Here is a 124,222-nt window from a genome sequence, read left to right as displayed (position 1 = left end):
CTTCATGACTGCGCGGTCCCTCATCCTGCAAGTACTTACAGTGTGGACCAGGCTGCCTTCTGCATCAGGCCACCAGGGGCTGCTGTATCACTGCAGATCCTGACACACTTTCCCTCTCTCATGCGCATGTGCAGAGAGGGGCAGTGCATGCACAGTGCAGGTGTAGGGCAGCGTGGTTTTCTGTTTGTCACCCTTTCCCGCCATACAGCATGACCAGTTCAGACTTACCACTAAGTCATGGTTTACTGTGACAGGTGTTCCCCCACCTTTCCTAAGGTTACTTTAAAAGTGGAAGCTTCAAGCATGTCCTTTCCCATCTAAACATGGTGGACTCTGATGAGTGACCAAGCCAGGAGAAAATGGCTTGACCCTGGCTTAAACAAACCATGATTTAAACTCAAGTTTAGATGTAATGGAGAACTCTGGTTCATTTAAGAGCGGGAGAACATACTTTGGAACTTCTTGTGCCACAGGAGGAAGTGGGGGGGATAACAGTCTTGTCAAGCCATGGGTTAGTCTTAGGTCTAAAAAGGCCCAATAAGGAGAGAACCATATTCTCATTTTCATCACTGCAGATGGAGAGGCTCCAACGTTCCAGAGGTGTCTGAGGGTGGCTGCACTCTTCATGTATGCTAGTGGTACACAGCACAAAGTGTGAATGACACAATATTTTATTTTATTTATTTATTTATTTATTTATGAAAACATTTTTATGCCGCCCCATTCGCCGAAGCCTCGGGGCGGCTTACAATAAATTAAAATAACATTTTAAAATATATACATTAAAATAACATACAAATATACGATATAAAACATACAATATAAAACAAGCCGCCCTGGCCAGATATATATCTGCACGTACCCTTACAGAAATGTATGTAAAGATACAGGCATGTTATCTACATTCTGTGTTGTTTGTGTCCCCAGTATAACACAGTGTGTTTGCTGCATATAGCATAAACCAACATGGGAGCTATATTATGGATTTTTTAAAGGGTGTGTTTCACATGTTGCATTTTTGTGTGCATGTTCAAAGGTTAGGAGTGAGCAGACTTGACTGCAACACCCTGGTGTGGGTACTCAGATTTAAGGGAGGTTTGGCTGCTATGTGAAGTGGTCTTTCTTTGTGTCTGCTGGATTTCACCTTCCTCGAAGATCTTGGACGTTCTTAGAAACTTGCGCTAACCAACTGTTGCTTGCCTGCAGCCTGGCTGCTGCCTACTAGTTGTGCGATGAAAGGGGTCGAGACCCCAAGAGCCGTGGAAGGCATGTTTACATCATGTCCTGCTGCATATCTGCCTTGGACCTCCCCCAGACCAATCTGCTCTGCGTGGAGCTTTTAGTTTTGATCCCTGCTTGGGAATTATCATCTGCAATTAATATCCATTTGGATAATTGCTGTGCAGCAGCTGCCATGTGGGTGGGCGGTGGATTGTAGGTTGATGAATTATGGCTGATGTCCGCTTGAAACTCTCTAGTGCCTGGATGGATTTCAGCCTGATCATGGGGAGGGGGCTGAACAAGCCAATAAATGGCTTCTTGCTTGGAGCTTGTTCGAAACCAGGCTTCCTCAGCCTGGTGCCCGCCAAATGGCTTGGACTGCAGCTTGGACTGCCTGACATGTCTAAGATGCACTCTAGTGCAGCAACAGATCCCCAGAGCAGACACTAAGCAAGCACCATTCAGCCCTCCCCACCTTGAATACGTATGTACACCGTGTGTGCCGGAGGCTAGTTAGAGGAATGTGACAGGGCAAGTTGAACAACGGAAAAACTTGCCTAAGACTGCTCATGGAGGCTTGATAAGGTTCCTTCTGTTAAGGATGGCAAAGAGTCTCCCAGGGCCTGTGCAGAGTTATCCACCCGCCCTGCACAGCAATCTCCTTAGGCAAAGGGATGGTCTGCATGAGCCACAAGTTGCACAGGGATCTTTCTGGAGAAGGGCTGCTCCAGGGAAGCACAGCAGCAAAGCCATCCTGAGCCCGGAAGGGAATAAATAACAAGCCTGCCTAATTCTCCTGGGCATTGCATTGAGATAATTCTTCCCTGTTTCATTTCGTGATTCTTCCCTGCAGGTAGGGATGAAAAGTAGCTTTTGCTGCTTTAAAGTTATGCAACGGGCCCCTCACTGCTCCCGGCTCTGCTGTGTAGAGCACACAGAAGAGTCAGACCCTTGGTCCATCTAGCCCAACACGGTCAGTGCTGATCAGTAGCAATGCCAGGAACTGAACTCCCGTGCACAAGATGTGAGAGCTGTGGCCCCTCAAGTAGTGGGGGGTGCTGTGTATCGGGGTGCTGATCACAACTTCAGCTGAACATACGGAAGTCAAGATTCCATGCATTCTCTGAAAATGTAAAGCAGAGTGTCTCCTCGCAAGGTGTGAATTTTTTATCTGGTCAAATGCTTAAAAGTATATAGGAGCCTTGCTGGAGCAAGCCAAATGTCTGTCCAGCCCCGTGTCCTTTTCTCACAGGTTGGCCAGATGCCAATGGAAGGTCCCAAGCAGGGCATGTGTGCGAGAGCATGTTCGATGCGTGCTCCTGAGCTTCTCATCTGACAGTGGCAAACGGAGCCCTGCTTTGTCCTGTCTTTCACAGGGCTCTGTTGCCTGGGCCTCCAGGAGGCTGTGCTCCATATGGAGAGGTCATTTGCAGATAGTTTCTAAGTGAGCAAGACTCAAGCAATGGCGTGGAGCCTCTCACCATGCAGTTCAACATTGTGCTGGTGAAAAGCAAAGCCAGGGACATTTGCCATAGGCTCACTGCCTGCCGTGGGCCCTCACCAGCAGTCAATCTTCTTTGAAAAGAAAGACACAGCCCAATTCTGCAGTAACAACTATTGGCTTGCTAATTCCTGTTCTATCCCTCCCATGCCACATCCATTCTCCCGGAACTGACAGAGGTTCATCTCCCCCGAAGGCTACTATCATCCTGAAGAGGGACCTCCACTGCCATTCCAAAACAGGCTTCCCCAACCTGGGGCCCTCCAGATGTGTGGAACTGCAGTTCCTATCATCCTCAGGCAGCACAGTCATGCATGAGCACATGCATTGTACCTGCATGCCGCCTCCTGGCCAGCACTGCCCCCTTTCCGTGCACAGCAAGCCTTTTTTCTTTTTTTGTTGGTCTCTCTTTTAAATGCCATGAAAGAAAAACGAAAACGACTGAGCACTCATCCTTACGACCAGCTTTGCTTTCCATCCCTTTCTTACCAGCCCGCCCCAGGGAAGCTAGTGCCATAGCAACTGGCTTTGGATAGATGGCAAGATGCAACTATTGCATCTGCTAACAAGGCTCCGGGGGCCCCAAAACTCCACTGGCCCTGGGTTCTAAGCAGGAAGGGACTGGAAATCAGACAATGTAGCAGAGAGAGGGACAGGCAGACTGAGAAGGAAGAAGGGTCTTTCATAGGCAGTGGTTGCGAGCAGCATTTCAGAAAAGAGGATTGAGCAGGTGCACTGGAGATACTGGTAAGGCTTTCTGTGCCTTTAGTGTGGGAAGCATGCTCACTCTGGGGTGCCCTTTCTGTTCATAAAGCGTGTTGTACATTGCAAAGCTAAAGTTTCCTTTCCTATCTGTGGCAAAATGACCCCCCCCCCACACACACACACACCTTTTTGCAAGGTGGTGGTGATCATAACTCAGTGGTAGATTTCACTCTTTGTATGAAAATGGTCCCAGAGCCCCGGCATCTGCTGTTATAAGGAGCAGGGCGCAAGAGAAAATTTTTCTCTGCCTGAGACCAGTGCCAAACAAAGTTGACATTACACGGTCGGACAGGTGAACAGACTGAACCGGATCAAGGTATTCCTAATGGAGAGATGGGACATTGGTGGAAATGCAATGTCACACTCACAAATTTGCTTGTACAGCACAAGAACTGAATGCAATCTCTCCTGGTCTTCCCCTGCCCCAATGTTTTGTATGGCAGCCAGCATGGGCAACAGTCAGGAATGCTGGGTGCTGCCATCCAAAACATCTGCAGGGCACCTGGCTGAGGGAGGGTGACTGATAGCACGACCCAGTGTGGTTGCCTGTAGTCTCTGAACTTGGAGGATTATGGGCATGCAAGGGAAGGCAGAAGGCAAGGGCCACCACCCTATTCCTCCCGTCTTCAGAAGACTCACACAGCCAAGACTCAGATGAAGAGCAGAGACTGCACCTCCACACGTGCCAGAGCGACAGACTTGGCCGTTTGCCCTGCTGTGGAAGGAGGGGCTCAGGTGCCACCAGGATCCATAGTGCAGCAACCACACCTTTCAAGAATTTCCCACAGTTTCAAAAATATAGAATAAGTATCAGGAAAGCGGTGGGGGGTTATAGCTGGAAGACCACGAAGTTTGAACCCCTGTAAAATGTTGTAAGTGAGAGAGGAAGAAGGGGCAATAAAACTGAACTAGAAGCACCCTAAAATTGTACTTGGGAAGAGACCTTGCTTGATGTGATATGCTTTAATTAAGGGGTTCTGTTCAGAAAGATTGTCGCAAAGAAAACAGGTGTAACCCCTTTCTGAGAAAAAGGCATTTAAACTAGGGGTTGGCAATTTCAAGGAGCACAGGAGCCACGTCCCACCCACTGGACCCCCCAGTCCTGCTGCTGCCGCTTACATAGAGGAATATCCGTGGAATTTCCCAAGTTAACTTTTTTTGCCCAGGTTAAACGTGCCTTTGTTAAGCCTTCATTGCAATTTGCTGCCAAGATGCAGTGGCGAACCATCAGGTTTTTCTGGCATTTTATCATTACAAAAGGTATGTTCCACTAAAACATGTTCTTCTGTCCCAACTTACAAGTGCACACTCTCAATTTAAGTGAATTAAAAATAAAAGAAAGGCCCCCATGACTGCTGATGGAAGGCCAAACAAGCTGCTGTATAAGGGTTCCCATATTTCACTGTAGAACACAGTGGCATCCAACTAAATAGTCACACTGTCTCTACCAGCAGTCTGATACATGCCATGATCAGGTGTGGGATCCTACAGGAAAGATCCTAAGGGGAAAATGAGCAACTGATGGTTAGCGCCTTCTGGACCAGCAGACAAACTCCTGCCTGGTCTTGCAGTCATCACCTCAGTCACCCAAAAGCCACTAATAGCCCTACAAGAATCAGCAATCTGCCGTTGATCTCCACATGCAAGCCACTGACTAGCATCAGCGAGATGACCAGCATCTGCACTGTCCAATTGGAAGCCAGGCTGACTGCAGGCCAGGAAAGCAGGGCTGTGGCCAAGGAGAGGCCCAGCCAGGCACTCTGAGGGGCCCACAGCTCAGCAGGGGCCCACCTGGAGCTGCCCCACCTGCTTGCCTGCCTGCCTCCCACTCTGGTCCAGACAATGGGGGTGGTGGCAGCCACGGTCTCCTCACTCACTGCATCTCTGCCCACCAAGCTAGTGGCAGCAATGATGAGAAGGGGAAAGAGGCTCAAGTGCAGTGAGAACAGAACCAAAAGAGGAAAGGGGCTCATAGAGGGTACCAGGCCCAAAGACCTCCCCCCCAAAACCTGCAGGCAACACTAATTGTTGCTCAGATATATTATTAGCAAAGTAGGAGAGAGCTGCCTAAAGCTGGTTTAGTATATATTTGAATGTTCAGCTGGAAGTGCATATGCTAATAATTATTTCTGTTCTCTGTCAGTCATTCTCTTTATTAATTATTATTCAAGTTGTTTGTTTGCTTTTGCTTGCTTATCTTGTTACTGATAATGCACTGGGTTTGCACTGTCCTTTCAAACAATTATCAGTTCATAGATTGGTCTATGTTTATTGCTCAGGATAAAGCTGTTCGGGTTATATTACATTTCTTTATTAGCTCAACATCTGTCACTAGGGTTTTGAGAGTATCACAGAGGTCTTTTTACCTTGTTCCATCCCATCTTCTGTTGCTGTCTGTCTGTCTCTCTTCCTCTTGTGTGCCATGTGCCTGTGTGCACAGACATTAATGCACCAGCATCATCAATACGGAAGGGGGATGGCTAGAGCACAGGTGGAGGAAGTCTCATGACGAGTCTGATCAAACACATTTACCAGCTCACTATCGAGCCTATTCTGTGGCAATAAAATGGGCAAAGCATGACTTCTTTGCCTCCTCTATTGCTTCCTCACAGTGCCATCCAGCTGAGTTATTTCGGTTGGTCTGGGGCCTCCTATAAGCTGGTTCACCAGATGAGACCCTGGAGCCCTCAACAGTGCACTGTGACAAATTTGCTCTGCACTTTGAGAGAAAAATCACTAAGATCCGTCAGGGGTTTGACTCTACTGTTTGTATACATCAGTCTTTGGAAGTGTCCAGTGCGCTATCTTGTGTTTCATCATTGGATGAGTTTCAGTTGTTGCGACCCGAGGATGTGGAGAAGGTGCTTGGCTCTGTCCGATTAACCACATGGCCACTTGACCCATGTCTGACTTGGTTGTTGGCAGGTCTGTGGATATGGTTCAGTCCAGGGTTAGGGTTAGGCTCTATGCGGGGCTACCCTTGAAGATGGTCTGGCAATTGCAACTGGTGAAGAATCGGGCTGCTCGGTTGGTAACTGGTACTGCCAGAGTGGCCCATATAACACCAGTTCTGAAAGAACTTCACTGGCTACCAGTTGTGGCCCGGGCCCAATTCAAGGTACTTGTATTGACATAAAGCCCTAAACAGCTTGGGGCCTGGCTATCTAAAGGACCATCTGCACCCATATATACCTACCTGCACCCTTAGATCAGCTCAGGAAGCCCGCCTACAAGAGCCACCTCTCAGGGAGTTGAGAAGGGTGCCAACTAGGCAAAGGACTTTTCTGCTGCTGCTCCCCATCTCTGGAACTCCCTCTCTAGGGAGATTCGCCTGGTGCCATCTCTATTGTCTTTTCGGCACCAGGTGAAAACATATCTTTTTAGGAAATTTTTTAACACTTAGCCAGTATGCTGTGGCCCTTTTTAATTGTTTTATAGATGTTTAATTCATTATGTTTTAATTGGTTTTTAATGTGTTTTTACTCTGTTAGTGTGTTTTATGCATTGTAAGCCACCTAGGAAGGCCTCAGCAATTATAGATGGCCCATAAATATGTGTAAATAAATAAATAAATAAATAAAATACTGAAGAATTTGACCCTGGGACATCTCCATTCAAACTCTGATGGATTGAAGGCTCTGTTTCTAATTTTTTTGCCATAAGAAAAAGTGTGTGTGAGACATATACCGTATTTTTCGCTCTATAAGACGCACTTTTTTCCCCCTCAAAAGTAAGGGAAAATGTCTATGCGTCTTATAGAGCGAATGTGTGTGTGCCCAACGCCCGGGATGCTGCCGGCCACCTGCACCACGTGGCACCACCTGGCCGGCACAGGTGCGCCCTGCTCCGCCCGCCCCCCGGTGCAGGTGAGAGCTGTGCCACTCAGAGGGAGGCGTGCGGAGGAGGAGGAGCCGCAGGCTTTAACCCGCCGGCCGCACGGAGAGATGGAATGCTCACCCCCCCCACCAGGGAAGACCTGCCGCTGCCGCCGCGCCACCCGGAAGACCATCGCCAGCATGCTGCCGGCCGCCTGCACCACGTGGCACCACCTGGCTGGCATGCACTTGGCGCTCCCTCCTCCGCACCCACCTCTGGTGCAGGTGAGAGCTGTGCCACTCAGAGGGAGGTGTGCAGAGGAGGAGGAGCCGCGGGATTTAACCCGCCGGCCACACGGAGAGACGGACTGCTCATCCCCACCGCCTGGGAAGACCTGCCGCCGCTGCCGGCACGCTGCCGGCCCCACGTGGCACCACCTGGCTGGCACACGCTCGGCGCACCCTGCTCCGCCCCCCTCCTTCAGCGCAGGTGAGAGCAGTTAATCACAGGTCGGTGTGTGTTTTCAAATGGCAACCCGTCTTTTAATGAAGCCCATGGGGAAGTGATGGGGAATGTGCCTGTGATTATCAGGAAGCTTTCCATGGATCAGTTATCTGTTAGTTGATCAGACACATTTTTTTTAGGATCAGTGGATATTTGAACAGCATTACCTTCGTGTATGAAGTTTATTCTTCAAAGGCTACTTAGTCCGCTGTGTGTTTGATTTACCGTACAATATCTCATTTTTTGCCAGAAGTTTTTTTCTATTATTTACTAGTAGGGCACCGTGGACATTACTGGCTTTTTTAGATTTGTTATTGAATTATCTGCAGCAGCTCTTGTTTAACTGGTGTAGATTGTGGATTCCTTCAGTAATTCAACTTCTGACTAAAAAAGTGATGTCTGATAGTGAGCAAGAGAGCTTCATAAATTCTGACTCTAGTGATGATGAGTTCTATGGGTTCAACGAAAACAAGAAGAGTACTCGAACTTTAAAGTCTCTCTTTTGTTAATGACAGTGATGAAGGTTCTTAATGCCACTGTTGACTGCTGTTCACTTTACAAGGTTGAAATATGGTATTACTATATTCTGTTATAGTTTATTAAATAGTTTAGTATTTGATTCAGAATTTTTTTTTTCTTGTTCTCCTCCTCTAAAAACTAGGTGCGTCTTATGGTCAGGTGCATCTTATACAGCGAAAAATACGGTAGCTTTAAAACAAAAAACAAACATCAACTGCTTTAAAACAAACAAACAAACAAACAAACAAGTTTTAAAAAAAACATTGATGAGATATTACCCTTCAGCAATACCACATCTGTTGCAAGGGAGCTGAGGGCAGTAGAGATAGAAGGCTAGAAGCAGCCACTAGCTGCTCTTGTCAGGAGACTCTATGGTATTTCCTTACCAACAATAGTCAAATAGTGATCCCAGGTCTGGATAGCTAAAGAACCTGCAGTGAGGTATGGAAACCTTAGAACAGACTGTTGGTTATCAGAAAACAATGGTTACAGAGAAATAATCCTACCACAGAGCAATTTGGGATTAGATTCAGATTACACAACGTACTCACAACATGACTTCAAATGTTGTGTAAACCCACCCAATGATGGGTAATGATGAATCATAAAATCATAGAATAGTGGAGTTGGAAGGGGACAGAAGGGTTGGTCCAACCCCCTGCTCAGTGCTGGACTCCCAAGATAAATCTTCCCTCTCAGATGGCTGTCCAGTTGCATCTTGAATGCCTCTAGTGTGGGAGAACTCACCACTTCCCCAGGTAATTGGTTCCATTCCTATAATGCTCTTAACAGTCAGGAAATTTTTTCCAGTACCTAGCTGGAATCTGGCTTCCTGTAACTTGAGCCCTGCATGCTGGGATGATTGAGAAGAGAACCTGTCCTTCCTCTCATGACAGCCTTTCAAGCATGTGTAGAGTGCAGTTATATCTTCTCTCAGCCTTCTCAAGGCTAAACATGCCCCATTCTTTCAGTATTTCCTCATAGGATATTTGCTCCCAGTCCCCAGATCTTCCTTGTTGCCCTCCTCTGCACCCTTTCCAGCTGTCTGCATCTTTCCTAAATGTGGTGCCCAGAACTGGACACGGTACTCCTGGTGAGGCCTAACCAGTGCTGAGAAAAGGGGGACTAGTGCTTCACGTGCTTTGGAAGCGATACTTCTCTTCATGCAGCCTAAAATAGCATTTGCCCTCTGGTGGCCACATCACATTGTGAGAGAACGCTTTGGAGCTCTAACCCTAGCAGGCCACTCACTAACAACACTCCTGGGGGTAACTGTTTACATTGCAAGAAATGAGTCAGAAATACATCTGACAGCTTCCGGGGAGCACAACACAGGCTCTTCTGGTCCTCTTCCTGAGACGCAATCTGGCAATGGGTGGATGGCACTAGAAAAGGAGGGGACATCAATCAATCTGAGAGCAACAGCTCATGTGGGGGCCCTCCTCTACTCACACCTTCCAATGATGTTTGCCTCTCAGAACGCCTGATCCTAGGCAATCCCTGCAAGACCAGATCATCCCCGGCAAAGTGGAACCATGTCTGCACAGGTAGGCTGCTTTCCATAGACTGGCCTTGCAGCTGGTCTCAGCTTTTGTTGGGGAGAAAAAAGCTGGAGCTTTGAGAGGCCCACTCTGGGCCTTCTGACAATTAGACTGGGAGAAGTGGGGTGGCTGAGCTGGAGAAGTAAACTAGTGTGGGGCAGAATAAGCAGCACAGCGTGTGGGGGGGTGAGGATGGTAGCAGTTCTCCCCCAGATTCAGTCCTCTGTTGATCCACTGGCTCTTGACACTCTCTTAGGTGATGAAGAAGAGGAGTCTGGGAAGTGCTAAGCGCCCACGGAAATGGTTCCTGTGCTCACTCAGAGCCCTGTCCATGCCTGGCCACCAGTACCAGGCCCTGCCTAGTGTCTTTCTTGGCGACTGTGACACCAGCACCCGCTACTCCAGCTGCAGAACCACCAAGATGCCTCTTTCAGTGAGTGAGTTCAGGACACCCCAGCGCCCTCCTGTGCCCCTCCACTGGGTTGACCAACGCTGATTGTACTCTTACCCTGCTCTCCTCCCACTTGGGTTTGCCATTTGTGATTTGTCGCTCTCTTTTGCTCCTCTGCCACTTTCTGCTGCAGAGATTTTCTTGGCATATTGCAATAGGGGCTCCGCCTTAATCTAGGACTGGGGTAGGTGCCATAATTGAGCAGGCAAAGCTGCACTAATCCACTGGCATCCCCGGGCCTCCCAAAAGACCCACTTGCTTGCCACCTGTTAGTCTCAACAGGCAGCCAACTGCACCAGCTGGGCCAGGCCACCCTTCCTCATGCTAGGGGCCAAAACTGTGACTGCGCAGTCGTTTGGCTCTGCTTCCCCTCCCCTCCCCTCCCTCCATCCCCCAGCTGGGAAAAGCTCCCCACTAGTCACTTCTCTTGCTTCTCACCATAGAGTGTGCCTAACTGGTAAATCCCATCTTTTCCCACAAGCACTGTAGAAGCTACTGCAGTTTGGTTTTGTCCCTTTCCCTAGTCCCTGTCCAGCCTCAGCCTTCCAACTTTAACTGAAACAATTCCACAGAATTTAGTAATAATCAAACAGCAACCCCTAAAGCACACATGGCTGACATGTGCAGTCCAACACATGCAATCCTTGACCTCCTACCCCCCCACCCCCCGCCGACACCTTGCAGATTTTATCCCTTATGCCTAAAACCTAGTGACCGAGGTATGCGGCTGTGCCCATAAACCTCCCATGCCTGATTCACTTACCTCCAGATCCCAGCATGTGAAACAGAAGACTAGATGAAGGGCAGGATCAAAAGACTCTGCTGCTCAAGAGAACATTGCTTGCATTTTCCATCATGGACCTTTTGCTGCTATACAGATCCTGGCAGGGAAAATTCTGTTATTCCCTCATTTCTGGTGTGAGACTAAGTATATGAGAGAGAAGAGGACTCCAGGAGGGAGGAAGTGACCAGCTCAAGTTCAGAATATTCATAAATTAGACCAGTCCATTGATCACCACCTATGCAGTCCAGGCCAATGACTTCTTTCCAGTTAAGATTTTACCAAGCATTGCTTGGCATGGAAATTAGCAATGGTGTTTCACACCCCTAGGGAAGGCAGTAGTGTTAGGTTTGCACACCTTAAGGCAGCATGCGTCTCCCAACAGCTAGAACAGCCCAAAGGGACGCGAGTCAGCTTGAAAGACAAGATTTATAGCTGATGGCCAAACACTCATGTCCAGAAGTGACTCAGCAACCAGGCCCAGGACTGAAAGGTGCAGCACAACACCAGAACTGTAACAATATGAGAGTCAAAGTGGATCTGCCCATGTTTTGGACTAGTTAGAAGTCGCTGTATTTGAAAAAGAGAAGCAGTCCTGGTAGATCCTGTTACAGCTCTGAATGAGACCAGCTCAAACAAGCCACTCAAAGGAAGATGGGTGCTTTCTTCCATTGTCCTACCACGCACACCTGCACACACATGTGTGCACATGCACAAATGCACAAACACCCACACACAAACACACATTCACCCCCCCCCCACGCACACACGCACACACACACTAATGAAGTGTGTGTTGGCTCTTTTGATACAATTATCCGGGATAATCTTTATGCAGATTACGGGGATCCGATGGACAGAGCAGATTGGGCGCCTGTGTTTATTAAAATATGGATTTTGATCCCTGTGCGGAGCGAGGCTGTGTGGGGGAGGGGTGGCATGGAGCTGGGGAGGGGGTGCTTCAGTGCAGCGGTTCTGTATAAATCGCTCCGAGCAGCACCAGGCATCAGGGCTGTCATAGTGACCGGAGGGTGGGCAAAGTGCAGAGTGCGGAGCGGTCCTACACAGCCAACTAACTCCGGAAGAGAAACGCCTCCGTCGCTGCGGGTAGGAGGAACCCTGTTCAGAGCAGTGTGTGCAGAAGGGGTGTCTCACAATGACAACAGTAGAAGCTAAGGCAGAAGAGGAGGAGAAAAAGGAGCCAGATTCAGACCAAGCCTCTGCTCCAGAGACAGAGACAGAGACGGCACCGGCACCAGCACCGACACCGGCACCAGTGCCAGCATCCAACCCATCAAGTGGGGTAAGACTGGCCCAGGTCTTGGCCTGATAGACTGCTGATCAAAGTTCCCCATCAGAGGATCCAGTTTTCCCACTACTGTGGGGTTTGGGCTGCTCTGTGGCAACCATGGAGGAGTAAAAGTGACTTTTATCCCGTGATACTGTGGGTTGGTGAGTGGGTTGGCTGAATTCAGTATGGGGGTAGGTGGGATTCAGAATCGTTAGAATCCCATTGAAAAGTAAACACATCACTCTCCATGCTGGCAACAGTCTGGCATATCCAATTTTGCTGGCTGTCTTTCATCCCTTTCATTGTGTGGTCAGCTGCCATTTTGCTCTCCTTGCTTAGTTTTCTCTGTCTCTTCCACCCTTCTTCCCCCTGTCCGATTGTCAGTCTTGGTTGGATCCAGCATCCCTACCTTGCCCCATGGGGAAGTTCTTTCTGGCAATCCTTTTTGGCATCCCATGTATGTGCGTATTACTAGGGTCTATCAGTCCACAATACTGGTGTCCGTGTTATCTAATGTGCGCATGATTTGCACATGAATATAAGTCCTGTTTTCCACTGAACCCTTTTGATGGATTGATTTCAACCACATAACAATGAACATGAGAACTAATGATAAAGTGGGCATAACTGAAAAAGATCAGAATATGACGTCGGCAGGGATTCGTTCTCTCTCCATCCCCCACCCCCGGTGTTCCTTCCTTGCCTCATCAAGCTCTATTTAAACCTTAAAGAAAAATAGTAGCAGAGTGACATTGCTGTGGAAGTGGGTCTGTGCACAGAGCGTCCAGGGACGGAGGCAGAAACGGCGCAGGCTCGGCCCTTTGGAGCCTTCCCAGTGACCTGGGCGTTCACGCAACAAAGGATGAAGCAGCCCAGGGAAGCCCCAGCTGAGCAGGGACACAAGGACTGTACACAACATGCAAGGCTCTCCCATTGCATGCCTGACTTTCCGGGGCAACAAGATACGAGTAGCAACACTGTGCAAATACGGTCTCTGGGCTGGATTCCAGTGAAGTGATCTGCGCTTTATTCCCACTGAAATCAACAAGACTTGTCATGACCAGCTTTTCAGGATGATTTCAGTGGCACCTAAGTGTGACTCATTTCATCTGGATCAAACCCTCTTGATCAGACCTCCCCAACTTCATGCCCTCCAGATAGGTTGGACTGCAGCTCCTCGTATGCTCCAGCCAATAGCTGGCCCGGGCACGCTGGGAGCTGCAATCCAACACACCCACAGAGCACCAGGCTGGGGAAGGCGGCTCTGGATGACTTAATCAGGAAAACAGAGAGGATTAGCAACTGGAAAAAAGGGGGAAAGGTGCAGGTACCTTAAATCTTGTAAACAGCATAGCAAGGCCACAGAGATTGATACTGTGACTGGCCTTGGACCCTTCCTTTTAAAGGGCACTGAAAACTTGATAGGTTAAAAAAAAGCTTGTCTTCCTGTTAGAAAATAAACAGGCAGGGCAAGAATTGAGTCAAGATTCTTCCCTAAAAGCAGTTAGAAAACAGGGCCAGCTATTTAGAGAGGAGATGCCAAAGTACTGGAGTGGCCACTTCCAGCAATGCAGGGGGAGCAATAATTGCCCAGAGACTGATGGGTGATCTGGACAGTGGAAAAAAACACTGTTTTGCTTCTGTAATACAATCTTGCTAGGATTTAAGTGAATTTAAAATGCAGAACTGCACGTGCGCAGAATACTTTTTAAAAAACCAGAGTTGGCAAGCTGATGCCATTCTAATGTATCCGGAATGTGGAAGGATGTATACTTTGGGCACATTGTGAGAAAGGAAGACTCACTGGAGAAGATGATGCTGGGAAAAGTGGAAGGCAGAAAAGGAAGACCAACAGTGAGATGAGCTGAGTCCATAAAGGAAGCCTCAGCCTCGAATTTAGAACAGCAGAGCAGGGCTGTCAAGGGCAGGATGTTTGGAGGGCATCCATTCCTACAGCCATCACAAGTCTGAGATGACTTGATGGCATGCAACCACCACAGGTCACTCCAAGCCTTCAAATCTGCAATAGGAAAAGCCACACAGCAGCAGGGCCTTGTTTAGTCATCTGCACCCGTCTTTCAGAGGCAACCCTCATACCAATAAGCTTCAGTCTTCGCAGCCAAAGGCTTCCATCCAGCAGCCCCTCGGTCGATGCATTTCCTTTAAAACAGCAGAGTGACCAGGCCACACTGCCGGTTAAGACGGCCCTGCGGGGAGATTAATGCCTTAATTCCTAACACTTGCTGGCTCTCCTCCAGTGCTGGCGGACATTCCCCACCCCCACACATCCTATCCCTTCCTCTGCCATTTAGCCTCAATCCTCTCTGCAGAAGCTTAACTCCACTGCTCTTGGTCACTGCTGCATTCAGACCCAGTGCTTTGCCCTCTCTGGCTTCTGAGGTTCTGCATCTTTTCAAGCACAGGCGTCTCCTTTCAAGGGCAAATGGCCAGTCCGGTCAGATCCCCAGGGCATCAGTCACTTTACCTGCCAGGGTTGAAATGCGGCATTCCCTTTGTTGTTGTGCAGTTGCAGTGGCTACAGGATGGACAGGATGAGCATGTGTAACTTTACCACTGGACCAATGGAGAGGCTACAGGCTTGGTGAGCGAGGCCACCAGGCCTTTGCCTGCAGGGGGTCCCAGGTCCCAACCTGCCCAGATTGGTCTGGGAAAGGCTCCGGCCCCAAATTCTGGAGAGCTGCTGCCAGTCAGAGGAGGCAAGACTGGCCCGCATGGACCAATGTTCTGGCTCAGTTTAGGGCAGTTTCCTATGATTTGCCATCATCACTTTGAACCCCACACCTTTCATTGCTTCCCCTTCCTTGCCTCCACCTGTTCCTAGATGCCATCTCTGAGCTTTGCTAGGATGTTGTAATATACTACCCAAGGCCCTCTTTCTCCAGGCAGGGCCCCTGCTGTGCCTAAGCCCCATCTCAGCAGGAGTTGTCCTGTCCTCGCTTTGCACCCTGCTCCCCACCCTGCCCCTCACATCCACTTCCTCAGTCAGTGCTAGAATCTCTCTGAGGACACGGAGAACAGAGACACAAAAGATCTTGGGATACCTGGGCTTCATATTAAGCCTATTTCTTAATCCCTCACATTCATTCATTCATTCATTCATTCAAAACATTTTTATCCTGCTCGGCTGCTGAAAATTCTTCCAGAGTAGCTTACATATAATAAATGAGACAGTCTTGGTCCACAGGGTTACAATCTAAAAGACACAGCACAAAAGGAAAATGGGATGGGGAAGGAAAAGGGAAAAAGCAAACACAGGCAGCAATTCTTATGAAATAGAAAAGTCATCTACATAATGACCAGCCTCTTCTATACTCCGTATGCTTCTGCCTGTGGTGGCAGCTTTTTCTGAAGTTAAGGCAAGAAGGGTGGAAAATCACATTGCTTGATCAGTGTGAAGCAGGGCAAAGAGTTACTAATAAGCAAGCAGATAATTAATGATGAGGATCATCTGTATATATTCTGATGGCCTAAAGTAGCTGAATATATATGCAAGTCACTTCCCCCCATTCTGATTGGTCACCAAAATAAATACCCTTTCCTGATGTGGACAAGTTGCCCATACCTCTTGGAGCACAGCCTGCACACGTAGGTGTGAACTGGTACATGCTTTAGTACTTTTGCAACCTACAAAGCAGAGGCAGCTTCAGTGATTTAGGAGAAGCAGAGAAGAACATACTGATCTCATTTGTTGTTTCTCAAGAGCAGGAAAAGTCAAGTTGGATTTACCCATGTGGAGATAAGGACAACTTGCAGTGCTTTCTTGAGTCCAGCACCTTCTCTAGACCAGCTTTTCATAGAATCATAGAATATTAGAGTTGGAAAGGGCCAAGGAGGCCATCAGATCCAACCCCCTGCTGGTGCAGGACACCAAGTCACACCATCCCACTGAAGTGGCTGTCCAGTCACTCCTTGGATGCCTCTAGTGTGGGAGAGCCCACAAGCTCCCTGGGTAATTGGTTCCATTGTTGTACTGCTCTGACAGTGAGGAATTTTTTCCATGTATCTAGCCACAATTTGGTTTCCTGTAACTTAAAACAGATAATCTGCATCCTTTACCCTGGGATGGTCAAGAACTTGTCCTTCCTCTTTGTGACAGCCATTCAGTTACTTGTAGAGTGCTATCATATCTCCCCTCAGTCTTCTCTTCTTGAGACTGAACATGCCCACTTCACTCAATCGCTCCTCACAGGGCTTTGCTTCCAGTCCCTGGATTATCCTTGCTGCCCTCTTCTAAATGTGCCTTTTTTAAACTTTGGAAGAGCAGGTGCGGAGGGGATCACTTTAGAGTTGTAAATGCTACAGAGTCACCCAAAGGGCTCTCATGGAAGGCAATGGAAATTAATTTCGACAAACTTGGATGGAAGCGGTCAGTTCCCATCTACCTGCCTCTCAATAGGACTGTACAGTGCAGTGGAAAAATACAATTTGCTACAATAAGGAGACATAGAAATATAAATAGGACACCATGGGAAAAATCAGGTGGCAATGAATGTCAAATCAGTGCAATTAAAAGAGAGTCCTCTGTAATTCCATGCAGATACTATAACAGAGACACAAGTGTGATGCTGCCAGCAACCCTAGCAATAAAGATAGAATATTGTGGTGGGAGGGTATACCAGCAACCAACATTATTTTGTCTACATTTATTCCACGTGCTTGAATCTAGTGTCAGACTCTAAGAAATCTGGGTGCCAGAACAATCTAGATTTATTGTCGCTGTGGTGATAAAGCTTCTGACCACCAATTGTCCAAGCTGATGTGACAACGCAGAATATTCATGAACATGCCAACAAAACTGTCAGGATAGTGACAGTCCAGGTTTTCTAGGAGAAGCTGCCTCATGTACACACACAAAAGCACCAGGGACAGGAGTAGCTATGTGGCCCAACTGTGGGTCTGGAAAATCAGGAGAATGATGGTGCAGGGGGATCAGAGTCCAGGTAGTTGAAACGGGGGAACAAAGTAGGCGATGCTTTGCAAACAGGACCTTGACGGCAGGGAGTGGGGTGGGGGGAGCTAACAAGAAAGAGGCCTTAGGAAAAGGGAAGAGAATAAAGAGATCTGAGCTGGTTTCACATTTTTACTTGAACTAGTGCAACAAATACTTTTGCTATAGGGTTTGAATATTTTTGCAGTACTTTGTAGTCAGTGCAACATATGCAGGCATAAACACCCATTGTATGGCAGGAGTAATCATGGGACATTTGTGGATGGCCACTATTGACAGCAGGTCATGCTCGATTGTGCCTGTATAAGAACCGAGTCCTTTCCAAAATGGCTCCTGAAAAGCCCCTTCTGGGGCAGGAGCAGAAGGATACTTCCAGGCATGACAGCCTATACCTGACCCAGGTGCCCTGGCTTTGTGTCTGTCTATATTATGCTCTATTTGCTTGTCAGCCATGATTTAAGCTCACAGTACACACTCACAGAGTAGTCAAAGTATAGGTCCCAGACTAGAGAGCGTTGGGGACTGGGCAGTACAGAAATGCTGTACATTAATTAATAAATATCAGCCAATCCCCACTGTGACCTTGTGGCTGCAGCTGCCTGTTCACTTAACTGCACGCAGCTGCTTGATCACAGTCAGGTACGTGCTTCTCACAAGATAAGAGGTCGATTGCGTGGAGTTCTCTCCCTACTCCCTTACAGATTTGGCAGTGAACTGTGATAGGTTACCACAAAACAGTTCCAAAATAAAACTAAGCAGAGGTTATCAACTTCAGTAGGGCAACCTTCTGCTTCTTAACTTGAATTGGGAAAGGAACAAAAACATCTCCTCCATCTTGGTTTCAAGTGCCATGTCCAGCAGCAGGCTTGAACAAAAGAAACAGACAAACTAACAAAAAAAAAAAAAAACCCTTCCCAAGCACAACTTTGCAGGCATTTAATGAGGTGGAGGTGAACCATAGTCCACATGGAAGAGGCAATGTGGTGTAGTGGTTAGAATGATGGACTAAGATTCAGGAGATCTGCAATCCAACCCCTTTTTGGCTTCGAAGCTTCTCAGGTAACTTTGTGCTGGTCTCTGACTCTAACGTATCTCACAAAATTGTGGTGAGGATAAAATGGCAAGGAGGAAAACCATGTTAGCCATGGGCTCCTTACAAGAAAGAGAAAGTGGGACATGAATGTAATAATAAATACAGTAAATATAACAAATAGCAAATATATGCATTTTAAATAATCATTTTGGCTTAGCTACAATTGCTTCTTCTGCAATCCAGTTCAGAAAGCAGCTCCAGCCACCTCAAACTGTTCCAAGTCTCCAGCCCTTCATACCTTACCTCATTTTTTCCTCAACATTAAAGGAATTAAAAAATAAAACCAGCCCATATCTGAGAGAAGTAGCTATTTCTTATCCCAAACGTGCCTTTCCTGAGGTAATGCAGACATGACTCCAATCATAGTCAAATAGATATTAATTTTCTCAGAAGCAAAAACTTAATATGTAAATCTACAAAAGATTTAAACTCTACCAGGAAGTCTTAGTTAACAGCAGGGTGTGTGTGTGTGCAAGGACATATGAATAGACCATTAAAATCAGTGGGATATTATGGCCCACCATAAGAAGTTCATTTACATTGTACATCACAGTCCTCAAACAAATTATATCCCTGACAAAAGCATTAAGCTGGAAATTAATTCCGATTCACGTTCCCCAGCATCTGTCACTGAACAGTGCAACATTTCAAATAAATATCTATAAGGCAATTTGAATCAAAGCCAGCAGGACAACCCTTATACAAGTCACTATTATAGTTAGACTGTGTTGTATCCGGAAAGATCAGCTCCCTTAACATTACTGCAACATGGCACGGACTTTCCACTAACTACCACCATCACTCCCTTTCCCACCCAATAGTTCAAGTATTATACAAAATGGACCTTGAGTAGCTAATAGGCAGAGTGATGGGAAGACCCAGATTCACACTTTGGATCAGCCACAAGCATACTAGGTGGACAGTCTTCAAGGCAAAGAGAAGGTTCCCTATGTCTGATGTGTTGTCCTTCTTGTTTTTACTGCTCCAAACCTGAACACACAAAGTCATCATTTCTGGAGTCTAAAATCTACAGAACTATGAGAACAATTTAAAGAAGGGTGGGGAAACAAAGCCTTTTGATGAAAGAGTTCTGCTCTGTGTGTCTCCATTTGATTATATTCTAATCAGGAGAAGAGTTGAAAATGAGCAAGAACAGAGGGATTTCAAATCCGATGCAAGGAAGCAAATGATAATCAGGGATTGGGAGTGATTGGAAATGTTTGTGTCCCCAGTTTTTAGCAGAATTAGGAATTAACTAATGTGGGAGGAGGCAGCTGACTTCTCCATCATTCAGCCTTTCCAAATCAAGGTTTGTCTCTTCAACCAGGCACAGCTTCCTCAGTATGGGAAGAACAGGAGTGAAGGGAGTCACAGGTCTCCTAGACACAACTGCAGGTCAGGGCTTTCTGTCCCTTTTGGCTTGCTCACCTTTCTGACTGAAGAAAGCTTCTGCATGATACATTTCCAATACAAATACTGTGCCTGTGTGCCGAAAATTAGACAATTTGTGGCCCCATGGACACACCACAAAAGGTAGATGAATACCTTTCTTTCACATGACAATATACAAGCCATGCTCCTCGGGGAAATTAGACAAAGGCGATCAGAGCCTTTCTGACTCTGAAGTGCGAGGACCCCTCTGCCTAGCAGTGTCCTTTAATGTGTGTTGCAGAGCACTGCTTTTTCCTAAGGAAAGCAAGCAAGCCATGGAGCATCTGCATCACAAAACCACTCTCAGGTGCTGAGTTGGTTGCATCAGCTCTTGCTCTTGCTTTCTGAACTTGCTCTGGTGGGAAGGAGAACTTGGCAGTGCCATTCCTTGCTTTGTCTGTAGAGGAATCTTTACCTAGAAGGGTTATGCCAAATAAATAAATAAATAAATAAATAAAAATTTAAAAACCAGGAAAAGGTATATAACATAGCGATGTGTGATGTCATGCTGCCCTACATATTTCCAAATCATGGAATTTGGAAATACAGCTTCCAAAATGTACTTCGTGATATTGTGCAAAAACTTGTCTGCTTCCAACTAGTGTTTCGATTAAAGGAGAACAACTCTCTGAGCTTGCCTGGGTGGATCCATTACTTTCCAAACACACAGTAAATTCACCTGGGATAAGTTTATCCATCACTACTGTGAACCAGTATTAAACAAAGAACAGCTTTTGTAATTCAGTGACATAAAAAGGGTGGCATTCGCCCAAGGCCGAGTCTTGCATCCACCAGTGCTTTGCTGAGTCCACTGCAGTTAGAGAAGTGCACAGCTTTGTTCCTGATGTCACTGGCACAGGCTCACCAGAAGGGGAGAGTCTCGAGGACACAGGGCAGGTGGGGTCAGTCCCAGCTCACGCACTGTTTTTGCGTTGCAGTCAGGCTCCCCAGAACAAGAAGGATTCTTCAATCTACTGAGCCACGTACAAGGAGGACGCATAGATGAGCAACGCTGCAACATTCAGATTGTGCACAGCAAGAGTGGCTCTGACTCTGAAAAGAGTAAGTGAACTAAAGCTTGGGCGAGAGGGATGAGCAAAGGGGAAGGATCCAGGAGCATCCTGGTGGAGATGTGCAAGGGCTAGCAAAGCTCTTGATCTTCCCCTACTTCTAGACTGCAAGAGAGCCACCTCTCCTTGGAAGTCCACTTCCTCACAGAGCTGTTGATTCCAGTCCCAGGATGTGGGAAGTTCTTTTGGCCTACCATGAAGTCTTCCAAAGGCTTTATAGGAGGAGTGGGCAACTTATGGCCCTCTGGATGTTGTGAACTACAATTCATGACTGGCTGCGCTGTCCAGGGCTGATGGGAGTTGTAGGCCAAAACAACCAGGAGGCCACAAGAGCCTGGCCCTGCTTTATAGTGCCATGTGTGCAAAGTCAGTAGCTTGGGAGATCTGTTTGTATTACAGGTCTGCATTTCCTAATGACAACACTCTAGTCCAGCCTAGCCCATTTTGGGTACTTTTTTGGGTATGAGCAAGATCCCCTAGCTAATGGCTTGTTTGTAAATGGAAATTGTTTTCAACACTGGTCAATCATGAAACGATGCTGACATAGGTAAGTCACAACCAAGAGCCAGATCTACCTACCTCCACCATAACCATCAAGGGCATGGCCATGACGGCACTTTAAGAGGTGGGCTCAACAGACCATCATTCTTTCCAGAGAGCCATGTGTGTCTGCTGCAACAAGAACAGCAGAAGATCTTGTGGCACTTTGAAGACTAACACACTTACTTTGACATTAGATGTTGTGGACTACAGGCCAACAGAAAAGGTCTAGAAGTGAGTCCCAGAGGAGCACAAATGCCCTCCTTTCATACACAGGGGGCGGGGGGGGGGGGAATGTAAAAGCCGGACCATGGGCAAACTGTGGCAGTATCTGCTTGGTGAGGCTAGAACTTGATCTGTTGCGAGTGGGTGCTCCATTTGTGCAAAGATTTGGGAAATGGTCTGAAGCAGGAAGTTACTTCTCCAAAGGTTCCAGAGGGACTGGAGGAGCTCGAAAGACCTGACTAAATCCCCATGCTGCCTAACAAGAAGACAAGGCAACCAACTCAGGAGCCCTCCCGCTGGAAGGATGATAGGGAAAGCACATCAGTTGCTCCACTGAAGGAGATAATTTTGGGCAATGATGTGTTAGGTAGTTTTCATGACTGTCACCAAGATCAAATTAGTAGCCTCCTGTGTCAGTGAAAATACCTCAATGTTTTCAGCTTTAATGCAGAGGTGAATATAGAGATCACAGTGGAAAAGCAGCAATGAGAGAATATAACAACTAGATGTTTTGTCAGGCCCCAATATGGCATGTGAGGCTCCAATGCCAAGGCCAAACTCCAGGTTCCAAACACAAACACCAAAGGTGAGATGCTGCCACCTCAGGAAGTCCATTCCATAGTTCTGTCAAGTTGGGCTTCAACAAATTCTGCTTCCTGTATCAGGAAGGCAGGTTCTGGAAATGGCAGGGTCTTATATGCAAAGCACCAAATACTGACTGCACAGTTTAGAGGGGCCATGGTGCCAGACAGGCTGACAGACGAGGCTGAGCCTGTCAATAGCCTCACCCAATCTGGCACCCTCCAGCTGTGTTAGACCACCATTCCCACAATCCCAGCCAGCCACGTTTTCTGTGGGCGATGGGAGATGTAACCCAGCACTTCTGGAGAGTGCCAGGTTGGTGGGAATTGGCTTATTACATAAGAATTCAGTGATACCAAGGGAAGGGGGGCTTAAGTCTTATTTCTGTGATACTTCTGTGAGCTGTCTCCTAATGGCCACTTCTGCTTCTTGGGCAGAGGACAGCCCCAGCCCACCACCAGAAATGGACAACTTCATGGAAATGCTGGCACACACACAGAGTCGGAGGATGGACGATCAGCGCGTCAGCTTCAACTACCTCCCGGGATTCCAGAACACGGACCGTAATGCCAGCAACAAACCCGCCTCTGGGGCCTCCAAGGTGAGGGCAGCTGGGAATGGATGTGGGCAGAGCGTGACCTTAGAAGGGCCCCTTTAATGCAACCAAAGCAGGGCTAATAATCCACACAACCACAGTCGGTTTCCACACCCTCAAAGACCTCTTATTAAACCGGAAACAGACAATAGGATTGAAGTACATTGTCATGGCCCATTCTGCTTTTTTTTTAATATATGCCTTAGTTTTTCACAATAATGCCCTCAAGGTGGCTTACATAAAACAATTAAAAGCATTAAAATATCAAACCATGATAACGGTGATACACAGATATAAAAATAGCTGAAAAAACTTCATCCCATTGCAGCCAAACTAAACATAAGTTGGCCCCTCCACCTCCTCAGTCATTAAACCTGTTTTCCAAGCATTACGAAATCCCTGCAAAACATGTTTACCAGACACAATGTCAGAATGGACATAAATCCCAAGAGCAACGAGACCTTCAATGCCTAGAGAAAGAGTCTTATCTCCCTCCTAAGAAGCAGCATCAAACAACCTCCAGTTTCGTCCACTAGAGGGCAGTGCCGCTTGCTTCTCTGCGACACCCCCACTTGCAAAAATCCTATTTTTTCCCTGAAATTACTAACTTCGTGACTTACTGAAGCACGGCTACTGCTACTACTGGTCACTACTCTCTGGTGACTTCAGCTGGTTCCGAGATTCACTAGCAACTGCGGAATGTCACTTATTACATGCCTAAAAGATACATGTCGATTCCAGTTATTGCAAAGGTTATGTCCAAAGTGGATTCCATTTTATTGTCGGAGTGGTCGAGCTGGTTGTTGCTGTTCTCCGAAATCGTAGGCAGCTGCTTTCTGAAGACTTTTTGCAAAGCTGCCTGCGGACGACAGCAAATACGGAGCTCTAAAAAGACCTGTGAAAAGGAAAGGGAGTTCAACGCTCCCCTTCCCGGAGCAGCTGGAGAGTCAGGCGAGCGTTGAGAACGTGGGAGTCATGAGTTCGGCGCTTACACGTGAAAGGAACACCTCGCCAAAGGGGAGCGATTTCCGCCTCCCTTTCGCCGCACCTGCTCCCGCAGCTTCCCCGCCCCGTTCGCGCAGATCTTGAAGTGTTGAGCGGGCCCTGCTTGCTCTTACAGGGCTCTCCCCGCGCCCCGTCGCCCCCCACTTTGCACAGATCACGGCACGTGTGCAGCGGCTTCCTGTGGCTTGCCTGGTTCCACCTCCCTGCCCCTTCTGACAGCTGGAGCGGGGGGGGGGGGAATTCGCTGGGTGAGATACCACTTACCACCCCGACGGAAGTACTAACAACAGGACCTCAATGGCACATGTTTGAGGCGCTGACTTAACAAAAGAGAGGCTGCGGAATGAGTGATGGTCTTTCAAAAGTGCAGCTTTGGCACTGATAGAACAGCGGTCCAAAAAGCAAGTCCTCGAGCATTTTTGCTGCTCCTGCAGAACAACCTGAAGCAGATCCTGGTGAGCCATGGCGACGTTGCTCTTCCCAGGTCTGACCAACACAGCAACCTCTTGGCATTCAAATAACCCCAGATCAAGCCATGGCTTGTCAAGGGGACTTGCTTGCAAGCCAAATAAAAACTCTCCTATAGAAAGCAGCACGGGAATGATAATTCAGCCCATGATGGTTTCTCATGCCATGTGAGCCACATATCTGCACTTCTGTTCTGTAAATATTTAAGGGATCTTCTCCGCTATTTCCATGTCAATATTTTCCAGTCCTTCCTGAAAGTCAAATTGCCCAATCTACAACTTTCTTTCAGTGTGGAAGCAGGAACTGAGCTTCCAGGTCACCAACCAGCACCTGCAGTACATGCCTGCCCCAAAAGTCCTCCCACAAATGACAAAACACTCGTCCTGTCACTTGTGGCCCCGTTAACCCCCTGGTGCAAGTGTTAACCCTGTGTGTTGGGTCTCTTTGACAGACTGTCACTAACCTTCCCCTGCTGCAGATGGCTGTTTAATAGTCTCCTCATGCCTTGTCAACAAATTAACTCTTTATTTCTGTTTTTCTTCTGTGTTTCCGGGCTGGATCAAAATGACTCTTTGTCTGTGCTGTGTTGTGTCATGTCCGCAAGAGCTTTCTTCTCTTCTCTTCTCTTCTCCAGGCTGGCGCTTTCTGTGAAGCTTCCAACACGCTGGTGCTAGTGAGGGCCGGCGCACGCCCTTGCTGTGTGCAGCCCCTGCCACTCGGGGGGCAAGAAAAAGGGGACAAAGGGGGGCAGTTTCAGCAGAGAGATGAGCTGCTGAACCGGGGCCAGGGAAACGGGGTGCTTTGTGGCACCTCCACCCTTCCGCTTGCCCTGCTCTCCTGGCAGCCATGAAACAGCAGCACTAGCCCATTTCAACCCAGCCTCTATAAAATCACAAAGCTGTCATTAGCCTAGACTAGGATAAAGAACCACATACGTCCATGGAGGGGTGGGGGCTGAGCATAGGTAGCACCCCACCTTTGCCTATCCCACTGAGCAGTTTACTCCATCTCCTCCACTAAGTTGCACTTACATGTGCCTACCATTGCGGGGCTCCCTCCACCTCCCCCCCGACCCCCGTCATGGAAGGCAGCAGATCCTGTTGGCAGGCATGGGAAGGCACGCAGCCCTGTCGTTAACCTGAGCAGGTTGCAGTGCTCCTCCCCCCTCTCTTCAGCTACACTGCAGAGGATGTGGGTGGTGCAGCTGCCCCCACATGGGGCTGAGCAGACAGAATCTAGTTGCCAGGATCTGGGCTGCTCTGGTGACCAGAACCAGAGCAACCACTAATGCATTCACAGGACCAGTCCCAAGGGCTGCTGGACCACTCATTCTACTGATGAACAGCCGCTGGGAGTCCTGGAGGAGGAGCTATGTAAGAGCAAGCTCTTCCCTCCAGAACTGGCCTCAGCAACACAGGTCCTCCTGTAGATGCAGTGCCTGTCCTTTGCCTGACTGCTCCCACCCCCTAGCCCTGTCTCCAGCCTTGTTGCCTCAGCAACACAGGTTGACCTGTTTGCTGCTGTGCCCGCCTCCTGCCTGACTGTTCCTGGTTCCTGCATCTTCCCTGCCTCCTGCCCTGCTATGCTGCCTCAGCAACACAGGTCCTCCTATTTGCTGTTGTGCCTGCACCTTGCCTGATCCTTCCTGCTCCCTGCCTTTCCGTGTTGCCTTGCTGTTTGCCTGCCTCTCTTGCCTGACCTACCTCTTGTCTTGCCATGAATCCTGCCTCACCATGTTGCCTCCGTAATGCAGGGCTGCCTGCAAGCTGTGGTTCAGCTCCTGCATCTTGCCCGGCCCTTGCTGCATCCGGTTCCTGTTGCCTCACGCGTCTTGCCATGCCATGTCTCCTGCCATGCTGTGCCTCCCACCTGTTATCTTGTCCACGGTACCTGCCCCTCTGCTTGGCCTCCTGCTTCTCAAGCCTTGGCTTGCTCCTGACCGTGCCCTTATTCTTCCCTGAATCATTCTTCCGATTCCTCTCTCAGCCTGTACCACAACCATGAGTTGGACTTGGCATTAAACCCTGCCTTTGGACTCTGTCTTGTCTGAAGTTGGGTTGCCCTGGTCCTGGTCCCCCACACCCTGGCCGCAGACCTCCCTGAAAATCGCCCTCTTGCAAGGGAGGTGGCATGCGGCCGACTCGCACAACCACCTATGGCCCCAGCGTCAGCAGGACATGGGTTCCCACTTGGGCTTACAGGACCTTTGTGCCGGCTCAGTTGGGCTGGTCTGTCCCTGTGCAGACTGCTGCTGCTTCAGCGAATGACCCCTGCCCTTGTGCATCACGCCCTACACCACTTTCTCAACCTGTTGGGTGAGATCCATTTATTATATTTAGGTGCCGCCTGTGCCTTTAAGGCATTCATGACGGCTGACACAATCTGCCACCTCTCCATGTTATCCTCACAACAACTCTGATGTAGGTTAGGCTGATGGTCAGTGGCGGGCCCAACGTTACCTAGCGAGCTTCATGGCTGAGTGGGGACTAGAATTCGGATCTCCCAGAGCTGTGGCACACCAGGCAAGGCTCACAGTCCCCGAGAGGGACAAGAGACTGAACCAAAGGGATCTGTTCTCCAACCAGTCATCACTGAGGGATTAAACGATCCCTAAGAGAAGGTTGCCATGACCTTGTGAGAGAGATTCCTACACCACTTGCTTCACTAGCTTGATTTGGCAGGTGCTGCTGCTTTACTATCATTTCCACTTCGTGGTCTTGAAGAGGGGTCAAAGAGATCCCATAATATTCCTTTCCCAATGCCCTTACTCCCTTGGGCCACCACCCACAAATCCTGGCTCTGGTGTACAGCATTGCATAAGGATCTCTACCTGTGAAAGAGATTACTGGTGCTAAGTGCAGGGGCTCCGAAAGTAAAGGAAGCTGGTGGGGGGGGGGGGCAGTGCTAACTGCGCTTAAAACATTTGAATAACACAGGAAATGGGCATCAGGCACTTTGGCATAGGCAAGTCAAACAGGTGGGAGGCTCGGGGCGTTGTCAGGTATGCCTTGAATAAAACAAAATGATGTGGGTACATTCCTTTGGTAAGATGTTTGGAGCAAAGAGCAAGCAATGGCCAGCATGGGGCTACAACAGAAAAGTCTCTGTTCTTTGCAGCTGGCAGGCAGGCAGGCAGGCAGGCAGTTGCAGCCCGGGTTGGGAAATGCCGATCAGCAAAGGATAGGAGCTCCAGCACACACTGCACCTACGCTCAGCTTCCTGGGATCTTGACCAGATCCTGCTCAATCTGTATGTGTCTGTATTTGTGTCTCTGTCCCTGTCCAGTAAGGCAGCTCCGCCGGAAGGAAGCCGCACTCACTTGTCCTGCGTTACCACCACCGTTGTGTTCTTCTTTGCAGAAATGAGCACTTCCCCAACCCCGGTCAGGGAAAGCAGCAGACAGACAGCGGCCTGATGCCACCAAGCACAGCACTCCACCGCTCACCCAATCGCATCCCCTCTCCGTGGCGCCCGTCCTGCTCGTTCTCTGTACATGCCCAGACACTCCAATAAAGACTCAGACAGTCTCCTCCTCGTCAGTTTCCTTAGCAGATGGCCCTTAGCTCAGCCAGGCCGCGATGGGAGCCAAGCGCTGCTGGTATGAGGGACAAGCGCCGTGCTGGGGGGAAACAGCCCTTTCTTGCTGTGCTCACACACTGGGGAAAGAGGGCAGGAACCCTGCACTGGCTAAGTCACTCCTAGCAGCTTGGGCAGTGGCGAAGAATACAGCCGAAGTCCTTGGAAGCCTTCCTTCCCCCTTGGAGAGACTGAGCAGTGCTCCCGGGCCAGTACGGTGCATTTGTACTGTCCAGAAAAGAAAGTTTCATCTCTGGATAGAATTCCCAGGTGCCCTGCCTGTGACATCCCCTTCGGTACATTGAAAACACACACGCTACATACAGTGCCTCTTTCCTGAGCCCTTGGCTTCCCCTCCCTCTTGAGCTCCAACCTTCACATTAGCTAATTTGTACCCCCACTTCCTCTAAGCCACTCTTCCCCAAGCTGGTGCCCTCCAGATGTTCTGGACTGCATCTCCCAGCATTGGTCCGGTCTGGTTGGGGTTGATGAGAGCTGAAGGCCAAAAGGAAGGGTACTGGGATGGAGAAAGCTGCTCCGTCCGGTAGGGTAGCCTAGAGAGTACTTCAGCCTCAACAATCCCACGGGGTACATTAGGCCAGGGTCTGTGCAGTCACCCAGCCTCACCCACAGAATCCTGAGCGGGCTCCAGACAACATCGCCTTCCACTTGTCCCTCTGCGGTGTTTTCCCACTGCTTGTTCCACCCTTTGTCTGACCAGAACATCCAAGGAAGAAAAGATGGAATATGTGCATGATGCCCTTTGAGTGGTAGCGCTAGGAGGCCTCTATCTGGAAGCAGCCTTCTCACCAAGGAATCAACAAGCTACACAACCAACAGAAAACTAAACTTTCTTCTCTGAAATATTCAGTGCCCACACACGAGCCACAGCTGCTGCTCTGTAATCCCTTTCCTGACCCTCCTAAACGACAGGAACATTTTGTGGCGGGAAAGGGAAAGTTCTCTGGTGCCGGATGGTATGCGGCATCTTCTTTGTGCAGGATGCGGCCCCCACTAGGATCAGGTGCCATTTCAGAGAATCCTCAGGAACACATTCCCAATCCAGTGCAGCTCTCGGGAAATGGAGAAAAGAAATAGCTGCAGAAAATGTTCCATCAGAATGCACACGTGTGTTGCAGGAACAGTTTCTGTGCTGCAATCTATTCTCTTGCTTGTGGATCTGTTCCATAAAATCCATATTTTCAGTAATGATGTTTTTAAAGTATCCCTTTATTATCATTACGAGTACTATTACTACAGATGTGGAATTGACCCACATGCAGATAGGAAAAATTGTAGAGGGAATTTCATTTACATGGAAAATGCAGGAAGTCCAAACAACCAGATTTAAATTAATGCTTACTATATACATTTTGGGGCAGAAATGCAGGGATTAATCTTATGTAGACAAGTGCAAAAGAAGGTAGCTAAAATATCCTTGTCCGGTAATGAAAATATACTCACAAATACCCTACCCTGTATGCAAATCAGACTCTTAAACACCAACATCTTGCCACAGATACCAAATTACATGTGAATCAAATGAAACCTGTAAAGCACAAAGAAATCTGCAGAAAGCAAGAAGCAACTTCTGTTGCAAGACAGCTGGCTATTCAGTAAAGGGCACAGAGAAAAGAGAAAAACAAGCATGACAGAAAGTCAAGATAAACTCTTTGCAGAGGAGATAATAGACCCCGAACATAGCAAAGGACACAGGGGCTCCCACACATGAAGAGAACTCCTCTCTCTGCAGGAGCTCCCTCTTCCATTTTAAGGTGAAGCCCATAACGTGCAAAGGAGACATCCGCACGGTGCTGCCACCCCCACCGAAGAAATGAGGCCAGCTGAATAGGCAAGATCACTTTGTCCCTGTCAGACCATGCGTGGCACTTTGGGTGAGGCAAAATGTAACAAAGTCTGGATCTGAATCCCATAATTCAGACTTGCCCTCGCAACCCAGTGCAACCAGCACCCTCATTTGCTGGGGTTTTGGGCGACAGCAGTGTTTTTAAAATTCATCCCATTCATTTAGGCTCTAAATGATGGGTAATTTAAAATCCGGTTTTCCACCATGGCAGGCATCCGTGTCAAAGGCACATTTCTTGCTTGGCAAATGTCTCTATCATTATCAGCAAATGCCTTAAAGATGACCTCAGGGAAGCTAAATTCTGTGAGCAGCACTTTTTAGTTTAGGATGACTCTTAATAGAAGTGACTAAGATGACTCTTTGTATCCTTTATGGAAGGATAATTTGATGAAAGATATGAGCTAAACATGCTGCTGCGGATGGCTGGAGAAGCCTTAAGATGTGGATCATTTGTGATCAGCCACTCTGCTCTTTTAGTGGGCGTGACTCTTCCCCAAAACCTCTGCAATGATAACAATCAAGCACATTCTTCATATATTATGAATCAAATCTATTTGATCTGTTATCAGTTCCATGGAGCTGAATAATTACTTCCTATTTAATTTAGTTCAGCAGAAAAACTGCTGAAATATCTACCTAATACTTTTTCTTGCTTTGCACCTGAGTTGATTTATGCCTGTCACTGGGTTGGATCCAAGATCTGCCTTTTGCTTGCAGAATCTGTGTACCCCAATCTTCGGTGAGCACCCCTCTTCACATACACAACACTGCTCCCCCCCCCAATTCTGAGGGTCTCATGGCACTTTCTGTAGCCTTTGCACAGAGCAGGAGGAGCAAGGAGATCCATTTCCAGCAGTGCAGCCGTTCACACTTAAATCTGGCCCCAACCCAGCATTAATGAGAAAACCACTCGGTGGCGGCGCCCGTCAGTAACGTGCATGTAATGGCAAAAGCTGACGAGGTGAGTTGCTGGGCGGCTAAGGAGCAGCTCAGTCACCACACCTGGCCTTACCAGGCTGAACAAAGCTTGCTTGCCTGCAGCAGCATGTGCGCACACGGATCACTGCTGACCTCCAACATGCAGCCATGTGCCATGTGGCTAACGGGGCGGGCTGAAAATCCAATAAACAATAAAAGAATATGCACATGCATATACAGGAGGCGTCCTGGTCTGCATTACACACAGATGGGCCAAAAAGAAGGGAAACAACTCCTGGCTACTTCATGTTGCTCCACACGGATCCCGTTCCTCCATATGTTCACAGCAAGTGGCAACGCACCTTGACACTGAATGCATCAACAAATGTGCATGTTGAATGTTCCTATTTGCATCCAGCAACCGCTGCGGCAAACTCACAGCCACACAGCGCAAGTCCTTAGAGTAAAGTGTTGGTAGGGGTAGTTGTAAGATGATTGTGTGCACACACACCTTCTCATGCACGGGTAACCCCACACAAATAAACACAGACACTCCTCCCCAAGCTTGCTAATAGAAGGAACAGTTCTCAGGAATACATGACAAGGAATTATATGCCAAATGTGTGTGGATTACCTACCTACAAACATATATGTATAGTATGTTAAATATACAGTAAGACTATGGACAATTAAGATAATCTAAAACAAGTCACATACAGGAATGATGGGACTGGATACAAAGACAGCTGATCACAGAGTGAATGTGCACATATGTTTCCTGGCACAAATACACATTGATGGCACGGAATTTGATCACAGCCCAACAAAGAGTTTAGTGCCCCTTGAAATTAATTGTCTTCATTGCCTGTAGCTTTGTTGGATTCTGCCCATCAGCAGCGATGCACGTTTTGACTGGTTCTGCCTCGTAGTCTGAAGTAGTCCAGGAAGCCCAGCTGTCAAACCTGGGATGGGCACCCTGATGCCGAATGAAATGCCACCCTGCACCCTGCTCCGATCACGAGGCCAGGATTCTGCTTCTGGACAAAGAGCTGCCAGCCAGTGATCGGATGCCAGGCCCGGTGTGGCTGGGTTCGGAAGGCAGACCAGGCTGGCTTCAGGGAAGGCTCCTGAGCCTGTGCCTCTCCCCTTCCAACCAGGGTAAGAACTTCCTTCTTAACCCCTCCCCGAGCCACACCAGAAGCTCACAAACAGGAGCAAATGAAGCACATGTCAAAACCACTGAATGAAAAAAGCATGCAAAGACAAAACGCCCAGTACGGAATAGGCTGCGAAAAAATTACGCCACACAGAATTTGCAACATTCTTTTTAAAATGTCTACTCCACCTTGTAACTAAGAGTTTTCAAAGAAGTTTACAGCACTTCCACTAGCATGGCCAAGAACATTAAAAGTGCGACACTCTCAGGTTGAACCTGCCTGCATCAAACTAAACAGAGGCATCAGATATAATGATCACTAGTGAAAGAGCCCGGGGTACCTTGGCTGGCAGAGCACCCACTGAGTCTGCTACAGCGAAGCCTTCAAGCGAGCACCACACACCTGAGACGCCTCCTGGCCACCGGTCTGAGCGAAGGTACCGTGGGGGTGACTGGAGGTGGTGTGGACACCAGAGAGGGACCGGCAGGTAGCACTCCGCCACCTGATGCAGGCCGGGCAGGGTTCATTCACGCCATTCCCCCAAGGGTAGCTGCCCCACTGCAGTGCGGTAGGGTCAGCTCTGTCACTCTGCCATGGGACCACTCCCCACTGGTTGAAAACTGCAAGAACGGCAGAGCCGTATGTTGACTAGGGATGGCTGCCACCTAACGAGCCACAGCGGTACTGCAGGCTGTCCACACAGATTAAAATTCATTTCATTTGCGGTAATTAATGCATTTTGATCACAAAATAACCCTGGGGTGAATGCCCCTAGTGTCCCATTTGTTCACATGCAAGTTCCAGGTATGGAGGTTTTCACCATCCCACTGCAGTGGCATGACGGAGAGGCACACATCTGCTTTTCACTCTTTGGAACCAGTTTGGCACCTTAAGCTCGTTAACCGAAGCATTGGAATAGCCGTTTCCCACCCACCATGACTTCATCTCTCATTGTGGGGGCACACAAGAAGCACCTCTGACAGTGGACTTAAGAACTGGACAGGTTCATGTGATACAATTCCAGGCTGTACAGGGCTTTCAGGATTACGAGCAATGCCTCTGAGTCGTGCCTGGAACTGGACCGAAAGGCAGCCGAGTGGCTTTAAAACTGGTGTGACACAGATCCCAGTCAGTACTGTAGCTGCCTTTTCCCCAAACCAACTGTAGTTTCCGTTTAGTCTTCAAAGGCAGTCCAAGTATATTACGCTGCAGTAGAATAATCTTAAGGTTCCTGGAAAATCAGCAACTGTAGCCAAGCTGTCTCATTTGCACTTATTCACCCACACCTGGTCCATTACTGCTCTCAGACAATCATTCATCACATCTGCCATCTCCCCCCCCCCCCCACCACCATTTGATGGAAAAACCCAGCTGGGTGTCATCAGCATCCTTACTCCAAATTCCAGACTTCACTCAGCAGTTTCATTTAGATGCTAACATTACAATCAAAAAGAGTCCTCCGGGATTCTGCAGCATGTGCAGAATCATCATCTTCCAATATCACCTCAAGGAACTGATTCACCTGATATGCAAGGAACCACTGGTGGTGGGGCTTCTCTGCATGAGGCCTCCTGAGTCACCTTACTGAGGCTTCTGCTCCCAGCTTCTTTGTGGGTTTGGAGTGGCTCTCTTCCTCATTTTTTTCCGGAGGGGTTCTCTCCCTGTCTATATGTTCCATTATGCAACCATTAGGTGGCTCTGTGGCAAATTGCAGGAACACCAGAGGGTTTCATATTACCATTTACAGATAATACCAGTCTTTCCTCTGTTTAAAAAAATGCAGAAATGGTTGCAAAGAACTGAAGAGGCCCTGGAGGGGGAAGATGTCCTGCAACGATCCAGTGAACTGCCATGAGGGAGGAATCAGGACTGTCCAATGTAGAAACATTCATGTAGAAACATTCTCTCATTACCCAGTTCCTACCTGGACAGCTGGTTGCAAAGGATTCCATAGCCAATTTTATGAAAGCCAAGGCAAGATCAAGGAGAATTGGCAAGGATGCCTCCCTCTCGTCCTTCTCTCAGCACAGGTCTTTCCGCAACCAAAGCTCTTTCAGTGCCAAACCAAGCTTGGGACCCAGCTTGAAACAGACCTGGATCAGGGGCATGACCCTTGAAATGCTGTGGGGCTGCAACTTCCATCATAGAAACAAAGTGAATCAGAAAAGGTCTCCCGGGCCATCTAGTCTGGCCCCACAGCTCCAGCCAGCTCCACTCTGAATTTCCCAACATGTGGCTGTCCAATCTTTGCTTGTACACCCTCAAAGTGTTCGAGCAAAGGAAGCCCATTCCTTATCGTAGGGATCCTCACCATCAGGAAGTACTTCCTGATATCCAACTTGAAGCCTGCTTCCTTGAGCTTTGCCCTACTGGAACGCATCCTGCCCTCCACTGCAGGGAAGAACAAGTCACAGTCCTCCTCCACATGACATCCCCTCACATTGCTACAAGTTCCCCTGGGAGTCTCCTCTTCTCCAGGCTGAAAAGACACAGTTCCCTCAGTCTTTCCTCATATGTCACCCCTCCCAACCCGGTTGCCATTCTTGTGACTCTGTGCTGAACTTATTCTAACCTAGCTATATGTCTCCTATAATGTAGAGCCCAACACTGGATGCAGTACTCCAGTTGTGGGCACACCAGAGTTGTGTGGAGCGGTAGCAACACTTCCCTAGATCTGGAAGCCACACTTCTGGCTATACCTCCAAGGGTGGTGTTTGCCTTCTTAACCGCCATGTGATACTGCTGGCCCATGTTCAGCCTGTGTCGACAAGTACCCCAAGATCTCTTCTACAAGAGCTACTCTCCAGCCACTTGTCCCCCATCCTGTGCCTGTGACACCTATTCCTTTGTCCCAAGTGCAAGACCTTGCACTTATCCACATTGAATGCCATCCTGTTGTCCCCCGACCCCTTCCTCAGCTTGCCCAGATCTTTCTGGATCTGGATCACCTGATCCTCAGTTGTGGCCACCATTCCCACATTGGTATTGATCATGAATTTAGTCAGCAGACTGGTTATCCCCTCCTCCAGGTCACTGATAAAAAGGTTGAACAGAATCAGTCCCTGAACTGGGTCCTGGGGGACTCCACTCATCCCCGGCTGCCCTTCTGATGATTCCGCACCGATAGACACACTCTGCTTGCATCAACCATGCCGTAGCTTTTCCCTGGCCATTGGCCAGAGCTGATAAAAGCTGGAGTTCAACATCTGGAGGGCTACCTATTTCCCACCCAACCTGTTTGATTAGTCTTACCCAAGAATGCCTCAAGACATACAGCAACTTCACCACCTAACCCCCAAAAGGCATGCTTGTGCCTGGCCAACAAAACAATGTTTGTGATCTGGGGAGATTTCTTGAGGATAGTTCAGTACTATCTTTCCAGGAAGCCAAGAAAGACCACTTGCCTTCCTAACAAGGCATCCCTGGAGCCAGCTGGTCATCTCTCTACAAGGAGACTGCTATTGGCTCAGAAGGGCAGTGGCTCCACGGAAGAGCCCTTGCTTTATGTGCAGGAGAGTCCCAGGCCAACCCTTTTCAGACGGGGCTGGGAAATGGCTCCTGCCTGAAATCCACTGCTAGTGAGAAGAGACAATAGTGCGCTGGGTGGGTCCATGGTCCGACCGGCCTCTGGCCACTTTCCATGTTCCCTGTTACAGTAACAGGGAACATGGAAAGCTCGGTGGCAGAACGCAGCCTCCAGAAGTTCCCATGTTCGATCCCTGGCTTAGGAAGGGGCAGGGGGACATGCCTGCATCAGGGGGTGGGGTGGCTCCCCCTTTGCTGCTGCATCGCCCTGGTAGGTGCTCCGAAGAGCTCTGCTGCCCAACCTCTCCTGCCGTGCATCTGTGGGGGGAAGGCAGTGGGGCTCTCCGGAACGGCCACCGCCCTCCGCTGGCCTCATCACGTGGAGAGCCACGTGGCCAGAGGCAGCAGCTACGGAGGGGCAGGGGCTGCAGGTAAGTTCCTGCAAGAGCTCTCCTCTGACTGCGCAAATCCCCATGCAATGAGGCACAGGGAAGGAAGGGGCAACGGTGAGGCGGTGCCCTTTGTTCCAAGGAGGGGTCACTAAACGGGTAACTGGTCACGTTCCTCAAAGCACTTTGTCCACAGCCCTGGGTTGCCGTAACAGAAATGATTCTGACCAATGTGGCAGCCCGCAACTAACACAGTAGCCTCCTAGGGCTCTTCTAGATGAGGCTGCCAATCTGTTGGATGCACTTTCTACTTCATTACAGGACTGAGATCCAAGCACTACGCCCGTCCCTTTCCTGCTTTTCTGCTACATAAGGCTGTATAGAATCTAGGACTGAGTCTATGATAACCTCTAGGTGGCACTGTGGGATAGCAGAATAGCACAAATGCACCAGTAGAAAAAGGAGTTTACTTTCCTAAATTTTCCCTGTGCTAAAAATAACTTCAAAAGTGCCCGTTGGACACATAAGCAAAACTGATCTAAACAGCCCATAAATGACTGAGTAAGGAATGACAAGTGTACAATAATTCCTTCTGCAGAAAAGCTCCAAGTCAGTGTAATGCATTTTTTATTGTAAGCAACTCTGAACTTCTGTGAGGAAAAAGCCAAGTACAAATAACCTGCATTAAGTAATTAGAGCAAGCTTCCATTTCAGCAGCCAGCAATGCTTTAACTTATTGTTTACATATATAGCTCCAGGTGGTGCAGTGGGTACAAGATTGGACTGGGCCGTGAAGCTCACTCTCAGCCTAACCTACCTCACAGGGTTGTTGTCAGGAGAAAAATGGAGAGGAGAATTAAGTTTCCTTGGGCTCCCTGAAGGAGGAAGGTGGGATACAATGTAAAAGTAAAAACAGCTCCCCTTCACCCCTGAAACTTTAGTAGGAAGAGGTGCCAAGAGATTTTTTTTAATTAAAAATATCCTACCAAGATATAACTGATGTTGATGTCTTGAACTCAGACCCTGAGCCTAACTTACTTAGGCACAGGTCAAAGAGCCGGTGTAGCTTAACGGTGTGTGTGTGGACTGAGGCTCAGAAGACCTGACTTCTGACCCTCCCTGCCCAGCCCTGGCGCTCCCTGGGGGACCTTGGGCCAGCCACTGCCTTTAAGCCTAACCTCCCTCACAGGGCTGCTGTAAGGATAAGCAGCCTTGGGCGCCCTGCAGGAAAAAGGTGGGATAAAGGTTAAATAAATAAAGCAAGCAAGCAAGCAACAGAGAACAGCCTGCAGGAATGTGAACTCCTCACCCAGAGCATAAGTAACAGAAGAGCAGGAAACCCGACTCGGGAGTCTTCTGGAGCGCTGGTGCTTCCCAATGCAATGCCAGCCCACTGATCAGATGTAACCGCTGCCTCTTCCACTCTTGTTTTATAAAGCCGTTTGCCTCAGAGGAATGAAGCTGAGCATCAGGCCAAAATACCACAGCAATATGCTTATCATTTTTTAAAGAAAACATAAAATAATGGATTGTAGGCTTTTCCTCATAGTTGTTAGCTGTTTGACTTAATGTGATTCTTCTAATCATTAGATGGAGCCTGTTACATTACTGAGTTTCTCAGGTTTTATTCTGATTTTTTATTTTTATTTTTGGGCGAATACAAACTGTTCAACTTAATGGACTCGGTCTTGGCATTCGTCATCAGTGTTAAACCCAAAGCATGCTGCTTGGCCCAGCAGAGGAGCGTTTCAGCACTTGCTGGGAGAGGCAAAGCTGTCCTCTGCATCCCAAGCGCAGAGCATGGAGGCATCCGCTCAGGGTGGACCCCATTCATGTGAAGAGACTGACCGTTCCCCCTGCTGCTCTGCTGTCTTGTGCTCAGCAGCAGCAGCAGAACAGCAGTGAGAAATGCCATCCTAGCCATGTTCAGACAGAAAGGATTCTGCATGGCTGGCTGGGGCATGCTGGTCCTTTTCCTGCCTAAATATGCCCAGGATCGGGTCCTAAGCTGCTTATGCCTGAGGTCACCTTGCAGCGTAACAGCAGCCCTGCAAGTCATCGCAGGCACATTTGGTATCGCTGATCTTCGTACTGGGGGACAAGGTGAAGAAGCCATGATGGAATGAAAAGGGCCAATTCCACCACCAGAGTCAGGCAATTTGAAGGTGGGAAATCGGGATGACCTCTGCTCTCCCCGTGTGGCAGCTTCTCCCACATCTGTCCACTGAAAGAGCTGGCACTGTGGCTTTCCTATGTAACAGCTTCCCCACACCGGTGCTTTCTGGATGTTGTGCACGGCAATGCCCAGCGCTCCTGATAGGAGCTGAGCTCCAGGACATCTAGAGGGCATCAAGCTGGGGAAGGCTGCTGTAAAAGATAAAGTGGCAGGAATCACAGTCCTCTTTTACTACAATGTAATTCACCAAGCTTTCTTGCACTACTGCAAGCATCCATGGCTTAGATCCGATTTCTGCAGGATCAGGCTCAGCATTCACAAATTATGAGTAATTCCTGCTCAAGTCTTTTAAGATAACCTTGCCAAAGAATCCCTCAGAGCATTCCTCACGGAAACCCAGATAGCTTCAGGCCCTGGAACTTGGAAGAAGTACAGATCTGGCCAGAGGCCCACTGAAACTTCATCACTCAAAAGCCATTCTGCCTGTAGTGCAGTGTTCAAAATTCCACAGCTGAATGGCTGAAGTTTATTAAAAAATAATATTAGTTGCTAGACTAGTTCATTAAAATGATAGGTTTAGAAATTTAAAAAGATAACATTAACATTAGAGAAAAAAACATTCAAATTGAAACTCAGGTGAAGTCTGGAGAATCTCACTGGAGGCAGGGTAAGGCAGGCAATTAACATGGGAAAACGACCACCCTGCACACTTGTGGGTCGAGAGACACTACAGACCAGCAGCCGTTTACTTGTTGAAGTTAGAAATAATCTGTGGTCATCTGAAGCCCTCTGGTAGATGCCAGTTTGTTTCCTATGCCAGGTCTGGAGTTCTTTTTACTTGCACAACCAGGCTCGAAAGGCACTATCAAGACTCTCCCATTCCCTTCGATGCCACACGCCAGGCGTGATCACAGGCCAGTGGCTACAAGGGAGCATGGTGCCACCCTGATCAGCAAGAACTGCCATTACAACAACTGAAAGCACATGGAAACTAAATGCTTAACCTTGTACTTTAGAACACTGGTAAAGCTCCTATTTAAAACCATATACCAAGCACTCTTTTGATGTTTTTTGTGTAACAACCACTGTTCTCTTCCAACCCATCCAGTCCTGAACTTCCCAAATATCTGATTAAACGTGTATTTTCAACATGACAGCTGATGCACCTTTTTCAATATCTTGAATGCAATGCAAAATTGATTTGATTGCCTTGCCTTTGTGAGGACAAAGATCTTCACATGTGCAGCCTGAAGGAGTTACAGTGAAGGGCGGATGGTACTGATGGTGAGGTCTGGTGGGCAACTAGAGGTAGTTTGCTGCCTAGAGCTCCACGGATCAACATTCTACCGTGTAAGAAGACACAGCCCATGTTTATACAGACACTATTGAGGAACTGGAATCATGTACAACAGGAGTAGGCAGAAGCTAGGCTTGTGAGAGCTGTTTTGCTGTTCACCAGAATCCCGAGAGCCACCAACCAGAACCCAGTGTAAAATACCTACACCTGGAATTAAAGAATTCTGAGCTGGGTGTTTGGAGTACCGGGGCTGAATGGAGCTCACTGTCCTTCCACACAAAACCCCCTCCTGATTGCTCCAAGCATTCTTCATTTCCATAAGAGGAAGTGATTTTGCTGCTGCTATTCTGAAATAGTTGGCAGTAGAAACTCATTGCCAATATCTTGCAAACAGCCTAGGGATCTACCAGTACATCCAGATCTACCTTCAGCCTACCTATAACATTAGAGGCCAGATGAGAATAGGAAAGAGCAATTTAGATATAACTGACCTTTCTGTTTGCTTCCAACAGGAGAGCAAGGACGTGGCTTTACCGGAAGGAGCTGCTTCAGAAATCCCACTTGCCCCCATCGCACCCACAGATGACTATTTTTCTCTCATCAATCGCATCCACATCAAGCAGCTGGAAGCCACTACAGGCAAAGTTAAAAGTCCAGCCCCCAAGCCTGCCAGTGCCCAAGACCCTAGCAGCTCCTCCTAAAGACCTAGACCTGCAAGACCTGCAAGACCAACCCTACCATTGGTTGCTGTAGCCTCTTGTTTCCTCCACCTAAAGCTAAGGACCCCATCTACAAAACCTTTAATAAGAAAGTTTCCTCTCTTGTTCAGTTTCTTGCAATTCCCTCTCCCTGCTTTCAAGCAGCAAAGCATTTTCTTTGCATGCAGAAGGTCCCCAATTTGATCCCCAACATCTCCAGCTATGGCTAAGACAGACTCCTGCTTGAAACCCTGAAAAGCTGCTGCCAGTCAGTGTCAACAATGCTAGGCTAGATGGACCAGTGGCCTGACTCATGCTGTCATGATGTCCACTCTAAATCCTTCTGCTATTAGACACCTGCACACACCTTCTTTCCCCATTCCCTCAAGTGCATGGGATACATGCAGCTCCATCCCAAAAGACCTTGTGTTCCTAACACCACCACCCCACTAGAGTAGCCCTGCCCTGCCCTGCCCTACTGTCTTCTAGTGTCCTTCCCCAGTCTCAGGAAGCTCTACCAAAGTGTACAATTGCCATAGAAGAACCGTTCTTAGAACTGGATGTCTGAAGTGTGGTTATTTATGGAACAAAAGTATGTTCTGCAAGAAGACACACTCATGAAATTATTTTCCCAGGAATGGATTTTGCCAGAATCATGCTGTTTTCATAAGAAGTCAATTGAGGCAGCAATCCCTTGTCCAAACATAAGTGAGTAGATGTTCCTTTTTGTGGAGTCCTATGCACATTAGACAAGATGTAAAAAAAATAAATGACATCTCAGTAAAAAATCTTCATCCGCAGCACGACTGAAACCACTTTCTTCCTGGCTTCCCAATTTGCTCAATTGACCAATATTTCAGAGAATCATATCCTTGTTCAGCCTCCATTCTCACCTCTTCCTTCCATGCTTCAGGCAAGCTGCCCGACCTTTTAGGAGGGTTTTAAATATACACATAATATATGTGTTTATTTATTCAGCTCCCTCATTTTTCTTTCTTTTTTTTTTAAGCCACACACCCAGAGCTGCAAAAAGGCTCTGGGGATAAGGGGAGCAGGCATTTCATTACAGAATTAAGTGATAAGTGCTTTCCATGGGCAGCACTTCCCTACTCCAACTCAAATCTGAATCCATTTTACCTAAGAGCTGAATTATGCGTGATTACCAAGCCATGAATCTGCTGTCATCACTCTCAAAATGATACATTTCCAGGTGTCCAAGGAAAACGAAGCATCCCTGCCTTTTCCTTCCTATGCCCCACATAAAGCTTCATTATGTAGTATTAATAATATAGTAATTGCTCTCCAGAAATGTAGTTTTGGGCTCCAGAAGTCAATGACAAACCAGCTTAGTAGAACTCACAGACATACTTTTTTACAACCTTGATGCTCCGTTTCAAGCCAAGGACCAAGTGAAGCACAAAGACACCAGGATACCTTTACTGGAAGATATGCCGAAGGTCACCCTTCTTACAGATACAGTGCTTTTATTCTAAGTGGCTCACAATACAATGGCAGGGGTCAACAGGGACAGAATAATGTGACAGAAATAGGCAACGTCCACTTCACTTTCCCCTCAGTCTTACATGAAGAACTTCTATTCGGGAATGAGAGGTGGAACTCTTCTCCTTGCAATTCCCCTCATTTCATCATCCACAGAGTCCTGGAGGAGTACAATCCAGTTAAAGAAGGACACCAGTGACAGCAATTTGGTTGAGAGTGCCTCAGACTGTGGCGAGAGGGAGAATGCCACACCCTTACTCTTTCACCATCTGCAGCTCCTGCTCCTCCTGCCTCTTCCTAATTCGCTCTTTGAAGGCTTCCAACTCCTTTCTCTGGAGAAGACAGAAGTGCCTGTTTCACCATCCGTTTCTCTTAGACACACAATCACAAAATTCATAGCTGAGGTATATTTACCTGGTAGTCATTTTCTGGTGGAAAGATTTCTTTCTGCAGGAAAGAGTTCAGAAAAAGAATCATGCAACTGCAGGCATGGAATGACTTGGAAGTCACACTGAATACCCCAGAATACCAAATCAATACTTCTTAAATTTTACTGAGATGCACAATCAGAGTGCAGATGAACTGCATCAAAGACTCAGAGAAAGCCAGTTATATGAAGGAGCTATGCCATGCAATAAGCAAACACATGCATACTTTAACAGAAAGTAGGGCAGGGGGAAGTCCTAGCACACTAGACATTCTTGCTTTACTTCCCCTCCACCTCACACCCCCCCCCCCCGCAATTTATATCCTGCCTTTTTCTACAAAGGGCTCAAGGCAGCTTACATCATTCTCCTCCTCCATCTGATCCCCACAACAGCCCTGTGAGGTAGGTTGGGCTGAGAGTCTGTGACTGGCCCAAAGTCACCCAGTTGGCTCCATGGCTGAGTGGGGACTAGAACCCAGATCGCCTGATTCCCAGTCCCATGCCCTTAACCACTACGCCACACTGGCTCTCTTAGTCCTAAATGCTTAAGATTGTAGCATACCATATACCCTAACAAATATGAAGCATTTTCTTAGGGACTAGCAAACTCTGCCCCACCACACATCCCATTTTCAGTTATGATGCTTCAAGGAAGAAAACCAGCATTCCAGTGAGGCTGGAGGGGCTTCATATATACTACATTGTCACCAGACAGGACTGGCTAGAAACATTTGGAAAGAGCATCTTCTAGTAAGATGAACTTGCCCCAGAATAAAACAAAGAATGGAACTATCTTCTTATTGTTTTAAGCTATTCCTGTGCATAGCAAACTCAAGATTGCTATAAGAATGTTAGCTAAAAAAGAGCCATTGTGAAACAGGTGGAACAAAGATAACTTTTGCAAACAAACACTCCAGTCTCAAAACTTAGTAGGGGAAATAAACCCTCTCACAAAACCCAAAACAGCATAATGAGAACTGAACATGCTAGGCAGCCACAGAATATAGAGTGGTTATTAAAATATGATAATTGAAGGTTGAGTGGAATGTCATCCTTGGAGGAAACAGGCTAGCTGGGAAACTGAAAAGGAGGAAGAGTAACTACATTTTGTTGCAGGTTCCACTTGTTACTATACTTGTTTGACTTTGCTCATGTGATCGTAAGAGACGAATGGCTCTTGCCAAATGGTGGACCTGCACCAATTAAGTTAAAAATGTCTTGGTGCACAACGCCAGATTTTGGAATAACCAGCTGTAGGAGCCAGGATGCTACCATGGGAACTGAGCATTCAGTAACAATATTGTCACAGTGTTTCTATTCCAATTCTATTTCTATTCCAATTCCAGAGCTGAAATTAACTGCAGAATGGAAAAACAGGAAGGACAGGAAAAAAAAACATAGAAAGTTTTGACATCACTGCAATATTTCCCCCTTCTAATCATAGAAGACCAACCTTCCGTTTGATTACATATTCTTCAAAATATTCTGACTGGTTAGAAATCCAGAACATACCGACTGGGAATGTCAAATACACTAACATCTGTAGGACGAAAAGAAAGGGAAATGCGATATTCCTGCATCCAACATGATACCTTGCAGAATTGTACCAGATTCCATCTGACTCAATGTATATATGGAAAATACAGATATTTGATGCTGCATTTATTTCACGGCAAACCAAATCATTGTTTGTAAGAGCCCGCTCAAGCAAGGGGACCCCCCCCCCCCCGCAGCAGAATATCCCATTAGCTGAAATTGAGAATGTAGGTGCTGTTCCACGACAACTCCCATCATTGACTGGGCTGCCTGGGGCTGATGGGAATATCTGTCCAGCATCATCGGGACAGGGGCTCTCCCTTGCTCCCATCAACGGAAACACCCACGGGTGCGGGGGGGGGGGGTGGCCGTGCCCTGTCGCAGGTGCTCAAGCCCTTGCACTTTATCCCATATCTTGGGTAAGCAGCCCGCCAAGATAGAGCAGGGGGACTCCAGCCATGGGGTTCAGCGCGCAAGGGGGGAGGGGGCACGCGCCCTTGCAGAGCCCCCCTCGGTCGCCCACGCAGGAATCTGCCCATCCCGCGGCCCAGCGCCCAGCGCACAAACCCGGAACACTTCCAGCTTCACCCCCATCGCGCCGCTGCGTCGATCCAGGAGAGCGCCCCGCCCACCACAAACCCCACCCTCTAAGGCGGAGCCCGGTCGCGGAGGGAGAAGGACAAGGAGCATCACATCCCTCCCTCCTGGGCGACCAATGGGAAGGCCGCTGATGAAAGGTGCCTGGATGACGTCAGCGGAGGAGGAGGGGGATCGAGAGAGCGACGGCGATAGCGCCGTGGTGCGTCATTTTGGCGCGCCCTGCTTGGCTTCGGAAGGCGGAGGCCGCGATGCCGGAGCTGGAGACGGTGTTGGGGAAGCGGGAGCTCTTCTTCGTGAGTGGGACCGCGGGTGGGTGGGTAGGGGAGTGGTGCTCCGGGAAACGTGTTCTGGTGGATACTTCACCTTCGTTGCCTCGCAGAGCATATTTTGGGACAGCGCAGCCCCTTTGCAAGCCGGGACCCCCTGAAGTCAGTGCCTCGAGCGTCTGTGGGGCGCTTCCCCCCCCCCCCCCCCGCTGAATAAGCAGGCCATGCGAAGGAGACACCGCGGAGTTCCCATGTGCGAGCTTCTCCCTTTGCGAATACCTTTCAAGAAGATCTCCCTCGTTGTGAAGCGTGAGGGGTCCTAGGTCAACGGCGTAGGAGGGAAGGGAGCATGGTCTGTGAGGGACTCATAGTGGTCATAAGCAACTATCTTTATGGTATTCCTTAGGGAAGTCTTATGTTTTTTATCGCACAGGAGGAAGAAGACCTGCAGTATGAGGAAGAGATCTTGCGCAATCCCTTCTCTGTCAAATGCTGGATCCGTTACATTGAGTTCAAGCAGAATGCTCCCAAACATATCCTGAACCTGATCTATGAGAGAGCTCTTAAGGAATTGCCAGGCAGGTATGCAATTGTGCCTCTTTCTTAGGTGGAGAGTGCTATGGCAAACTGACTGAGTTCACATGACATGGCAGCCCTTAATGGGTTACTAGCCATGATGAATTGTCATGTTATGCGCATTCAGGCTGCTTTCTGCAGGGTAGCTTGTGGACAGCAAGTCATCCTGTCAACCCATGGTTTCTTGTAGGGATTGTTGAACCTATAATGAGTTGTCCTGTCATCACCAATTGACCTGTCCATTGTGGGTCCAGGTAAATACTGAGTGAACTGTTAAACAAAGGTGGCAAATACTGCTTGTCAATGCTAGTGACAGCTGTTCCACCAGGTACCCAAGTAGCTCTTTAGAATGAGAGTCGGTGGCTTAATGTCTGCTATGATTGTGAACCCTTTGAGCACCCTGTAGTTCCCCACCCCTTTTTTCTTCTTTTGGATACTGCTTTTCTTTTTAAAACTCTCTTGTTTTTGGACAGGGAGATATGCAAGGATGAATCAACGTATAGTTTCCAGTCAAAAGAAGTCAATGTAAATATTTGGCAGAGAAATGCTTATGAAAAGCACATGGAGCACCCCATGAATTTACTTCCCTGAGTCACAGGAGACTCAGCAGAGAGTGAAAAGTGGGAATACTGGGGACTATGGGGTAGAACACTGAGCCCTTATGTCCAATAAGATGAGATAAAAGATCAATCGATCAATAGAGTCCTGAGGATCTGAGTGCAGAGGAGGAAAAAGTTGCCACCCTAGTTTGCAGGCAAAGATCCCTCACAACTTTGCTGTCTCGTGATCTCTCTTTGTCTAACAACTGTCAACAGAAAACAAAATAACAAAATAACCTTTTTACAGGCTCTCCTGATCATTGTCAGTGCTTAGTGTCCCAAGATGTCAGTGATGGGACAGTATATAAAAGTGATAGATAGATAGATAGATAGATAGATAGATAGATAGATAGATAGAGCCTACAACATTTTAACAGCAAACATTTTCTAGGACGCTATTCAGGCAAGCCTGTCCATTTTGGCTCTTTGGAGTTGCGTACTTGTGCAACATCAGAAAACTTGCAAATAAGAAAAACCCACCCCAAATTGTGCACATTCAGTTGTGCAAAATAAAGAAAAAATAATAAGTTGCAAATCACTTTCAAGCTCGCCAGCATGCTGGGTGGGAACTTTGGAAGGGCTGTTAGGAGTTGTCCTTTTGAAGATTGCTAATAGTGATCTCCAGGATAAAAGTTATGGAGAGTGAAAAGGGGTTTCTGATCTCAGCAAGGAGAAAAGGCAGTTTCAGCTGGGATACTTCCAAGAAGACAGAGCAGAAAGGAGGGAACCAAACAACCCATGGTGTGCCCTGTTGTCTGTTGAGCACTTCATAGGTTGTTCCATGAATAATCCTTATTCTCAGGGTGGGTTGCTGTGTGAACTTACTCTGTGTATGTGTATACAGACAAGAAGTAGGATATATTTTCCATTGCCACATTATTGTAAAAATGATAGTAAAAATTTTAAAGTTGCATATGTAGGGATAACTCAGGCTCTGTTAGAACCCTTTGGAGGTTTTACCCATAGCCTAATTTCTGATCTTTTTGGAAATAGTCCTGTAAGATTCCCCCATCCTCCACATCCCATTATGTTTTGCAGCTACAAGCTGTGGTATAATTATCTGAAGCAGCGGCGGAAACAGGTGAAAAGCAAATGTGTGACAGATCCAAGCTATGAAGAGGTGAACAACTGCCACGAGCGTGCCCTTGTCTTCATGCATAAGGTACAGTTGTAAGCGGCATGCTTAGAGGGGCTGGTGAAGCCAGGGAGGAGTGGAGAAGTTATGATGGCTGGCATCCCGGTTTGGTTGTGATGACATCTGTGGGAAGGCCTCGTGCTCTAGAGTTTCTCCTTAACTGTTTCATTGATGTAGTTTAAACTGGCAGCCTCTACTCCGTAAACAGAGATTGTAAGCTTATTAAAAAGCTCTTTGGAAATGTTAGGTCAATGTGGTGCTGCAGCAAAAAAGACAAAATCAGTGTCGGTCGTGAGTGTAAAAAAAGCTGAAAACAATACAGGTATCATACTGCTGTTGAAGAAAAGGAATTTCTCTCTGTATTTATGTTAAGTAAATAGGTTTAGTACACATGCACACCAGCAATTGCAGGAGAGAGACGTGAAGCTAACAGAGTGTCCCCTGGAAGCAATAAGTGTGTCTGCCCGCAAAGAAATGCTCCTTGCATGTATAGCATTACTTGATTAAAGAGAGGGAAATAGAAACCTGTTCAATTATTATGTTTGTAAATTGCAGTGATCACAAATAAGAGAAGGGTTTGTTAGTTGATTTCTCTGCTGGCTTTGATGTTGATTTACAACATGTGCCTTTCATCTTGTGTCAAATTAAAAAATGAGATATACAGAGACAGATTACATCCCAGGTTATCACAGAGAGCCATGATTAATTATGTCCTGACTTTGTCAAGAATGTGTACTAATTGTCTTCTCAATACATATGTATGGTTTACTTATCAGGTCTAGTTGAAAATATTCAAGGCTTGTGCATCTCCTACTTCTGCATTGCCATTATTTAAGACTGGAAGCAACCATTGTTTTTCTCTGTGTTGAAAGTTCTGTGTAACGCAGGGCTGGCCAGACCTAGCCTAACGAACTCATGTGGCTCTCTGAGTTTATTTTGGTGGTTTGCTAACCCCGGGCACTCACTTGCAGCTCTCAGACATCTGACATTTGCCATACGTGGCTCTTCTCTTGAGCAAGTCTGGCCACTCTGGTATATTGTCTCTAGGAAACAGACTATGTAGTTCTGGAAAGGCATGCAAACCCTCTTTGACTAATGAAAAAAGTGGGATTAAAAAATTTGTAGATACTTTGAGAACAGTAATGATTCCAAGTTACTTTCAGCTCTCTTAAAAGCAATGATCCATTTTCAGCCTCTACCTGTGGTTTTCCCACTTTTAGAATTTTGCATGTTTTTCCCCAAAAGAACATGGGAAAATATTTCAACAGCGGCGTGGCATCTTCTTTATGAAAAAGGGCTTATGAAGTTGGGGATTTTTAGTTTAGAGACAATGACTGAGAAGTTTATAAAATCAAGACTTGTTTGGTGAGATCAAATAGCAAGAAAATAAACCCCAAAGTCTGGGTTATCAACTAATTGTTTGACAAATTGCTTTAGGGCAAGCAAAGGGAAATATTTCATACAACACATCATGACTTAGTGTGTATCTCACAACTCACATGTGAGCCACTTCTGTTTATTGTAAGCTACCTCCAATTGGCATAATTGGAGATTGTCAGATTACTGTGCAAGCCTGGACTGCTGGGTTATTCAGGGGCTAAGCAACCCTGTGGTTAACCCATGCTTTTCTGTTTAGTTAACTGCTGAGTCCTTAAACTCAGTGGTCTGGGTTCACACTTCATGCAGCCAGCTTTCAGTCGCCTAACTTGGAGGTTGTTTGCAAACATCACATGCAAATTATATCTCCCGGCAAATACTGGGTTTGTTGCTGCTTCATGCAAAATGCCCAATCAGGTATAGAATCTCTGTAGCAGAACGGTCGTGCTTAAATACATTAATTGACTTGAAAAGATCTCTCAATGCTACTAGGCAGAATAGCTGAGATTGGACCCTGTATATCCAGAGCCAGTGTCCTGCCTGACTGCTGCATGCTGGGACAAGCAGGTATTGTCATTCTAGCTTGCTTGTGAACATCCCAACAGTATCTGATTGCTGGGCTGGGCTGTTGGAGCAGACTGTTAATCTGATCCAACAAGTTACATTTGTTGCATTTGAATTGTTTTTTGTGCCTGTAGATGCCTCGGATATGGCTCGATTACTGCCAGTTTCTCATGGACCAGTGTCGGATCACCCGTACACGCAGGACATTTGACCGGGCACTTCGGGCCCTGCCGATCACACAGCACCATCGTATATGGCCACTGTACCTCAGGTTTGTGCGCTTGTATCCCTTACCTGAGACAGCTGTACGGGTCTACCGTAGATACCTAAAGGTAAGAGAACCAGCCTGTCCCCAGTTAACTTTCCCTGTTTAAGAATGTATTTATTAATTTATTTTATTTGGGCGACTTCTATGCTGCCCCATTCGCCGAAGCCTCGGGGCGACTCACAAACTATAAATAAATAAAATTCAATAAAACAATATAAATTAACAATATAAATTAAGTCGCCCTGGCCAAAGAATGAAATGAATAAATAATATTAACAATTAACATTTGAATAAAAAGGTCTTCGCCTGGCGCCGAAAAACAAATAACAACGGCGCCAGGCGGACCTCTCTGGGGAGTGCATTCCATAGATTGGGTGCCACCGCAGAGAAAGCCCTCCTCCAAGTACTTACCCTCCTAATTTCCTTCAGGGAGGGCTCCCGGAGAAGGGCCTCTCTCGCTGATCTCAAGGGGTGGGCGGGCATACATGGACGTAAGCGCTCCTTCTGGTAACCAGGACCCAAGCCATTAAGGGCTTTATAAGTCATCACCAACACCTTGAATTGGGCCCGGACTTCAGTGGGAAGCCAGTGAAGCTGACGGAGGATTGGAGTCATGTGAACATAATGCCCAGTCCCCGTCAGCAGCCTGGAAGCTCTATTTTGAACTAACTGAAGTATCCGGACCGTCTTCAGGGGCAGCCCCACGTAGAGCACGTTACAGAAGTCAAGTCGGGAAGTCACCAACGCATGTGTCACTTTCGCCAGGCAGTCATTCTCCAGGTAGGGGCGCAGCTGATGGATCAGCCGAAGCTGAAAGAAAGCGCTCCTCGCCACCGCTGTCCAGTGAAAGCTCTGGGTCGAGGAGCACTCCCAAGCTGCGGACCTTGTCCCTAAGAGGGAGTGCAACCCCATTCAGGACTAGGTTCAGTTCACCCTCCCCGAAGCCCGATTCGCCAACCAACAGGACCTCCGTCTTGTCTGGATTGAGCTTCAGTTTATTGGCCCTCATCCAGCCCATTACCTCGGCCAGGCACCAGTTCAGCACAGCCACTGCCTCACCTGGATTGGTGGAGAATGAGAGGTAGAGCTGGGTATCATCAGCGTACTGATGATTCCACAGCCCACACCTCCTGATGACCTCTCCCAGCGGTTTCATGTAGATGTTAAACAGCAAAGGGGACAAAATGGACCCCTGCGGAACTCCATGGCATAGCTGCCATGGTGCAGAGCCATAGTCTCCCAGCACCACCTTCTGGAACCGGCCATCGAGATAGGAGCGGAACCACTGCAAAGCAGTGCCTCCGACCCCCCAATCCCGCTAGCCGATCCAGAAGGATACCAAGGTCGATGGTATCGAAAGCTGCTGAGAGGTCCAGAAGAACCAACAGGGGCACACTCCCCTGTCCTTCTCCCTGCACAGGTCATCGTACAGGGCGACCAAGGCAGATTCAGTACCGTACCTGGGTCTGAAGCTGGACTGAAATGGGTCCAGATAATCAGTTTCATACAAGAGTGTATGGAGTTGTCCCACCACCACCCGCTCCAACACCTTGCCCAGAAACGGGATGTTGGCCACTGGTCTATAATTAGTGGCCAGTATTATTCTCCTTTAACAAGGTCTTTTGTGTGTTAGCTAAACAAACAATCTCAGGATTCTGTTCTTCTAGACAGGAGGCTGAGCTACTTTTTATTTTGCTGGAACCCAACAATTTTCAACTGAACCTCTCCACAAAATAAATTCTTAAAATTAGAGAATTCTGAAGCCAAGAATGTGTTTTGAGTAGCAGAACTGAGCAGAGCTTACTGTCTTACTCCACAAACATTTACTGTTGGTTACCCCATGCTTTTTTCTTTTCAACATTATAATTTTAGGGCAAGAAAAGAGTTTGTTGCTGCTATTGCTAAAACAATCCAGAGTCAGAAATTGTAAACGACTCTGTAAATCATCAAGAGATCCGTTGGCATTGACTAGAAGCAAGGAATTTATTCTGAGCTTCTTACTGAAATACCGTATGTAGCTTGTGTACACAGGATTTTTGAAAAACATTTGAAGGCTAAAGAGGGTATAGAGTTCAGAAAAGTGTGAAATAAAATTTTAAAGGGCACATAAAACACTGATTTATGTAGCCTTTCTCAAAAGAATAAAATTGCTTTTTCTGCAAATAGAAATTTGTTCTCAAGGGATAAACATCAGACAAAATGTCAGTCTGTTTAATTTTGCACCTCTCTGGTTCAGGCTAAGATGTTTCTTTCACATAAAATGGCCATCTACCTTGCATTTATTTTTAATGGATGTATGTTTTACCCTTTCTGTGTGAGCAGCCTTGAGTGAGTTTTGTCCTTAAAGGGAGACTCTTCACAATAAATAAATAATAGTTGTTCCTGTGTACACAAGCATTGGTCTTCAGGTTGAGGATTGGAATTTGCAGGCGACTGTCATACCAGTTGTAATTGGGTCACACCAGTGGGATCTTGGGATTTTCTTTGCCTTTTATGTGCATGTGTATTTAAGCTAAAGAAACTGAAGCCTGGTACAAAGATCATTAGTTCGCAATAGATTAGCATATGGGAGAATTTCAACATGGGTGCGGGGTTTTACAGCCCTATATGAGAAGCTGCATTTTCTGTAATTCCAACTTAGATATAACTATTAAAGATGGAATATCCTTGTCCTCCTTTGCATCTGATGCTTCTAAAGAGAAGAGAGGTGACAGTATTTTACCATAAAGATGAGTCTTTTTTTGCTGATTTGGATTAAAGATAGGTTCTTGCACTGAAGCTTGGTTGAAGACTGGTTGGGCTAATTTTCATGACATGGCTGGCTCATCATGGGTTATTTAACCTGCAATGAACTGGAGTATGTACAGCCACCATTTTGATTGCACAAACCCCATTTGGATCAATGGGGGCTTGTGACACCTTGTCCAAATCTGGCCATCATGGGTTATTCAAGCCTTTAAAAACTCACCCCTTCTACAAGGAGTGACTTAAACCAAGAATAGGGTTTGTATGAAATGGTGCAATGCCCCATAGGCCTGATTGGGGTGTGTGAAGTCGAAACAGCTGTGGCACACTCTCAGCACATACTGCAGCTCATCATGGGGAAAGTAACCCACAAGGAGCCAGCCGTGTTGTGCAAAGAGTCTTGGTCGAAGGCACCGTTTTTGTGGGAGAGTGGCTAATCGAAATCTCTATCCTGTAGTTCTACTGCCTCTTTTATTTTGCAGTATTTGGATTAGCACAAGTCTAATTATATTAGATGAAAGAAATGATAACTTGTATTTCCTAACACACTTTTATTCACTTTATGTAAGTGATCGTGGGGGCACTTGATAAAAACAACACTGAAAACCAGAACAATACAGGACTTTTATTTAGTAGCAGCATGATCAACAGCCAGGAGTGCTGAAAGTGGTGATCTAAAATATCTGGAGGATGCAATGTTGGGGAAGCCTTGCTTATTGCATGCTATTGGCAAAGTACCACTCCATCCCCTCAGTTTCCCTTTGAGAGAACAGCTTGAGTCAGTTGAGCAGCTTTCCATAAGGAAAGTGAGTGTATCAGTTCTTATGTCCCTAGCTAGCCCAAGCTGGCATTTCCAGCAATGTTGTATTTAATCTTCTGCCCTCCATTGCTCTGTTCAAAGTTCTAGTGGATTCTGAGCATAGCTGATTCTAACATTTCAGCTGAGCCCAGAGAATGCAGAGGAATACATTGAGTACCTGCGCTCCATTGACCGCCTGGATGAGGCTGCTGTCCGGCTTGCCGCTGTAGTGAATGATGAACGTTTCGTCTCCAAAGAAGGCAAATCCAACTATCAGGTAAAGTAGTTGGTGGTCAGTTCTGCCCACCAGTATCATGCGAAGGGTGCCTCTTTTCTTCCTCTGAAGAGGCCTCCCGCACATCCTTTGCTCTTTGCTTGTCTTGCTTCTCAGTGGCCTGGGGAACTCTCTGACATTTTATGTTCTCCCCTGCAGCTGTGGCATGAGCTTTGTGACCTCATCTCGCAGAATCCAGATAAAGTGAAGTCTCTTGACGTGGGTGCCATCATCCGGGGTGGCCTGACCCGCTTCACTGACCAGCTGGGCAAGCTGTGGTGTTCCTTGGCAGATTACTACATCCGCAGTGGTCATTTTGAGAAGGTAGGCACCACAGCACAAAAACTTGCCCTAGGACCCAGGGACGTGGCTGAAACCAGAACCCAGTTTGAAGTGTACAAGGACACAGAATGTAACATCCAAGCCTTTGGACAGTGGTTGATCGGATCCGACCAGGGCCTTTGTGTGGAAAATGTTGGCTTGGGACAGACAGCAGAATTTAGGGAAGGCAGAACACTATTGTAACAAGGGTTTCCTGTTCATGGTATATGCATATAGCTTACTGTCCCCCTATTAATCCAAGTTCTTGCATTGATTCCAAACCTTTTTGCCATAGGATTGCTGTCAGAGAGAAGAAATTTATGTGCAATGCAAGTTGTGAAGTCTTTTCCAGAATACTTCCGTTTCACTTATATTAAGAGTTTCTAGAAAGGTAGCTGAGTTAGTCTGTTAGAATAAAAACAATTGAGTCTTGTAGCACCTTAACGGCTAACAAATATATTTTGGCATACACTTGCATGGACTCCACCTACCTTCATCAGATACACTGCATGTGATCCTATGTGGGTGGTTCTGTATGCGCACACATTCATACATATGCAGGGAGAGAAGCAAAATAGCAATCTGATTGCACCTCTACTATGACATAAACGTTGCAATTCTTATCACTTGTGGATTGAGAAGGGTCAGCTCTTTTGAATCAGGTTGTGTATGTTAGTCAAAAAATCAGTTTAAAGATGTTTGAGTCATCATGCAGCTTCTCTTTGAATAGTCACTACAAATAGATAATTCATCACAGTCTAAGCTGCACTTGAATTCTCTTTGCTGTCACTGTTACAACCCCTGCCGTCCAACCCAGCAGCCTTGTGCGCATATGTATTTAGTTCAGCATACCACTCTGCATCTAACAAAGTGGGCTGTCGTGCAGGAAAGCTTGTGCCTTTAAGGTGCCCCAAGCCTGACTAGCCTTCTTCCTGCTTATCCCTTTAAGTATTGTTTCTGCAGATAACAGTCAACAAACAGTAGGAAAATAATCCACAAGGCTTATGCCAAAACAAGACAAAATGGAAAATCTGGAAGGCTGCCAAAAGAAGTAGCTGATAAAGTGAAAAATCCAGTGAGCCTGGAGAAAGGGCAAGAGCAGAGGAAAGTATACAAGAGAGGGTTGTTAATCTATCACTGATGGAAAGAGGTACAGAAAACCTTGGCTCACAAAAGGAAAATTCTATCATTCCTTTCCATCCATTATAGATTTCCACAGCAACTCATATAATAAAAGCACAAATTAAACCTCTGTGGTGGATCCAGGTTTTATCATGCTTGGATTAGATCTTTTTGAAATCAGTGAGCATTGGGCCAGTCATCACAAAGTTAAGTCTGATTAATTTTCAGTAGTCTATTCTAAGACCTGATTTGCTACATGTAACAGTGGCAAATTATGGGTTAATTAATGCAAGCTTTGCTGACTGCACTCCTCCTCCACTTTGCCTATAAAGCATCTGAGCAGAAGGGGATACATGAGGGTGGAATATAAATGTCAGTGCATGAAGGTGGGACCTACACAAGCCGGAGAGAGTTTGGGGCACGTGGCAAAGCAGGAGGACAGCAGCTGAAGGCTGATCAGGCGTGACTGTCTCAGTTGTTGCTGTTTTGCGGAGGCTGCCCATGCTGAACTCAGCCACAGGCAGCCTTCCTCTCCTTTCCAAGTGCTTGAAGAAATGGGCGAGCTTTGTGCTATTCACAGATTCACACTTCCTGTTAGCAAATGTTGCTTTAAAAAAGCCGATTAGGCCTTCTTGCAGTGTTACCCACGCAAGCCTGCTGAGGCCACTGCTTCTCTCCCCAGAGCAGTACTGCAGGCACAGGGCACGCTGGAAGAGCTGCCTTGGGGAAAATGCAGCATATCAAAGCATTGTGCTGTAGCTGGGATGAGGGGGAGAAATGGCACAAGCAAGACCATTGGAGCGCCATGTGCCGTGCCGGTGAGTGGTGAGCGAGGCATTAGGAATGCTTCATGTGGATTCCTCAAAAGCCTCTGGGGCATTTTAAGTGTCTCATACTAGAGCAGGGAAGCAGGTTCTTTACTGGCTTGAGGAGCACTGAGAAGAACCCCGCCAGCCAACTTGCAATTCATCTGATCAAGTCAGCAGGTTGAACAGAATTCATTCCGTACCCACTGCTAGACATGGGGCATCATCTTTTGGCGATACAGGAGATCAGTTCTTGGGGCTGTGCATGTTCTGAGTTTGTCTTTGCTGGTGTCTTTTTCTCATGCTTTCTGGTGTGCCTTGTATGGGTAGCATCATTTGCATGTCTTTATAGGATGCCAGATTCTAAGAAACCTGCAATACTTTTTCCTGGCTGGTGCTGAGGAAAAGCCTGCTAGGATAGTGGGAGGTGGCTAATAATTACTACTCAGTGTTCCTTGTTTTGGTGCTATCTCAAGCCCCCAACCTTTTTGGATGAAACATCAAGAGATCCTGCAATTTAACTTCCCTACAAATTACAACTGGAGATAGAATCATAGAATAGTAGAGTTGGAAGGGGCCAGAGGGCCATCAGGTCCAACCCCCTCCCCAGTACTGGACTCCCAGTTAAACCATCCCTCTCAGATGGCTGTCCAGTTGCATCTTGAATGCCTCTAGTGTGGGAGAACCCACAGCCTCCCTATTAGTCCAGTTTTCATACTGCTCCAAGACCCAGGAATTTTTTCCTGGAACCTAGCTGGAATCTGGTTTTCTGTAAATAGAGCAACTTGAGCCCATTATTCTGTGTCCTGCACTCTGGGATGATTGAGAAGAGATTCTGGCCTTCTTCTTTGTGACAGCCTTTCAAGTACTTGTAGAGTGCTACCATATCGCCCCTCAGGCTTCTCTTCTTGAGGCTAAACGTGCTCAGTTCTTTTGATCTCTGTTCACAGGGGTTTGTTTCCAGTTCCTGGACCACCCTTGTTGCCCTCCTCTGAACCCTTTCCAGCTTGTCTGCATCTTTCTTATACTGTGGTGCCCAAAACTGGACACAGTACTCCTGGTGAGGCCTAAACAGTGTTGAGTAAAGGGGAACTAGTGCTTCACTTTATTTTGAAGTAATACTTCCCTTAATGCAGTCTAAAACAGCATTTGTCCTTTTTGTAGCCACATCACATTATTGACTCATACACCACTTGTGATTTACGGCAATTCCAAGATCCTTCTCACTAGCAGTATTGTTGAGCCAAGTACTTCCCATCTTGTAACGATGCATTTTGTTCTTTTTCCTAGTTGCAAAACTTGGTGTTTATCCCTACTGCTTTGGCCAACAGATGTTAGGTTTGATGAATGACTTAGTTGGTGGCAAACCTATGGCACATGTGCCGCAGCGGGCACTCAGAGCCCTCTCTGTCGGCACACGAGCCAAGTCACCCCAGCATCACCCCAGCAGCCGAGCATCGGATAATAGCGCAGATAGGGGCCATGCGCATGCTTGGAAAGGAGTAGCGGCACCAGGCATTGACGTCATGGACCGCAACTCATTAGCCGTGACTCGTCCGTGCTTTTACATGGCCGGTCAGTGCACTGCCAAGGAGATATATATATATATTTGCTTGGACTGGCTGTGAGTTGTTTTTTCTAAACGTAAATCTCAGTTTTCAGGTTTTATTTCAGTGTTGGCACTTTGCGATAAATAAGTGGGTTCTGGGTTGCAGTTTGGGCACTGAGTCTCTAAAAGGTTCACCATCACTGGGTTAGGGTTACAAAAACGAGGTGTCCTGACATGATATTGATGGTTGGAATGTGCAGAAATGATGACCTGTGCAGAAAAAGCTACTCAAGACTTTTTCAAAACTGCATTATTTTCAGTGGAACTTTAGCCCTATATTAAGGTTAGGGGAGTGCACCAGGGTAGGGTTAGGGTTACAAAAACAAGGTGTCCTGGTGTGGTTTTGATGGTTGAAATGTGTTCAGAATGGGCAGAAATGATGAACTGTGTAGAAAAGGCTACTCAAGGAAGGCCTTTTCAAAATCACCCTCTTTTCAATGGAACTTTAGCCTTATATTAGGGTTAGGGGAGTTCGCCAGGGTAAGGTTAGGCAGTGGTGATGAACCTATGGCGCGTGTGTCGCAGCCGGTGCGCAGAGCCCTCTGTGTCAGCACACAAGCCAAATCACCCCAGCATCGACCCAACAGCTGAGCATCGGATAACAGTGCAAATAGGGGCCATGCGCATGCTCAGAAAGGAGTAGCAGCACCAGGCGTTGACATCACGGACCACGACTCATTAGCCGTGACTCGTCCGAGCTTTCATATGGCCAGTCAGTGCGCTGCCAAGGATATATATAAATATTTGCTTGGACTGGCTGTGAGTTCTTTTTTCTAAACAAAAACCTCAGTTTTCAGGTTTTATTGCAGTGTTGGCACTTTACAATAAATAAGTGGGTTTTGGTTTGCAGTTTGGGCAGTTGAACTCTAAAAGGTTCACCATCACTGGCCTATACTTTGCTTTTAAATATTATGTTGAGCTCTGAGCTGTTCTAATGCAGTTATCTCTTTAATGGAAATTAATGGACCTTGATTAAACTGCTGCTTTTCTTTTGTATGGGCAGCTTCTGTTGCCTTTTCTGGTTTAGTTGCTTCTCATCTTAGAGGCAGCTGACTTGTGGCCCACCGATTCTTCCCATGAAAAAGGGGGCTTGCCTGGTGTAACCGCTGATGCCTGTTGATGTGAGCTTTTTCAAGACCGGTTTCTCTGAAATCTTTTAAAGAGGCAGCTGCTAGGGAACTGGTGGTGGTGGGAACAGGGAACCCCACTGCCCCTTGTGAATGGATTCCATGCTAGTTATCCCTTTTCCCTCTCTGTCTTAGGCTCGCGATGTGTATGAAGAAGCGATACAAACGGTGATGACCGTGCGGGATTTCACTCAGGTGTTTGACAGCTATGCCCAGTTTGAGGAGAGCATGATTGCTGCAAAGATGGAGACCACCTCTGAGATGGGACGTGAGGAGGACGGTAAGAGAAGTGTAGCTGTTGCAAAGCAGGTGCTGCTTCTACCCTTGAGGAGGAGAACCTGGACTAGTCCAGGATGCATCTTGGGGAGCAGACATCAGAGCTTTCGAGACTCCTGGAGCTGTCTTGATGTCTCCTCAACCTTTTAGATGAAGGTGGGCATTTCTGTCTGTGCTCATATCATTGATCAAGCTTGCATTAAAGGAGAGCTACTCTCTGCCCCCACACCCCGATTGACTGTGGGCACCACCATTCCCCATTTCCTTTCTAGTTGTGTTCATACCCTTTGGAGCTGTGGGTGACTGGAATGCACAGGTAAGAAAGCAGAGGAAAGCTCAGCCACAGACAGCTGCCTTCCTACATGATCTCATTCCTGTTCTGTTTCTCCTGGGGAAAACAGATGACGTGGACCTGGAACTGCGCCTGGCGCGCTTTGAGCAACTGATCACACGCCGGCCCCTGCTTCTCAACAGCGTCCTCCTTCGCCAGAATCCCCACAACGTCCATGAGTGGCATAAGCGGGTGAAGCTGTACGAAGGGAAACCGCGGGAGGTAAGAAAACTTAGTGACGTGAGCAGAGCCAGTGCTGGAAGAAGGAGAGGCACTGAACTCTCAGGCCATCCAAGGCTGCCGCTCCCTTTTAGGTATGGTATTGAGAGAGGAACGGTGAGGTCTGGAGCTGATCCAAATTCTTTCCTGGTTGTTGCCGCTGCCCAGCTGTAGCCAGGCTAGTGGAAATAGTTGATTCCAAACAGAAATGAGCAGTATTGCAGTGGTGAGGGAGCTCTGTCAGCCTGGGGGCCAAATTCAATATCAGAGTCACATTTCAACAGTGCAGGGAACCAAAGGCGAAAGGGGCAGGGCCTGAAATATCAAAAGTGCTAGTGTGTTTTAGCTTATAGCTCTTAATACTGGGAACTAAGCCTCCGGAGTGGTATTTATGCCATTTAGTATGGGTAGAGGGAAGACACAAAAACCAGGAAGCCACCAAACTATTGGCAGTCAGCGGAAAGAAGGTGACAGTGGAGGAAGAGGGAGTGGCCATCTGAGGGGGCAAAGGCGTCTGGGTTTTGTACCCTGGGTCTGAAGTTCCCCACCCTGCTGCAGTGGAGGCGCAAGTGTCAAAGGGGCTAAAAGCTTTTGCCTGCTAGTGGAAACTCAGATGCTGCCTCAACGTGTTTGCTTAGAAGAAAGTTCAGACATGGGTGCCCATGTTGACCCAATAAGCCAACTCTCATTCTTTCTCATCTTTCCCTGTCTACCCTCCAGATCATCAACACATACACGGAAGCAGTGCAGACTGTCGACCCGTTTAAAGCCACCGGAAAGACCCATACGCTGTGGGTTTCTTTTGCCAAGTTCTACGAGGTCAACGGACAGATAGAAGATGTGAGTGATGCACTGGCTGGCAGTAGGGGCTGCGCTAGTAAATTCTGTGCTGCCCTTAGAGAGGGAGTTCCTGCTTCACTGTCCTGGCAGCTGTCTAGTCTGACAACAGAGAGGGTAAAATTCTGGGTTGGAAATCCTTCACAACTACAGAATGAACCTTGTCTCCGCGACCATTATGGAGCTGCAGGGACTCTGGGGACGGCATCAGCCTTGGTGACAGAGCGGTGCCAAGTGCCTCAGGTTAACTACCACACAATAAGTAGCCTAGCCCAAGAGAAGAGGAGCTGAAGCTGTGGGCCTGGCATCCCCTTAACTTTGCCTCCCTGCTTGTCCCAGGCAAGAACCATTTTTGAAAAAGCCACCAAGGTGAACTTCAAACAAGTGGATGAGCTGGCCAGCGTGTGGTGCGAGTATGGCGAGATGGAGTTGCGACATGAGAACTACGACCAAGCACTGCGCATCCTGCGGGTGAGAGGAAGAGGGCAAGAGCGGTTCCTCTGGGCTCTCCAGAATGGGGGAAAGCACCTCCTCCTGCAGGGAAGGGGAAGGATGAGTGGAGCTGGCTCCTGGGCTGAAGCACTGGTTGGAAGGACTCCAGCTGGCACTTTGGCTGGGGACCTGACCCACTGCCTTGGGTGGAGTCTACCCTTCATGACATCATTCCTGTGGGCAGGATATTAGGGCCTATTGCATCGATGCCCTTGGGGTGTTTTTAGTTCCCTGCTGCTGCTCAGAGGGTTACTTTTTGAGTGCAAGAACAAATGGTCTTGTGATCAAAGTGCAAGTTTCCTTGATTCTGTCAACATCTTCCTGAACGGAGTGAGATCTAGTGGTTGGACCACAGGGAGGCACAAGACTGTGCGAACAGAAGGACATTTTTGGCTACAAAAGTGTTTTAGGAAGCCAGAATGCCTATCCTTCTGAAGGATAAACAAGGCTACCTGCTCCCCCTTGTGTTATCTGTGAGAAAGTTTGTGTCGTTTTTTAAAAGAACAGTCCTTCTTCACCATCGTCATGTACTACTGGGATTTCGTGGGACCCGTCACGTTGCTGCCCCGGATTCTGTTTCTTCCATTTTCACTAGTATTTATTGTTTCTTTTCCCTTGCAGAAAGCCACAGCCATCCCAGCTAAGAAGGCCGAGTATTTTGATTCCTCAGAGCCTGTGCAGAACCGTGTATACAAGTCCCTCAAGGTTTGGTCCATGTTGGCTGACCTGGAAGAAAGTCTGGGCACTTTCAGCGTAAGTGGCTTTTCCTGGTTTTCTGTTCTCCCCCTGCCCCGGGGGCCCACTGAGGTTAGAGGAAGTGCTACTTCCAGCATCTTGGTCTGGAGAATGTACAGTGGCCCACCTTTTCCAGACAAGAAAAGTCTTGGCTTTGGGCTTTTGTTCTCCTCCTTATGGTTCTTTTCTGTGGTAAGATTAATCATTATTCAATCAGTTTAATCTCCTTCTGCTCTTAAGTGTCTGGGAACTGAGAAAGTAAGCGCTGGGCAATAAAGGCCTCCTTAGACTAACAGGGGGAGAGAGAATAAGATTTGACATCTGGGAATTAAACTAAAGAAGAAATAAAAATCCTCTCCCAGTTTAGCAAGCAAAAGGATTAACCACTGGGACAAGCAGTCCTGAGAGCAAATGACTTTTTGTTCCTTAAGATCTCCTGAGACAGGAACACAGAAAAGTTTTTGAACTAATATTCCTTCTGCTTGGCCCAAGTCAGAACTTAGATATTCCACAGGCCTCTGTGTTGGCTAGTTACTGCTTGACTTGCAGTTTTTTCTGAGTCATCCCAAAAAAATGTTATCTCTGTTTCCTTGCTGTCTTTCTGGAGTTTGTGCCCTGAGCCTCCCTATTTTAGGACTTTGGCTTTGAAATAATCCAGTGATGAGGTCCTAAGGCCACAACGAGGCTCCTGAAACAAGGCCATCTGCTCCTTCGAGAGTGGCTAAAGGCGGGCAGGACGGCACTGACTCCCTTTTATGCCTAATCCTTGCTGGCCCACTCCTTCAGTCCTCTTTGCTTGCAGACGCTCCTGTAATCCAGCTGGATATGTGGAATTCCCTTGGTTTGCTTATAGCTGCCCAGGAAGCAATTTAGATTAACCGGCGGTGTGTGGCAGCTTGAAAAGGCCTATGATATGGAAGCCAGGGGCTCAAGTGCTTGTGTGGACATTTCTCTGGGGCCCCTCATGACGTGGATGGGTCTCCTTGGACGAGGGGTAGTGCCTGAGGGCCCAGGCCATGCCTGTGGCGCTGGTATCAGTAGCGGTCCAGCCTGGTATTGACGCCTCCTTGTGTTGCCTCCTCTAGTCTACTAAGGCTGTATATGACCGCATTCTGGACCTGCGCATTGCCACCCCTCAGATCATCATTAATTATGGTCTCTTCCTGGAAGAACACAACTACTTCGAGGAGAGCTTCAAGGTAAATTGACCTCATCAGCTTGCTTCTGTTCTCCATAGCAGCTGGTTGCCCGGTTTGGAGACTGCCAGGTTTGAAGGCTTCGGACAGCAGAACAGGAGAGGGAGGGCTTTGGCCCCAGAATAGCTACAGCATGCTGGGATGCCAACAGTGCCGTAGCAAAGGAGAAAGAAGTGGAGCTGCTTCTCTCGAAGCATTTGCAAGTTGGCGAATTCCATCTTACACTCCATGACATGGGCTGAGTAACAAAGAGAACGGTCAAAGCAGGGATGAGTTGATGTTCTGCCTGCAGCTGATTGTGGACTGCCAGACAACGGTGAAGCAGAGATTTATGAGGGGATGAAGGTGTTCTGAATGGGGTCAGGGGCCCATAGTTGGGAGAGTTTCTGCTCTGAATGCAGAAGGTCCCTGCTGTCGGGCAGCAAGGCTGCAAAAAGATCTGTCCTCTCAGGAGGATCTTGCTTTGCTGCCACTTGCCAGAGGAGGCAGTCCTGGGCTGCAGTTGCCTGCCTAAATGCGTCAGCTTTAACCTGGGCTAGCTGAGAATAGGCAGGAGCTTTTGGAGGCCAAGGAAGCTTTAGCCATCATCTTCCCCCTATCCGTTCTCTCTGGCAGGCATATGAGAGGGGGATCTCGCTGTTCAAGTGGCCCAATGTGTATGACATCTGGAATACCTACCTGACCAAATTCATAGATCGTTATGGTGGGAAGAAGTTGGAGCGTGCTCGGGACCTCTTTGAACAGGCTCTGGATGGCTGTCCCCAGAAATATGCCAAGAGTATGTGATCGGCTTTCCTGCAAAGAGGAGACACTAGCCCATCCGTGGGGTTGGCAATATGTGTGGATGGTGGGGGCAAGTGGCTGGCTGGAAAAGCTGGGTCCTGCGTTCCTGGGCAGTGGGGGCTAGAGTACGGGAAAGAGTCGGGCCCCAGGGGCAGGGGGAACAGCATATCCCGTACAGAAGGGTTCGCTCTAGGAGCCAGCCGGAGTAGATCTGCCTTACGAGCCTTGCGAGCAGTCTGATCACGGCTTCTGCAGGACAGGCACTGGATGACACCTCTTCATCTCCTGTCTTAGTGAAAGAGGGTGACCTGGATCAGAATAACTCACTATTGAGAGAAGGCTTGGTTATTCCTTCTGTGGTACAAAGGTTGCTTCCAAGGGGTGTTGCTGTAGACCGGGAAGCATCTTCAGGCTAAAATGTCTGAAGGGCCACTTCTCCAGTATAGTATTTTGTATACTGCCCACAGCTGGAACTCTCTGGGTGGGTGCAACATTAAGTTACCCATCTAGATTCCAACGAGGCTCGATCCTGCTTAGTTTCCAGGATCGGGCTGGATCAGGCACTTCAGGCCATACGGAAGGGAGCTCTACCCAGAGAGCTGTTGATCCAAGGATGGAAGGTGGTCTCCTGACCTTACTGTGCTGCCTCTTCACAGCCATCTATCTGCTGTATGCCAAACTGGAGGAGGAGTATGGGCTGGCCCGCCATGCCATGGCCGTGTATGAGCGAGCCACCCAGGCTGTGCAGCCGTCAGAGCAGTACGACATGTACAACATCTACATCAAGAGAGCAGCTGAAATCTATGGGGTGACCCACACCCGTAGCATCTATGAGAAAGCTATTGAGGTTGGTTTCTTCCCCCTGACTGAGTATGTATGTATGTATTCGTTTCGTATGTATTTCGTGCCCCATAATCCGAAGGTTATGTGCAGGTCAGATTGTCCACCCTGGTTTACAAGGGGTGTAATCTGCTACATAGTGGCTGACTAGGACCCAGTTCCCTTACACTCAGAGATGCAAGGACCAGAGCGGAGTCTGGCTCTCTCGTGCAAGCCAGACTTCTTTCCCATGCTCAGCCTTGGCTGGAAGAGAGCCGAGCTGCTCAGAAATCCTAGCAGATGCTTTGCGTTAGGTATGCCAAGTGCATAATTCTTTATGCAAAGTACACAGAGGCTGCAAGACACATGTGCGGAAGTGGGTCTCCACTAGAACTTGCTTCCTGCCAGGCACCTACATGAATGCTGCAAGGCAGGCACAGAAAAAGAGAAAGCAGACCAGAGTCCTGGGAGCCGAGCTAAGGAACTCTGATGGATTCCCTCTCCCAAACTGGATTCCTCACACATCCCTACGCTCAGTATGGGGCGAATGTCCTTTCCATGACAACCACTCTGTGAAATTTGTTACTCAGCAGTATTTGAAGTGTTGGCGATTATCTTACAAAGCCCTGCAAAACTCGAGAGCTCTCTTCCTCCACTCAGATCTGCCTCAGGTCTTCTGGAGAGGTGAGGCTAGGAGCAGGAACGGAGGGGTCGCCTCCTCAGTTGTAGTTCCATGTCTTGGAATGCTCCCCCCAGAGGCCCCTGCAGTGTCTCTTCTCACTAAATATGGTGTTTATTGTCCCAGGCTTCTTGACATTTAAGTCAGTGAAGTTTTGCTGATCATATCCGCCTTTTGCTTTTGTGCCAACTTTTATTCTTTTGCTTTGATAGACTGTTTTTATTCGTGGGTGATGACTTGCTAGGTGCTCTGGAAGTAGACCTATTTACTGGGAGAGTTAAAAGAAGTATCCCCTTGCAGGTGCTGTCCGATGAACATGCTCGGGAGATGTGCCTGCGCTTTGCTGACATGGAGTGCAAACTGGGTGAAATAGATCGAGCTCGGGCTATCTATTCCTACTGTTCACAGATAAGTGACCCCCGTGTAAGTGACCTGCTTCTCCCACTCAAGAACTAATCCAGATGCCTGCCTGCATCCTCTTATTTCCCAGAGGCAGGAGAAGGACCTCCCATTTTGCTAACTACCCACCCAGTTTGAAGATAGCTTGTTTGAAGCAACAGTATTATATTTTGTCCTGGCAGAGATTCTTGATGTACCTGTCAAGGTGTAGGATAGAAGGGGTGGCTGTTGCTTCCCCAGCAGATAGCATGTCCACTGCTCTTGATTGTCCACTCCAGGGGCAGAAGATGTCACAGTGGCAGATGACCTGTGCACCCTTCTGCACTCAGCCACAGCAGTCTGTGGAACTGTGCAGTCGCCTGCCTGCTCCTGCATCGCCCCTCAAACCCACACCATTTTTCTCCCCAGACTACCGCTAACTTCTGGCAGACATGGAAGGAATTTGAGATCCGGCATGGGAATGAGGACACAATTCGGGAGATGCTGCGCATTAAGCGAAGCGTGCAGGCTACCTACAATACCCAGGTCAATTTCATGGCTTCCCAGATGTTGAAGGTTTACAGTAATGCCACAGGCACAGGTAAGCCTTGCTCCCATGCAGTTGGCCTCTGGCAGAGGGAGGTGTTAGCTACTTAAGCCCAGTCCTAACCCTTTCCTGTATCTGCTGCCCCTGCCCCTCCTTGACTCTGTTTCAGTGTCTGACTTGGCGCCTGGCCAGAGTGGCATGGATGACATGAAGCTGTTAGAGCAGCGGGCAGAGCAGCTGGCGGCTGAAGCAGAGAGAGATCAGCCCAGACCTAAGGAGAAGATCCTGTTTGTCAGGTGAGTCTGCTGTAGGTGAAAGATTTTGCTAGTTTCCTCCCTGTGATTCATGCGGTATCTGGGGTCATACTGCAAAATTTCAGGGCTGGGTAAGAACCACGCTGCTGATCGTAAACTTGACAAAATGCTGGCCACTGTTAGCAGGCCGCAAGGAAATCAGGAATGGGTAGAAGAGGAAGGCATAGAGTTGTAGCCAAATCGTCTGCTCTTTAGTGTACAGAGTTGTAGCCAAATTGTCTGCTCTTTAGTGTACGTATTTCTACGGTTGCTTTATTATTGGGAAGAAAACTTGAGTTTAGACAAATATTTTGACATCCTCTGTGGCAAAATTCTACACATATGTGCATGTACTCAAGCAGGAAAAGTAGTCAAATTAGAGTGAAGAATTAGGGTTTGGCTTAGTAGGTGCAGGATGCAGATAAACCAGAGAGTTTAAAATGCCCAGAAAGCTTCAACTCTGGGGTAATATAGAAATGAAATTAACAATCCTGATGTCCAAAGAAAACTGTAATTGGCCTTTGTGTGATTGCAGAAGAGAAATTCCTACTAAATGCTATGATGAGAGAGTGGGAGGGAAATAGGCAACTTAACGGAGTATAGTTTTTTCTTATCTGAGAGGGTACATGGAAAGTGTAGTGCTATCTAATAGGATTGCAAGTGAAGCATTCACAAATCAGGCAGTGGGGAAGCTGATGTGCTTTGATAGCACAGGAGCCCCGTATTTCTCTTTGCTCCATTTTTTTGGCGCATGTGCCCATTCTGACCACACAGATCACTAAACTCGCACTATTGAACTACCATTTGCAGGGCTCCCAACTGTTTTGGCACTGGAGACAGAGTTGGGAATGTCAGAGACTGCTGTAGGCACCACTACAAAATCGCTTCCATGGAGAATGTGCCTAGTCAAATCGTGTCTGGGCCTGTCTACTCAAGGGGTGGCAATGGGGAGAAAGATTTGCATTCTGGGTTGCCCCCCCCTTTTCCATCCACACAATACCTCTCCTCACTTCCCACTACTCCAAGCCACCAGTTTCCCTTCCTTTCCCTCCTCCTCTCCCCCCACTCTAAGCCTCTAGCCTCACTCTTTTTCTCTTTGGCAAGGAGGAGGAGCAGGTGCCCTAATATGTTTACGTACTGTATTAAGTATTATTTTTGAAGGGGGCAGGAAGTGAAGGGCTTTGCAAGTGCCACATTGGAGATCTCTGATCTATCCCACAGGTGCTCAGAGCTGGCATAATTTTGACTGCTGGTTTTCAGTTACAAGTTGAGATGAATGCCTGTGTGAAACTGAATCGACAGCTTAACCTGGTGATGAGGAGGGCAGTCCCTGCACTGGGAAGCACAAGCACTGGCAGCACAAGTGTTGCCTCGGTGCTGCTGGGTTGGGCCTTACCAGTCTCCCCGTTTATTTCTAGGAGCGATGCTTCCCGCAGCGAGCTGGCTGAACTTTCCAAACAGGCCAACCCTGATGAAATCGACATTGATTTGGATGATGGGGATGAGAGTGAGGACAATGAGCCTGACGGTAAGAGACAGTGGCTGCGTGATTTAATTCCGTTTGTCTCTTGCTCTGTGTCAATTTTCCTTTTCTTTCCCTCCAACAGAGGTACAGCTGGAGCAGAAAATCATCCCTTCTGCTGTGTTTGGGGGCCTTAAGGATGACTGAGTGGTCTTGAGCTGGTGAACTGTTTTCAGCTAGTGGAGGAAAGACCATCCCTGCAGATCCCGGTATAACTGTTTTTTGATCATCCAAGCTGATGTTCATTGTAGCAGCTTGCTGCAGCCTGTCACAAACTCCTATTTATAAAATACATTTTTTTCAGTGACTGCTGTCTTTTATCATCATCATCATCATCATCATCATCATCATCATATATATCTTTTTGGGGAAAGGTGGGAAGGTCCATCAGCAGCTGTCCTTGGCCTGAGTAAGCAGGATTACTTGCTACTGGCAGCTCTTGTGCTTCATAATTAGAACCTTCTGCTCAGAGGATAAATGAAAAAAGGATCCTGTGTGGTAGGGTTGATGGAGGAATTTGAAGCCACAGAGGCTTATGCAGAGTTGGCTTGAAACTCTGCTTCATTCATGTAAGTGAAGTTGATGCAAAACATTCATAGTGAAGGTACTGTCTGATTTCAGAGTGATCATTGGTAGTAACTGCTATGGATTAAGTGCTGTATATTTAAAAACTTGTCTTGGACTGGGGAAAAGACAATATGCATGTATGGGAAGAGTGACGGCCCATGACAGATTTCTCTAAAGCAGCCTTCCCTAACCTGGGGTCTTCCAGATGTGGACACGGATAGCTTTTGTAGATGTCATGGGATAGCATCAAGTTGGAGAAGCCAGCTGTTCACAAGCTGCTTAGCTGCTTACCTTTCGCTCAACACTACTAGACACCTGCAAGCATGAAATTAAAACAGATTGATGCATAAGCACTGCTACCCAAGAGCCATGACTGTCAGTTGAAGGGTGCACATAAGTTGCAGTAGCTTTGTTACTGACACAGGACCTACTGCAAATGCTGATGGGACTGTCATTCATGCCATATGTAACAGGAAGGGGTGCATTTGACCTAAGGGGAAGGAATTCTTTCACATTTTGGCTAGAAAATGATGGAGAGGCACCACACATCCTTCAGCCAAGTGGCTGAACACATGAAGCATCTGTTATTTAAACCAGCATGCCATTGTAAGAGGAAGCAATTGCATAGGGCCAGGGCAATGCAGCTAGCCCTCCTTCCAGTACTTGCAGCTTTATATTAGACAAGGAAGAAACGCAGACACCCCCGAAAAAGGGCTTTCGGAACAGGGAGATAAGCTGCTGCTCATTTACAAGAATTGCATTCAATGTCCGCTATGCATCGTGTCGAAGTACAGCTGTTCCCTGCATATTGGTGGTAAGCTTTCTCTTTAGGGTCCAAGATACAAAAGTTTCACCAAGTAACAATCACCAGAAGAGCTCATTTAAGTTACTTTATTCAGCAGTCAGGGGAAAGCCCCCACCTGCTTTTTACACCAACCCAATCCTGCACTAGACTGTACCCCCCAAATACCTACATGACATTCAGTCAGCAACAAGCAACCACAGGAGACCAGGAATAAAATTGGACAAGACAGACTCGGGATAAGGAATCAAAGCTGAACAGCACGGATATCCCCTCATCCTCCTGTTCTTTGCCTTCCAATTCCCCACAAGGGCAGGAGGCAGACATGGGGAAGAAAACAGATGTTTGGACAGCAAGAGGGTAGCAGCACTGGGCCCAGGCCTCCTCTGGTTCTTAAAAGGGACTAAAAGGAGCAAGCTACATTCACTGCCTATTTGGCCTCGAGACCAAAGCTATTGCTCGCAACTGGTAGGGGATGGGGAAGGAAGAAGAGGACGGAGCCCACTTCTTCCTGGAGTCTGCTTTGAAGGGGCAGTTCAGCTCGGGACACAGAGGCCTGCTCTGTGACAACAGCAACGGCAGGTTTCTCAACATTTAAATGGGAGTGGCCCCCTGAAACTTGTTCCATCTCACCAGAGAAACAGGCTCCTTTCTAGTAACCTGCCATCCCAGAAATGCCTGCTAAAATAGTTATCACATGTAACAGCCCTTTCCCATCCCTACACCCAATAGCCCTTGTGCACAAGGGAGTAGCCCAAAACAAAATAAAATTATCAAGAGGAAAAGACATTCAGTGAAAGACTTTGGAGGGGTCATACATACACACACGCCCAGCTCTGCGCTAGCCTACCCCATGCCAGTCTCGTATACAAATCCACCCCACCCCTCTGTTCCAAATGCAATTTGTTCCTTTTTATATACAAATAATTGAAAAATCATTAAATAGCTCCAATATATATATATGTATGTATAGTATGTATAAATATAAACAGGAACACCCAGGGAATGAGAGAACCCAGCACAGTACTCGAGAGGGCCTGGGCACCACTCCCCAGGCAAGCAGGAGTCAGAAGAAAAAAGAGAGACATTTCATTTCTCTGGCTACGGACTGACATTCAGATGGTGGCTGAAGACAGACACAACATGCAGAGCCCAGACCCCCAAGGCCCCATATGTAGGACAATGTCACTATGGCAACTCTGAGCCTTGAGCTTATCGTGGGATTTGGCAGTTTCCAGCACATCTGTCCTCCCCCCCCCCCCCCCCCATGCCAACAGCAGTCTCATCTTCAGATCAGGCACAAGAACTATGTGCAGGATTTGCAGGTGGCTCTGATCCAGCCAGAGGTAGTGCTGTTCCAGGACCTAACAGCCCTGTCTACTTGAGCCACCCATCTCAGAAGGCCGTCTGTAAGGCCCCACAGATCTAGGCTGGGCTGGCAACCTAACAGCATCTCAAAGTCCTGGCAGAAAGGAGAGAGCAGACACAGTTCTGCCAGTCCCAGCTATTTTGGGGTGCCCGGCTTCTTAGGGGTGCCCGGCTTCTTGGTCTGCCAAAGGTGGCCTTGAATGGTGAAGGCATCCACACTCATGGACATGGTCTTGCTAGGGATCTGAGTGAAGCGCTTGCGGTCAGAGCTGTACTTGTAGATGCCTTCGATCATGGCCAAAGTGATGGTGCGAGGCCCATAGCCAGCTAAACGCGTCAGTTCATCCGTCTCCGCAGACAGCGTGTAGAGTGCCCGGAACTGGCAACTCGAATCACGGAACAGAATGAGGAAGTGATTCGCTTTGCTCTTCTCAATTTCCTTAAAATGGAAGGAGGGAAAATAAGATTATTTAGTTAGGGCCTAGGTAAAACTAAAGTGAAGCAAAGAAATTCCTACAACCTTAGAACTTGCTCAAGAATAACTAGAGATTTCAGTTCTAAGTTCTTGTGAATGGTCACATCATCAAACCAGGTGAGCAAAAACAGCCACTTTGTTTCCCGCTTCCTCACAGGTAGGACATAGAGTGGTTCTGCTTTAGGCAGAGTTCCGCCGCCTCCATACTCAACCAGCACCCTGCTCAAACTCTTCACCAAGAAAGCAGGAGGTGGTGTCCAACCATTTCTGGCATATAGGTTTTTCGCCCCCTAAACAAGCCTATGAGGAATAACTACAAAGGCTTAGACAGTGGGTGAAAATAACCTGAAAGTGCTTCACCCCTTGCCATGCAAGAGACTTTGTGTGGTCTGTATCATCCCTGTGGTGGAGTTTTAAAAAGGAAAATGGAAAATAAGTCCCCATATACACAATGAAATGTCTGATCTGGCAGTACTAATCAAACATCTACAATTCCAGGAATTGCAGCCAACATTTTCTTCTTCTACACTAGGGACAAACTGGACAAACTCAAGGTAAGGTTAAACCACAGAAATTGACCAAAGCAGGAAACATGGCATATGGTGGAAGAAAAAAGTAAGCCACACGGATGTCCCACCTCTAAAGACTTTGTCCTCTGAACCGGCATGTACATTTTCCATTTTTTCTCAGCTCTACACCCCTTTACCTCATTTGACACTACACACTTGAAACATGTCCACCTGCCAGGATTCTTTAAAGAAAGCCATCTACTGAAACCGACCTCCCCTCCCCTCCCCTCCGCTCCCCTGAGCTTACTTCCAAGATGCGGTTCTTCTGGGGCTCATTGACTTTGCCAGCCAGGCAACAGTGAGATAGTGCATTGTGAATAATGTACTTATTGGACTTGGCACTGGGCTCCTTGTACAGCTTGGGTCCTGCAGAGAGAAGGTCTGTTATGTTTCCCCTGCTCCAAAGAAACACAGGCCCAGGAAAGGCATGCAGAGGTGCTCACAAATCCGTGGCATAGGCAGAAGGCGGATGGGGAGGCCCCTTGATGCACTGGGCCCATCTGCAACACCCCAGGGGGGAAGCTGGGGTTTGTGGAAGGACAGAAGGAAGTTTACCAGTGTATTCTGGAATGGAAGCAGGCGAGGAGGCAGTGGAGGCATTCTCCCAATCACGCTCCCGGCTCTGGTTTGGCAGCAACCTGCTGGGGGACATGGGCCCGGAAGGAGAAGCAGCTCTGCAAAAGAAGGAGGTCAAGCTAAGTGCTTTCCCTTGATCCCGGAGAGGTGCAGCCTTGTGTAAGCAAGGCTGACTGCCGGTTGCAGCACCCTGGCCACAGACCCTGCCCCAGTCTGGCCTGCTTGCATTAGGGCGGCAGTACCCGGCGGGCAGGCTGAAGAGAAGCATCGCGCACTCACCGCGAAGATCTCTTGATGGAAAGCGAGTTGCCAGGATCGTTGGCCACCGTCGAAAGTGAGAGAGTGGATTGAGAGTACACCTTGCTGAGCTTGGAGCCTAAAAATAATGGGCATGAAAAGGAGTTGGCAGAGCACCCTTTCACAATCGTCCACAGAGAAGGAATCTGTCATTACAGGCAGGCTGGAATGGAACAGGTGCCAGTTTTGACTGCCCAGTCAACCAGTTCACCTCTGGCTCCCTTTACAAGCCTGGATGTGAGTGTCAAGCCTGCACCTGGCTGACTTCATTGCTCCAGGAATCCAGTCCACTTCCTCAGGTTGTGCAAACACAGGAGAATCTAATCGCTAAATAAGCCGCTGCACGAGGTTCCTCCCAGGCTCCATGTTGATGGAGTCCAAAGTCAGAACAGACAGGCACAAAGTGCCTCACAAATTGGTCATTGTGGCTTAATGAAGAATCCTCCAACTCCTGGGAACCTTGACGTAGAGACCACAGGCCACCCAGACAAGTTCTGCTGCCAATTCTGTGTGGCAAAGGCACGACGACAGAAAGCTGCCTTCAGTGTCATCTCTGCCGTGGTGCGCTTCCAAAAACTGTTCTCTGGCCTGCATTTGGTATGTTTGCATTATGAGCTGTGCTCCACTTGCCCAGTAATCACCACCACCAAGTCCCCAGGGAACAGGAGCAGCCTTCGCTCCGTGAGTGGAGAAAGGGCACTCTAGAGTAATAGTACTAATAGCCAAGGTCATGCCAGGCCACTGACTGTGCAGGCAAATCCAGCAACAGGAATCTCTCTGGATCCATCCATCCATCCATCAATGTGGTGGCGAGGAGCGCCTTCCTTCAGCTTTGGCTGATCCAACAGCTGCTTCACTGGCTCCCACTTGAAGTCCAGGCCCAATTCAAGGTACTGCTACTAATTTAAAAAGCCCTGAACGGTTTGGGACCAGGATACCTGAAGTAACGTCTCCTTCCCTACACACCCTCATGCCCCTTAAGATCAGCGGGAGAGTCCTTGCTCCGGGAACCCTCCCTGAAGGAGGTACAGAGGGTGTCTACCCAGAGGAGGGGCTTCTCTGTGGTGGTGCCCAGACTATGGATTGCGCTCCCCAGAGAGCTCCACCTGGCGCCAACTCTCCATTCTTTCCAGCACCAGGTAAAGACCTTTTTATTTAGCCATCATTTTAATATTTAAAATTAATAACTTTTAATAATAATTAATAATTCTACACAGTCGCATTTTCATTCTCTTCTTTTTCTTTCTTTCCTCCCTTTTCTTTAGTTTTGAACTGTTGTTATTATTGAATGTTTTAATTGTATTTTATATTACTATTTTAACCTTTTGCAAGCCATCCTGAGGCTTGCTGCAAAGGACAGGCTAAAAATGTTATAAATAAATAAATAAACCTCTGAAAGTGGACCATTTCAATGCCCCCCCACCTATCCCTTGCAGATCTCAGGGGTTCCAGTAAGTCTAAAGTCTACCATGACAAAGGTGTGATTGTAATCACCACCATCGCTACTAGATCACGATCCACCTTCCCAGCAGTAAAACCCAAGTCCAGAACAGCTTGAAGACGGTGGGTAGACACAGCCAACCAGTCCTGTGATGGCCATGAAATCCTGAGCTGCACATAACATGGTGATTTTGGCATGGTAATTAAAATCCTCTGGCATGAGTAGCCTCCAAATCACCAGTCAGCTCAGGCAGGGAGCCTTTGAGGCAGCAGGTAAACATACCCCAACAGAATCCCCATCCAGTTTTTTGTATACCCACCATCGAGAACAGATGCTCAAAACGAGCAACTGCTGAAAAAGGCACCCGGGGGAACACCTGTGCAACAGGCCGCGTGACCACACTTTCTGGGCCTGCTCACATCCCACTGACACACCAAGGCGTCCTGCATGCCCTGCCCTCACAGGACACGGCAGCCTCATGCACAAGCCCACCCCTGCCTACAGCACATGCCCAGCTCTCTCCTTCCTTCATGCCTTCCCCGCAGCCAGCTGCAACCCTTACCAAGGAGACCTTTAACAGGGCTGCGCGCAAGGGCAGAATCGTCGCAGAAGACCGTCTTGGGCCTCCCCTTCTTCAGGGCTCGCACCGTGGTGGGCTTCTGGCGCAGCACCTTGTCTAGGTCTTCCATCAACTTGAGCTGCTGCCGCCGCTGGTACTCCTGGCGTGTGAAGTCCCCACGCCTCGGCCCCACTTCATCCTCCTGCCGGGTCCGCTCATCCGTCTGCTGCCTGCGGAAACACAGCCAAAATACCACTGAAGGGGAGCAGCAGCTACACACGCATCTGACCCACCTCACAGTTTGTTGTTCTCAGCAGATGGCGGAAGCTGCTTTCCCAACAAATCCTGAGAAACCTCAGGTGCATTCCAGGGATTCTTCAGTGCAAAAAAACTACAATAGCAGACAAGCTTCCTAGCAAGACCACCACTGCCCCTCCCCCACCATGCAGCACAACAGAGACTGTTGCCTGTGACCTGTTCACACAGGGTGACAAGAGGCCTGGCCCATGTCCTGCATAAACTGAATGTGCCCTAGAATCCACTCCAGGATTTTCTGCCAATCAATGGAGATCTGTCGCGGACCAACAGAAATTCCTGAGCAGATAAATGGACATGAAAAAGGGTTTTCTAAATGTATACACTTTGAGCAAGAGTCAGTTCGGGCAGTCTTTCCCAGCTTGGACTGCAATTTCCGTCATTCCTAGCCACTCTATTCTCTATCCTGCAAGTGGCAGACCCAGCCAGGTAGTATATCCAGGTAGGCAACTGCCTGGACGGGGACACAATATTTTTGCTCTGAATGGCGAAAATGCAAGTTTTAAAGCTTGCAACAACTCAATGATCCAAAGAAAGGACATCAGTATCTTAGCACCAGGGCAGGACTGGTGGCAGCACCACAATGAAGTGGGGCAGTTGCCAAGGGCCTGCTGGAGTTTGAACTGGGCCTTCTTGCCCTGCGTGGCTCATGGGACTGATTTTACCGGGCAGCAGTAGCAGAAAGCAGGTAGGATGCGGCCATCCTGCACTCCCAGTGTCCCTGGAGCAATGCAACGCCAACGCACCACGGCAAAGTCAGAATGGCGGCTGCGTGCAAAGCCCTGCGCAGGTCACGGTGCTGCCCCCCACCACGGTGCCATCAGCAAACCCAGTGAATGGAGGTGGGTGAGCAGATGCCTTTGGCCAAGCTCCTCCCAAGACACAGACACCACCCTCGCCGCAGAGAGTAGCTATCATTTCTTCTGACACCGATCTGAATCTTGACATGCTCGTGGAGTTGAGCTGCACCACAAACGGCAGTGCTGACGTTCGTAAATGCGCAAAAAGAAAACATCTTTAAGGGTTGGGGGATAACCCCGAATGGCTCCACAACAATTAACGGCACAGACTATTGAGTGAGGAAGAACATAAACGGTGCAAATGGAGTGCGAGGTCTGAAAATAAAGAACGGAGGAAACACACAGATGTACGACAAATCTAGAAACAAACATTTCATGGTCTGGATAGGTCAGTTCCTGGTTCACACGGAGAAGCTGTTTGTAAGTGTCCCCAGAGATGGGACAAAGAGCTGCCCACAAGCATCAGTGGAGATGTCAAATAAACGTAACCAGGACTGAACACAAATCCATCAAACATACACACATCCAAAGCACAAAAGGAGGGAGAGAAGCCCCAAGCAGGTCCATGACGACTTAGCGTGCTCCATGGCATGGAATGCTGAGTCGCAGTTGCTGGGCTGGGGCAGGTGGGGAGGGGGGGAGGGAGGGAGGGAGGGAAGGAAGGAAGGAAGCAGCACAAATGAACCCTGAAACAGAAGCAATCCATATTCAAACATTTTGTTGCAGAGCACCCCTCGTAAAGGTCTTTGAACTACCACAAGCTTCTTCTGCACTGATTATCCTTTAGCTGCATAAGTCCTATTCCGCACAGTGCTAGCACATACTTCCCCAAATGTCTGAACTGCAGTGAGAATGGCCAGGCACAACCCCAGCCTCCAGCTTAGCCAGCCAATATACCAGCATGTCAGTATCTGCGACTGATTTGGCCTACTGGAGGGGCTGGATCCAGACATAAGTCGCTGAAAAGGGTCCCCCCACCACTACCACCCTAATTTCTTCTCACAGCAGCCCTCCAGCACCCTGAAAATGGCACAGTGACTCTAGGGAAGGCAAGGGGTGAGCTGTGGGGAGGGGGGAGATCCCCCAAAATTTGACAGAGGGATCTTCCAAGAGCAGAGCCCTCCTCTCAGGCAAGGCAAAGCCTGGATCCAAGAGTCCGGGTTTAGCTTCAAGAAAAAAATCAGACACAATTCTTGGAAAGGGCTTAACAGATTTGCATCAATTAATCTCTTTATCCATTCCCAGGGCCCCAGGCAAGTCAGTGCGGCACACCTTGCAAGAGTCCATGGGGAGGAAGCAGCCCCACACCCAGCTGGGCACCAGCTACCTGATGCCAACATTCACATGCATCCTGCAGCCGAAACCAGACAGGCTGCACGCCCCCCTGCAGACACGTGAAAGGGATCGAACCAGGCTGCGGGGAGAGGCACTGTGGCTCGCCCCCGTCCTGCCTCACCTGCTCTCCTCCTTCCTCTGCTCCTTCTCTGCTTCCTGCCACTGCTTCCTGCGCCGGGCCTCCTCGCTGCGCCGCTGCTGCCTCTCCAGGAGGCTGGCACGCTTCTGCGCCATCTCCTCCTCAGCTTTCTCCTCATCCTATAGAAATACAGGACATCGCAGTACTGATAGAAGGCAAAGGCTGTAAACCCAGTCAAGATTATATGAACTTCTGGAGGGGATATGGAAATAATCAAAGTATATTATATATTATTAATTGTTATAGTATGTGAATGGTGGTAACATTGGTCTCCGGGGTGGTGGGGGCACTTTATCATTTACTTTATTATTGTGTTTTTGTTATATTAGTATTGTTGTGATGTATTGTATTTATGTTTGTCTAAAAAAAATAAAAAGGGGGGAGAAATACAGGACATCAGTATTGGGAGGAGGCTGCAGGCAGGGAGTCCTAACCAATGCAGCGTCTCTCTCCACGTCCACGAGGATGGACAGCCAACCTGGCTGCTCTACTTCCTACCCACCCCAAGGCTGGCTCCAATCCGTCTGGGCGAGCTTACAGAGAACATCCTGACTGCGCGCAGCTTTTTCTACCAGCGTTATAGCCTGCGTGATCCAGGTCGCTACGAGTGTCAAAGAAAATGTGGCTCACAGCATCCATAGTGGGGACCAGGATCCCAGTGGAAGGCAGCAGCCAAAGTCATGGTACTATCAAGCCTTGAAACTGGGTCAGACAGGCAGAAAGCGCAGGAAGCACCACTGCAGATTCCTGCCCCAGGCCGCCCCAGCAGCAACCGGCACGGGCTCGATCCGCACTGCGCCGTCCCTCATCCAGGGCAGAGCTCTGGGAGTTCGCGTGTGAGCACTACACTTGCTCCCCGCAGGGCGTTGCAGGGAGCTGTGTCACCAGCAGAGAGCAGCAGGTGGCACGAGCGAACCAGCCAGTGGCAGTGGCAGGGCAGGGCAGGCCCTGAAATAAGACCTTTCCTTTCCTAACCAAAGGACCTTAAAAAGGAAGTGTAGCTTTAAATGGCATGGCTCCACACATGCCCGACCAACCCATCTGCAAGCTCTGGGCATAGCGATGCCCAGCAAGGGGCCCCCTGGAATCCCAGCTCTGCTGCTGAGCTCGCATGCAGCCGGCTCACATGACCTGCCGCCAGCCAGCAGAGCCCAAACCACAACACCTGTCTGTGCTCCGCTCCACACCCGGTCAGAATTGGCTGGTCCCAGGAGAAAAGTCAAGTCCAGCTTGCTCTTCCACGGCCACCCCCTTCTTCCAGAGCCTCTCCCGGGGCAAGCCCAAGGAATTGGCTGTAAGCCACTGGTAGCCAAAGGGAAAGTTCTCACCTTGAAAAAGAAGCCCAGCCCAGAACGGGGCTCAGAATCCAGCGTCTCCGCAATGGATTCCTCCAGCGAGTCATCCCCGTCTATCTCCTCCTCCTCCTCCCCCTTCAGGCTGGACAGAGGGATTTCTATCAGACTGCTGCGCCGGTCACTGGGAGAGGAAACATCACTGGTGCCGTCACCGGAAACGCGTCCGTTGCCCCCCTGCGGGGGCACCGAGGCCACGGGCCTCAAGTTGCTCTGGGCCTCTGCCTCTGGCACGGGCAGCTCCTCATCCTCGGCAAAATGCAGGGAGGAGCGGGTCTGCACAGTCACCTGGCTGGGGGAGAACTTGCGGAGGTGCGGGAGGGTGTCCACATTGTGGGGAGGCGTCAGGACCCGCGTGAGGGTCGGCAGTTTGAGCTCCACTGGCCGGGCGTGCTTGGGGCTCTTGGGAGGAGCAGGGGCCGGGGACTTCTTGGGAGTTGGCTGTGGAGAGCGAGACTTGCGGGAGGGCGACGGCGAGGGCGAGGGCGAGGAGAGCTCCAGGGATGAGCGGGGGGGAGCCCCCTCGCGGCCGGTCCGTGGGGCTGGGATCACCCAGGCTTGGGCACTGGGCTTCTTCTCCTGCATGAGGCGCTGCTGCTGCTCGCTCAGGCGCTGCATGTCCAGCTGCAGCGAACTCAGGGCCGTGTTCAGCTTGGCCACCGCTCTGTTGTAGTCGCCCAGGTTCTCGTCAAGCCCTCCCGCCTTGGTGATCTCCGGGGAGAAGGTCACCTGCTTGTTGTTCTCCAGGCGGGTGCGAGGGCTGCCACCCTCCTCCTCGGCCTCCAGCTGGGCAAGGCGCTCCTCCAGGGCCAGGCGGCCATCCTCCGTCTGCCCCTGGGCATCGGGCGCCTTCTGCAGCTGCAGGAAGGCGCTCTTGCCCAACCGCTGGCGGTGGCGTGTGAAGATGGCCTCGATGCGCTTCTTCTGGGCCTCGATGGCGCGGCGCTTCTCCTCCAGCCGGGCCCCCAGCTGGCTCATCTCCGAGCTGAGGGCCGGGCTCTGGGCAGGGCTTTCCTCGGGCGGCACAGGCCCCGCCTCGGACCCCTCTGAGCTGATGCCACTGGACTTGCTCTCCACCGCCGCCAGCTTCTTCTTGCGCTCCGCAAAGCTTGTCATGCGCACACCGGAGGCCGAGGACGCCGTGCTGTCGGGCTGCGAGCTCAGCGAGCTCACGCATGAGGTCGAGTCATCTGGGGCCCCCGCAGGCCGCGGGGGCTCCTCCACATCAGAGTCCAGGCTGCCCTCCTGGGCTGGTTCCGCGCCGTTGGGTGGCCCATTGTGGCAGCGGTACACGATGGGCGCAGGGGCCTTCTCCGGCACAGCAGCTTTTGGCGGGTCGGGCGAGTGCAAGTAGAAGCCATCCGGGGCACCCTCGGGAAGCAGCCGCTCACTGCTGTGGATGATCTGCAGGGCCTCCTCAATGGTGGGCAGGTCAGAGTAGCCGTCACTCAGCCCGTTCTCCAGGGCCAGCCCCTCCTGGCTCTTGTGCCCTGCCCCGTGCAGCGACGGCCCCACCGACCCATTGGGGGCCTCAGCCGCCTCACTGGTCCGCGGGCAGGGGGAGCGGGGCAGGGTGGGATACAGGGCAGGTGCCAGGCTGTCCGAACTGACTGAGCGGAGGATGCCTACCGGGTTGCCCATCACAATGTCCACATCGCTGTCCAGGCCAAAGGGGATGCTGAAGGAGACAGCCTGGGACAGCGGGTGGCTGGGAAGGACAGGGAAAGGAGGAGGGGACTGTTAGGAGCTTTGTGCTTCCCTGTCCAAACTACACTGTTTTGTCCTTCCTGGATTCCTGTTTCCAAAAACTGCTGTACTTCTGACAGCTCTCAGAGACAAGTGCTAGCAAAAAGCTGTGTGCGCATTGTTCCACCTTCCTAAGAACCTATAATCTTGCGAATGGATAGAGAAGTTGGGAAAACTGGGACTTGAGGGTGGATGGGAGAAGTCAAAAAGCCTGAAGATCTTACTGCAAAGGGGGAAGGAAGCCTGAGGATCTCACTGCAAGGGAGGGGGAGGCGCCCATCCCCTCTCACAAGCAGCGATCACTTGCAGCTTTGCTTTGACTTGGCCGCTGGCCCTTCGACTGCTGTCATGTCAAAACAGGGCATACCACAATCTCTCCGGGTCAATGTCCAGGGCTGGGTACCTGCTGCACTTTGCCAGCAGGCATCCTCCAGGGCATTGCCCAGATGAGGCTACCCATGTTCAGACTGGATGAACAAGTCTGAGTCTGAGATACACGCACACACACACATGTGCACGTGCACACACCCACACAATTACAAAAAAGGTGCGTGTATTCTCAGGGCACCATAAAATTATTTCAGGAAGTAGCAGCAAACTAGTGGCAGCCATCCAATGTGCTGCTTGGGCACTTCAGAAGGGTTCCGGCTGTGACGCGGGCAAAATTGCCAAGAGGTTCAGACAACATGACAGCCCATCATGGGTAAAACTATCCCTAGAACATCCCAGGGGCTCTCGGGTGGTTTGTTGTGCTGCGGGGAAGCCTCCCTGTGGGAAGCAGTCTGTATTCGGGTGACATGACAAGTTATCAGTGATGGGTCACTGCATGGTGTGAACAAGCTCACTATCTGTAACCTTTACATGGGTTTAAATCCATCCATCCCGCCCACCACTAACATACATAAAATGTGTGCTGGCAAGTACAAATGCAGCATAGGGTTACAGCGTTTGACTCGACAGCTTGCGAAGACCTTCGTGGTCCCCCTCCGCATCTTCCAGGACTACCATCCCCACGCTCCCACGGTACTTCTCACCTGAGCTGCTTCTTGCTCCACGCTTTCCCAAAGCCTTCTACGTGGGACATGGATGTGGAATGATGCAAGGAGCCTGTGGGCACGAAGAGACAGAAGTACAGGAGGAGTAAAACCACGACTGTCTCTTGGCAACGTCACGGCAAGAGTCAAAGCACACACCCACAGGGATGGCTGGCACCAGAGGGGGAAAGCTCCTGCGCACAGGGCTGAGGAAGCTGTGCCTGTCCAGAAGTTTTTAAGGCTCAATTCTCCTCAGCCCAAGCCAGTTTGACCGATGAGGAGAGATAAAGAGCTCTTTTGGACACCAAGCATGCATTTGCAAGAAAAAAACTAAACAAAAACCACACTCTCCCCCAGGAGTATGCAAAGCAATTAGTACAAACACAGATTACTGTTGACATCTCAGATTATGTCCACAACTCTCTTTTGAAGTTATAATTAAAATCTAGTTTCTCAGGATGAAGCATCACTGAAGTCCAGCTTACAATGCAGTCCTATACACGCCTGCCGCATATTGTGCATGGGATTGCAGCAGCCCTGGGTGCTTTACACTATATAAGCAGTTTAATAACATCGGTTCTTAGTCATGAGATTAATCAATGCAAAGCACACCTTTTCAGAACTCTTAAAACTGTGCCTGCCGAGACAGGCTTACTATGGCTGTGTTACCCCTGAAAAACATGCAGAAACTGACCAGGACTACTGAAACTTGCTTTCAAGGCAACAAAAAGGAGCCCCACAGGAGATGTTGATAGATATGATCAAGGCATGCCCGAAGGACCTCTAAGAGGCTTGTGCTCTGCTTAACCATGTAATGCAATTCCTCTTCTTTGCATGGGGGGCAGGGGCAGAAAATGAAACAAACACAGCCAGCAGCATCTCACCTAAGGAACCACAGAGGGGGGACTGCGCCTGCCCTCCAGGTAGCAGTGGGTGGCGAAAGTTGAACACTGGGGAGCTGCTAATAGAACAAAAGAGACAAGCAGAGATTAGATCAAGACAGGGACATAGTTACAAAACCTGTGGCCACATACAGGAAGGCTAATGCAGGAGCTCATTGGTTAGGAGGGTGGCAACCAACGCTTGTACTGGGGCTGGCCCAGACAGGGGTTCAAACCACCTAGCAGCACAAATAGAGGTGACCTGCAAAACATGCCAGGGAAGGCTGCAGCGGCCAAGTGGGCGGGCGTGGAAAGCCAATTCTACCGGGAAAACGCCTAGAGTTTTGGGGGTGGGAGACAGAAATTCAAGAAGGACTTTACACAACACGAGAATTGCTGAGAATTGCTGCATCACACGCACACACATTTAGAGCGCAAAGTGTCAGTCTGCTCATTCATTTGACAAATAAAGCGAACATGTAGTTACAGGCTTGCAGAAACCAGTTCCTTTAATGTGCTGCCTAAAGGCATTCCCATAGCTTGGGAATGGGAGGAGATCAGTGGCCACCTTAAGATCAGAGCCTTTCCCTGTCCCCCAAGGAGGACGACAATTTCTACTGGCCTGGAGCAATTTGAGAACAGCCTCTCTGACCAGGAGAGTGCTCCTCTTTCCCCTACCGATGCAACTCAATCCAGGTAGAGCTGGGGGGGAGGGGGGTCTCCTGATCAACAGCTACAGCTGACCAGCCGAGGGGGCATGCTGCCCCCCAACTAAGATGCTTAGGACTCAATTCTCTCCTTGCAGCAAAGAAAAATCCCACCAGCCTGAAACATAAGGAGGCACTGAGCCACCATAAAATACAAGGCATGTTCCTCCCACCCTGATTGCTGGAATAGCTCCTTCCAGATTGAGTTTCCCTGAGCAGTTGCTTATATGTAAAGAGTCCCTTGGGCAAGCAGAGAGGTAGCAGCCAACAGCAGAGCAATCAGGTGCTATCTAGCTCAGCCTGCTGCACAGCAGGATCACCCTGTCACAAATTGGCACCAATTACCCGTCCATGAAGAAATATTTGCCTGCTTTGAGCCAGGATCCTGGGGCACTGCTGAGCTGGAATGGGCAGCCACCAGCGGCTCAGCTTCAATGCTCCTGAGGCTGCTTGAAGCCGTCCATCAACATCTGTGCGGCTCAACAGTTTGGCAGGTTGCTGCCTTGACACTGCCCCATTCCGGCATTACCCCAAACATGGCAGGCCACATCTCAAAGCCTTGGAGGTGGCTTACCAGGCTGCCAGTGACAGCACATGCCAAAACAGCACAGGTCCAACCCATTTCACTATGTATCTGCAGTGAAGGACAAGATGGCATCTCCCTTCCTTCCATGGACAAAAGCCAGTCAGACTGGCTGTTAGTCTTGCTTCAACACAGACGTCAGGACAGCTTCCTTCAGGATGCCTCAGAATCTGCCACTGGAGGCAGCTGCCTCGCTTTGCCTAAGGATAGGGCCAGTTCTGCCTCAAGGAAAGGCAGCCTCTGATTATGGTCAGGAACCAGAGCTAACACAGACCAACCCAGTGACAGTCCTCTTGGAGGGTCCAGCTGATAAAATGTCAGGGTACCACTGCTCAGAAGAAGAGGACCCGCTGTGAAGCCACCACTGATCCCCCTCACTCTGCAAGCTTTGGCTCCAGAACAGGGCTCTGTGTGGAGTGTGCCCCTAAGAAACCATTCCGCCTCATTTAATCACTTATTTTTCCATGTACACCCAAGCATCGCCTCCAGCACAGACAAGCAAGGGGGAGCACGGTGTGTGCTCAAAGGGGTGACGAAAGCGCCGGAGGCTCACTCACCTGTTGTTGTTCCCACTATTGGGTGTCAAAGCGTCACTCAACCCAGGGGCATCTGAAAGAGAGCAGCCACTTCAGCAAACAAGCAGGGAAGGGAAAGAGCCGAGAACGCGGGTGGGGGATTAAGTCAACAGAAGGTCAGGAGAGAGGGTGGGAATGCCAGCCACGTGTGCCAAGGTGCGTGAGAGAAGCCTGCTCCGACCTCAGCTCACACAGGAGGGCCATTGTTCCAGGACTGGGGCGTGCCAGGTCCCAGCAGCCGCTCCACTTTCTCCGCAGGGCACTGGTTGGGTGGACGGGGCGGCTGGCAGGGAGGGCTGTCAGAAACAAGCCCCAGTGTGGTGTGTGTGTGGTGCCCACGTGCAATACAGAGTGCAGCTCCATAATGCGGTCTGCACCCTCCTTATGGACGAGGTATGTAATGCACCACCTGTTGTATAAAGTGCATGAGGTTGAAAAGAAGAATGCAAAAGGGTCTGCGGCATCAAAATGCAGAACTACCTTGGAAAGGCCAGGCTTTAACAAGCACTTGGAAAAAGCATGAATGATGAACAAGGCAAAGCAGTCAACATGTGCACTTGGGAAAAAGCAGTACGACAAAACCCACAGACACTCTGCAGACGGAAGAGAAGGATGCTGCAAGGTATGTTTGGTGACAATCAGATCATAGCAGGTAAGTTTTGCTCTGTTTGCCTTCTACCTTTCCATTCTATTTAGTTCGTACTGCAAAATGTGGGAGGCATCTGCCCTGCCTCCACCTTTCTTTTAGAAAGGGAGGACTTGCCCAGAAGCCTTTACAAACTGGATTTTATTGGCTTGCACACTTTTGTATAAGTGTGGCATCCTTTCGCCCCTCAAAGCCTTGAAAAACTCTCCATTTTGTTTTAAAAAACAAGCACATAGGCAGCATGGTTTAAAAAGTCAGGAAAACTTGCAACTAATAATAACAACCCCCACTAGCCAAATTTGACTAGGATGAAATGAAAGATTTTTTGCAAAAGTTCCTTTACCTCCCCATCACTTTTGCCTTCTCTTCTCTCCCCCAGGTTTTCTCCCGGTGTGCTAAATGCCTCGAACAAATTCTCATATTGTGAAGCATACAGGATGGAGACTTGCTCCATTGGTAAACCGAGGTCTTGGCATACTCAGTGGTGATCAGGAGAGCACTGTGTATATGGCCCTACTAATAAGGACTATATTAACATGGCCTTTGTTCAACCTTGCGCCATACTATTCAGGTGTTTGCCTCACCTGTAAGCTCTACAATGCAAGAATTGGGGGGGGGGCAGAATAAAGAGTGCAAACTCTACCCCTCCCTTGCCATTCTTGTTCTTTAAAAGTGGAGAGCCTTCATGTCTTTCTAAGATTTTAAAATCCTGATTTTGCATCCTATGCAAATCCCGGGAGAGTCTCCATGGAGAGAGGTGGCTCTCTGTTGCAGCAGGCCGCAGGAGTAAGGCTAGAATGCTCTTCCTTTCATAACACTGACATGTGAGGAGAGCACATGAATAAGGCTGGGAAGAGCAAGCCACCTACAGGAAGCTGAGGATGGATGATTTCACTTGCATCTTGGAGTATCTGCGCTTCAAGCCAATTGCTACCCCCAGAGATTGGGGCAGGGACAACCGTACCTTGAAGTCTGGGCGGCTCCTTCGGGCACACGAAGTCTGGCTTCAGCACCTCAAAGCACAGGAACAACTCGGCCAGGAACACACCGACATTGATCTGGGGAAGCAGAGCCGTCATTAGCAAAGGCCTCTGGGAGGGAACACAGTCTCCTTTCCCCTCAAAGCACTGGGTCCCCAAGGCCTGAAAAGAGCCCAGAAAGGACAGGGGGTCTCTGCTCCAAGTCCCACAGAACCCCGAAATCAGACCTTCAGGGCTGGAGCTGGTGCACAGGAGTGGCACCTCCTACTGCCTCCGTCTCACCCCACCCCCTGCCCCGCCATCCAGCACTGAAGGGCCCCATTGACTCGGCAAGGCCAGCTCCTAATTAGCGACGCCGCAGGCACTGGCCAAGGCTCATTAGGGCCAGGGCAGGCTGAGCACTGGTACTAATCCGCACTTGCTCTTCATTAGCAGCCACATGGAGCACGGAGGCAGCCCTTCCCCTCTGGGCCAGGTCCGTGGCAGTGGAGACCTTCTGGGTGGTGACTGTCCACTGCCACAAAGACAGCGCTCCATCCTGCAGCCAGGCCATCCCTAATCCCTCCCAGCAGCAGAGGCACCCTGGCTAAGGACCATCTTGACAGTTACTTTCAAGCCTACTGAATTTTTAGATCTTTATTTCACGTTCACATGGCACTTTTACACTTCTAGAAGTGCTGCTGTTTGCTTGATTATGCTTTTAATGGTTGAGAACTCCCTGGAGAGCTTCAAGCCACTGGAGAGTACAGAAATGAAATTAATCTGAAATTCAGAGAGTGGGCTCAGGCTGAGGCAGGCCCTTGGTCCATCTATTCCAGCTGTGTCGCCACTGATTGACAGCCATGGTTCTTTAGGGCTGCAGACAGAAATATTTCCAGTTCCACCGGGAGATGCTGGAACTGAACCTGGGGCCTCTTGTCTGTAAAGCAGGGGCTCTACGCTTCGCCTCGCCTCTCCAGCTGCACAACTCACCCTCAGCGTTGGGGGCATGTACAGCAGGTCCTCCAGCGAGAGGAAGCAGGAGCGACCCAGGTAGTCGGAGCAGAAGCCCTGGATGAGCTGCAGGTTATACAGGCTGTCTGCCACAGACATCGTCTCCTTCAGGCACACATCTGTCCAGGCAGGAAAGGGTGCAAGATCCGTTAGAGGCGACAGGGGGGAGAGGAGGTCCGCTCCCAGGTGCTGCCAACCTGCAAACGGCCACCCCATCCTTCCACGCCAATCCAAAGCACGGACTCACCCTCGAGGCGTACAACTTGGGGGCAGTAGTAGTGGATGGTGGCAGCAATGGCGGCCCCGCTGGCAAGATCCTTCAGGCCTGTGATGGCAGGGAAACAGGGAGTCTGTTTGGGCAGTGCCTTGTCCTTCCGGTAGCGGATCTGAGCAGGACAGAGATGCAGGAAGAAGTCAAAATGGCACCAGGAGCTGGCCCGTGCGAGGGCCACCTAAAAGCCGGATCAGTGTCCTCCCTTGTCCATGACTCTGCCCCCCCCCCCGAGCTGCTCTGCCCTAAAGCCCATTCTGCTCCAAACCTGACCATGCAGCGACCCTCATACCCTGTTCCTGGAGTGGATGCCCAGAGGCTCATGGCCAGCTGGACCCTCCCCAAGCAAACAAATAAAAGGTGTGCACACCGTATGGTACCTCCATTCCCCACCCCAGACCAAGAGCAGAGTGCATGCTGGGAGGGGAACAAGGATCTAAAGCGGGGAGAGGGCAAGCGAGAACCTGGGCCACGGCCCCTTCAAAGGCAGCCCAGAAGGAAAGCAGGAGGAAGGGGAAGAAGCAGCCACTGCAGGAATAGAAAAGGAGACCCTCTCCCTTCTATTGTAGCTCCAGGTGACCCAGAAGGGCAGGCCTCCCTTTCCCCTTTCCCAGCACTGTTCCAAGAGAGGTCCTTGTCTCACACTTGGCCCAAACAGCTGCATTACCACAATGCCTGGGGCAAGGAGATGCTAGAATGGCAGGATTCACACTGGACAGGAGAGATGGCAGAGGGGCCATCCGTCAAGCTTTCCCCTCCATCGGGCCACGGCAAGTTATCCTTTCCCACTCCAAACATGCTTGTCCTCACCCCAGGACACAGCAGACAAGACAAAGGCAGCCCCCACACCAGAGAAACACACAGAGCAGGGCAGGCCACGCATTGACAGTGTACGGGGGAAGGGGGGGGTGCACAGACAGACACAGACACCCAGCAGGCCAGCAGGAGGAGGGGGAGAAAACTCAAACTAGGCAAAGGGGCACCTCCGTTCCTGCTGCAAGGAGCTGGAGGAAGGCTCAGCGGGAAAGGACGGGTGCAAACAGTGGGCCACACAGAGCAAGCCCTCGATGCAGGCTTCCTACCCGCTCCCAGGCCCAATCCTGCTGAAATCAGGACTGCAGAGCACAAGGCCTGCCCTCCTGCTGCGGATCAGACATCTGCCACTCGGGGGAAGGCAGGGAGGGAGCCCGAGCAAACAGAAGGAGTGGGGTGGTCATCTGGCCAGAGAGACCGAGCAGGGCAGCTCCAAACACAGCCGTGAGGGTTCAAGCAGCCACGTCTGCCTTCCATGCTTCCCTTCCCAGTGCAAGGACGTGCGTTGCCATGTCAAGGACAGACATCCCGCCCTGACAGGCAAGGTGCCTGCCTGAAAGGGGAGGTGCCAGCTGAGGCTTCTGTGGACTCTGCAAAGGCAAAGGAGTCCGTGTGGCAAAGCTGCTGGCATGCTGGACTAGGATTTGGGAGATCCAGGTTCTAGTCCCCACTTGGCCATGAAGCTCGCGGGGGCAAGTCACTGAGTCTCAGCCTAACCTACCTCACAGGGGGCTCGTGAGGATAAAATGGAGAGGAGCAGGAGGAGCATGTATGCTACCTTGGGCTCCCTGCAAGAGGAAAAAGGCAAGATATTAAATAAGCGAACGAACGAATGAATGAATACATGGGACACGTGGCTGTTTGACCCAGCGTAATCAAAGCAGCCCGGAGCACCTTACTTAAGCCACAGCGGGCTGAGGTGCGCCTGCGCATTGGGAATGCGTGGGGAAAGTGTGTGCAGGTGGGACTCTGTCAGGTTCCCCGGGCTCAGCAAGCCAGACTCCTGTCCGCTTCGCTGCAGCCCTGAGCCTGAGCCCTTGGAGAGCAAGGCGCCAAGGAGGAGCCAAGCCCCATGCATGCGCACGCAGCCTCCCTCTCCCGCATCAGGAGCGGCTGCACCTGGTGCGGAAGAAGGCTGCTAGTTGTGCAACAGGGGACCCACTCTACTTCTTCACTTTGGGAGACTGGGCCGAGCACAAGAGGATGTCTGGGAATACTTGCAAGGATGGAATCCAACAGAGTTCCTCCCTGGTTGCCACTTGCCATGTGCTCTGAACTTGGGCAGCAGGGACCGTGCAACGGTCAAACAACTCTCTTAACCTGTGGCCTGTCGCCGGGTTATGCATGGGTCCTTTAACCCTTGCGCAACTCCTGCTGCCTGAGTTCACATGACACGATAAGCCAGGGCCAGGTGTTCAATATTTGAAATGGCCATCTGTACATGTCATTGCCCTCCATGGCCCAAATAAGCCACGGCAGGCTGTTTGACCATGCAAGCCCACTGCTGTTGTGTTCGGATGCCTTCGGGGCGAGAGGAACTAATGACACTGACTCCCCACAGCAGTCACCGAGTGACATGTGTCTTGCACTGTGAACATCTGGAGCCACTAGAAGCAGCTGCCTGCTCCCCCGAACGTATGGAAAGGCCCCTGGAAGTGTCGGCAAGGGGGTGGGGAGCTCGCCTCTTGAAGCTCCAGGCAAGTTGGCAGCAAGTGGGGTGGGGGCAAGCCCATTGCAGCAGGAACAGCCAAGAGCTCTAGAACAGCAACCCAAGTGGATGGCAAGGCGGTGCAGGTGGGCGGGCGGGCGAGCACGCGCGCCGGCGGATACGTTACCACAGGAGGCTTATTCCCCGACTCCTTCAAACAAAAAGCGATGGCATGCTGGATGCAATAGCAAAGAAAAGAGAGAGCCTGATCAATGCACCCGCAAGGAGGGAGGGAGGAGGGAAGGGTTGCGGCCTTGCAAGGCTGGGGGCGGGGGCTGCTCTAAGGGGCGACGGGGGCTCTAGCTCAGGCCTGGCATCCTGCCTACATCACTCCCTCCCAGCATGCACTGGAAAACTCAAAGCCCCGTCCTGTCGACAACACCCCACATCCTATCCAGACCTTCTGGACAAAGTATCCTCTGGCCACATACTTGGCTACATCAAGCAGAGCAGGGCAGCAAGCAAAGGTATGTGTGGGAGACGGGGGGCAGAAGGCAACAAAAATGGGGCAGGGATAAAGGCATGTCATGTGACTAGCATGCTGGTCCTGCTTGACAGCCCCAGGCGTGAGCTGCCCCGCTCTGGCCGTCTCTTAGCCCCTCCACACCAGTGGCACGTGAGGACTGTGCGTCGGTCTCTGGAGGATGGCTCTGGTGCTGGAGCACCTGCCGCCTCAAGGGGGCCGTGTCAGTTATCCAGGCAGGAGGAAGAGGCTTGGGGACCCGACCCACACACAAGCACGCACAACTAGCAAGCTGCCCCTCCGGGGTCCCCACAGGAGGAGACCTGGAGCTAAGAGAGACCAAAGCCGGTACAGATGGTGGAGGAAAGGGAGATGAGAACAAAGGATGCTGGGATATACCAGCATCCCGGCCGCTGGTGTCTCGTACAGGCCACTCCTACTGCCCAGACCAGTGGGACCCCTCTGCCCTCACAGTTCAGTGCCTACCCCTGGGGAGCAGAGCAGCTTAGCCACCAGAACCTGTCCTCAAGGGAAGCCCTCCCTACCACACAGATGCTGCTGCTCCAAGGTCCTAAACCCCCAGCATCCTTTGCTCTGGGTCCCCCGGCATGCAGCACAGGAGCTGAGGCAGCAGGGAGATAATAAGTAAAGCCGCCCACTTACAGGAACCAGTTTCCAGTACCACCTTGTGGGACACTGAAGCAGAGGTAGGAGAGAGAGAGAGGAGGCCACGGGGAGGAGAAGAGGAAAGAGATGCAGAAAAAGACAAGCTCCATCACGTACTGCACCTGGACTGCATCACACTCACAGCATAGGCAGCCAGAAAGGCAGCTTGGCTGGGATGAGACCAACATGCCCATCAGGGGTGGAGAGGGGATGGCCGCCCAGACAGGCTCGCCCCTCCCCTTCCCTCCCACCCCAAACTTCCCACAGTTCCAGCCTGGCAGCCCCAGCCAGCCCCACAGAAGAGCTTTGGGGAGAAGTCAGCGCCTCCCATTTCCCAGGAAAACAAAGGGGCTGCCCACAGGGCAAGGGGGGATGAGGCAGACCAAGACCACCACACGGGCGTTTGACAAGGGGGAGCGGGGAGTTCCCAGACCTGAGGTGAAGGGAAAGCAGGGAGGAAGCCAGTTCTGTCCTCTAAGGCAGGATGGTGGGGAAGGAGCAGCTCATACACAGAGCAAAGCTAGTGTGGAAAGCCACCCTTCCCTTCCTTTGCCCCACCACCCTTGGGCCAATGGGGTAGGGTCTGCAGACCTCCTGCCAACCCCCTGCCCGCAGTCATGCCGCAGCCCAGGTGTGAGGCTGCCAACCCGCCTGGCTGCATTCAGAGGGAAGCCGCAGCAAGGCACACGCACCTTGGGACCACTGTTGGAGGCCGCCGTCTGGCCGTCTGTGCCAGGAGCAGAGCGCTGAGAACATTCCTGCTCTGTGTTCTGCTGGATCTTGTGGATGATCTGCAGGGAAGCAACCAGAGGGATGCTGTGGACAAACACCGCCGCTTCAGCCCCCACAAACCCCTGAGGTGCGGAAGACGATGTGCCCCTTCCATTCACCTCCCAAACGGGACACAGTGTGCCTGCATGTGTCTGTGTTTGTGCATGTCCACAAACACACTCCAAAACTCTTCAGTGTTGAGAGGCCCATGAACCTAACCCCCCCCCCCACCCCAGACCTGTCCTTCTGCTTCCCTATCGCCCATGAAAAGCAGTGGCAGCAGGTGCTGCAGCCTGCTTGCTCTCTGTCTGTCTGCCTGTCTGCCTGTCAGCAAGCAAGCAAATCTGGCAGCAGAGAGGAGGAAGAGGATGAGAGCAACAGCTGGTGACCGCAAGGGACAGAAGGGCGACTCTTCGAAGGGTCCAAGGGCCATTTGAAAGCTGTAGCTGGCACTGATTGGATTTCTGCACACACCCCTTTCTCCTATGAGATCATGAATTACATTTTTACCTTGCCTCCATCCTGTTGGTTAAGGCTGATTCACAGCAGCTCCATCGCTAGCTCTCTGGGTCCCAAAAGGGTGCGCAGTCCAAGTAAACCCACTGCCAGCTACTAACCGGCCCCACAGTTTGCATGTCAGAGGGCATGGACTAGCGAGGCCAGGCTCCCAAGTCCCACTGAGCCAAGAAGCTCAGTGGCTGTCGCAGCCTAACTGCTCTCACAAGGCCGGGGTGCGCGTGAAGTGGCAGAACCCAACCACATTACCCCGAGTGATCTGGAGGAGGGAGTAACTGCACACACAACAAGGGAACACTTAGAGTACCATGTCTATCCAGTGCAGAAGTTTCTGGTCCCAGGAGATGGCAGCTGGATCAGCACCGGGCACAGCGCTCCATGAGCGGGTGGCTTCCAATGCGAATGCTATCATCAGCGAGTCAATCAGTGCCAAGTGAGCACCCTGTAAGTGCGGCAAGGAAGAGTGAAGAGACAGGGCACATCAGAGATGGGTGGTAACAACAAGAGTACCCTTGCCCCACAAAGAGGGCCTGACAACACCCCATACCCCCCACCCCCAGGGTCTGAAATGTCCAGGGATGGGAGAACGGTCTAGCCACTCAGGCTGAGGCAGATGGAAGCAAGCTTAGGGTGGATTCCCAAGCTGCAGGTGTCTTATTTCTCTTCACCCTCCCAAATATTGAGAAACTCAGACCGATTCTACAGAAAGCTGACAGATGACAGAGCAACAGCTAGCCACTTCATCAAATGCACAGCTTCCCAATTTAATAACAAGGCAAGAAAGAGAGCAGCCGGAGCATACAATGAGGCACAGACATGTCTAAGAGAGAACAAGCTGCAGCAGTCAGAGCCATTGCATGCAAATTTGGAGCAGGAAAGAGGGATGCAAAGACTCCTCCATTCCCCAAGGATGGAAGCGTGGCAAAATAAAATAAAAAAATCCTCTTTTTGCCAGACTGAGCAAGCTCACTCACCTTAACCCAGTCTTACGCCACAGGAGAGCTGGATTAGTTGCCTTAAGCTTTTAATGCTGTTAAGATGAACCCAGATGAGAGCACCAGGATGTGTGCGTGTAGATATAGGGCTATCTGTATCTCCAGGTCTGCAATACACAGGCAATTTGCCCATGCGCCCGCCACCATGTGCACCAAATTCTACAGACAAGTCTCTCGGCACTAAGCGCAAGGTAATCAGGCCCACTGGTCCCGAAGCAAGGGCCCCTGCGGCTCCTGGGTAGGAGCTAACAGGATAGCCAGCAAGCCAGTGATCAAGAATACCCAAAGCTGCCTGGTACCCTAAACTGGGGGCAAAAGGGAAGGAATGGTAGGGAATTCCCAATCCACATTTGCTATCCATAGTGACCCAGTAAGATGCTTAACTGTTACCATTAAAATATCCAACACACGGTATGGGGAATAGATAGGGAAGCATAGCTTCTGTTTCATCGGGCCCATGTGAGCACCATGCGAGATTAAAAGATGCCTACGGGCTGCCTGAGCAAAGATGGGACCACCTAACTCCATCTTCCCAATTGGGTCCCCTCCAGATGTGTTGGGCTAAACCTCCTATCACTCCCAGATGGTATCACCAATCGGAATTGGAGCCCAACACAAGCTGCAGGACACTAGAAGAGGGGAAGGCTGACCTGACCCTGGAGACTTGTGCAAGGTCTCTTCTCTTCACAACTGACCCTCACTGAGCTCTTACCCACCACCTCCCATGGACATATAAAGCAGAGATTAGCAACAGGTGGCCTTCCAGATGTTGCTGGGCTGCTGGTCCCATCACCCTTGCTGGCCATGCTAATGGGAGCTGCAGTCCAAAAGCATCTAGAGGCCATGAGCTGCCCACTCTTTGTACAGGGGAAGGCTACACACCCCGAAGAACCGCAGGCTGACTCAGCGAGGAATGGGGAACTCTCCTTTCCCTGGCCTCAGGCAACAGCCGCACTGACACTGCTGGAGGATCTTCTACCAGCGAACTGCCAACAATGCGGAGCAATGAGGAGACAGGGCTCCTTTTCTCTTTCTCTCCTGCTCACCCATCACTCACATGGAGGTTCAGTGTACACCATCAGATATTCTACATAAGGTCATTCTACATGAGATGGAGCTGCATGAAAAGTTCCATGCACGTAGACGTGCTGAGGAGATTAGGCTGAACCTGCTGACATGCTCATTCTCCATATGCAAGGAGCCCAAGGGCTGTCTTCAAAGTTGATTTACTGCGTTGCTGTTTTATTCTGCTGACTATATATATTGATGCATTTCATCACAGCTTTGTTAGATCCTCAGGAAAAGCTCTGGGAAGTCAGTCCACACCTGCAAACTGGGATGAGTACAGCCCTTAACCAAAGCCCCAGAATTCACTTATGACTAAAACAAACACGACTGGCAGCCACCAAGGGGAATCCTGAGCAGCTGTCTACATACATAATGGTGCCATTTCCCTCCCCTGTCCCCGCGGCTTTACACTGATCTAATGTGGGGAGGGGGAGAGCAGAAAAACAGGATCCAAAGAGCGTGTGGCAGCAATCTGACAAGAAACTCTGTGAGGAGAGACAATTGGCAGCCTAAGGGCTGGATTAGCCACTAGGAGGGATGCTTGGGCGGAGGTGCTTGTCAGCAGTTGGTGAGGCCAGCACCTAAAGTGGGTGCTGGCAGTGCCCCTGAGGTATTTTCATAGACATACTCTTACACCTTTCCCAGATGCACAACCCACCCATCAGCAGATCGGTGCAGATGTGCTGGAGGAGGAGGCATCTTCATCAACACAGAAAGGGGCATTTTAAAAATACCTGCCCAGCACTCAACCTTGGGGATCACAATCAGGGCCTCTCTGATCTTTAACTGAGCTGAGTGGGTCAGCTTTGGCTAATCCATCAGCTGTGTCCCTACCTGGAGGAGGATTGCCTAGCAACAGTAACACACGCATTGGTTACTTCCCGCTTGGATTTCTGTAACGCGCTTTACGTGGGGCTGCCCTTGAAGACAGTCCGGATACTTTAGATGGTTCAAAATAGAGCTGCCAGGATGCTGTCGGGGACTGGGCATTATTCTCATATATAACCCCAGTCCTCTATCAGCTCCATTGGCTTCCAATCGAAGTCCAGGCTCAATTCAAGGTGCTGGTTATTACCTATAAAGCCCTAAACGGCTTGGGATCAGGATACATAAAGGAACGCCTTTTTCCCTATTTGCCCTCCCACCCCCTGAGATCAGCAGCAGAGGCCCTCCTCCGGGAACCCTCTTTGAAAGAGGTCAGGAGGCAGAGTACTCGGAGGAGAGTCTTCTCTGCAGTGGCTCCCCAACTGTGGAATGCGCTCCCCAGAGAGGTCCGCCTGGCGCCATCATTATATGTTTTTCGGTGCCAGGTCAAGACCTTTTTATTTAATCAATATTTTAATATGTTTTAATGGGAAATGGTTTTTATTGTTTGTATTTTATTGATTCGCAGCCAGAGTGGAATTGTCAATTTATCTATTTTATCTTGACCTATGTTGTAAGCCATCCAGAGACACAAGTAATGGATGGCATACACATTTTATAAACAAACAAACCAATAAATAAAATGCAGCAGAGTGGCCCCAAACCAGTGGTTCAGTACAAAGTTGACTTTCCCATCCAAAAAGAGAGTGCAGGAACAAAGCCAACCAAGCTGCAGTCTCAAGAAGCACTCTGTGAGACGATGGCTCAGTTAGGAGCTGCCCTCTCGCTCCTGCTCATACCTCAGAGGAGAAGGGCTTGGAGGAAGAGGCTCCACAGGCCAGGCAGGGAGGCCTGGGAGGCCAAATTCAGCCCATAGACCTGAGGATCCTCAACCTTGTGCTGGAACAAGCAGCATCACCAAGTGCCTGACAGAACCTGGGCAGAAAAGGAAAGGTAACCACATGTAGGTCTCTAGGAACATTTGCACTCAGGATTTGCACCCTGGAAGCGAAATCTTCCACAGCACAACAGACTGAACTGCTGCAGCTAATAAGGTGTTGACAAGGTAGTTAAATGGGAGGTTGTTAATGTGAAACTCATATTCAGAGAAAGATAAGGAAGGGGAGAATGGCTGCACTAGGAACATGCCACACTTGAAGGCAAACCATTCATTCATGCATGCATGCATTTATAGGCTGCCTATAACTGCCTAGGCCGTCCTTCAGAGCAGGGACATCCCTAACATACTTCAAGATGGAGGCTGCAGAAGCCCTCCTGCTTTAACACCTTGGCTACAGAGATGGTTGGACCCATTCCCAGCAGGAAACAGGCCTAAACCCTAGTCCAGGGCCCAGTGCATGGGCCAGAATAGAGGCTTTGTGTCAGACAAGGCTAGGGAAGTAGGATAATAGCCACAACTCAACTCCAACTGGTAACTGTTTCCAGTATCACTGCTAGCAGCAGGCCACCATGGATGTCACTACCAGCTCCCTCCACAAAGCAGCTTAGCCACAAATGTGCTTTCCCATCCTTAGAGTCGGTGTGTGTGAATGTCAGTGGTGGCAATCCAGTTACTTTCTTCCTGCCCCTGCAGGGCATTTTGTGTTCCCCATGATTCTGTCCCAAGGAAGATCTATACCTTCTTTGTAGGACTGGGAGAAGACTTCTAAAAGTTTCATCAGAATCAAGTCACAATCATTTTTTCCAAGGCCATTCCCCCTAAAATCAAATCTTTCCTTTACAACTTCCTCCACTGACAGCATTTCCTGGCACAACAAGGAGAAAGGACAACCCTCACTTTACTCTGTTGGAACTACAATCCCTCCGACCCTCCACAGACATCACAAAGGCAAAACTAATTGCAATTCGAGAGATGTGCTCAGTGCAGATCAACCTGTTGGCACCTGTTGGCAGCTGGGATCACCCCTTGTCTCCTCCTCCACGCATGCATGCAAGAACTACAACTGTTGGGTCATAGGAGTGGAAAACAAAGGTCCCACCTTCAGGTGGGAGCTGGTTAGCCATTCAAACATCCTTCTGGCCCTGGACGTAGAATCTGACAAAGCAGCCCCTCTGACTTAATGGGGCACCTTAATGTGGGAGGGGACCTTGCAATAACACAACCAGGACCTACCACAGAAGGGAATGCTTCCCCAAGGCATTACCAGTGTATTTGGAATCCCTGCCTCAAAAGTCTTGTTTTGTGCTTTTTTTTAAACCCAGAGTGGGGCTAACAAACCCCATCCTCAGCTTCTGCTGCCTGCCTGCTGCTCCCCCTTCTCAGGCACAGCTGCCTCCCTACAATGCTCTCTTTCCACCATCTGCTTCCATGCAAAAAGGAAAAAATCCTTCTCCAGTCCACCCCTCCACCTTCAGCCATGGCACTGCCTGCAATCCACATGGAGAAATACATACAAATACACAATTCTGATGAAGCTATTAAAGGTGAGTTTAAGGAAACGTACACGGAGAGCTCTCTTGTTTATCCCTACTCGAGGTAACAATAGCAATAAAGCAAAGAACAAAGACACCCTGCTCCCTTTAGCACAGCCTCCCCTAATGCCATGTCCTCCAAAAGTGCTGGACTACAGCTCCCACCCTGCCTGCCACCAACCGGGCTGGCTGAAACTGGCAGCCATGGTAGTCCAGATTACCTGGAGGACACCACGCTGGAAAATGCTGCCTTGCATATTCTCCCACACCTGCTTTTGTTTTAGACTTGTCAACTACAGTAGGAACGGCTATTCCGCTGCCCAAGATAAAGGAACCCTACATTATTCCCATGTAATTTGGTCTAAGTAGAACAGGTCTTGTATCTTGCTATGGGGCCCTTAATTTCTCCACAGATGTGCCAGAATTGCTGCATGCCTGGCCACCTAGGCTGAGCGGCATCATTATCCATCTGAGCTCCCTGGTAGGTCAGGACGTGGAGCAGGTGGTGCTCCAAGGGAGCTGCAGCAGGCTCTCCTCTCCCTGGCAGGTAACCTAAGCCCTGGGAAAACACTATTCCTGGGGTGGCTTTAGCCACACCTCCGCCCTCCCCACCCAGAGAGATGAGGGAAGGGGTTCCCACAGGGCGGCTGGGATCTAAGCTTGTAAAAGCCCCACCCTGAAGCTGTGGCGCCACATGGGACACTCCTAGTATTAACAGAGAAAGAGAAAGGCAGGCACAGAAGGAGGCTTGCGGACTTGTCTGTCATCAGCAGGGCCTCCACCAGCCCCCCTTGCACGGGGAAGTGTCCTGTCTACACCTGGCCATCAAGGGGAGCAGTTCCTTTTGGAGTTGCCTACAGCAGATTTTGCAGGCTGCCTCCTGGGTGAGAGGGAGGAAAGAGTCTTTCAGTGGAGAAAAAAAATCCCTTCTCATAATTACACTGAGAAAATGCCCAAAACAGCTAACACTCCTCTCCTTACAGAAGCACAGTTACATTTGCAACCTCCTACCAGCATCAACACTTCAGAGAACATACAGCCATTTAGGAAAACCTTATTCCCAAATTCTCACAACTTAAAGTCTCAGTTTTACTGCAGCCTCTTAGGAGTGCAGTTTCTGCCATCACAGAGTTGCAGTAGTGCGGAAGTTGTCCATGCTGAAGGATTCGATCTTCCAGGATTCTCAAATGGATCCAAGTCCTTCAAAGTGAGCAACACACTATTCTGTGGGCAACTCCACGTTCTGCAGGAAATTTATGTATTTAACCAATCTATGGACTGCTTGATTGTATCTTTAAAAAAATCTCAAAATGATTTGCAGCATGAAAGTTGCAGGGGCACAGCTCTGTGAGAGAGCACCTGCTTTGCATGCAGAAGCTCCTGGTTCAATCCTGAGCACCAGGAAGGGTGGGAAGGACTCCTAGCAAAATCCTGCAGAGCCACAGCCAGTCGGCACCAACACAACTGGGCTAGACAGACCAGCAATGTGACACTGTAAAAGGCAGCATCCTGTGATTTTGTTTAAAATGCAGAATGTCCACAGATAAATCATATAAAAGCAGGATATTAAATGCCTTTGTTAAGAATTTTTAATGTGACTGAAGCATTTAAAATAGAGCTGCATGGGTTCCTTCCAAGAAACCCAAAAGGAAGACTACTGTGCTCCCCACTGCCGTTACTGGGCTCAGCTGAGGGACTGGAGAACTCCCCTCTTCCCCAGCAAGCACAAGCAGCGTCTGTCCCGCCTCCTCCACAAGAGCAACGGATCAAAGCGGTACCGCCTGGGATCGCAGGCCTGCTGGTGGACTTACCAGCCGGATGGGTTTGTGGTGCAGGTCGGCCTCCTTGACGGGCTTCTCCTGGAAGGTGGGCACCAGGCCCCGATGGGCCAGGAGCTGCAGCAAGGCCGCATTCTCCTTGGGGGGAGGAGCACCATCTGGGCCCGGGGGCAGGGCCTGACGCCAGGCACGGCAGTAGATGTCCGAGGAGAGCAGCAGGCGGATTAGGGGAGGCTTCATGTGCTCCTGTTCATACTGGTCCGTGTAGAAGGGCTCCCGCAGCTCAGCAGGGACGTGCTCTGGAAGACAAAACCGTCCAACGATTTCTTGCACCCTTTCCACTTCCCCAGAATATATCACAGGTGGTTGGCTGCGCTGCGGACCCCAGAGCTTCCTGCCACCATCTCCATCCCACCTCAGTGAGGCACACTCAGTGATCAGGAGTTGAACTGGCAGGCAGGAGTCCTCCCGCTTCAAATTCCCACTCAGCCATGAAGCTCATCTCCAGCAGCCTGGGGCAAGTCCCCAGCTCGCCCTCAGTCTAACCGTTCTGTGCTGGACTGCTGTGAAAGTAAATGAGGCAGCCCCTACACACCGTGCTCTGGCTTCCCTCAGAAGAGAAAGGAATACACAAGTCACAAAAACTAACCTGCACCAAGAAAGGAAAGACCTTCTCTCTCTTTCCAGGGCCCTTCAAGCCCCGCGGTTCTTTTCTCTTCCCATTACCACAGACCGGCCTCCTGGGGGCTTGCTTACTTCCAGTCACAGAAGATGAAGGGCCTACCTTGCACAGCATTCAGGCTGTCAAGGCTACTCAGAGATCCCAAATAATAACAGAAATAGGTCTCCTTGCTCCTCTGAGCAAGAATCAGACAAGAAACAGAGACATCAGCTACCGCTCAAACTCTCAGCTGCCTGCGTGTGCCGCATTTCTTTAGGCCTGCCGCAACAGGGACCCACAGGGGCTACTGCTTGTTTGGGGCAGCAGCTGGGAGGCAATCTCGGATGGGCCCTGTTGGAAAGCATGCCAAGCACAAAAAGGGTTAAGCCAGGGAGCCTACGGGATGACCAGGCATCCCCTGGGTCCCCTGGTCGAGGGATGGTGGTGGATTCCAGCAAGAAAGCTGCCCAGCATTTTGGTTTTCTTATAATGCTCCAGAGCACTCGGCACAGAATCATTCTGGAGTGGTGCTGTGAGAAAAGAAGAACGCCAGACCGTTTCCAAGAAACAGCTCCTGCTGCCATATAAGCATGAGATTGGGCAGGCGAAGGACAGCTTAGCGTGACCGGGGAGAGCAGCCCCAGGGTGCTTTCTTGCAACCTGGAGCCTGCCCAGCCTCAATCAGAAGCTTCCACAGGTTGTCCAAGGAGGTGCACTCCCTGCTAGAAATGCCTCAGACCTTGTGTCTACATGCATAGCTTGAAATCCCAACATGTATATCACCCATTTTCAGTAATTAAACACACCTTGAGTTAGCAACGTACTGTTGATCAAGCTACATACGAAATGCAAGGCTGCTGAAGGCTGTTTCACTCTAATCCCCTTCCTGTCCAGACAGACGTATTGATTCCTTCAGAAAGGGGGTCAGGGGTCCCTACATGGGCCTCTCAATAATTTGGGAAACTGAGTGCATAGTCTTAAAGCTTGGGGTGGGGGAGCCAAAACGTACTGCATAAATTCATTGCCAGTTCATATAGCCTTGCTTTTCCTTTACTGGCACATCAAAGAAACCAATGGCTATCTAGAAAATCAATAAACGTCTGGGAACTTGGGCAGGTGTTCTTTTCCCAGACCTCTTTCCAGGCCGGGCAGGGGAATGGGGACAATGGGGAACAGCCACAGTATGGCTGTGTCAGAACCAGGAACAAGAACTAACGATCTTGATCACTTGCAGAATAATCTCTGCTTGTCCTCACAATACTGGAATTCCCACATCATAAAACATTTTTGCATGCAGACATGCACACTGGCACAGCATCCTTTGATTTGGCAACACTTGCAATTTGGAAATGAAAAGATTCTCTCATCCTTCACCTGCACCTCCAATGCAGACGCCCTGCCTTATTCAACATGCTTTGCCTCCAGCAAGAGGGAAGGAAGAAGGCAAGGAGCGACATAGCAGGATCACTGCCCCATTGGGCATCAGACAAGATTGAGTACTCCAACCCAAGACACACAGTGCAGAAGGCAAAGTCCAAGGTTCATGAGACGCCTCCACTGTGCATCCAGGTCACACATGCGAACACAACCCATCAGGCAAGAGTCAGGCTTACTGATGGCCACTGCCAGAGCTGGCATTCAACCCTAAGAGAAAGAACTTAATTATCTACCCTGGCACCATGTTTGACATCAGCATGCCCAGACACAGCCACCCACTCCAAAAATGATTTCCAGAGCTTCACCAGCACTACTCCAAGGGTCAGCAGAGCAAAGGAGTTGGGAATCTTGTGCGGAATTGTGGGGCTGCAAAAGGAGAATCATGTTTAATGGAGTCAGGACATCTTAGTTTCATCCTTTGCTTTGGAAGAAAAGCAGGACAGTCTTCCCCAAGCTGGTGCCCTTCAGATGTTTCAGACTACAACTCTCAGCATGCGATGGCCAGGTCAGGAAGGCTGGAGCAGGGAGCCAGAAGGCTGGCCTCCAACAGGCTCACAAATACAGATATTAAAGCCCAGACACGTCCTTGCTCTCAGGGAAACAGTAATGCCAATTGCCCCAGCCTCTGGCACTCTGGATAGTGAATGGCAGTAATAGGAAAAGCAAGATGATTTTGGCTCCAACAGAAAGTAATGCCAGGGCTTAGATGCACATGCTCTACCAGTCATTTCCTCAAGAGGTAAGGCCAGGAGAGTCAAGATCTACGTGTCAGCTCCTGCCAGTGACTTGGCTAGGAGGGATAGGACATTCCTGAGAGAGAGTGAGCAAGAGAGAGAGAGAGCGCACAAGAGGAACAGGTGGAACAGCCTCACCAGCTGATTCAGCATCACCTGATCACAACCACAAGTGCACGAGACCAGACTTGTGGCTACAATCCCAGCTCCTTCCCATCTCATGGCTCAGGGCCCAAACCAACAAGCCCATCCACCCATCCTGGCACAGAGCCCACCACACCCACCTCCAAGTGCACAGGGCATCCAGCACTGGGAACGTTCGGCATGGTGGGTGGGGGTGGAGGAGACACACAGAAACATTAAGGTATGCTTCGGTTGTGAACACGGCAGCTCCTGGACCCTCCCAAGAACAGCAGCCGCTTACTGTTGTGAAAGATGGGCAGAGCAGGCAATAACCCAGCCATGGGAAAACGGGCCACGGGCCAAGACTCAGCTGAAGCTTCTCCCCACAGTGAACACTGATGGATAGACCCTTCTTGCGACAAGCACAAAGTAGATCTTCCACCAGCCTTCCCCAGTGTGCTGCCTTCTGGATGCGCTGGACTGTAACTCCCATCACTCCTGCTGGCTAGGAAAGATGCGAGCTGCAATGCAACCCATTTGGAGGGCACCAGCATGGGGAAGCCTGGCCTACATCAAGCAGCACAAATCACAGAGGGGTGCAGAGAGAGTAATCGAGAGAAGAATGACTGCGCAGAGCATGCTGGTGTGTATCCTGGCCCCATGTCACTTTATGCGCCAAGCATTTCTCAGGAGCACCATGGCTGCTGGCAGTTGCTGCTGCTCCCAATTATAGCCAAGATTAGGTGCTTTGCTCTGCACAGGGAGCAAACCCAATCCTGCAAGCTAACAAAGCAGCTCCAGCAATTATCAAGGCAACACACTTGCCCTCCAAAGGAATGAACCATGGTGCGCTAGGGCTGAAGCAGTGCCATACAGAAAACCATTTGATTCTGGACCCAGTTAATACCCCACCTGTGCTATTTGCCCCCACCCCATTCCCAAGGAAGCATGACCTTCCTTTACTCATACTAGAAGGAAGCAGAGAAGAGTGGCCTCTGCAAACAGGTTTGGCCTCACAGCCGTCACCAGCCAAAACCAAATCCTGTCACCGGCCAAAGCTATTTGTACAGGCAATCCAAACAGGAAAGCTTGTGGCATGCTTCTGCCAAGACCTTGCCCTGAACCCATTTCTGCACTAATGCAAGTGAACAGAAATTAGCTTTTCCTGCAGCCAAGGAAGCCTCAACAAGACTTCCTGAGATTGGAAGTTTAGTTGTCCATGCCTTGGTGGAGACGGCACTCCAGCAGATAACTATGCGGGACTCAAAGGTTTGCTTTTATCTGGGGCCACTTCCTATAGACCCCCTGTAGAAGAGTCCCCCCCCAAATCCTCCAGTTTCATCAGGATATGCTAATACCTACCCATTCAGAAGGTGGTAGTGCAAGCCACAGAAATGGAAGAAGAAGGCAACTTGCAAATGGCATAGTTCCAAAGTGAGCTTCCCACAGCATCGCCTTCTCCAGCGCTGGATTGAGCATAATGCTAGGTATACTCTAGTGTAGGGGGCCAGACACTTGGAAGCCCTGCCAATGCAGGTCCTTGGGATGGGACTTGAATAGAAAACAAGCCTATCCTGCTCCTTGAACCAGATCTCAACAACTGAAAGAAGTCATCTCCTTGTCACAGCCTTCCTCACCCTGGCACTGTCCAGGCGTGTTGGACTACAATTCCTATTATCTACATCGTTATCACATTACCAGAAGCGATGGCCACATTCCCAGTTGCGAGGAAAACTTGAAAAGGAGAGTGGCCTGCTCAATACACAGCATGAATGCCCTTTCCACAAAGTGAATGGAGAAACGCCCCTGCTCAAGCGTAGGCGGGAGAGGGATACCAGCAAGAGAAGCACTGAGCCGAGGCAAAGTTCAGCACCAGCTGCCCGTGACAGTTTCATCCCGTGTGCTCTACCACACTGAACATCTGGCAAGCACAAAGGAGGAAAGCCAGAAACTGCAGCTAAGTAAAGACTACTGCTGGCGGTGTCCAAAAGGTCATGGCAAGGGCCCCTGAGGTCTGGCCCATCCACTCCAGGAAACGCTGCAATCGGTACTTAGCAACAAACGGGAGACCTCACCAGCACCCAAGACAAAGCAAATAGGATCTTTGCCTTATGGTTTGGCCTTGTGTGGCTGATAGGGCCAGGGGAGGAGGGAGGCGGGGTTAACCCTTTGCCCCTACCAAGATAGGAGTGAAAATCAGGGTCTCTCCACCTGCTATTCACCAGGAAGGAAAGCTTCAACTTGTGCCAATGCATGCTTACTTCCTGTCACAAGTGCAAGCCTGCAAAGGGGCTGGTTCTGAAAGGGGCAGGGGTAAAGGCACTCTTTGCCCCCATACCACAGTCCATTGGCTGTTTCTTTTATCAGCCAAGCAAGACCATTTGACCCTCACATGTAGCCCTTAATTGTTCAATTGGCACTTATTAAGGTGTTAGAATGGAATCAGTTCAACTCTCATGACAGGGAGTCACAGCACATCCAAGGTCACTGGCTTTAAAAAAGTTTCTGCTGCAGAGGACAGGTGGAACAAAACAAACTACCCCAATCATTATGTCCACAGCAACTACCCTCCCTCGCCTCCAGGAACCTAAGCACATTAAATGAGCAGCGAGGGTGATGGCGTAGAGGAAGGCACCTAAGAGATACACTTGTAGGAACTAACCACAAATGACCTGGGAACAAAAAAACATTCTTGAGACAAAACCGGAGTTAAACAAATCCTGCAGTTCTTAGCAGCTTTGGGCCCTCACGTTTTAGAGGGAAATGCAAGTTAAAACGGAATAAAATGGTAGTGTGCTGACTCCTTCAAACAAAATGTCAGCACAGCAGGGATGCGCCATGCTACAGTGAAAACACCTTTCAGAAGACAAGCTCAGCATGTTCCTGAGCAAAGTGGGAACTCCCAGGCCTGGGAAAGGAAGCAAGCAGTCCCAGCGTTCAGCCTCAGGTCCCTTGCGACAGGGTTCTGGAACACGGAGCGGAATCCAGAGAGGTGCTTCAGCAGGTGAGTGGACTGCTTAGCTTCCCAGGGTTCTTTTAAATGTGAGGCACAAAAAGGGAAGTGTTCCCAATATCCCAGGGGAACTTTTAAAAGAGTGCTGTTTCCACTCTCATTGGTCCTTGAGGTCATGAGAGCAAACCCACATGGATGGCAAGAACGTACAAGCAGGTTTGGAAAAACTGAGCCAGCACAAGGCACCTTCAAGGGCCAAACTCCACGCTGCATCCAAATGCACATAACAGCAGCATGACTGGAAGAAGAGAAGCAAAATGGACAGGGAGGGAACGCTCAGTATTTTCCCTGCTCAGAATCTCCTTCCCCAGGGTTTCAAATGACTGGATGCTCCCTCTGGACCAAACCGGGCATGGTGCCAGTGGCTCTTTAGGAAGGATTTTCCTCAAAACCACAGCAGGAAAGAAGACAATCAAATCCCCCTTCCACACCTGCCCCTACTCTGCCTTAATTATTAGCTGTCCATGTCCCCCCATGATGTTACTTGCATTTCTAAAAATCTGCACGTTAAGCACAGCCACATTCAAGGCCGTCCCCTATTCAACCTCAGGCATGTTTGAGATTTGTTGAAGAGATTTGGTTGTGAGAGATTGATTTGGAGCTGGAAAATGACAACTGAAAAAAGGGTTAAGTGCCTCTGATGCTGTTTCTTTCGCATGCTAATGTCTCTCTTTGAAATTAACAGGTCACTTTGGCTTAAGAACCAGCCTTCCCCAACTTGACTCCCTCCAGATGGGCTGGACCATAGTTCGCTTCAGCCCCAGTCAGCATGATGGGAACCATAGTCTAACGTAACTGGTGAAAGCTAACCCAACAAAGGCAAATGTGGTTAAAACAACCTGAGCACTTACTAATCCACATTAAGTCATGACCTAATCATGGGAATGTGCCCTGAACTGCTGAACAGTAATTCTGAGACTCCAACAGTTTGTTGGAACATAGGAAAGCAAGCAGCATTCATCAGAGGCCACTCAAGCCAGAAGGAGCCAGCCACGTGCCTCCCAGCCCCGGCTCCTGCCTATCATCCCAGTATATGAGGCCAGCAAGGTGTGAGCTATGCAGCGCTCCTCCAACCCCCTGGCAAAGCAGCAGTTTCGCTGCCCCACTGGGGATCGTTCACGGTCATCGCAAAGCTATTTTGCTGGCGCTGCTGCCCGAAACCTTCGGGGCTTATGCAAGTCCACGTGGCAAAAGCATCCCAGGAATTATGCAGGAGCCAGAGGGGCGAAGACAAAACACGCATCTGGCACAGCACCACCACACCCCATAGGCAACCCGTCCCAACATGCAATGGATGCCCCAGGCTGTAAGAACCTAGCCTGAAATGACACCAGCTGTATAATGGAAGGCAGCCTTCCCGTTATCACCTGGCCTCCACTTCCCCGACAGAGGGGTCGATCTTAATAGTAACATACCCTGTGGAAGAGCAAGTACTGAATCTCGGGGGTGGGGGGGGGGGCTTGGACAAGCAGGCTCTTAGAAGGGCAACACAGGGCACCGAAGGCCTGGGAAAAACTCACCAGAAGGGAAGAAGTTGGAACCTGATGTCACCAGGAAGTGGGCTAAGGCAGGCCAATCTCCACCTGAGCACAGCCGCTCAAATGGCTGGGGAAAGAAAGGGCTGCGGGACCGCTTTTGCTCTGGAGTCCAGGAGTGTAATCAAGAGGAAGGTAGCCCAAAGTGGATCTTCACTCATCCAGTGATATTAACTAGTAAGACACAGTCATACAGCAACAAAGGACAGATATGGAGGCTTGATCTATAAGAGCAGATTGAGACGGTAGAGTGCTCAGGTAGTAGAATGGACTGTACCACATAAGAAGCTGCCCAATACCAGACAGGCCACTGGGCCACCTAGCCCAATACTTCCAACCCAGTCAGGCAGCACCACTCCAGAGTTTCAAGCAGGAGTTATTTCCAGCCAGCTGCAGAGGTGTCAGGGATTGAAGCTGATCTTTTGCCTGCAAGGCAGGGGCTCTGCCACTGGGCCACAGGCCCTTGGCTTGCTCTCTTCAATCTGTCTGTGGAAGTCCACATTTCAGAATGCACTTCTAAGTCTTGAAAAAAGGAATCCTGAAAATAGAAAACTAGCACTATCTGTATTGTTGTTTGTTTATTGTATGTAAGCCATCCTGAGGCTCATGCAATGGGACGGCATACAAAAATTCTAAATAAATAAATAAACTAGCACAGGATGGAAAAGGGTATAGGTTAGATCAAGGATACCCAAGCTTCTTGGACACATGAGCACATGTGAGAACTTGAGAAACCGCTGTGGTCACAAGATGCTTAATTAATGGATTGCCACTTTGGTGTCTGCCTGCCCTGTCCATGGATCTTAAGCTATGCCTTATTCAGCAATTATTTTTGATTCATATCTATTGGACACCATAATATCTTTTTAATAAGGAATTCTTTAGTTCAGCTAGCTGTTGGAGATGCAATACTGCTAAAGCTTCTTTTAAAATAAATGTTTTGGTAATGTCAAGCCATTGCTTCTTTTTGGAGATTATTGCACTGATAAATTTTGTACTGGAAAGTCTACTCACTGATGTGCACTCTCATTTACATTAATTGCCTGCTTCATGGAGATTTACAAATGGAAGTGAGAATTGAGTCTCTGCATGCTTCTAAAACACTAATATTACAAAATATGAAGAATAAATACTCACTTTCCTTAAATGCCATGAACTAGGACCCTTGCTACACTTTTGGTAAATGAAGAGGTTGCATACAGATGCTAAATTACTTAGGTGTTTGGTCTGTTTTTGTTGAAACCTATATAATTCCTAGAAAGCTCTACACATTATAAATCCATGTACATACATCAAAACAATGGAAAAATAATTTTGGCAGGCTCCACACTGGAGACCCCCTTTGCTAGGGCACCCATGTGTGCCGTAGTGGAACCCTTGGGCTAGAATCTCTCTCCACAACTTTGGTGTTGTCTTGTTTTTCTTACATTCAAAACTTGTGGCCTCTCCCACTTGTACACTGAAGTAGGACAGCCCATCTTTGTAGATGGAGTCTAAATTACTGAAACCCAAGGAAGGATCTGTTTTAAATAAACTACTAAACAGAGCAAGACTGTGCTGGATATGATTGGGGTGAGGGTGAGATGAGGTACAATGGAAACACTAGCAAGCACTACCCTTGCAGATAAGGGATTGATTTCCCTGCCTAAGGACCAAAGCCGCTTCTGTTGAGATTAGCCTGAACGCTTTAGGCACAGTTGTTCTCAGACAGGGTGCTGGCCCTGGTCAGACGGGTCATGATCAGAGTGTGCTGGGTACTCTGGAGCATGCAACCAACCAGAGCGGGGCTGGGAGGCAAAGGGTTTTGACTCAGTTTTAAAAAATCACATGTGTTAGTCTTTGCCAAGCAGCCGGATTAAAGAGAAAAACAAGCAGGGCTGCAGCTGCCTCCCGCTCCCTCTTGGAATGCCAAGGTTACTGCCAGGCTCTGTGGCAAGGCGAGCACCAAGCGAGCACCGGGGGCATGGGGGGGCTAGCAAGTGGGCTGTGCATCCAGCCTTATGGGATACAAAGCAGGGCTTGCTACCACATACAGCCATCATAACTAGCAGCCATTTCTATTTTAGGGTTAGGGTTGAGTATTGATTTCATCCCTTGTACTTCTGGAGCAGCCAATAACCAGATCCCTGGGCACTGCACAGATAACCAAAAATATAATACAGAAGGCAGCAGAGAATGATAGGAATAGTCCAATCCACCTTTAAAGTCATACAAGTTGAGGTATGTTCATCATACAAGTTCACTAACACCACATCTCATGGTAGTGAATTTCACAGGTTAACTATGCACTGTGTGACCTTTTCACTGTCCTAAATCTTCCACCGTCAGCTTCGTCTCATGGCCCCAGGTTCTGACATAAAAGGGAGGTACATTGTAAAAGTTTAAAAAGTTTCTCTGGTGTGGAGAGAGAGAGGGAGAGAGAAGTGTTTATCCCTCTCGTGTTTTTGTTCTAACTTACAACGCTCTGTATGGTGTAATCTTTGGTCACTGGGAGCTACCCCACCCTGCTGATCCTTTTGGTTGCCCATTCCTTCACAACACAAGGGGAACTAAGCCCTACTCCCAAATTCCTCAAGCTGATATTCTCCAAATGTGTTGCATCTCAACTCCCATCAACCCCAGCAAGTATAGCCATTGGCTGCTCTACTTCATAAAGCCCTATCGGAAAAAATATCCTGAGTTCTACAGGATTGTTGGGGTAGGGATGGCATGGGAATGGAATGGAATAACTGCTTCGCCGACTGCCGCTGTTGTGGTGGGACCCTTGGCAGCAGTGGGTATGTGCTGACTTTCAGAGCAGCTTTTTCTCCCAGTACTTCAGAACTGTGCCACAATATCAAATCCAGCTATTTACTATTGGGAAGGGAATAAGCCACCAAGAGGCAGGGGCTTATTTGCCTGTTGGGAGATGAGCAGTTAAACAAGCCAAGAGGGAAACACACCCACATCTACTGCAGGCATGAAGGAGCAGCCTTCCATCCTCTTCCTACCTGGAAGGAAGTTTGCCACAGCTGCAAATACTTCAGAACTTCTGCCCCCTTTCAGTCTGCAGATCAGAGGGAACGCTGTGCCTAGGTACCCTCCGAATGCTTTGGACCGCAATTCTCAGCATTCCTGACCACTGGCCATGCTTTCTGGGACTGGGGGTAGCCAAAACATACAAAGGCCATCAGTTTGGGAAAGACTGACTGAGACCTATACAAAATTAAGTAAACCTTCTCCAAACACCTCACCTCACACATACAACGCTCAGAATGGTGGAGCATCACAGCCACTGAGACTGGCCTGCCAACAGGCATGGCAGTTTCCTACAAAGCGTATTTCAGTTACAGTATTGGGTGTTCAAGGCAGCAGACTTGAGCTCCCGCACAAAGGTTGCATAATATGATGCTTTGGAGGAAGAAGTGAGAGAAGATCACCTACGTTTCAGAACTGAGTTATGATGAGTCAGGGTCTGAAAAGTTATAACTATTAAAGTAATCAACAAGATGTGGGATCTTTTTCTTATTCTCCAGTGTGTAAGTCCACTTTGTGAAAACATAAGGCAATACATAGGTACCTCCGCCCATGATTATTACTAAAGGCAGAGCTTGGACTAACACACAAAGTATGTTTCAATTCGTCAGGCTGAGAGGGCAAATACAGGTCCTAAAGGGCACTGAGATAAAGTACCAGTTGCCAGCTTTCCCTAAGTCAGTACAGGATTCATCAGCTCACAGGTGCCTGCCTCCATGAAGAGATATATCCCACCATGTCTAGGACTGCTTTCAACACCTGGATGGTACAGAAAAAATCTGTACTTATAAAAGAGGTTCAGAGTTTCTCAGCAATTGTATAACATCTTCCACAGGGCACACAGCTGCAAATGTTGTCAGGTCAGTGCTAGGCAAGGTCAAGGAAAAATTAGGCCATCCACCCCAAACATCTGTGGGGCAGTTAGAAAAGCCAGAGAAGTTCCAAATAGAGATGACAAGAAGACACATTCCTTCCGATAAATACTCTGGCACCAATTCAATTAGACTGCAATACCAAGAGCTTAGCCAAGGATTCAATTCCGGGCATTCCATCATGACGAAACAAGGCCTAAGCTACCAAGAATGAGGTCAAATGATGCATCCAGGACCTGATTCCATGGATGGACACACAACTCCACGGTCAGCAAGAGGAATTATGCAGTACCACAGGCACTGGAGGGTATTTTGGATGCCTTTTTCACAACAAAGTAAAATTGCTTAATGCTCATTTTGCTTCCTCAAAAAACAAAACGTGATAGTTGCTAGAAACCCAGTTCAAATAAAGACAAAGAAAAGGCAGTCATTAACTTAAATAAACAGCTAGCTAAATATTTGTATCCATGTCTTAAAAATTATACCCCTTCAAATACTAAAGCAGAAACCTCAAAGCCACTATCCTCCTCAAGAAGCCTTATAAGACAGGTGAGAATCCAGAAGACTAGCAAGAGGCAGTTCTTGGGTCTATATTTAACAGTGAGAATAGGAGTATCCAGAAAATTATAGGGCTGACTCAACCATAAGACATTATTAGAGCAAATTTGACTCTTTCTTTCATTTTTAAAAATGCTGCAAGTAGCTAGAAGAAAAGGCAGTGATCATGTGAAACCAAAGGAATCTGCACTGAACTACCACTATCCTTATTGGCTAATGAGGGCACCAGGTTGGGGAAGGCTGCTGGAAACAGTTGCAAAGGATACTCCAACAGGCAAAAATGAAAGAACCATGAATTGGGAACCAATTACCGATTAATTGGGAACCAATTAAGCTGCCCACAAACAGCAAATAAGGAATCCGTGTAGAGGTTTTTAAAGAAAGGGAGAGGTGGTAGCATGCATGCACTGTTCATCAGGGGTCTTTCCAAAGTGCAGTGATAATGAGCATTTTCATTGGTCTTTCAAATAAAGTAGAAGGGAGTATGTTGACAGGATGCACAACTTCAGGAGAGAGCACAGGTTTATAATGGGTGGCCTGGACAACTTAGAGCATTGGTTAAAATCCACTGGCCAGCCTTCCTCCAGACTGGCGCCTTCTAGATGGACTACAGCTTCCAGGTTTCCAGTCTGGGGCCAATGGAGCTGTGAAGTCTGCATCATCTGGAAAGCGCCCAGTTGGGGAAGGCTGCAGTAGGCCATTTTATTATGCCTTTGGAGGCTAATGGGCACCTAGTGATCACACGCATCCAGACTTGGATCAGCACCAACATGCCATCACAACTTTGAGAAAATCAGCTCCATTGAGAAGGAACCTAGCTTTTAAGAAACCAGTACACGCTAAATGAGAGTCATTGGTGTGATGTTACTGCAAAAGACTTCCCTCGTGGATGCCATCTATACAGGTAGAAATAAAAGTGCACTGATCAAAACTGAATAATCCTAGAGATTACCTTCCAGGAAACATAGCAAAGACAAGATTCAGAGGAATGTGCTGAAGGCATAGGAAATTATATAGAAAGACAATCATATCTAACCTGCAGAACTGATGTGGGGAAGATGCAACATTTATCACACTTTTATTTTGTTCTCTCCACCCCTGGCAAAGAAGCTTCAAAGCAGTGCATCTAGCCCCACTCCACCCCACCTCACCCCACCCAACCCCATTTTATTCAAGCAATCACCTTGGCCAGACTGTTTAATGGTGGCACAGTGGTTTAAACTGCTGTGCTGCTGGGCTGGTTGATCAAAAGGTCGCCGGTTTGAATCTGCACAACGGGGTGAGCTCCCATGCTTTGTCCCAGTTCCTGCCAACCTTGCAGTTTGAAAGCATGCAAATGCAAGTAGATAAAAAGGTACCACTTTGGTGGGAAGGTAACAGTGTTCTGTGCACTTCAGTGTTCAGTCATGCTGGCCACATGACCACGGAAACCGTCTGTGGACAAACGCTGGCTCCCTTGGCTAGGAAACGGAGATGAGCACCACCCCCAAGAGTCAGACATGACTGGACTTTAAAGTCATGGGGAAATCTTTACCTTTACATTTTATGTAACCTAATGTCTTCCCAATGTTTTGCACTGCAACTCCCATTGGGCAAAGGCGGACTGGAACTCATGTGAGTTGTCATCTAGAACCACATCACCCACATCAGAGCTGATATCCAAGGCTACCCTGAGAGCTTCGTGTCTGCACAAAACTTGAATCCCAGAACCCCTCAGTCTACACTCAGTGTTCTACTCTGAAGAAAACACCAAAAAGAGAGAGGGGAAAAAAACCCAACCCAAGCTGCCTAAAGATGTAGAAGTACAAGAATTCTGCAGGACCAGGAAAGACAAAATTTCCAGACACAGCAAAAAGGCTTTGCAATCAGGAAGTCCTCTAACAAAGGACAGGTTATTGAAACAACTCCCCTGAAGGATTTGCAAGTGGGAAGTCTGGTATTGGACTGGGCTATGGTATCTTTCTGGAAGGGAACATCTGAGCAAGGTGTTTCTGTGCCTTGCATCCTATTCCTTAATGTTCTCTCATGTCCAGGCTCATAGGATGTTTTGCTCATCTCATTTGCAATCACCCATCCTGCTCCAGGCAGACTCTAGACAGTTTCGCTCATTGCACAACGGTAGGCTCAATGCCACGATCTGAGGTACAGGACCACAGGAAATCGAGTGCAAAAGGTTTAGAAACTTCAGCTGGTCCAGAATGTTGTGGCCAGACAGTTGACTGCATTCGGTTACAGGGAGCATGTGACTCTCCCTTGTTAGGACAACAATGGCTGCCCGTTTTTTCCCAGAACAATTTAAACTGCTCGTTATAACCTAGAAAAGCCCAGCACAACTGTGGATCAGGCTCTTTGAAGGACCACATTCTCATGCAAGAGCCTGCCCAGGTGGTAAGATCTTGAGGACAGTTCCTTCCCTCATTCCCACTGCCACAGGGGATGGTTTGGCAGCGTGGTCTTCTTGGTGGCTGCTTTCAGGCTCTGGAAGTCTCTGCCAAGAGAGGTTAAGTTGGGTTCCCCTCTGTTGAGCTTCTGCTGGAAGGCAAGTACATCTTTATTCAGGCAGGGCTTTGGCATGCAAGCCACTCTGCTGCCGAAATGTGTTTTCAAAGTCCTGAACTGTTTACTTCATTTATTATGTTCTAATTGTTTTATGTTAAACTTATTTTTCTTTTAATCTGAGTTTTATTATTAGTAGCTGCCTTGAACACCATTTTAGGTAGAAAGGTGAGGTATAAATTTAATATATAAATCCATACTTAGCAGGGCTCAAATTTGCTCTCTCAGCTCGGTAGACTGGGCATAATTCATTGTATATTTCTTGGCTAAAGGTCAGGGAAGAAGCTGGCTGAGGAACCAACCAGCTGACCATGAGTTCAAGATTTTACTTTATTTTGGGTGCCTCTGGCAAACAAAGAACTTGCCACTTGGGCTAAAGTGTGACAGCAGTTGATACTCAGTCAGCCATGCCTGTTCAACCCAGAGCAGTGACACTAAAACAGTGGCAAAGGGGCATCGAGGCTCTGTTGCACATAACAAGACAATGAGTCAAGCAACCAGTTTGTGTGCCTATCTCTGCTGGGACTGGGCACCTTTGCACTAGTGACTCCCATTCACCTCCCATTTCCTGTCCCACCCTTTGCCACAACCCCGAGGGGTTTGTGAACCAACAAGCAGGGGATCCAAATCATGTGGGGAGCTAACCTTAGGGTGCTACCATCATAATGCACATAATTACTAGCAAACTCTGCTAGGTGCATAGCACACAGCAAAATCAGCTAGGAACTTCTGTCAAAAGGTAAGCCAGTCCCTGACCCAGTTAAAGGGAAAGTACCAGTGCTGGATGGGTAAGCCAAGAAGGCCCAGCCCATGCTGCATTGCATGAGTGCCTCAGCCTGGAGTCACAGGCCAGGAATACTGAGTCCTGCTCTGGCAATATGCCAGGTCCCTTCCTGGAATTTTCAGCTTCCAACAAATTAAAGCCTCTTGCTCTTCTAGGTACTGATGGGATAAAAAAAGTGCAGGTAGTAGTCTAATAAAGCAGGCTTGTACCCAGCCTCTTCCAGTACTCTGACCAAAGTACAGGGATGGCTGGCAAGCATTTAACCATTCATTAAAAAGAGCAACTGAAAATGAAACTACTTCATAAAATTAAATAATTTAAAATGCAGACAATTCAGAACTAAGGCTTGTTTTTCATTTGCTTTTGTTGCTGCTCGTTGATGTTCAGTGGCTCCCATGTCATGCCATTAGGTTACACCAATCCCGCAGAATGCCTGGCTTGGGGCCTGCTGATGACTCCCACCATCACCAGAAGCCCAGTTATTTCTGGAGTAGTTACTAATGATGCCGTGTGCATTTTCTAGGATGGGACAAGCAGGTGCTACACTCAGAAGGGCTTGACTCGCAAGCAGAAAAAGGCTTTTTACGGTTCTAGTCTGTAGCTACGAAAAAGCCTGGCAGATACATTTCTCCACACTCCACTGGACTTTGAACCCAGCACTGGTTCAACGAGGCCGCTCATTCTGGCCCCCATCCAAGGCAAATGACAAGGCGCTCTCCCTTCTATCACAGTGCACTGTTTGTGTGTCATCAATGTGACATGGAAGGGCAGAGACAAGGGGAACCTGTTCTCACTTCGGTATGACCAGGTCGCATATTTACACTAACGCCAAATGAAAGAGCTGCTCATTCAATTACACCCTTGTGAGTACACACACACACACAGCCCTTCAACACCCACTGAATGCTCTCCTCCCCACTCTTCCTTTCCTCCTGTTGCTTCAGGGAATGCTTGTGGCACCTCTCCCTAGAGGTGGTCATTTTCCATCTGTGGGGCAGGTGGGGCCATAAAGAGAACAACTTTGGGACAAAAGGGCCCTGGGAAGCATAGGGAGAGAAAGACTACTGTTCATTGTCTCACAACCTCACAAGCCACTTCCCTGCTCCAAGTTCTCAGGCTGGCCTGCAGCCCAGCAGGCTTCAAACCCTATTATGTTACTTCCAGGTCAGCAGCCTCAGAGGAATGCCACACAACACACACACACACACAGAGGACTTCAGCCTGGTGGCCCTAACAGGCTGCCCAGGCTCCTGGCTGCAAGCATGGCGGCAACGTGGAGCTCCTCGCACTGTTGGCAACACCGCCAGGGGCTCCAGAGCAGGCCCAGAGCTCCACCTCACCGCTGCTCGACCGAAGCCATTCACATGCTATTCATCCTCAGAATGAGCTCACTGCCACTCTCCACATCCATGCCGGGCTGACAGATCTGGAGAGCATGACTTATAAGAATACAACAGGCCTGTCACCCTTTTGGCTACAAGGGAGAATGCATGGATGAAGTGGGGTGGGAGGGGGGAAGCACAAAAGCGGAGTTAGCAGGGGCACTAGAGCAGCAAAGATGATAGCTGCTTTTACGAATCAACATCAAGAAAGTCAAATCCAGCCTCTCCCCCACGGATTTTCTGCTACCCCTCTTCTCCCTTCCTCTCCATCATGCATTCATGCAAGGCCAATCTGCAAATCCTCACAGGACATTAATTCCAGGCCTGGCAGAGACAAAGGGAATGGCGGCTGGAGCTCAGGGTTGCCAAGGCACACAGTCTTGAGCCTGGCATTGCCAGGGAGCTGAACAGGACCATGATAAGGATGCAGAGTGGCCTTTTAGGCATGCTTGTTGAAAATATCCTGTGCCAAGGTAAGGCCAGGGATCAGACACAAGCCTAGCATCCTACAGGCAGCGCTAATTACCTCCCATCTCTCTTCCCCCAGCAGCCATAGCCTAGCCTACCAAGGAGGAAAGGGAAGGAGCTGTACAGCTGGGGCTCTGCTCCTGCCCAACAGCAACACTTCCCCTCAAGGAATTCCACATCAGCAGAGATACCACCAAACAAAGGTAAACACCAATGGTGGCATCCTGCTCCCAGCATCATCAGCCATGACCACTGAGTAGGGTGGGGCAGCAATGACACTCTCCGGCTTTATAAGCCAACTGGACCTCGGGGTGCTCAGCAAAGAGCACCTAGAACCTCTAAGCTCCTTTAAGAACAGGCTAGCCAAGCGCACCACTGACACTGTAACAAAAGCAAATACAAAGCTGGGAGGTGTTGGTGTTCCTGAAAAGTGGGGAGAGGCGGGATTTACACAGGACTGCCTTACAAGAGGAGCAGCAGTAGACAAGGCGAGATGCGCCCCTCCCATGGCAGCCCCCCTAGCTACTGCAAAAAAGGCATCGGTAACATCCCGATCCGTCCCCACCCCGTTGCCCCAATCTCGTTCCACCAAGCTAGGGAAACCAAGCACGTCGCTGGTGGAAGGCATTAGGAGATATTCACCAAGAGGAAAGGTGCAAAGAAGTCCCCCGCGCTGGCTCTGCCAGCCCCACCCGGACTAGCTGGTCAAGGCGACAACGGCGGCCATGCCCAACCCATTGTTAGCGGTGAAAGGGTGGGATGGGAGCAGGAGGGTTGCCAAGGCAGCCCACCGCCCTCCTCCAGCCCTTAGCGGATGCTAGCAGGTAGGACATCCCCTGCAGCCAAGAGCGCCGGGGGAAGCTGACATCTTGCGGGCAGGGGGGGCCGAAGAGATTAGAAGAGAATGCGGCGCGGAAGCAAAGCCCAGGAGCTTCTAAGCCGCTAGAGCGATCGAGTCACAACAGCGCCCCAAAGGGGGCGAAATCACTGCCTTGTCTCTTTACTCCCAGTCATCGAAGCTCCCGCCCCTCCTCGAACAGGGATCAGGAAGGAAAATAAATCACACTTGCCAATATGATACGCGCGCTCTCCCCCGCCCCGCCCGGCTCCAGCCGTACCTGCACCCCCGTAGCCCTTGGCGAGCACCCAGGCCAGGCTGGCAGCACTGCGCGCCCGAGGGAAATCATACTGATCCAAGGGCTTGATCTCGGGCACCAGGAAGCTCTTCCTCATGGCCGCGGTTGCAGCGGGAGCAGCAGCCACCATGGCCCCACCACCGGGGTCTGGAGCTGGGTTCGGCCTGGCGCGGCGGCGGCGGCGGCGGCGGCAACTGCGGAGAACAAGCTGGCGGTAGCGGCGGCCCCAGCCAAGCGCATCCCCGTCCGACTTGCCCTCCCCTCCAGCTCCAGGTGCGAGCGCCCGCCCCGCCGTCCTCGTCTTTGCTCCCTCTCCCTCCCCACGTGATCCGTGCCGTCAATCAGCCCGGGGGCGGGGCTTGCAGACAGGTAATTGCCCCAAGGAGGGCGGGGGGAAGAGGCGGAGTAAGCGGCTTGGGCAGAGTTGAGCAATAGCTGTCGCAGCCGCCGCCGCTGCTGAGGCTGGGTGGGTTTGGCGCGTGCGCGCCTTGCACCAAGCAGGCCAGCGGTAGCGGGAGGGGAGCCCCCGGCTCCATTGATCCATCCTGGAGACGGACGCGCGCCGGCGAGGGGCGAAGAGGAGACTGGGATTTCCCCTGCTGCCGCCGCCGCGCGTGGATCCTCCGCGCGGAGGCTGGGAGCGAACACCCCTGCGCGCGCACATGCGCACCCCGCTGGCCGCGCTCCTGGAGGGAGACACAAAGGAGCCGCAGCCCCGGCTGGAGCAAGCGCACGCGCGCGCTCGGGCTTTTCGCAGGCACACCTCCATGTTGGTAGGCAGGACCCTCCCGCCGAGGAGGAGGAGGAGGAGGGACGGAGGGGAGGATCCCTGGGATCCCCCCGGCCCTCCGCCCGCGGTTTACTCGTGGCTCATTTACTTCTCCAAGACGCCGCACGCATATGTAGCAGGCTGTGAATGGGAGCTTTGCGGAGAGAATGAAGTACAGCTCCGTTCCCTCCCCTGCCTTCTTCCTTTCGAGGGTGTTGTGGGGCTGGAAGAGGGCAAGCGAAGGGAACAAGGCGATGGCTCGCCTTCATGTCAGGGGAAAGGTTAAAAGCAATTATGGGGACGTTTCAGTTAAGGGAAAAACAATGGAAGGCAGCACGATAAGTAGCCTTCTCCAATTTGCTGTTGTCTAGATGTGTTGGACTGCATCTCCCATAAGCCCCAGAGCCGATAGCAATTTATATATGTTTGTATAATATGCAATTGCAGTCCAGCACCTCTGGAGAGCACCAGGTTAGAGAAGGCTGGAACAAAGGTTTCAAAACGGTCCGCTGGAGGGAGAGATTGTGTTTTTTTCTCCTTGTTCCGTAGCACTATAATTTGGGTCAGCCAGTGAGATTGACAGTTGAATCAGAACAGAAGCGGCCGATAATTTGTGCATTTCCCTGCCCAAAGGTGTGGCGAATGCCTCTGGTTTGGGCGGTGATTGGACGGGATGAAGACTGGCTCCGCTCCAGTCCTGCTGATTCCTATAAAGGAAGGCGGGGAGCTTTTTCCTGTTTATGCTTCCCGCAGAAGGGTACCCTTTGGTGGGGGTTATTTCAGTGCAGGAAGGGTTCCTTTTCCTTTTTAAAGCATGGATATGGAACATATGGTGCTCCGAATTTTGTTGGGCTGTAACACACATCATCCTTGTTCATTGGTTATGCTGCTGCAGGCTGATGGGAGTTAGAATCCAACAACCACATCTGAGAGGAAAGGGGGGCATTTCACACTCCCAGGCTGTGCTTGAAGCCACACGCTCGCTTCCATGACATTGTAAGGATTTGGTGGCAAGCCACACATGGTTCTGTGATCATCACACTTAGATGGCTTTAAAAGGGAATGAAACCCAGCCTTTTCCAAAAATTTGGCTATCAACAGATAATTAACTATGAGTTCTAAATGGGTCTCTTGTGTTGATATACCTCTGATACCAGTTGTGGGAGGGGGCTGCAAATACTGAGTGGGCTGTTACCCTCACTGCATGCTTCCAGGCTGGATCTGGACTTCCATCCTTGGAAACGGGATGAATGGATGGATGGATGGATCTGTGCTGTGCTCCAACTTGGGTCCACCTGTGCTTGATCCCCACCCCATATGTGGAATACATTGTGAATTGGTGGATTTCCAGCTTCAGAAGGGGACATGCTCTGGGTTTTAACCTAATGGATAAGGAGAGAATGCTAGTCCTGGCATGTGAGCAATGGAGAGGTCAGTGGCTGCTGGCCTTCCAGATTTCATATATGGTTCGTATTGTAGTACATGGGGCATGCTGGGTGGTGCTGATGAGACTTGGAGACCTGCAGTGTCTGAAGGACCACATGTTCCCCACCTCTGCTTTCATAGGTATCCTCAGCACAACTCAGCCAGGCATTTGCTGAGTGCAGTCGCTGGAGTGACGCATGCAGTACCACTTGGCCTCTGAAGCCTTAAGTAGTCTGAGTCTTACATTTTCCCATGGAATGGCATCTTCTGCATGGGCCATCCTGGTGGTTAACTCCTGCAGGTGAGTCTGCACCTGTGTGGCGGCCAGGTTGGCCTGGCCAGTGCTCTAGGATGCCATCAGCCCTCCCAACTGCCTCGTTGAAGGCAACCTTTCAAACCTTTGCATTTGCATGTAATTTTGCTGCTCTTAGAAAAGCAGCAACTGATGGTCTGCATGTTTTTATTAGTCTTATGTATTTTAGGGTGCAATTGCATGCATGTTGAGAAAAAAAATCTTTTTGAGAGCCCACTATCGGGCCTATGCTGTGGCGGTGAAGGCGGCAAAAAAGAAGTTTTTTTCCGCTTCCATTGCCTCCTCACAATGCCGTCCAGCGGAGCTTTTTTGAGTGGTGCAAGGCCTGGTTCGCCTGGGTCCTAAGGAAGATCCGATGCCACCCTCAAAGGCCCGCTGTGACGACTTTGCCAGGCATTTCAGGGAGAAAATCGCTCAGATTCGTCACGAGCTGGACTCCACTAATGAATCAGAGGTCTCTGAGGAGTCGCCAATGCCACCGTCTGGTCCAAAATTACTGGAGGAATTTCAATTATTGCGGCCCAATGATGTGGACAAGGTGCTTGGAAGAGTACGTCCCACCACTTGCCTATTGGATCCTTGCCCGTCTTGGTTAATAAATAACTCCAAGCACGGGATTGGGACCTGGATTTTGGAAGTGGTTAACGCTTCTCTGAGGGAGGGCCGAGTGCCTGCCCCTTTAAAGGAGGCGGTAATACGACCGGTCCTGAAGAAAGCGTCACTGGATCCAGAGATGGCCACTAACTATAGACCTGTGGCCAACATCCCGTTTCTGGGCAAGGTGCTGGAGCGAGTGGTGGCGGGACAACTCCAAGCACTCTTGGAGGAAACTGATTATCTGGACCCATTTCAGTCCGGCTTCAGACCCGGGTACAGTACTGAATCTGCCTTGGTCGCCCTGTACGACGACCTGTGCAGGGAGAAGGACAGGGGGAGTACATCCCTGTTGGTTCTTCTGGACCTCTCGGCGGCTTTCGATACCATCGACCATGGTATCCTTCTGGATAGACTTGCGGGATTGGGGGTTGGAGGCACTGCTTTGCAGTGGTTCCGCTCCTATCTCGACGGTCGATTCCAGAAGGTAGTGCTGGGGGACCATGTCTCTACGTCATGGCAGCTATGCCATGGGGTACCACAGGGCTCCATTCTATCCCCTCTGCTATTTAACATCTATATGAAACCGCTGGGAGAGGTCATCAGGAGGTGTGGGCTGCGGAATCATCAATACGCTGATGATACCCAGCTTTACCTCTCATTCTCCACTAATCCAGGTGAGGCAGTGGCTGTGCTGAACCGGTGCTTGGCCGAGGTAAGGGAATGGATGAGGGCCAATAAACTGAAACTCAACCCAGACAAGACGGAGGTCCTGTTGGTTGGCGGATCGGGTTTCGGAGAGGGTGGATTTGACCTGGTCCTGAATGGTGCAACACTCCCTCTTAGGGATAAGGTCCGCAGCTTAGGAGTACTCCTCGACCCGGAGCTTTCTTTGGAAGCTCAGGTGACAGCGGTAGCGAGGAACGCCTTCCTTCAGCTTCGGCTGATTAATCAGCTGCGCCCCTACCTGGAGTACGACTGCCTGGCGATGGTGACACACGCGCTGGTGACTTCCCGCCTAGACTTCTGTAACGCGCTTTACGTGGGGCTTCCCCTGAAGACAGTCCGAACACTTCAATTGCTCCAAAATAGAGCTGCCAGGTTGCTGACGGGGACGGGGCGTTATGCTCACATGACTCCAGTCCTCCGTCAGCTTCACTGGCTTCCCATTGAAGCCCAGGCCCAATTCAAGGTGTTGATTATGACCTACAAAGCCCTAAACGGCTTGGGTCCTGGCTACCTGAACGAGCGCTTACGTCCGTATATGCCCGACCGCCCTTTGAGATCTGCGGGAGAGTCCCTTCTCCGGGAACCCTCCATGAAAGAAATTAGGAGAGTAAGTACCCGGAGGAGGGCTTTCTCTGCGGTGGCGCCCAACCTATGGAATTCACTCCCCAAAGAGGTCCGCCTGGCACCGTCGTTACTGGTTTTTCGGCGCCAGGTAAAGACCTTTTTATTTAAACATCATTTCAATTGTTAAAACATATGATCTGGCCTGGGCAACTTCTTCTTCCTTCTCTTTCTCCTCCTATATTTTTTATTTTATACTGATAATTTTAATTTTGTATTTGTAAATCAATGTATTTTTTGTATCTTTATATTTAATGGTAATTTATTATGTACTATTGTATTTCAATGTATTTTATCATGTTGTAAGCCGCCCCGAGGTTTCGGCAAGGGGCGGCATAGAAATATAATAATAATAATAATAATAATAATAATAATAATAATGATGATGCCCAGCTTTCCCCAGCCAACATTGTAGGACTTTTCCAACCTAAACATGAGTAGAAATGTACCCTTCATAACTTAAATCTGGAAGTTTTTTTTTTTTTTTAAGTGATGTAGAAATGTTTAAATAAAAAAATCATCTTGCTTTTATTTCATTGTTGTTAATATTGGATCTGCTAAACCACTAAATCAAGGAAAGTAGGTTGAACCAAATCACTTTCTGAGCTTCACTGGATTGCTCAGGAAAGATGAAGATACGTATAACCGTCATTCATCCTGTTCTACCCTTTATTCAGAAGCTGGTCCCATTGCATTCAGTGATCTTGCTCACAAAAGGAAGTGAAGGGATCATGATCCAAATCTAATCCTACTGCAGTGAGTGGTTGGTGCTAATTAAAAAACCTATCGGAGGACTGGATTGTATATTAGATTATGTGTTGTTTACAAAATACCATGTACATTACATATGCTGGGCACTTCAGTATTGCCCTGCACCCGTGGAGAAAAACTAACAGGCTGCACATGCAGCAGAATGCAGATGATAGTAGCACTGTATTACCTACATAGAATGCTTTCCCTGTGGGAATAATATAAATTATGAAATTAAGAAATATAGATTAGTATATGTGAGGCAGGACAGAGTGGCCAAATAACCACTACTTATCTCTGTGAATCTGGAACTAGGATGAAGGGCATCCAAACAAATCTTGCAATGGGATGCACAGACTACAACTGACTAGATGATTTAAGATGCAATCCTATACAAATTGGGTAGAAAAAAGGCCATGCTGGGAGTTATAGACCTATTTTCTGTCTAAATTTGCATGAGATTGTGCCCTTAGGTATGCATTCATAGCTCAAATGCTGTTACAACTTTCTAAGAGGCAGCTGCTCAACTTAGCCGAAATCTTTTTGTTGTAGACAAATGGCAGAAATTGCTTTCCAATTCCCAAGTCATAAAACTTGGCTGGTAGTAAACTCTGGTCTCTCTGCTTATATGTACATCTGTGTGGATTTTATTTTTATGAAATTATGTTGAACTACATGGCACATCTGAGCAAACAGGCATGCCCATGCCACTCCTTTTCTTGCCACCTTGCCTGAAGCTCTGGGGACTGGCAACCCACCTTGTTTGTCCCAGGTAATATCCTTGAGTACTAAATGTTTTAAATGCTTTTAAATGAGGAATGCATTTTGGAACCACCCACTTTTCCATTGGGTGGTGTTTGGTTCTTGCTTTCAACTAGGAACATGTTTTCCAGATGTCTTCATTTTACAGGGCATTCCAGACGTCAAATCTCAAAGTTCCAGAGGGAAATAGTTCTGTCTATTACCTTGGGAAAAAATGTTGTATCTTACCAGCTCTATGTAAGTGGAAACAGCAAGCAGATAACATCAGCCCACAATACCTAGTTCTTCATATTTCAGCCTATCTAGTCTTCATTCTTGATAATGAGGATGAATTTATATTATTTTGCCACAAGAAGGATTTTTTTGCTTTACTGAAAATTATTTGCTCAGTGGTTGATTAGATTTATGCACTATTTTTCCACCAGGGGTATGGTGCTCAAGATAGCTAACAAATGTAAAATAAAACATTGCTTCAATAAATAAAAGTATTAAAAAGAATTCAGGCAGCAACATGTTCTGCCTATTAGAACTAGCAGATTTTAAGGGATTGTGGACCATAAAAGACAACTGGATCTTGGCATCTAATTTATAGCCTGAACTTTAAAGATTTACCTGAAAATAAGTCCAAATATTTGCATTGTAATTTTCAGGTGTATATAGGACTGCAGACAGAAAAACAATACACCCTGTTAGTAAGCTACACTGATACTTCTTTTAAGCTAATTATTTTAATGTTATTGATTAAAAATACAAACCTGGTTTTCAGGGTCTTTACAGGAATGGGGAACAGACTTCAAGCTTGCCGGATCCACTTTTTTTTTTAAATCAAAACCCCAAGTTCCTCCAACTAGAGGCTACACTTTGAATTCAAGAATTCTGAACCCAGGATTTTCCACACAAAAATCCACTCTGTTTTTCCAAGCATTCCAAGTGGGGAAAGGCATTCTGCGGCTGCTATTATAGAACAACTGGGGATCAGCAGCCCTTGCCAACCTGTTGCAAATCAGCCAGAGATCCACCAGCAAGTTCAGCTCTGCCTTCAGCCCACAGGACCTTGAATGCTGCCCATAGACGAAACAGGCACCTCTAAACCAATGGCCATCATAAAACTAATTAACATAATAAAAACACTCAGTAGTCATGACAAGCTGATAAAAAGACGAGAACTTTTATTTGTTTAAGAAGAGTATATAACAATTGCATGTTCATTCAGTTTAATCAAAGTTGATGCACTATGAATGGAAGCCACTTTAAAACAAAACCTTTTAAGCTTACATCTGACCGAATACTGAAGTAGGGCTAACCAAATCTCATGTGGCAAGGAGTTTCCTAACTTGGACACCACTAACAAGAAGACCCTGCAACTCATGTAGTGTTCCTAACAGAATATGGAGCAAGTCCACCTCTAAAACCCAAACGGTACTGAGCAGAAGGTGTCCTTCAAGCCCCAAATTGTTTCAGATTTAAAGGTTAAAACTAGCACTTTGAACTGAGCCCAGCCACAAAGTGGGAGCTAGTTAAGTTGATAAGATAGAGATCACAAAAACGAACTCCTTTCAGAAGTCCAGCTGCCACAATTTGCAGCCACTGAAGTTCTTCAATGGTTTTCAAAGGTAGAACATACTCCCTGTAGAGCATATTCCAGTGCTGGGTTAAGGTTTTGGAGAGCTCTTGGGCAAGACAAGGAATCTCCATCTTGTTTTGCTTAACAGCCCAATCCTATGCATGTTCAGACAGGAAAGAGACCTAAAACTCCCAGCATGTCCCAGCCAGCACAACTGGCAGGGACATGCAGGGATCTGTAGATTTTTTTCCTGTGTTAGCAGACATTTTTGTGCCTTAAGCCACATTTTGTTGTCCAAATCCAGTGCCTCACTGATCCTGGAAAATGGCTGGGATCATGCCAGACAATGATGCCCAGTTTCTACCAGGGATATCTAATCTTGGTGTTTTGTTTTTTAATAGGACAAGTTACTAATACTGAAAAGAGCCCTGCTGAAGACCAAGTTTCCATTTAATCCCTAAATCCACAAGTAGAATATGGAGCAGTAACTCTCCCCACCACCACCATTTCCCCACTTCCTTATATACCAGAGCATGGACTCTTTTATTTGACCTGGATCTACTCCCCATCAGTTTCACTGGGTAACATCAAGTTCTAGTAAATGCA

General features: G+C 49.1%; 3 protein-coding genes across 6 annotated transcripts; 1 reads left to right on the top strand and 2 right to left on the bottom strand.

Moving 5' to 3' along the window:
* Positions 1–41,411: 41,411 nt before the first annotated feature.
* LOC123035639 (protein PET100 homolog, mitochondrial) lies at positions 41,412–44,074 on the bottom strand. Its single transcript, XM_044454052.1, has 4 exons — positions 44,002–44,074; positions 43,352–43,438; positions 41,886–41,918; positions 41,412–41,803 (listed from the first exon to the last, which is right to left on the bottom strand). Exons 1-4 carry the CDS (start codon positions 44,026–44,028, stop codon positions 41,726–41,728), a joined length of 225 nt encoding a protein of 74 aa, XP_044309987.1. The 5' UTR covers positions 44,029–44,074; the 3' UTR covers positions 41,412–41,725.
* Positions 44,075–44,247: 173 nt separating this feature from the next.
* Positions 44,248–67,036, top strand: XAB2 (XPA binding protein 2). Its single transcript, XM_044453679.1, has 19 exons — positions 44,248–44,327; positions 44,734–44,882; positions 46,514–46,637; positions 48,686–48,883; positions 52,506–52,640; positions 52,797–52,961; positions 57,758–57,902; positions 58,300–58,451; positions 59,169–59,288; positions 59,625–59,756; positions 60,399–60,530; positions 61,598–61,711; positions 62,324–62,486; positions 63,148–63,338; positions 64,290–64,412; positions 64,797–64,968; positions 65,084–65,210; positions 66,626–66,735; positions 66,815–67,036. The coding sequence occupies exons 1-19, from the start codon at positions 44,283–44,285 to the stop codon at positions 66,874–66,876; spliced, it is 2,559 nt and encodes an 852-aa protein (XP_044309614.1). The 5' UTR covers positions 44,248–44,282; the 3' UTR covers positions 66,877–67,036.
* Positions 67,037–69,368: 2,332 nt separating this feature from the next.
* Positions 69,369–116,345, bottom strand: CAMSAP3 (calmodulin regulated spectrin associated protein family member 3). 4 transcript variants are annotated; one of them, XM_044453674.1, is made up of 19 exons: positions 116,072–116,345; positions 97,849–98,114; positions 90,985–91,119; positions 90,083–90,181; positions 89,388–89,420; positions 88,389–88,436; positions 85,717–85,855; positions 85,449–85,588; positions 84,461–84,554; positions 82,833–82,884; positions 80,989–81,065; positions 80,105–80,177; positions 77,301–79,032; positions 75,955–76,091; positions 73,387–73,613; positions 71,366–71,462; positions 71,066–71,184; positions 70,758–70,876; positions 69,369–69,905 (listed from the first exon to the last, which is right to left on the bottom strand). In XM_044453674.1, the coding sequence occupies exons 1-19, from the start codon at positions 116,217–116,219 to the stop codon at positions 69,603–69,605; spliced, it is 4,038 nt and encodes a 1,345-aa protein (XP_044309609.1). In that variant the 5' UTR covers positions 116,220–116,345; the 3' UTR covers positions 69,369–69,602. The 4 variants fall into 4 exon arrangements, with proteins under 4 accessions (XP_044309609.1, XP_044309610.1, XP_044309612.1 ...); XM_044453675.1 differs by having other exon boundaries at positions 80,989–81,062; XM_044453677.1 differs by lacking the exon at positions 88,389–88,436.
* Between the last annotated feature and the right edge of the window lie 7,877 nt (positions 116,346–124,222).

The sequence above is a fragment of the Varanus komodoensis genome, unplaced genomic scaffold (genome assembly GCF_004798865.1).
Source record: "Varanus komodoensis strain SLA01 unplaced genomic scaffold, ASM479886v1 scaffold7_1, whole genome shotgun sequence".
Lineage (NCBI taxonomy): Eukaryota > Metazoa > Chordata > Lepidosauria > Squamata > Varanidae > Varanus > Varanus komodoensis.
This window is presented reverse-complemented; position numbering and strand designations above follow the sequence as displayed.

What these genes read in the sequence shown, in the direction of transcription:
- LOC123035639 (XM_044454052.1), bottom strand. Translation starts at nt 44,028, where the DNA reads ATGGGGGTGAAGCTGGAAGTGTTCCGG. An exon ending in AATATGTAATCAAACGGAAG is followed by an intron (nt 41,919 to 43,351) that starts GTTGGTCTTCTA and finishes TCTTTCCTGCAG; the next exon opens with AAAGAAATCTTTCCACCAGA. An exon ending in CACCAGAAAATGACTACCAG is followed by an intron (nt 41,804 to 41,885) that starts GTAAATATACCT and finishes TGTCTTCTCCAG; the next exon opens with AGAAAGGAGTTGGAAGCCTT.
- XAB2 (XM_044453679.1), top strand. Translation starts at nt 44,283, where the DNA reads ATGCCGGAGCTGGAGACGGTGTTGGGGAAGCGGGAGCTCTTCTTC. An exon ending in TCAACGGACAGATAGAAGAT is followed by an intron (nt 59,289 to 59,624) that starts GTGAGTGATGCA and finishes TGCTTGTCCCAG; the next exon opens with GCAAGAACCATTTTTGAAAA. An exon ending in AAAGTCTGGGCACTTTCAGC is followed by an intron (nt 60,531 to 61,597) that starts GTAAGTGGCTTT and finishes TGCCTCCTCTAG; the next exon opens with TCTACTAAGGCTGTATATGA.
- CAMSAP3 (XM_044453674.1), bottom strand. Translation starts at nt 116,219, where the DNA reads ATGGTGGCTGCTGCTCCCGCTGCAACCGCGGCCATGAGGAAGAGCTTC. An exon ending in ACATGCCCCCAACGCTGAGG is followed by an intron (nt 84,555 to 85,448) that starts GTGAGTTGTGCA and finishes CTGCTTCCCCAG; the next exon opens with ATCAATGTCGGTGTGTTCCT. An exon ending in GGCTGGGCTTCTTTTTCAAG is followed by an intron (nt 76,092 to 77,300) that starts GTGAGAACTTTC and finishes GTATTTCTATAG; the next exon opens with GATGAGGAGAAAGCTGAGGA.